The sequence below is a fragment of the Mixophyes fleayi genome, chromosome 4 (assembly GCF_038048845.1).
Source record: "Mixophyes fleayi isolate aMixFle1 chromosome 4, aMixFle1.hap1, whole genome shotgun sequence".
In the NCBI taxonomy this organism is placed as follows: domain Eukaryota; kingdom Metazoa; phylum Chordata; class Amphibia; order Anura; family Limnodynastidae; genus Mixophyes; species Mixophyes fleayi.
In genome coordinates, this window is record NC_134405.1 from 236,925,297 (window position 1) to 237,066,395 (window position 141,099).

Here is a 141,099-nt window from a genome sequence, read left to right on the forward strand (position 1 = left end):
ATTTTATAATTGTTCTGTGGAAATAAAATTACTTATGCTAATGATTGTAAGTCTTACTAGGCCTAATAGATTCCCTAAAGGTGATGTTATTGAACGCAAAAATAGTTAAGAAATGTGGAGTGATAATGAAGTTTGTATATTTTAAATGTGCAGAGTTTGCAAACTATTTATTTAAGGGATAAGATGGTGTGTATATGATCGATAAGGGTGTAGAAAGTTTTGCTTTAGCATATGCTGGCACTAGACCACCTTAATGTTGTGCAGAAACTTAAGTAAATTCACAGATACAAAAAAAGACAAGAAATGTTTTATTTAAAAAGTTTAATTATATTTAAAATAGCTTTGTATAAACAGTTTTAATACTACACATGGTAGTACTATAATACAAAACATTTTTTTTTCCATTATATATATTGTACTTTAAACTGTTAAACTTTATTATAAATTAAACTTCACAAAGAAAAATTGCACATAATAATTGACCACTCTTCGGCTCTGATGCACTGGCATTTTGCAATAGAATCTTTTGTCTTCAAGTTTAACAGTCTCAGCTTAGAGTCCAAAATGCAGAAATGTAAAACAAACAAAACAAAAAAATCCCTCAAGTGCATTTAGCAGACTGATGGCCTTGGTTTGGCCGAGGACCTGCTGCTCTTTGCTTTAACTGAAATAATTCCCCAAATCCTCCCACTTTTTAAATGAGAAATGACCAAATTGGTAAAGATTTAGAATGAGAGACTGATTGCTTTTGGATTGTAAACAGCAGCCCCCAAAGCTATTGTTGGACACAGGGTCTCACAGGCATCAGTGAGAGAGTCAAGCAAGTGAGAAACACCACAACAAATGGGGATTGCAAAATAAATGGAGAGGGTAAGGGAGGAGAATGAACACAAAAAAAAAAAAAAAACAGACAGAAACAATAAAACAGCAATCACTTTGATTAACTATACTTACGTACATGATGTAAAGAGAATCTTGTTGGGCCCAGAAGCAGGCCAGATTTTGGAATTCAATTCTTCAGTTTAAGATGGGCAGTATATTTTGATTCCCCAGTTACAGAAAGCATTGACGACTCAGAATAGGTCTGACTTTCACAGACTAATCTGAATCAGACTATTCTTGACCATTTTGGCAATTTAGAGTAGGAGTTTGGCCTGACTGCAAAGACTGTTCAGCGATTCTTGCTTTCTGTGTTTAAATTTAAGAGCTCATCTAGGCTGACTCCAATCTCTTGGTACTTGGAAACTAGTTTTCTCAGGTTATCAGTTTTACCTCCTCCTGATGCTTCAAACAAGAGTTGCTGCAAAAGATGGGGAAGCACATGTGGTAAGGCCATGGTCTTGTACAAATCTACAGGCATGGTAAACAGAAATAAAATTTCAAAAACCCCACTAAGAAAAAGAACAGGAGTAAACATTACATCTTTCCAGAGTTCAGCACACAGAGGCAACTTCTGAAGGGCTCTTTGATAGAAGTGTTGGACCTGCAAAACAGGGTGTAATTTCAGGAAAATGAGAGAAAAAATTAAATGCATTCAGTATAAATGTAATAGTAACAGTTTATTACAAATCTATTCCAATAATAAAATATAGTATCAATAAAATGAATGTTCATGAATATACCATCGAAAGAGAAAATGTTTCAATTGAAAAGTTATTTAGGAGGTTTGTTTTTTATTGTGGTACTAGATTTTCTTTAATAAAAAATAGTGTGATGGCTAAAAATAACCATACAAAATTAAAAATACATTTCCTAATGTCATGCTTAACTATACTATAGAAATTAACTTAACTATAAAGATAAAAGTTAAAATGTAAAATTATAATAATTTAGAAAACCTATACCACTACCGTAAAATACAAAATAATTATACAATATAAAATATTTGTATTCTGAAGAGGTCCTTTACTGCATATGTGAATATTAAAAGGGAAGAGTCACATTAAATTCAGCATAGGTCATTCAATATTATTATTATTATTCTCTATTCATATGGCACCACAAGGTCTCCGCAGCACCGTATAGAAAACAAAAATACATACAGACAGTATACCAGGGTACAACAGAACAGAGTAAAACGAGTATAACCAAAACTTCAATATCTCCAGGCATAGCAAGTAGAGTGGTGTAGGAGTATAAGAAAAGGAATTGAGACAAAAAGGGAAGAGGGCCCTGCTCATAAGAGCTTACATGCTAAAGGGAGGGGAAACAAAGCAGGCACGAGAGGAATCAGAGGGGATCAATCAAAGGAGACAGGGAGGTGAAGAGAACAAGAAAGAGAAGATTAAGTGGATGGCTGGTAGGCCTTGAGTAACAGATGGATTTTGAGAGTCCGTTTAAAGGAGCTAAGATTAGGGAACAGACGGATGGAGAGAGGGAGATTGTTCCAGTGGAGGGGGACAGCACAGGAGAAGTCTTAAATTCTGGCATGGGATGAGGTGATCAGTGCAGAGGAAAGGCGACGGTCATTGGCTGAAAGCAGGGAACGTGCGTGAGTTGGATGGAGAGGAGGTTAGAGATATAAGGGGTAGTGGAATGGGAGAGGACCTTGTAAGTGACCGTGAGAAGTTTAAAGAGGATTCTGTAGGAAAACGGGAGCCAGTGCAAGGCAAAGAGGGGAGCCAGAGGAAGAGCGGCATGAAAGACAGATAAGTCTTGCAGCCGCATTTAGAATAGAGCAAAGAGGGGCGAGATGAGAGTGGGGGAGGCCAGTGAGGAGAAGGTTACTGTAATCAAGACGGGAAATGATGAGGGCATGGATGATGGTTCTGGCAGCATCCTGAGAGAGGAAGGGCCGGATGCGGGCAATATTCCGTAGTTGGAAGCAACAGGATCAGGCAAGAGATTGTATGTGGGGGGCAAAGGGGAGGGAGGAGTTGAAAGGCGACACCCAGGCAGCGGCGCTGGGGAACAGCAGAGATGGTGGTGTTATTAACGATGATTGATAGTTTACTGTGGGGTGAAGATTTAGAAGGAGGAAAAACAATGAGTTTAGTTTTCACAATGTTGATTTTGAGAAAACGTCAAGACATCCAGAAGGAGAGGTGGGGGCAATGACAAGAGAAGAAGCCTTCCATGTTTATATGTTCCTTTGAAAATGTCTTTTGGTGTAATTCATGAAAACTTGTTACATTTTACTTTGAAATTAGTCACTCAATTTCTTGAAAGTTTTCTCCATACTGACACCAAATTTTGCTCTCTTATAATATAATTATAGACACACACATACACTATTATATAACACTTGTATTAAATTGGAGTAAAATTTTCTTTTTAAAACTGATCAGAAAATTTAATATGCACTTTTGGAATTTGTTCATCTACTATAATTCTAAAAGTAATCTAAAACAACCGGCAGCAAATTTGCTGTTTCAGTAACGGAATCTAATTTAAGAAATTAACTATCCATATGACATAAAAGAAAGTTATCATCCCCTACTAGCCAATGGTTAACATAGATTTATAAGCTACCTTCTTGGATTGAAAGGGCTTACCCCACTCTACAGGACAGTAATACCAAATATCAGGGCTAATGACTACCCTCCTATTAAATCTGGATATTATTTTGGTCCTGAGCTTCGGTGCTGATACGCCATCACATCATGTGTCAAATAAAGATTATTAGTACAATGTGAAACTCCCCCCTCCCCTGCTTTAAAACATGCAAAGTTACCCTCTCTGCCCTCTATGGCATTAGTATTTCAGAGGCTAAAAGCTTACCTCCTTCTGTCCCTTTAGAAAAGTTTCTACTGCGATGGCTCTAAAGGTACAAAACAAGAGACACATTATATTTGCACAACAAGTATGACAATGATTTGTACAGCAGCATGGCAATAATTTGCATAGTTAACATAACTGACAATCTTAAAATGTAAGCTGAAGTTCCTCAAGAAAGATGATCCCTATGGATTTCAAAGTTGACGTAAATAAAAGCTAAAAGGCTGTCGATCCAGACCAGTTAAATCAGCAAAGAAAGACAAAACCAAATCAAAATAGAACATGAATAAGTGGTTCACACATTACAGTCTTTCCATGGATTGTCTTTAAAGATAGCACCACCATGCAATTATTAATTAAATTATGATTAACGTTACCTGCATACTAAATAAAGAAATATAAAAATAACATTTTGTATTTTACATTTTCCAGATGGACAGGCACATTGGGAAGTTATATGTAAACATCTTGGATTGCATTTTCACAATTTGTATATTGTTGTCTTCCAATTCTTGTTTAAGTACTCTGTAAAAAAACAATAACAGATATACTGTAACTGCAAATGTGACAACGGAATCCAAATGGCTCAACCAGGCCAAGACAAAGTATCTCTTATTTGACAAAGTTGGAGCTTATCAGTGAAAGTAATAAAGCATGCAAGAGTCCAAGCAATCTTTGTACAATAGGCATGACATGACCAATTAAGCTTAATAGAGCCTAGAATAGCCCTGAAGCAAAATACTTGGGCACCAGGTATGTACAAGCATACTTGCCAACTTTTTCCGAGAGTTCCCAGAGGGGACGTGGCTTAGAGAAGCAAGTCACTTTTAGCTTTGCCGCATGTTGTAATGCCGCGAACGTGTGATTTTACATCAGGGGCTGGGGCCAAAATGACAGGATTCTTTAAGAATCGCGCCATTGCAGCACTAATTCTGCGGGAGGTTCCCAAATTGCAGGTATGTCTCCTGGGAGAGTAGGGCAGTCTCCTGGACATTCCGAGTGTGTTGGCAAGTATGATGTACAGCCACCCTCTTAGTTCGGGAGATGCCAAGAGTTAGCCACTGTACCCTCTAGTCATCCCCTGCATTCTCCAAGATCAAGAATCCTTAATGCAGTTGAGGTTTGAGGCTTCAGATTGATATAATGGACATTTATTATCAGTCTACTACTAGAAGAAAGTGCAGCACGCACTACAGGGACCAAGTTGGGAATAACCAATGATTATATATTTCACTTCAGAATTGATCAAAACTAGCAAGGTCGGGTCTGTTTTTGAAACTTCTTTTCTTTATTTGATACTAGTACTTTCATTGGCACCTGGGGTTCGCGGCAAGCGTCTATAATGTATCTACCAGTGGCAAATGTATGTTGATAGAACAAGAAGCGTTTTGAAAACAAATACAAGCAGAATGCTTCCTCAATGCCAGCAAACAACTATATACTCCAATACGTGGCAAGTGGAACATTGCCGTGTGTGGTCTCAAAATAACTTATGTTGGATAATGATTTTATATCAAATAAACAGTAATCCAAATCGCTTTGCTTAAAGACAGAAGGCCTACTGTACACAGCAAACAATATATTGCCCATAAATCAGTTTTATCTCAAATACATGAATTTCAAAATTCTCTTGAATCTTTTAAATAAATGTCTAAATATCAGCAGCTACTTTACATACACCACAACTAAATGAGTATGTACCACACCTTTCAGATTATACTATTTTTAAACATATGGCATTCTGAAGACAAATCTTGTTTTAGAACACATTTTCCCTACCAAACACCCAATGGTAATCTGAGAAGTTTAATTGTAGATAAGTATCAACATATTCTGCTCACCTGAGTGCAAGTCCAAGATTTGTAGGCATCATGGAAGAAAAGCGCTCCAATATCCTAGAATGCTGTGTCTTTGGCACACAGCTCAAATAGAAGTAAATTACCTGAAAATGCAAATTACTGATAAGAATGGCTATGTAATCTAGCATAAATGATATTCAGTGGGAACATTTGACTGTCAAAGCACCTTTCAAGATGAAAACCAAGTGATCAAAGTCTAGGATTTTCTGTTTTATAGGCGAAGAGGGAGGTAGCTGAAAAATGTGGTAAACGAAAATGTTGAGCATGAGTATTCTACCTAAGTCATCCCCATTTTTTTTTTTATTATTTTTTTTAAACTTGTATCCTTCATGGTATGTGAATTGCCATTGCAATATCGTTGATAGTGTTAATGCTAAAAACATTTGATGCACCGAGAATATGTGTTACCATTTTGATTGATTGTCTGACATGAGTATGCTGTACCTAAACCCTTGTCTCACACCCTTCTTTTTATTATTCTGTTACCATCCCTTTACAGTCAATAAAAATGAATAAGGAACGCTCTCCCATTTAACTACATAGTACAGCTTATATTTATAGCATTGGCTCTTGCTAATGCGCATTTGCATACATTTATTAACATTTATTTATTTAGTGCCAGCATATTCTGTAGCACTTTACAATTGGGAACAAACAGACTAGGTATTAACAGACAGAAAAAGAGGTATATGCCCATTTTAAAATTAGCTCACATATTGTTTCTAAACATGTCCCCTCCCCCCAAGAAAAACCCCTAGGAATAAATTCATCAAAAAATTCCTGTGTTTGAGCGAGCACATGATTGATACAATGCATACACTAAACGGTGTGGGCCTCTAACTCTATAATGAACAACCCCTGACCGCAAACACAACACATTTCAAAAGTAATGTGTTATTTATTTAAAAACAGCATAACTAGAAGGAAAGTCAAAAGTATACCATTCTGTGGACATTTTGTTGAAGTCATTCTCTAAATAGTTAGGGGCATTTCTTCCCCACAAATGCATTGCTGTTATGGAACTTGCCACAATAGTAAAAACATCACATTCTCGCCGCAGTAACAATTAAATGAAAACAGTCTTGATCAACGCCACCTTACCAGGTTATGGAATTCGTAGTTGGTCCAGTAGTCTGCTGTGCTAAAAGGAGTGGGGTGCCGTGTGGGGACAGTCATTAGGCATCTGTTAACTAAATCGGTAAAATGCTTACTATCTTGAACTTGGTTTCTGGATACCACAATTTTGCAGTTAGTAAAGATAAGATAACTGAAAAGAAAAGATCCAGGAAATATTACAGCACTTGTACCTGTAAAATGTTGTCCATTTTTTATATGCAACCAATATAAAAAAAACTTACTTCATCCAAAGCTTCTGCAATATATCCTGTTGCATCACAGCCCCTAACGCAGCTTCATATGCATCTGCCACCTCCTCTGTGCTTGTCTGGAGAGACTGCCACAGACTGCAAAAAAAAACGTATAAAGTAATGATGTGGCTGGCCCATAAGGCTTTATTCCACTGCGGCCACATGTGCTGGCTATTCCATTTTACACTACATCAAATGCTACAACTTGAAGAGGCTACTCAAATGTCTTTCGACAATTCTTCCCATGAACAGCGGGGCTGGATTATTATCCCTAGGGTAAAATCAAAGTAGAAGTTTGCTGTACAAAAAAGTAGATACTCCAATAGATCAAGTGAATTCCTTTATTTAATAAAGTTAAAATTGCACATGTTTGTGCTCTGTGGAACATTTCACAGCTGTCCCTCACTGCTCCAAATATATACCATGTTAACCATGTATCCCTGCTTCGGGTTTGAAAGTAAATAGTGTTCCGTTGCCTGCAGGAGAAGTATCTGACATAATGAGTGGTAAATGGCATAGGCGGACAATGGCAGTTAAATGACAGAAGCGCAAAACGCAATTCAAAAGGAAAGAAAAAACAAAAATATTGAAACTATTGAAATTCCTTTATAAAAAAAAAAAAAAAAAAAAAAAAAAAAAAAATGCAATTCAAGTGTATTGATAACTCCTGTGACTAAATGATAAGTCCAAAGTATCTCTCTCTTGCATGGTGCAGCTTTATAATGCCCTCCTCTACTATTTACCTGTATGGTTTCTACACCATAAAATGTAAGAAATACTGCTTCACTAGGACGACATCCTGTGACATATTGAAACACTGATGTTTACAAGTAGGACGTGTTTTCCACAGGGGCAGCTCAATGTACACTACAATGGCATTGTTAAGCATTATATTAACCTTTATTTCAAATGGATTCTCATTGCCATGTGAAACAAATTCCATTCTTTTTATTGCACCATATTTACACATATTGCAAGAATTACAAATGTTCCATTCTGTGAATGTACTCTTATTTTTATAGGTACTGAAGGAGCCAATTTATTCTTCACATTACAGATATATAAATAAATTTTGGTTTTGTCTCCTATTTATATTTGTAGGATGGGGGCCATCTGCAGAATTTTCCAGTTCTTTTAAACAAGTTTTTCCATTTGTAAGTGTTTATTAGAACTCATAATAAAACTATAACCAAAGCTATCATTCTTGGTGTTCTTTTTATTGGCTAAAAGTTGTCTTCTGTCCATCTTTCCCATGTCATTATTTATTACCTGTAAAATAACTGGATATATATTTTTCAATAAATCATTGATTAGGAAATCTGAAGACATTCACAGTCTAAGTGTGATTCAATTCCTTCTAATTCTTAGGACTTGGCTTTTTAGGTTTATTTGATCTCAGAGTTGAATGTACTCAATTAAAGATCAGTTCATCTCATTAAGATGTACTTTTTATTTACTTCATACTTGAACTTACTGTCTGTGAATGTATTTCAATAATTTCAAAATGTGTTTCCCCCCCATTCCTTGTTATTGTAATTTACACTTATGTCATGAACTGTGTTTGTAAATCTATGCCAATTAGCGATCTATTTCGGCTAAATAAACTGTTCCCACTCTCAATATGTCTGTGTTCCATTGCCGATAAAACTATTGCAACAAATTGTAAGAGCAAGTTAATTAAAGGACTTTACTTGTTGTATTGGAGTTATCTCCTTTTTACACAGTGTACTCCAACTTGGATTATACCATTATCTACACCAGTGTTGGAGTGAGATGGAGATCCTGGAGATGTATTGGTGGTGTTGCTGTCAGTTTGATGAGATACCAACTGTAAAAGATATGCAAAGTATGATAACCCCTTGATGGAACTTTTAAGCTGATGGTTTAAAGTGACTTATACCATGCAGTGTTTTATGACTATTTTTATACACCTATATAAGATAATAGCCATACCTTTCCGCTATGAAGATTTGTCTGGCATCCCTAGAATAAGGCGTGGCTGGATTACCAATAAATAATTTATGTATTCATTTATTTCTATTAGTGGCGCAGTGTGCCAATGTATATCATTGCAAATGTACTGATTTTTGTGTAAGAAATGTATTTAATTCTGGTTCAGTAGGCATATGTTGGAGGAAATGTTTTTGTAAGAAGGAAATCCCATGCTAATTAGGCTATTTTAATGACCAAGACTTTTAGCCTGAATGCATAGGAAGGCCTCATTAGACTTTCATCCTGTATCTTAGAAAAATAGGAAACCTAACAAGTAATTTTGGAAATCACAGATTGATGTAATTTTTGATAAGTTTAAATTGCATTTAAATCCAAGTTTAGAGAACATATTTTACATCCTGATGCTAATTATTGAATGTATCAGATTTTGTGGTGCCAGGTAGGAAAGTGGGCTGGTTTACTCCCTGTCAACATGTGTACCAGGAACAGTATATAAAAAGTGTTTGACCATGTATTTCTGGATGATCACTAGTACCTCAAATTAGTGTGTAATGGTCCTTGTAAGGACCCCCTGAGCAAATTAACATCCCTGCTTGAAGATTCCGCCTGACACCTATTGCCTCCTGTATCATGTGACCAACAGATAAGAGTAAGCCCATCCGGTCACATAAGGCAACCTGCCTTAATATAGATTCAGCATTTTAGAGGACGAAAACAAATGTGACTGAACTTAGCTTCTCAATTAGTTCAAATGCATTACATTATTTTATTCAGCCAACTTAACCAGTGTACTCTTAGTTACAAGTTAACACTTTAAAAGCCATGTTAAAGTTAGGAGACTCAAAAACGCTCACCAGTAAACAAGCCAGAGGTATGGGGTTTGCATATTTGAAATATTAAGAGGTCCATCTACTTTATGTGTTGGCGCTTTAAAATCCAGATGCACTGTGAAATTCAAAAGATATCTGAAAATAGTAAAAGAAAAAAGTCTGTTACATATGAATATTTACTGCATATATGTTATCACACTTATTTACCCTGCTCCCTCAGAAGGGACACTGTTTTAGTGGGGACCACTTTGAGCTAGAAGCCCACATTTGTATATGGTCACAGAGTAAAAATGCATCACTTCTAATAAAGACTGAAGAATTCTATTCCTTCTTTGTTTAAGGAGGCTTTTAACACTTAAGGCATGGCATGAATCCTGATTCATGAAAATTTGCTAAACTGGAGTATTGAAAATTAATTATTCAAGACAAATACAGAGTTATATTCTCACTGTACAAATAGCTCTACTCTATACTCAGTGACAATACAGTTTTACTGGTTGACACTGGATTTCTGCAAAGCCTTTGCTTACATACCTACTTACATACCTTTAAGTAATTCATAACAAATGTGGTTTTAGTAACTGTTTTATCAATGATTCGCAGTAATACTGGAATAAGAACATGTTCAAAATTCCCATCTGTTTGTATATATAACAGTTGCTCCCCCTTTCTGTTATTTCCACACTACCATTGGCTAGTCTTATTTTCCTTAATGGGGAGGGAGAATCTCTTAGATCCCCGACATACTTGGTCAACCTAATAACGTTCATCAGCCCTTCACATAGATTTTTTCATCAGACCTTGATTTTTATTTTTAATCTCGTCTCTGGGCCAAGTCATTACTTTTTTTCCCCAGACAATCTAGGCATGGCCTGCTTACATTATTCCTAACCCTCTCCAGTAGATTTAAGTTTAATTTTTCGGGGGGTTGGGGATTCAGATCAACCTGGATATAAATTAATGCATCTTGCCGTGAACATAGAGAGCTTGCAGTTATTTATAAGGGATAAAATAATAACTGCAGTGTAAAATATGTTATATCAAAGGAATCCATTGATGAGTTCAGTTAAAGTGTAGGATTTGAAGTCAGAGAGTCTGATGTAAATTTATTGGATGGCTTTGCACATCCCAGTGTGAGAAGATAGAAGTGTCACCTGGGGGCAGCTTTAAAGAGCTCCCGGGGTGAGATCTAGACCATTAGTGACACCTAAAGAGACGTTTAGGTACCGCTGAGCATGTGCTCAGGCTCAAAGAGGCCATGTGCTGACACAGGCTATATGTAATATAGACCAAAAGAATTCAGTTTTAAAATATGCCCCTTAAAATCAATAAAAGTAGCGATCAACCACATATCCCGCAATAGCATGATGAAAGGCAGCTCATATGTTAAAGAATTCTGCCCCACAGAGAAATGAAGGAAAGGAGTGTAAGCTCTGCGACTGCACTGTATTTAGGCGTGTTTGATATCAAAAGATGAACAGTCATTTATTAATGATAAAATGGGATCGATGACACGCTCTACAAAAAAAGTTATATCACATAGTAGAATTGGTTAGTAAATCAGGCAACATGCAAATGGCGATTGAAAAAGTGCTACAGGCCATAACTCCCTATTAGCATTAAACCCTGCCCCTGTGAATACCATCCCATTTCATGTTGCTGAAAAACCTGTGTTCTGAAGGAACAAACTGTCAGACTTTTTGGGAAATCAATTCACATTGATAAGCTGTCCATCTTCCTCAAAGGCAAAATTTCCCTTGGCCAGAATGCAATTCATGTAAGTGCAAATCTGAATGTAACCCCTTTTATTTTAAACTGCTTTGCTTGTTATGTCTATTAATTGTTTATTCATTATTTTTCTTTATATCTGAATGCCCTGTACTTTTGTATATTAAATCTATAATTTAATAAGTTGCGTCCTTGATACTCTAACAAATCTGTTAGCCTATTAGAAGAGAGCTCGACCAAGTTAACCCTTGGAATGCCAGGGTGTGATTTGTTGATACATTTGATTAACAAGCTGTGTGTGCTTGCATGTACATTTGTGTAACAGTCTGGAGGTGTGAAGAGGTAACCCTTTGTGTGCTGGTGTGGGTCTTGCTAGTCTGAGTAGCTAGAAGCCTGCGTACCAGTGTGGAACAGTATATTGGGGTCCTATTGCTCGTAATCAATAGGTGGTGGCAAACCTGAAGTGTCTGGGGGTGTGAGCGCTGTGTTGGGGGCAAAGTCGTAGGTCTAGAACCTGTGTGATAGGTAGAGAGATACTGCGGGCTGAAATCGTGTGTGACCTCATACAGCGAACACCCCAAAGTCACGGCAGCTGGGAGCATGTTCGTGACATCTCAATATATAACCAATCATTAATTGAATCATTAACCAGTTATGCTTGAACATGAAAGGTCAGATAAAAAAAATTCAATAAAACCCTAAACCACTGCCCTAGTCACTACACACAGGAAAATATACTGTGACATGAAGGCAGATGACCTGTATATATAAAAAAAAATATATATAAAAAAGTTCAACAGTGTATTACTATTTTCTGAGAAGTAACCTTAAGCAGTCACCAGTATAATGAATACCATTACTTTACAGTCCCTCCCGCTCTCAATGCTATATTTGGTGTAACACTAATATCCTCTCCTTTAATAAACATTAGTGAGGTCTAAGAATCAAATATTATGTATTATGTTACATTTTAAACTTAAACTACGTGACACCATGTTTCCAATTTGTTTCCTTTTCCTGTATATTTCTGTGTGACAACAGTACACCTTTGCAACTTACCTACAAGAAGGAGTACACCATCCTTGCAATCTCTCCTGATATAAAATATTCAATGCCAATACTTTATGTGCCGCTCTTCATAGTTAGAAGCCATTTTCTCTGTTTGTAAGGCCAATAGGCCTCTTCACTCATTAGGAACTCGGGCTTCATTGCATTGATGTAGACCTCAGTTTCAAGTATAAAGCTCATTGTACATTTATCTTGCAAAGTGACCGTCACAAGCTACTAGTCACTGGACTTGGATCTTTTATTCTCCTATTCCCACATGCTCTGAGTGTAACTATTGGAATTCTCAGATAAGCACATTCCCCATGAAAATGTTATGTTGGGCTCCTGTTCATCATGTCGTCTTACACTAAGAAATTAAATGCTTGCGCTGTGAAAATTCCTACCGATACTACGTCTCGTCATTGCTATATATTTTATACCCAAAAATACATGGGGTGGGTGTGTGGTTCACACCTGTATTCCAATGGGATCCAGAATTTAAATAATCTAGGTAGGTTAACAGGCAACCTACCTCCAACTGATGACTACCACAGACTGCCAAAACTTGAACTGGCATGGCAAAATATAATAATGAAAAATATTGAGACATAGTACATAAAACACACGACTTTCAATCACCCCCTTCAAGAAACAAAAATATCCAAACTTTACCTCAGAAGTTCTGTTGGACTATATTTCTCTTTAAAATTTTCAAAGAATGAATTTACAAAATCTTCCATTAACGTTGATATGTAATCTGTACGCCCCTGCAATCAGAAATATGAGAAACTTGAACCTAAATGTCAACCATACCCCAAATGAAGAAAAAACAAATCTCAGACATATTTACTGTACTACAAAAATATTAGGGGGTACAACGCTCCAAATTATTAAACAATTTTAGTTAAAAGTGGTGCTATGCTGAGACTGTTATAAAAGTGCAGTGAAGACAAGTTTAAAAATACTTGTTTCTCTTAAAACATTTGGAATTAAGTGGAAATTTACAATTGCTATATAAAAGTCCAGATGTAAAGTCAAATGAAATGCTGTGGACATATGGAAGTGGATCGATCCTTCAAGACAGACTAGAAAAATCCCAACGTTGAAACAATTCTGCAAGGAGTTCACCAAATTCCTCCAGTCAACCTAAGGCTAGTAGTCCATTTCAATTAAAGATTAAAAAACGACAAAATACACCAGCTTTTGAAAACAAGGGGTCAATTTTCCTTTTCCGCTCCAGGAAAGTAAATTTTTGGCAATTCTTACTGCATCAAAGTACAAAGTGTAATTTTGTGAGGGGTCTTAATTAGGTCACTTTAATTTAATGATTGCACTAAAATGAGGATCAGAGACCCATAGATAAATATATTAAAAAAGGGCAATATTTGGGGGTATACTTAGTTCCTCTGATCACTATGTTAGTTTTAGCATATTTGATGAGATAGTTATCTCTATCAGAGACAGTTCCAGTCAGGAACATCCAAGTTAACCAGCAACAGCATAAGGCAATGAAATTCTAAGCAGTTATTTCCCCCTCCAATTATTGCCAGAATCCTATAAAAGACAGGGATGGGCTGAAACAGAGGTGACGAGCCATAAAATGTATAGGAAAACCAAACTTGACTGTGATGGCGAATAAAAAATAAAGCTTTGGTGTGACCGATATTGGAAATGATCCTATTACAGTACCACTTCTTACTACCATCTTAAAACACAGAATAAAACTGGCATTATAGTGAGGCTCAATAAGGAGGGAGACATAATGGAATACATACATAACTTATAGTAAGCGAGGAGGACTATATATACTATACACCATCCGTGATTTATTTAAGTCTTATTTCAATACCCATCTCCCTCGCAGCAGGCATTGCTCTAAATCAAATTTACAATCATTTATATTTCCTGAAAAATGTCTATTATGCTTACAAATATATTAGCTCCTAATTTAGCTCTACCTTTTGAGATGTTTGTAATTTACAACCAGCATTGCACAAATTCATGAATTAGTTCTCTGGAGGAGATGGAAGGCTGAGACACTTACTGACAAGACACACAAATACATTGTTTACCTGTTCTACTAAAAACTTGCAGACGTTATAGAAAATCTGTGCATTCCCAGGATTATTTCTCAACGCAGCGATCCAGACATCTATTGCATTTTCTGGCTGTCCAATCTTTACATACACAGAACATAGAGCCTCCAGTATGTCACAGTTAGCACTAGAACTCTCCAGCAGCTGCTTACAAAGATTCACCGCTGCAAAATGCCTTCACAACAAAAAACATGCAATGTATGTAAATTTGCATAGAAGAAAATTCACCTTCCAATGTCAGTACTTCATTAGGTTCTTACCTGTTAAGCATAAGATGCAAGGAGATCATATTTTTATAAAGCGGTAGACAAACTTCTAGTCTTTCCTTAGCACTCAAGTGTTCATCGGAACAGGAAAATACAGCAGCTATTAAAAATGAAAATGTGTAAGTCCTGTTCGTAAAGTAATTATGGCCACTACACACGTCAATACTAGGCTTCTTTAGTGTTAAGATATTTGAGAAATTTAGTGACCATCATTAAAAGTGCTGCTGGGGGAGCATGTTCAAGAGTGCATCTGTGCAATGAGGTTGTGGAATATTTGTGCATGCATATTTCTAGAAAAACATGATTTTCATTCAACATGCTCCTCCCTCCTTTATACCCAAATAATGCATGAAACTCTTATTTTAATAACCAAGTCCCACAGGAAACAATGAAAAACTAGAGAGGGAAAGAAACAGTATCATCTCTGAAAAAGAGAACCTTAAAACATTTTAATAAAACAAAAAAAAAAACAAGAGCATAACCAAGGAGGGCGCTCAGTGGATTTAGATACAATGAATATAAAAATCCTGTTTTCGCTTTCATCTTATGGGAACATTCAAAAGCTACCCCTTTGGGTAGGTAAACTCACAGAGTTGCCAAAAGCAGTGTTGCACCACCCAATGATCTGGTAGAATGTGCCTGTACATGGTAAGGAATAGCTTTTTTCCGCCCCAATGTAAGCTTGTCAAAGAACTGAACCATCTAGCCATCATCAGTTTTGAGGCAAGCCAACCTCTTTTGTAAACATAATAGAGGCCCAAAAAATCTTTGATTTTTCGGAACTCGCGTGTCCTATTCACATATCAGCAATGCCCTAACATCCAAAGAACGAAGAGATCCCTCTTCCTCCAAAAACGGATTCCTACTCAGTGGCAGAACCACAAAGTCTTGATTTAGGAACAACCTTTGGCATGAATGATGCAAGACAGAACTCCCAGTTACACAAGTCCCACAGGTCCCGGGGAGGAAGATCCCATGATGAACTTATTAACATATCAAAAAAGCGTCTGCCAAGACAGTTGTGGTCAGTCTGGTGCGACCAGTATTACACAAACCCCTTACCTCTATCTTACTAATGGAAAGGAGGCATCACCACTGGAGGATAAACTAGTCCCAAGGAACTGTCACCTCTCCAAATTGTAATTTAGCTCAGATGCTGTAATGACCATGCCTGGCTGACCACATCTCTTCACAAATGGCTGAAAAATTTCTGGATTGAGTCTCCGGGATGCAGGACACGTCTCTCTTGAGATACTCTGCTTACCAGGCATCCTAAAGTTTCCATCACCAGGAAGCTTTTAGTGCCAATCTGATGATCGATGCATGATACTGCAGTGGCGTTGTCAGAATAAATTCTTATGGGCTTTCCCTTCAACAGAAGCTGTTCCCGAACAAAGATGTTCAGCATAGCCCTTCGCTCTAGAACAATGGCTGGAAGCTTTGCTTACACTGGTGACCAGACACCATGAAACCAATTAAAAGGAGAAAGCCCGCCAGTCAGAAGGGCTTTACCCCATGGACAACTGTCCAATCCTCTATGGTAAAAGTACAATATGAAGCTGCCGTCCCTCAGCTACGGAAGCATTCGTGGACACAGACTGATGACCTGTTAAAGTGAAAGAGACACTACCAATTTGTGCAAAGGGGCTATCTTGTCCCTTGGAAGAAACACTCTGCTGTCAAGCATCTTCAAATGAGTCAGATTGAACTTGTGTTACTTGATCCAACCATGGGCCTCCAAAGCCTGTGCTACCTCTCTGTACCTGCAGTGACAGTGAAGGGGCCACCATGGAAAACTGTTCTATGTTGGGAGTGGGATAAGGTGGGAGGAAGCACCGGGAACAGAGCCTCCTCAGCCTACTCCAGTTTGAAACAAATGGATGCAAAAGCTGAAAATTCAAATACCTTCAGAGTAAAATGTAAAAAAAAAAAAAAAAAAAAAAAAAAAAGAGAAAAAATTTAAATACTGGAAACCCAGCAAAACAAAGCACTCTGCCCAGTGGACATGCTGTATGATGAGGTCATAGAGAAGGGAAGAGCAAAGACATTTTGAATACTTTTAAGTGTGAGTCTTAAAGAAGCCTCTATACCTCGTGGTCCAGTGCAGTATACTCGCCCCCTCCCCCGCCCCAATAGGATAAGAGAGAAAACTGGTTGATGCTGTGGAATAGCAATGTGAGGCTCTCCGATCCATTGTCTAAGTGTGGATTAGGAAATCTCACTATGCCACCCTGAATTTATATTTGTTGTTACAAACTACTTCTATTGGTGTTGCATGGCCAAGTCAGCCTACTGAGTGTCAAATGTACACCAATATGGTGTCTCCAGTAGTAGGAGGATAATCTGTGGAGAAGACTGTTGAGTAGAACACTGCAATGCAAGACAGCCAAGTGCAGATTAAGGTGTTAGTTTTAATTATCGTTTCGTAATATAGCCTCACTATATTACTCTACATACATTACATACAATTTAGGAATTAAACAAAATTGAATTATGAAGTCAGAAAAAAAAAATCTACCTTGCAAAATGAAATTCTCATAAATGATAATTTAACAGCACTTTAGTGTAATAATTTAACACACTTTAGTGAAACTATTTGTACTATTCCGTAAACAAAAGTAAAGGAACTGTAGCAAACACATTCAAAGTGTACTGTACAGCATAGTCGGTGCTCCATTTAAGAGATTCGTAGTTGCTCCATGTGCACAGAACATAGTCAAAAATGTCGGTAATGAAAGCAAACATTTGTTTATTATAGCTATACTAGTAGTTGGAGGATCATTGAGAGTTTAGGATTACATCTATTATTTTTTTAATTAAACCAATTAGAGTGTAGTATTCAATTAAAACAACCTAGAGATATGGGGTCTGATCTTTGGTACCGAAGCCTAACAGCACCCCTGCTTTGCAGTACAACAAATGTTGCTGCAATACTATAAACAAAGCAAGAAAGAAAAAAAAAAAAAAAAAAAAAAAAGAAGTACACAAGCAAATCGGCAACTATATGACACACCTTCAAATAGAGCAAGCAACATGACAGGATCAGTCGTTACACTTTGGGGATTCAGCCAAGGTATTAGAGATGGCTCCTTGTTAACTATCCTGGAGGGGTTTGAAATTGTTGAGTCATAGAAATTAGGCAGACTACTGAACTCCATGAGGTGAATGTAAGAAAGCCATGCTAAGCAGCGATCCTTGGGAGTAAGGTGATCTGCTATACTCTTCTCACAAGGAGACTTTAATGCATTCTGTGAAGCACATTAAAAACAAAAAAAGTTAAAGCTTTGTAGAACTTTTGCTTACAAAACGTTGTATTCTTTATACATTGGGGGGATAAGAAAAACATAAAACCCTCTTTGCATTAGAAAGATTGAAGGTATAACGATATTCAGAAGAAATGCAATTTCGTCGTCGTAAACCAGATCACCTATCTCTATAGAGATGCTAAACATGGCTTCACCATCTTAACAGGCACAGAACAGTAAAACATGGCAAAAGTTTCAAGATCAAATTTTTATCATCTCTTAAAAGTGGACATAGTACTAGTTTGAATAAAAGTAGACCCACAACACTGGTTTGGTTTTACTTTCACAGAACTGTGCTGCAAGTGATTATACCGTAGCTCTTCTCCTACAGACTGATTGGCCTGTCATTTTTCAAAGTGCTACAAAGCATCCTGCAGTGAGAAGCGTTACACCCATGTGTCTCCTATTGCATAAGTCTAAGTAGCCTGAATAAAGGAGAACACTAATATCAGTAAAATAGTTTCAATTAAGATATTATATGCTAATCCTTAATGTTCAGTTGTCACTGCACCACAAGTTACATAATTTAATTACTTATGGGCCATTCTGCTTAGAAGCACAAATGTGACACAAATGGGAACAATATCATCAAACTTATAGGGTATACGCCCCAGGATAACAAATGAGAAACATGGTCATCATGTGTTACTTAGCAAGACAAAAATAAACTCGAAAATATTTACTATATCCCCTCCATCCCCAAAAAAACAATTTATAAAATATCATGATCAGTACATAACTCATTTACCTGTAAAATGGCGAGAGCATTTTGCAATCTTCCTGTAAACAAGTGTAGATTTACACGGTACAACAACATTTCTAGACACTGCAGAGAAAGAATGTCAGATTTTTCCTCCTCTACTTTCTGCATAAGGTACTGCAATGTTCGGTTGCACACTTGATCCTTCCCATCAAAAGAATTTTCCAAAGTCAGGAACTACAGTGTAAAATAAAACAGAGATGTAAAGCAATCAAGGATGTTAACCAAAAAATGACTCTTGTTTTGATAAACTTCTTTAAAATTATACATAAACCGTCTTAAACTATGTGCAAAAAAGGAGACCAAAACTGGTTAAGTACAATTCCCTATACATCTTCCTGTCCACCTACAGCGTAAAATAGGACGTGGCACATTAAGCAAGAGAGGGACAATCAGAGGTGTTTGGCTTATATGCCAACAGTAAAATCACAAGCACGATGCTCAGAGCAAAGTTTTGCATTATATAGATTAAGAAGCAGATAAATGATTGTGTGCTGGAATGCTGCACAATGACACGGGGTCAGAAGGAAGATTGCCAGTTGTTGCATACTTCTCCATATGGTTTTTCATCTGCCTCAATAATTTTACTGGTACAGGCAATCTGCCGTTTTCCATGCTTGTTGAACACACAACTGTGATTATGTTTGAATTATGCATTGCTTAAGTATGAAAATATTGTTCATTGTTCTCTGCTATATACTCTCTACCTGAATTTCTCGCTTAAGAATAGAGAACCTGCCATCCTGTGGCAGCAGGAGACCAACCTTGCCATTCAGCCCAAAACACTGAGGAGACCCAGATGGGAGAACTGGTGATGCTTCAAGCATACACAGCGTCCAAACCCCCCACACCCTAGACAGCAAAGGATCCAGTAGAGCCTTGGATGTCGTCAGGGTCAGAGGTAGTCAGTGTTTTCCCCAGAAAATTTTGCCAGCCGAGGGGGGCATTAAAAAGCAGCCGGGGGTGGGCAGTTGTAATACTTTGCAATAATAAAGAAAAATGTTGGATGTTATTGCCCACATTTGCCAGGACTGGTGGTCAGAGGTCTAACACACACACTGCTGGCTCTAGTGCTCACATAGTGCTTGTTATAATAGGAGAACCAATGGTTTATTCTTATTATAATAGGACTCTGTTGGGCTCCAAGATCCGGCTGGCAAGTGAAAACAGCCGGGAAACATGCTAGAACAGAGGTAGGGGTGCGGCATTACCTCTCCCATGCAAAGGTGACATGGGTCCAAATGTGACCACTATTGTAATTACTAATTGATCCATTTTTTTTTATCTCTTAGTAATAAAGAGACCTATTGGAATTTCAGATGACCGTTAAGAGATCTCTCCGGTCAAAAGTCAATCATATATACACTTCTACAAATATTGTCTGATGCTTATAACTTATGTATAATTATTTTATTAAAAAACAAAAAAATCTCAATATATAATTAAAAAATGACAAATACTCACCATCCACCAGATCTGATAGGAAGGGGCATATTCTACTGCAGTCTCACACATTTCTTCAATTTCTTCTCTAGATCCTCTTTTGGAGAATAGTTTGAGGTAGTGGCTCCAGATCTCTGGATTATCTCGATTGTGCTCCAATGCCCGGGATAACACATTTAAAGATGAATCTAAACATTCGGAGGAAGTCCTACAGATAAAAGATAAAATGACAGAGAACACCGAGTTGTTCACCGATTACTGTTCATGAATATCCTTGTTCAAAAGGACAACATTACTATAAAAAGGAATTATGAAAGTAACATGTAGCAAATGTAACATTTATGTTTTGTCTATCGAGAACTGGACTGTTGTACCGTACGTATTAAGACTGCATTACCAACATTAGCCTCTTTAGGAGGACGGAACCACCATCCAGCCCTGTATAGGGTAAGTCTGCCTACAAACAACAGCTCGATATCACTGGCTGCAGTTTGGATTGGTTCCCCCCACTTTACCAGTGTCTCTGACTGACACTTTACCGCGAACAATGGGACATTTAACTGTATGCCTGCATGAACTATTGCGGTTTGGACCCTTATTATCTGGATTTGTCATTCACTATTTCAGACATTACTGCAGCTTTGGGAGCCCTTTAGCTGCTTTTGCTTGTGAATTTAGACATATAATATAATACTTATCTGGAAAGTGTGTATATGGGTATTTTTACCTCCATTCTGGAACATTGCTTATCTGCACAGAAAATGGAAGTCTCTATCATCTCTACACCTATGAGATACTTCTATATTGAACCCTGCATACCTACTCACTCATCTGATCTAATATACAGAGAGGAGTTTATGTTTTAGGCCTTGAGCCAAGTACTATATACAATGTATTTGATTACCTATGTATGGTTTACGATATGTCTGCATGTGGTAATTATCCATTTACACTCTGTAAGTAAGGTTGCAACCTTTTGAAACATAAAAGTCATTGTGTAAACATGAGATTTTTTGTTATATTGAGCAATAAAAGGCTTAACATTTATAATCAAATTTCTTTCCACCTATGCGCCAAGGGGACACTATTTTATCAAGTCTACAAATTATGGCTGTAATATCTGATACACTGGGGAAAGAAGAGTGGCTCTCCGCGGCATCAAGTAAATTAGTATGAATCACCAATAACCAAAGTTTGCCAATTATATACATCATCCGGAGAAGGGGTAGTAGTAGTAATTGGGTCCTGCTAAGGGTGCATCCTGGGATTTTGGTGCAGTGAGCGCAACAGATTCCAAAATATGTGAACCTGAGTTAGAAAGAGCCATGACAAATTTTAAATTGGTGGCCCCAGATCTCAGGTTGACATCCAGGTAGCCCACATACCTAGGAAGTGGCCAACACAGAGGAAGATGAAAGTGGTTTGTAGAGCCCAAGTGATAGAGGTCTTATAACACCATTTCTGCCAAACTTATCCACTGGTGCATTTTGAAATGTTGAAAAATGTATTTATCTGTACCCATCCCACCTTCTTCAGAAGACTATTTACATTTGATTACTATATCAAGTGTACAGTTTTCTACAACGGTCTACATCTGTGGATACTTTCAGTCATAGTCATAACATTGAAGAGAATCCTAGGCTTAGTAAACCATTTGCAGAGGGATAGATCTACAGATTACTCTGATCATCGTACACATTTGATTTACACCAGCGAATGCTGGGTCTCTGCTTAAATTTCAATACAAAGCTGAAAACTGTTGGGTCTATTCATAATGGAATTTTCTGCTTTTGGTAACAACTGAGAAATCACTTTTATGCAATACAAACTTTGCTGTACATCAACTGTGTAAGATGCATCATTTTATTCCTTTTGACCACATGTGTAGTGCTTGAAACAAAATAGCCTGTTTCATGAGCAGTGCACAACAACCCTAAAACGTTCTTGTGAACAAGCCCTAAAGGTACAGTTATGTATAGATTATAGTGAGATTTATAGCTAAAGGGACTAGTCCAAATGTAAACAAAATCTCTGTTTTATAGTTGATGTAAATAATGCGTGCATAGACCGGAGAATGAATGATTTAAGCAGTCCGATGCATTTTCCTATTAAGTGCCTCAGTGTCCTTTAATACCCCCAAACACATAAGAATTACAACAGAAAATATACAAGTCAGTTACTGCTAATATCTCCAAAACAATGAAGTGATTGTTGCTTTGTCAAAGAATAGATTCTAACAGTAGGAGAGAAAATAAGATTTATAAATCAAAATAAATCTTATGCACACAACTATTGCCAGACTAGTTTGGCACATTTCCAGAAAAGAAACAAAGGCACCTACCCTTCATTTGGATTTAAGCACTTGTATGCCAACTTGAGCCAAAGCTGTATATCTTGAGGCTTTTCAAGCACGCTTGCCTCCAGGTTGGAAAGGTCATCTGTCTCATTTGTGAAATACCTGACATCGTCTGGAGTGACAACAGCATCATGAATGGGAACCTTTGTTTTGGGCTGTGGGAGACGGGCTGTGAATTAAAACAAAAACAAAAAAATCCATTAAAAATTAACCAGGTATGCCATCGCTGTCCTGTCGGCATGGAAGCTCTATATGGCATTTCACTACACAGTGCCATGGTATTTTCATATGTAAAAACAGAGCACCCACATTCCTGGTTGTGGCGTTTGAAAGACGGATTACATAACACAAAAATCCCGTTTTGGACTGTCCCACAGCCACTATCAACAGGAGGGAAGCAATGCCTAAGTTGTAACTGTCACCAATGGAGACTAACATCCACTTTGTAGAAATTGTGAAAGGGCCACAGGTCTCAGATAGCAGTCTGGAAATACTGCCGTGAAACCACCCAAGATTATAGCCATAGGATCCTATTCCCCACCAAAACGTAAGCGAAGGCTTGTGCAATGAACCCGAACACATGACTGTGTGTAAGACCAGCACCAGAAATAGAAAGCCAGCTGCATCAGCTCTGCTGAGATTGTCATACTGCAACAATTACAGGAATTGCAACCTCTACTTAACTATCACCTTAGGAGCCCAAACTGGGGTAAAAAGTGGACGAAGAGCAGACAAAGAGGTAGACTAAAGCCTTGAAAAGGTGCACTCTGGGCTTGAAATGTGTGTTCTGGAATGGATATATTTGCTGCACCCATGGAGCCCCCCTGCAAATATTAGAAAGCGGAAAAAAGCAGTTCAGAGACTGAGCGATCAATCAGCCCACTAGACTGCTACATTGGTCCTGCACTCTTTAGTTTGACTGAATAGGAGATATAGCCTGTAAACTTGCCACACAGTAGGCATAATAGACCACATAGAGGCGCCAATCTTGGAAATCACATTCTGCTGCTCTCCTGGGACAGAACACATGGCAATATGTTCCAGGGTGACCGTCAAAAAACAAAACCTCAGACAAAAAAAAAAAAAGCAAAACCACCACCACCCTGTGCTACTGGTGTGTGAACATATAAACCACAGCACTCAACAAGAACATTTTGCATTTACTTTTGTTGGTCAATTAATCCCAGCAAATATTTTTTTGCATAAACATGTGTTTATTATTGGTCTTACCACAGTTGACCACTTTTGCAGCATCGTCTTCATCACTGCTGCTACTATCGGACACTGGCTTTTTCCAATACATGGGCTTCCATTTTCTCTTTTCTTTATATGTTGTGTGTGGTGGTTCTGTGGGAAATAAAGATGAATAGTTTATACTGATGCTCAATATTAACAACAAAATAGATAATTGTAAATGCCTATTTACTGTCCAGAGCTGGAAGGGTTCATTTACAGCACTGTGGAGCTGGAAGGGTAAACGTTCATCGCAGTGCACCTACTATCTAAATTTGTAACATGCAAATGTATTGAGAAATAACCAATTTAAAAAACGTATTTAATAAAATATGCGAAGCAGGGAGTGCTATTGTGTCGGGTGTTTGAGTGAGGAGGTGTCCATGAAGGTCCAGTGGAGGGGTCAGAGCAGCGGCCCCTGAGCCAAGCGGCTGCAGAGCCAGAGGGGATTGCAATGGAACCCCCTGGACTGAAAAGAATCCAGGGAACACATTGCCTCCTGGGAGACAGAAGGGAACGTGCCACACTGGAGCTGGAAGTGAAACTGCTGCCCTGGGATCTGGCCACCCCCACTCTTAAGCAGATTTTGGTTTGAAGTCCCCATGACTGGTTTCCTAGAGGTAATTTGAAAAGCAAGATCTAAGGATTAAATCTCCCAGCCCATACTTATTGGCACCGGAATGAACATCTCTGTGTATGATCACTACCTAATTGTGATATATAACCTCTCTTAAGAGGTGCTATTGAGCAATAAAACACGATTCTTCCTAAAGATTCTGAATGCCATCCATTATCCTGAGCCCCAAAATGCAGCGTGATTAGCTTGTATTCAAATCACTAACACTGTCAGACCTCAGTACGATCCAAATTGGGCATATGCATAATCACTGTAACTTTTCAGAGTGGTCACCTCTAGATGTAAAATCGTTAAACTGTCTGACGGACAAGGAAATAAATATTTCTTGCACATATAGGCTTCACCTTGGGGAATGCAAATATAATTAAAGAGTCAATGTTTCACAGGTGGAACGCTTATTGTGCTCGTCCGGCTTTTCACCGACACAGTTCGTCTCAACTTTTTCAAAGGGCATAATAGAGGGATTAAAAGAAGATTCCTACCTTTCTGAATACTCCCTCCTTGATCCTCTCCAGTCTGGTTTCCGCCCCCTCCACTACACTGAAACTGCCCTGGCTAAAGTCACCAATGACCTCCTCTCTGCTAAAGCCAGGGGCCACTTCTCCCTTCTCATCCTTCTTGACCTCTCTGCAGCCTTCGACACCGTTAACCAACCCCTCCTCCTTCACACCCTTCAGTCTTTCGGCCTCTCCGGCCAAAGTCCTGTCCTGGTTCACCTCTTACCTTACTTACCGATCCTTCTCTGTCACCACCTCTGTGTCTCTCTTCCCCCCCCCCCCCCTCCACCCTTCCAGTCGGGGTCCCTCAGGGCTCTGTTCTGACACCCTTACTCTTCTCTCTATACACCTCCTCCCTGGATGAACTCATCAGCTCCTTCGGCTTCAGCTACCTCCTTACGCTGACGACACTCAACTATACCTCTCCTCTCCTGATCTCTCTCCCTCCCTCCTCTCAAGGGTGTCCGCCTGCCTCTCTGCCATCTCCTCCTGGATGTCCACTAGATTCCTCAAACTTAACCTTGCCAAAACTGAGCTCATAGTTTTTCCTCCCTCTCATACCTCATCCCCTTCTGACCTCTCCATCACTGTCGACAACACCTCAATCTCCCCTGTCCCCCAACTTCGCCGCCTTGGTGTCATCCTCGACTCCTCTCTCTCTTCTTTGGCCCCCACATCCTCTCTCTTGCTAAATCCTGCCGCTTCCAGCTGCGTTACATCGCTCGCATCCGGCCCTTCCTCTCCCAAGACGCCACCAAATGCCTTATCCACTCTCTGATCATCTCCCGCCTGGACTACTGCAACCTCCTCCTCACTGGCCTCCCCCACTCATCTCGATCCCCTTCAATCTGTTCTTAACGCTGCCGCTATTTTCCTTTCTCGCCGCTCCTCTTCTGTCTCCCCCTCTACCTAGCCCTTCACTGGCTCCCATTCCCCTTCAGAATCCTCTTTAAGCTCCTCACACTCACCTACAAAGCCCTCGCCAACTCCACTGCTCCCTACATCTCCACCCTCCTCTCTATTCATGCTCCGTCTCGCCCTCTCCGTTCTGCCTCTGACCGTCGCCTCTCTTCAGCCTTTATAACCTCCTCCCATGCGCGTATCCAAGACTTCGCCCGCGCTGCCCCCCTCCACTGGAACAAGCTCCCTCTATCAGAACTTCCCCTAATCTGGCCAGTTTCAAACGGGCCCTAAAAACTCACCTTTTTCTTAAAGCCTTTCTGTCTCCCACTTAACTTCCTACCTTATCTTCTGCCTGCGTCCCCCTACTCTCTCTCTCTCCCCTGCGTCTCTCTGTCTGTCCACCCCTCCCCTTAGATTGTACGCTCCTCTGAGCAGGTCCATCTCTCCTCCTGTTTCCACCACTTCTAACTCTGCTCTCCAGCTACTTAGCCCTCCTCCTCGAGGGCCCTCCACCCCACGTCCACTCTCGCTCCTTCCTCCCCCCTAGGGGTCTCCCCGTCTTCCGCGCCCTCCTTCTTGGGTCCCGTCATTTGCGGATCCTCCCTCCCCCTTCCTCTCTAGCTGTGCATTGAGCTTACCGAGTTACTGTGCTTACTGTTTACAATACAATGGGAGACAGCACAGTACAGTTATTTGTTTGTCCCTGTACAGCGCTGCGGACGCCTTATAAATAAAAATAATAATTATTAATTATTATAATTATTATTATTATTACTCACCGCAAAAATAGATTTCTCTTACTCCATTGGGGGACACTGCGAGTCGTTGGGTATAGTAGGTGGGACTAGGAGTCTAGGCACTTATCAACTTGTTTGATCTTCATATTCCTCCCTTACTATGCCCCTCCACTCCTGTAGATACCCCAGTTTTTTCCTAAGTGCCTAGGACAGGGGTAGGCAACCTGCGGCTCTCCAGGTGTTGTGAAACTACAAGTCCCAGCATGCTTTGCCAGTAGATAACCAGCAGATAGGTGACAAGGCATGCTGGGATTTGTAGTTTCACAACATCTGGAGAGCCGCAGGTTGCCTACCCCTGGCCTAGGAGATCGTTCACTTTGATATAGGCTGCTGCCTATACTTCATTTAGATATAGGTTTTCATGTTTTTATTTCCTTTCAGGCGCAGTGCAGGGATCGAACTCGAGAGCCAGAGGAGTGAATAGCATGTTGACTTCCTTCACTCTGGGTCCTTGCGAAGGGGAGCAGCAGCTTGAGCTCACTCACCCCTCGCACCATTGCCGGCAGCCTGTGCTACCCCTAGATGAACGAGCAACAGGGGGACATAATGCAAGTCTGCCATAGAGGCAGCATTTATTTAAGAGGCACCAGGTTTTATGGTCATTAGGGACTGCCATACAAACAGCCGCAGTTACGTGTTGATCCCGACTGTCTCAGTGTCCCGCAATGGTAGGAATGAGAAAGCCTTTTTTTATATATATATTGACGTAACAAATAGGAGGATACTTCACATACTAACCAGGAGAATGACTGTAAAGAAGGGAATAGGCATATACTGAAGAGCAGGGGTATACTGAAGGGAAGACTGAAAGCCCATCTCTCAGGTGCTGGGGTTTAGCATTAAGAAGGGCTGGGGAGGACCCAGCAGTCAGGGGCAGGATCCATCTTTGCTGGAGCTGAAGATGGTTAAAAGTCTGTAGGAGATTGTAAACTAAGAACCAACAGTAATGAGGTAAAGATAGTGTACACAGGGAACAGGGCTTAGACAAGGAAAATGGGAAAGGAGTTCTAAGAATCAAATCAGAAGCTTAAATGGCGGATAAGGAGGGACATTTACACTTCGGAAAAAAGGTGACAGCGGGCCCAAAAGTCTGCAACGGACTAGAAAAGGGGATCTACAGCTTGCACGTTCTAGAATGGAAATACAAGAGGTACTCAGTCCCTCCCAAGCCAGGAAAAGGGGGGATTGAAATCAAGCTGGAGGCTCTAGCACCTGGAAATAAGCTAAAGCAGGCACAGGAACCTGAAAACTATATCATGGTGACCGCAAAGCATCTGCATTATGTGCAGAGGAAACAACCGATCTCATCTTTGAAGACTCCGGTTCAAGCAGTCATCTTGGGTGAAAAAAGGCAGAGTACTACACTGGTGAAAGCATCCCATGGCAAAAACTTTACCCACCTCCCACATAGAGAAATAGTTCACTGGAAAAAATAACTGATAAACTAGCAGGGGAATTATATGGAGGAAGAGTCTGTTTCTGCCAGATCTAGTGAACATTCAGTGGTTATCCTAACCATCCGTCACACTATTGCTGAAGGTCTTTCCATCATATCATCCAAGCAGCTAGGCAAAAATGGCCTTCCCTGTAGCGGACCACACATTAGCATTGCAATTACAATGCAATGTTTTACTGGAAGTGGACAATGGTTCCAAAAACAGGATTTATGTACTTACGTTAAATCCGTTTCTCTGATTCCGTCTGGGGGACACTGCTTACCATGGGGTTGTGGAGGGGAGCACAGGAGTTGGCACCTAGCTAGTTAACTTTAGCACTGCTGACAGACCCCTCCCCTCTACAATCCCCATGCCTCTTCCTGTCAGTTAATTAAAAAGCCCCAAGGAGAAAGGTCAATCAACCAAGAGCATACAGAGGAAAAGCAGAAGGGAGGGATCGCAGTGTCCCCCAGACGGAATCAGAGAAACGGATTTAACGTAAGTACATAAATCCTCTTTTCTCTTTCATCCAGTCTGGGGGACACTGCTTACCATGGGGACGTTCTAAAGCAGCCCCCTAAGGGTGGGACCGCTATGAAAACCCCACTCGTAGGGCACTACGATCGAAATTTGCATCCGCGGATGCGAATACTTTAAATTGATAGAATTTGGTAAATGTGTGGACAGAAGACCAGGTGGCTGCCCTGCAAAGCTGGTCGGCAGAAACCTCATCTCTTGCTGCCCACGACGCCCCTGTCGATCTGGTGGAATGGGCCATATGTCTCTCTGGCACAGGATGGTTAACCCTTAAGTAAGCCGTAATCCATCTCGCAATGGACTGTTTTGAGGCTGGCCAGCCTCTTTTGTTAGTACAAGGTTAAGATCCCATGGTGCTGTAGGCGGAACATAGGGAGGCTGAATATGTAAGACTCCCTGAAGAAGAGTCTTGACTTCTGGCAAATCCGCTAACTTCAAGTGAAAGAAAACTGAAAGTGCCGATACCTGAACTCTTAAGGAACCTAAACGGAGCCCTGCTTCCAGCCCATCCTGAAGAAAGGCCAATAAGCGAGGGAGGCGAAAAGAAGATGTGTGACAGGACAGGACTCGCCAATATACGATGATAGATGCGAGCCGAAACCGGCCTTCGAGCTCGTAGCATAGTGTTCACTACACTGGGGGAGAACACCTAGCCCTCCAGAGGCTGGCTTCGACGGCCATGTCGTTAAACTGAGCGGAGGTAAATTCTGGTGACGAAAGGGACCTTGAAGAAGAAGGTCGTCTCGTGACGGAAGACGATATCTTTGTCCTTCCACCATGGAGATTATGTCCGCGTACCACACTCGACGCGGCCATGAGGGAGCTATTAGAATTACCGGCAGACCGCCTTGCCTCACTAGCCTGAGCACGCGAGGAAGCATGGGAATCGGGGGAAACAGGTATCCCAACCTGAATTCCCATGACATGGTCATCACGTCCACCGCTACGGGGTCTCTTGCCCTTGCGCAAAACCTGTGAACTTTTTTTGTTGTGTCTTGAGGCCATGAGATCTATATCCGGAAGACCCCACCTCTAAACTAGAGACTGAAATACTTTCGGATAGAGTGACCACTCCCCCGGAATCATTGGATTTCAACTTAGGTAATCGGCCTCCCAATTCTTTATTCCCGGAATGAACACTGCCGAGATTCCTGGAACATACTGTTCTGCCCAAGCAAAAATCTGAGCTGCAATTCACATTGCAGCTGCACTCTTGTTTCCTCCCTGCCTGTTGACATATGCCACCGCCGTGGCATTGTCAGACTGAACTCTGACTGGGTGGCCCTGAAGGAGGGTCAGAGCCCCCTGAAGAGCTAAAAGAATTGCCTTCAACTCCAACGTAATGATTGATAAGGCTGATTCCTGAACAGACCAAAGTCCCTGGAGCCGGAGGTGCAGGATTACCGCCCCCCAACCTCTCAGGCCGGTGTCTGTTGTGGCTATGATCCATGACCATGGAGCGAAAGACCTGTCCACCGACATTTGATCCTGATTCAGTCACCACTGGAGTGATTCTCTCGCCCCCGGAGACAGCGAGATCCTCTGGAGATCCAAACGTAGGTGGGATCCTGACCATTTTTTGTTAAAAGATCCCACTGAAAGCATCGAGAATGAGCCCGACCGAAGGGGATCGTTTCGAAGGAGGCAACCATCTTCCCAAGCAGCCGCATGCAAAAATGAATTGAGGGATTGGGAGAGGACAAGACCTGAGATGTTATAGTTCGGATTGAACTGATCTTCTCCGTAGGCAGGAACACCTTCTGCTGACTGGTATCCATGATGAGTCCTAGGAAGACCATGCGTTGGCACGGAACCACCTGGGAGTTCATCAGCCACGCATGGCTCTCGAGAACCACTATGGTGAGTGATAAGTGTTGACGTAAGCAAATCTCTGAGGAGGATTTGATGAGTAGATCGTCTAAATAAGGAACGACCTGAACTCCCTTTAGGTGAAGACACGTTGCCATCACCGACATGATCTTCGTGAAGACCCTTGGAGCTGTGGAGAGGCCAAAGGGAAGAGCCCGAAACTGATAGTGGGAGTTCTCCACTGTGAACCTCAGGAGAGACTGATGATTTATCCAAATGGGAACGTGGAGGTATGCGTCCTTTATGTCTATGGACGCCATAAACTGATCCTTCTCTAGGCCGTTTATCACCGACCTCAGGGACTCAATACGAAATTTGTCCACTGGTAAGTGCACATTGAGGCTCTTTAGGTTTAAAATGGGTCGAAAGGACCCGTCCGGCTTCTTGACCAGAAAAAAATTCGAATAAAATCCCTTTGTTTTCTGGTCGTCTGGGACCCTGCAAATGACGCTGCCCACTGTTCCTGAAAAAGAGACAGACGATCCCCCACCGGCGCCATCCCTTGAAGAATAGAGTGGCAGTCAGGACGCAGGCTTCTCCCGAGTCTTGGAAGCTAGCCTAGCTGCAAACGAGGACCTGCCTCTGACAGACGAGCCTCGAGAATTCGGTTGTCTACCTTTAAACGACTGTCCCCTGGGCAAGGAGGTTCCCGGAAAGGACTGACGAAAGGAGCTAAACCGTGGGGCCCGGGTTGTGGGGCCCGTTGCCTGGAAAATCATATTATCTAATTCCGGGCCGAACAGACCTGCTGCTGTAAAAGGAATGGATTCCATTTATTTCTTTGATTCTGAATCCCCTTCCCAGGATTTCAGCCATAACGTTCTTCTAGCTGAAACAGACGCAGCCTGAATAGAGGAGGGCACAGATGCTGTGCTCTGATCCGCCTCATAAATGTACCCCGATGCCTCTTTTACATGTAAAGCTAGGGTGATCAATTCTGAATCCTGTAAGGACTCTGCCAGTTGCTGTGCCCATGCTTCCATGGCTTTAGCAACCCAAGCTGAAGCAAAAGTGGGTCTAAAGGAAGAACCCGCTGCTACAAATATAGATTTTAATTGAGATTCCACTCTGCGGTCAGTGGTATCTTACGGAGTTGCTGAGCCCGGGGCTGGAAGGAGAGTGTGTCGGGCCATACGGGCTACTGGAGTATCTACTTTCGGAATTTCCTCCCAGCGAGCCACGTCCTCCCTCTGTAATGGATACAGGGAAGAGAACCTCTTTGGAACAGAGAACTTTTTATCAGGTTGTTTCCAGGCTCCCTCTGCAATATCTCGGAGTTCTACAGAAGGGGGAAATCGAATAACCTTCCTTTTGGCCTTCTTAAAGAGACTTCTGTCTCTAGGACTAGGATCCTCCATTTCTGGGAGGTCCAACGCCTGCCTCACCGCTAAAACCAAATCATCAATAAACTGATATTTAATGTTTTCTTCCTGTTCCAAGGATTGAACCTGGTCAGAATCCAAATTTGATTCTCTTTCCTCTTCTGAAAATCCCTCCGAATCTGAAAGGACCATGAGAGGATTAGCGGATCTAAGCCGCTTTCTTTTAGCTGGGGGCAGGTTTGGGGATTCAAGTAACTGGTTAAGTCTGTCCAAACCCTTTATAAATGCTAAGGACCATGCCGTTCTGTGGATACAGGTGGCTGGTCCGTAAGCAAAGAGTAAGATACTGCTATAGCCTTTTCAGTAGAAACCGTGGCAGCAGGGAGCCCCACAGGTGTAATAGCATTATTAGTCACAGAGGCTGCCACACTAGATAACAAATGAGTAAATTGGGAGATCATCTGTGCTAAAGAGGAAACCGACTGCGTCAGGGAAGCCACCCAGGCCGGTTCCTCCGTCAGTGGGGCTGGAAGGAGCTGGGTTTGCGCAGAGGGGACCTCTCCTTCACAGACTGAGCAGAGCGCCAACGGGTCTTTCTGTCCACATGGTAATTTAACTTTACATCTGGAACATGTAAAATATTTAGCCATCGAGCCTTTTCCCTTTTCTGTCATTTTAAAAAGAAAAGCACACCAAACACACTTAGATAATTTTGAGAGAGACAGAGTAAACAACAAGTAACCAACTAATCTGTAATAAAAGTTGTACTTGTATGTGAGTAACAGATAAAAAGATATATGTGCAAGTAAGAAAATACAATAATCCTTACTAGCCTCCCTCTTGTAACCACAAAATACAGTTTGTAAATGGTTAAAGAAAGGTTTTGGTACTTAGCCAAAAGGGCCACTCAGGGGAGAAGTCCAAAAGCAGTGTCCTGGTGCCTGCTCCCTCCAAGATAAGTTCCTTCCCGGGCTTCTTTTGGAGCCAGAAGTCCGGACTGTACCACTTGTGCTACAGAGCAGGGGAGCTCTGTGACAGTTCCCCCTCTGCAGCTTTCTGTCTCTCCTCTTTTTTTTAAAAAAAAAGGAACTTCTCCTTATTTCTGGCAGAGTTATGGAGACCCCTTGAAGATGTCTCCTGCAGCGTTGAATACCCCGATGCCCCCTCCTATTTTTCTGAGGGGGGATCTTGGTATGGCCCCCGACTCTCCTCCTTCTGTGCACCTCCGCGGACCGATGACGTCATCATGGCCGCCGCCGAGGTAATGCGATAAGCGGCGCTCTATGCCTATAATGGCAGCGCCGGTTATCGTTGGAGCCTCCAAGAGTGACAGCGGTCCGGGAGACCGCTTGTCACCCTGTACTGTGACCGCTAATGTTCTGCCATTGAGAGCAGTCTGCTCCCTCTGACAGAGTCCGGTCACCGCTGCACAGTTTCTGTGAGTGTGTTCTCTATATATAGAACACACTCCCAGCTCTGCCCTAATATAACTGTCTAAAACTAAAAGAAAAATTATAGTTATTAAAAATAAATTAAAATAAATCACTAGCCGTTTCTAAACAAGCCCAACTCCTTTGGGCACCTAGAAAAAACTGACAGGAAGAGGAAGTGGCAGGGGGATTGTAGAGGGGAGGGGTCTGTCAGCAGTGCTGACGTTAACTAGCTAGGTGCCAACTCCCGAGCTCCCCTCCTTAACCCCATGGTAAGCAGTGTCCCCCAGACTGGATGAAAGAAATTATTTTTTTTCTTCTGCTGGTCATGTGATAAGCTGAACATAATCTCAGTCATCTTGACTGACACAAAATGACATTCATGGAGTTCTGAGCTGTTGAGTCCTAGTTTTAATTGTACTGTCTGAAAGAAGAAGAAGTGCAAAACAAACACGTCTACAACATTCACTCTTATTTGGCAAATGAGAGTCTGAGACATAAGGTTGGGTGCCAATATTTTGTGTGACGTTTGTCATTTTTGCCAACCATTGCCATCCAGCTTTCTCTACAGTAAAAGACACTGAACAATGCATATTTACAACACTATCATTTTAGAAGAAATTACAACCTTAAATAAAAGTTATGAAATTTAGAAGCAATGTTCCCTAATAAAGGCAAGAAGTAGACTTACTCTGACATCGGCTTTCATTGACATAACTAACGAGAAGAACAGACATCAGATCCATTGACATGCGATCCCGATTAACACCAAAGAGTTTGTCAACATATGTTTCTGATAATAAATAAAACAAATGTCACTTTTTTTGCGAGCACTATCACAAAACTGTAGAGCACTTTAATTATGATATTAATCTATGCACTCAACTTCAAAAATGGGACACAGAGGTCCAAAACGTAGGCCTATAAGTAATCACAAGAAACACTAGCACCATTGGTTCTCTCTATTAGAAGTGACTGGAAGTAACATGCAGACTCCAAACTTAAATTATAAGCCAGTTCTTTATTACAGTTCATGGCAGTTGCAACACAACATTGACCATAATATTTAACCAGATAAAACTACATTAAATTATCTTTGTGCGGAGCACAATTTTTTTTTTTTCTTTTAGATAAGGAGAATGATAAACAGGCCAGCAGAGTGTAACATTGTTAATGAAGAAGAACAAGTCTAAAAACGAATATTCACAGAATGGCAATAGAACTGGGAACATGTTTTGAACAGACTGTCTTGTAAATTAAGGAATCATTAAAATACTAGAGGAATATAAGGTTGGTTTACCAGTTGCAGCCATAATTTCTTCATCTGTGCTCTTCTCAGAGCATCCAATCAGGTCCAAATTGTAAGACAAAATATCTTGAAACAGTTGCTTCCTGCTTAACGTGCAATCACGCATGTGCTGCCTAGTAATGAAATGATCTGTTAACAGCAGTTTTAATAGACTTATGGATAGCTGTGGATCAAGCAACGAACAAACTGAAAAACTGTTACATGGTCACTGCTTACCATTGACAGTCATCATCGTTACAAGTGCCAGTAAGATCAAAGCGACAGAAAAAGGTTTTTGGCTCAATCATGTTGCTGTAAGACACAGAGCTCAGCAGCAGTTTCTCCTTTGTACGAAAATATGGAGTGAACCTAAAAAAAACGAACCAAAAAACATTGCTGTAAAACTAGATGTGGAATGGACCACAATTTAAGCAGTAGAAAGGCTTGTACAGTTATTGTTTACATATACATTATAGCTAGTCTAAAATATTCATACAATTGTGGCCTAATATATTAGCACTTACACCTTTTCAAATAACGGTTTCCTTTAAACTATCCGATTTCAACTAAAAAGTTGAAATTAACAGTATTTATTCCTCTAGAATTATTTCTCTATTACAGAACATTTGCTTTTGATTGTAAATGTAATACTGTATAACCTTTTAAAACTAGAAAATGAAAAGAAACAGTAGTGACAAAATTGGCACCCTAAACTTTATATTTAGAAGCAGTCTTCCTGCACCTCTACTGGCAGTTTGGTTCACTCTTACTGTGCAAACTACTATAGTTCTCAGGGGTGCAACCAGATTGTCCATGTGTGGTTTGAAGAGCAGAAGAGGACTCCTTTCCTGTAGCACTGGAGGTATTAAAAATAATCCCGACTGACTGTTCTACAAGATCAAATCTCCCAACCCAAACGTAAGGAGTCTTGAAAGTGTGTGGATAGGTGAGGGGGGAGCCCTACCTTCCCCTTATGAGTTTAATATTTAACAGCTTTGTCCAGACTGACTCAAGTGAGAAATAAGAACATTTTAATTAACTGAAATAGACTTCTCTCTGACATATTTCAAGTTCAGCTCAGAGAAATGTATTTTCACATGCACGTCTTCAGCTTTCTTGTGGTCAAAGAAACCCATGGCACACGACCAAGGTGCATTTAAACTTAATTGCTTATGACCAATTATTAAAGTCTACTTTTATAACCCAACAATTTTAACGACAAAATAATGTCACTTAAATGTTTGTCAAAAACAACTACCAGGGACTTGGCTTAGCAGCCATTGAGAGCAGACGCGGCACTACAGAGCTCCTGCAAAGCCTAATAATAATTTACACATCACCAAAGAGTAAAGTGGTCAAGCAGACTTCAGTTACAACTGGGACAGTGGAGGGGAGAAAATCAGAGAGGGGCTATCTAAGGCCCAGGCTCCACCACCAGCAGTACTGCCTTGCTGCTAGCCAGACAAACGACCAATATAGGCAGCACTGCTTCCAGTGACCCAGCCTACTGATACAGCAGTTCTTATAGTCCCCATTTGGTTCGGAGAGACGCCAGCACAGAGAATCGGCAACATGAGTTTGCCTCAGCCACAGATTTGCCAACAATCATGAAGCAGACACCGATCTAGGGCTGCCAAATCATCAACCCGATCTAAGTAATCGGCAACAATCTGACCGGGACCATCTCTGCCCCTGCCATTGGACTGTGACTTGGAGGGAGAACAAATTCCCACACCATCCACCCAAGTGACCAGTGCCATAGTTCCTGCCTCTATACATGCGGGAACCACAGGAGGGTCACTGCACAATATATCGTGGTGACCATCTTTTTACAAAGATTGCAGCTCCTGTTTCATATTTGTTACTTGGCTCTATTGTAAAAAGCCTAACAGGCATCACTGCACAAAGCACAGACTTTCAACATAGCCTGGTGTTACAGATCAAATGTCTCCACTGCCATCGTGAGACCATTCTAAAAAATTGCACCTATCCATACTATACTTGTTCTATATCCTTCCATGTGTGTGTGCAGGGGGGTGAGCGTGGTTAGGACTGCCAATATGTGAGGACTGCCAATATGTGAGAAACTGCAGATGTAGCAGCTTTACATGCCCTTGATCTAAAGTTAAGCATTGGCCCCCGGAGGGTGAAGACAAAAATAAGACCAGTTTCTGCTTCTAGAACCTGCGCCTCAATCTGGCATGCGATAGTACTTCACAGCAGCAGCCTCTGACCTGTCTGCCACTACACCACAACCTGCTAACCTTTCTCAAAGATGGAAGAATCATGTCAGGACTCACAAACTTCATCTACCTTAAACAGAGACTTCAGGAAACCTTTCGATCAGAGATTTCCACCGTTCAGACACATCTCCCAAGTGGGATCTAGACTAAAGCTGGGTACACACCTATGCAATCTGTACTTCACATGCAAAGTCTAACGATTTCACCAACAATCAAAAGATTCAGATTCATGCATACACAATTTACCTTTAGATCTGTGATCTTCATCTCTCCTAACCATCTGCTGCAAAGACATTGTTCCATTGCTGATCATGAGCTTTAGGAAGTTTATAAGACCAAATCAACAGATGCGATGTGTTTTGGTAAGAGAAAACATGATCCTGTGAGCGTACCCTCTCTTGCTATATATGAACAAACATCCGTGAATCATGTAATCTGCAGGATAATTGCAAAGATGTGTACCCAGCTTAACTGTGCTGGAGGAAAGTGAGGAGAGCACTCTGCACAAAATGCAGGATAAAATTTCAATACAGTCAGCAAGTTTTCTGCACTCTAGAAACATCTCAATGATCTGGACAATAGCGGTAGACATAACAACCTGAGAGACAGGGGTATCCACCGTCCAGTCTTATGGACATCCTAACAAAAACATTCAATGAAATCCTAGATCAAGACCCAGAGAATCAAATTATGTTATGCCCTGCGTCCAAGAGACTTGCAATCAGACAGGCCTCGCAATGTAATCTGTCGGCTACATTACCACAGCATGAAGGAAGACATTGTGAGAAGTATTGGGCGCTTGGAGGGGATTGATTTTCATAGCTGCAGAATATAGATCTACCAAGACTTGTCCTGGAATACCCTCAGTAACAAAAATATTAAATACAGTTGGGGTTTCCCTCTGAGCCTCCAAGTCTAACATAATGAAAATATGCACCCCTGAAAGAGCCTGAGGACCTAAACAAATTTTGTGCAACCTTAAAGCTTAAGAAAACATCCCTCCCAGACTTGCTTTCAACCTACCCACAACTGGAACCTCCAGATGTCTCACACCGTCAGTCAGAAAAGGAAGGGCCCCAGAGCTCCTACTGGACATAACTCGCCAGTGTGGCTACTTGTTGGATCATTACACCCCTGAACCAAGGACTGTGGCGCTCCTATAACTTCAATTTACTCCTCTTTTACAAAGGGTTGAACTCTTGAATTCAAGTTGATGTACGATATCTAATATATAGGTTCACAGATAGTCAATGTCTCAGGCATGTATATATTATTCTCCCTACTAGATTATACTAAAGATATAAATATGCTGTTCTTATTTGTAGGTTCTCTTAGCCATCAGACATCTATTCTTTGAAGGATAACCCTCATCTTCTTTAGATATTTGAAAATTGATCAGTTTCAAGCTATTGACAAATTTTTATACCTTTTGCATTACTAGCCCTATTTAGTCTCTAAGAATTTGGTATTAAATAGATCTCCTTGCTCTCTTCCTCTACAGTTTACTTTATAATATTTGAGTACATCCTTGTGTAACCCCCTACATTTTCACCAGTTGTATACAGGGGGACCATAGAATCCATGACCTACTTATGTTTCTCCACAAGTGTTTTCAGCTTGATATCACTTTAGACATGTAAACTTGCCTTGTCACAAAAACTACTCTGTGCAAACACAGTTTGCCTTAAAAGCAGAGCTTCCCTCACCCCCACCCTCCTGGAGGAGCATATTTTCACTAGCGATCTTGAACATGGGTACATCTAAATAGACCTATGTCTTCTAAGTGCAGATTGTTTGTAAACATAATATAAAAATATAGTAAAAACTAGTACAACCTTGTTATACCATCCCTCCCCCACGACCTTCCTAAGAAACATACTGATGTTACCCTCTGTGCATGATCTCCACCTGGAAGACCAGAAAAACTATTTAGGCTCCAATATACCCAATTTCCATTATCCATAATTCATGCCAGCACAAAGTGAGCAACCTAGACTCTTACTATTTGAAGGCCGAGGCAAACTGGTTAAATGGAAATTTTTGGGCCAACTGTTTACTTTTGTCAATGTATTTATCCCTAATCAGGGTCAAAAGGCATTCACAACTAAGATCCTAGTGCAGATAGAGCCTTTACAGGACATGTAGATCTTCAATAGCGATCTTAATTGGATAATGGACTCAAGATTGGGAAAGGTGAGACACCTTTTCCAATCATAAGTTAGCAGATACATGGAGGCTTTAACATGCTAACAATAAGGAATGCTCATTTTACTACCATATCCATGAGAATGGATTCTTTTTTCATTAGCCACAGATATCTTCCCTTATTAAAAAGCACGGATATTGTCCAAAACACCTGGTCAGATCGTGCTCCAATCTATCTCACACTACACTTAGGAGAGCCCCCCCTTCCCAAACAATGGTCCTGGCAATTAAACAAATCCCTACTACAAGATGCCTACTGCAAATCTTAGATAGTAAATGCCATGAATGATTACATCTCCCTTGTGCATCACACAGCTGGGTTCTTTTCTTAAAAAACAGAAAAAGCATTAAGGATTGAATCTTCTGCTTCAGAGAAAAAAACTCTTGTAACCTGCCACAAGAAGAGTTTGTTAAATCAAACCCACATAAATGTGCTTGAAGCTAGAGCCACTCAGGACAGGTTAATATTATCGTTCAATAATTTGTTCAATCAGAGATGTCAAAATAAATATTTCGACCAGAGGGGCATAAACTCGGGCAGACTATTGCCAAAGGCACTCAATTTAATACATTCTAGCTCTACTCCACAACCCAACAGAGAAAATATCCATCACATCTCATACATACTGTTTTAAACTTGACAGTAATTTAGTATGGGCCAGACTGCAAAGTGACCTCGACAGTCAATTATGCATATCATTACCTCAGGTAACTTCCCCTAACTTGAATCCGAGACAATCTACTCTAGACCTACAGTTCACTATACAAGGACTGGAGTTGGTCATAACTTCCTCTCCAAATTGGAAATGTCCAGAACCTGATATTTTCTATAGGATACAATAAGACATTCAAATCGAAGTTGTCTAGACTCCTGTTACAGGCCTTTAATGATATTTTAGATTACCTTACTTTTCAAACTCCTGAGGCCCATATTACTGTTATCCCTAAAGTAGTAAAAGACCCCTTCCCAGAACGACAGATACACATGAATATCATTGTTGAACGTTGCCAAGCTGACACCAAACCGCCTTAAGGACATCTTCTGGGACTTGGTCCACACTAATCAAGTAGGATTTGTTCAAGGAAAAGAGGCCTGTGACAACACAATGTAAAATATAGACTTAATCATATTTCTAACTCTGCTGTCTCTTCCATCCTAATATTCACAGAGGCTGAGAAGGCATTCAATAGGGTAAATTAGCAATTCATACAAGGAGTCCTGCAGCATATGGGAAGTACCTAAACTCCTAGTCCCACCTACTATACCCCAATGTCTCGCAGTGTCCCCCAATGGTAGGAAAGAGGAAATAGAATAGATGTCTCTCCCTCAGATTCAACTCTGGAATTGCTCCTTTTATCAGGAGTAATAGATAAGCATGAGACATACTGTAAATGACATCTTCAGTACCCAAACACAAGGAAAATGATCAACAGGCACAACTCCATATCTATCCACTCAATCCTAGTGTGACTGGACCACTTATAAATAATTTATAGTATACATTTATTTAAAGGAAATAGCGCAGGATTCTTCCTTATATAATTGTCAATACACTTGTTTTTGATATTGTGCATATTTTGATATAGGAAATCTTTATTTCTGACACCAGGGGGAGAAAAATCATTTTTTTCCGTTTTAACCTTGCATTATTTCTGATGTATATATCAGATACAATAAGCCTTTGTTTAGAAAGTCTTTTGTATAACTTGGTGTAAGGAAATGCCTTGTTTGGAGTTTGCAACTTTTCTTGGGGAATTCTATTGTTTGGAGGAAGTGTGCATTCTGCAACTGTTGCAAGAAAGCACCCATGCTAATCTCATATTGATTAGACCTTTTGATGAGTGTCCAACACCTCTTAAGGGAAAAGAAGAGGTAATTAGACTAGATGTCCATTGTGTCCAAGATAAAATGCAGGAAGTCACAGCAAGGTTTTAGTATAACACATATAAGCGTAAATATTGTTAGCATTGCATGTAAATCCATGTTTGTGTAAACAGGTTGCATCCAGAGTCTAAAAATAGCATGTGAGACTGTCAAACTGTATAAATGGTGAGCTGTTTGCGCATGCAATGTATCATTCTGATGTTCCATCTAACCTGACCACCGATACCTTTAATCAGTGGAACTGTCCTTGTCAGGACACTTGAGCAAAATAAACAACACTCTCAAGACCCTGCTTGACAACTTCAATATTGTTGTAATCCTGGGACCTACAGATTAGACCCTAAATCTAATCCGTTCGGGGTGTCTGGGTTTGGACCCAGCTCTCCAGTACCACCGCTCTACCCAGCAGCTCTGGCCAGTGTGATAGGCCAGGGGAAATCCATCCACAGCACCCTGAAACATAGTAAGCAGTAAGGGGTGCCAGCACGGGAGGACACTAGCAGCGACAGTTACCCAGAAGGAACCTGGTTCTGGATGCCATAAAGGAGTCCAGTGGTGGCAGCAGGTTCCTCCTACTACGGGAGGAGGGGCGTATTCGGAATAACAAAAGGGGACAGTGGCAAAGTAAGCCCAGCCGGTTCCCAGCAACAACAGACAGCGTGGCGTATGCGGTCCATCCTGTCAAACCTAGTGTTTGCTTTGTGCATGGAGACGCTGGCTATGGCTATTGGGAATAACCCAATAGCGTGTATATATATATGAGTTCCCAAATACAAGTTGTTTTTTTGCTCAAAATTTGCTGGCAATCTACAATCCAGCTGCTTGACTCGGGTGGGGTTGGGCCCCTTCCCATTTCAGAATTGACATACTTGCAACTGAAACATTTTCTGTAAGAACTGGGTCAGGACCAGGTTCTCTAGAGAGAAAAAGCTCCTTTAAAGACCTATGCATCACTCCCCAAAACACTATGCATGCTACTTCACAAATCTATCAGATTATGCTTGACTTGATATACTTATTTGCCTAAATATAGCCAATGGATTTAAGCATCTTTCATGACGAGTCACACTGGGTAAAGATCTTTAAAATGAATAGCATTTGTTCCACCAACCTCTCAGTCATTGAAATGCAGTTTAAGATTCTGACCAGATGGTAGACATGCCCTAGCCTTCTTAATGAGATTGAGAAGAAGAGACACACACACACACACACACAGAGACAGATAGAGAGATATATCTCTATATAAATTTGGAGGACCTTATGCTAATTTACGAGGATAAGTGTGCAGTTTATCTTCCCCTGGCTCGAATCGAAAGATTCAGATGAGCATCGATCCAAGATTGGGGCCCTTCAAAACTCAATGCCTATTCCAGACTAAGTAGATAAGCTTGACATACACATCTTAAAGCTGATACCAGCTACTCTGGGCCATTGGTCAGGTATCTCAATTGCCCAACTCATAACACCTTTCTCTTCCCAAATCCTCCCTTTTCTCACCACTTACGGAGATACTGTTATTCTATATAAATATAATGACAAGGACAATGTAAAATGCGTGCGTGAGCAAATATAATAAATATATATACATATATACATACACATATACACACATATATACATATACACATACTAATATGAAATACAATAAGTTTTAAAGCCACCCGAGTGCATGCCCTGTATAAAAAGTACAAGCTGGTAATGGAGTATCCTATCCCATGCACACAGTATATTATTTTCCTTACCTGTAGGATTTGAAAGCAAGAAGAGGACTACGATATGTACCAAAAGGCAACGGTTTTGCATCCATCTGTATTGTCTGCGTGGAAAATAATTCCACATCCACAGGTATTTCCTGAAAAAAAATACAGTGTTAAATGTGTCAGAGCAAATTGCTGGAAACAATAGAAATAAACTAAAAATGCCTCAGCAACACTATCAAAGATGAAGGCAGGCACCCAAGGTGCTTACGCTATACACTTTGGAGTCCTAATGTATAGAAGTACACTCACATGCCACTGTACACACTTCTGTATGGAAGAACAATAAAAACTGTCCACTGCAGGACCAAGCTGTATTTAGATAAACAGTTTCCCATATACTCGGGCAAAACATCCAACTTGTAGAACCAAATTATGGAGAAGATCTATCAATTTTGTTCAGATTTAAAAAAAAAAAAAAAAAACATCAAATTTCACCAATAAGAGGATTTTTGTACTCGTAGTAAAATCCATTTCTCTTAACCAATTTAGGGGACACTGCAGACCATAGGCTTTACAGGGCACTGTGCAGGGAGCAAGGCACTAAACCTAACAAACTTGTCTGGCCTGCTCTCCCCCTCCCCCCAAATATGCCCCTGGACAGAAGAGAACAAGTTGATTTACTAACAAAGCCCTGAGGCTAGGACTTTCAAAACACTAGGCACATTCAAACAAAAACAAAACTGTCAAAACAAAGGGTGGGAGCACATTGTCCCTCAAATGAGTTGAGAAATGTTTTCTTTTTTTTTTTTTACAGAGTACAAGAATCCTCTTTTCTCCGACACATCCATTTGAGGTACACTGCAGACCATGGGGATGTTCCAAAGCTGCCCTATGGGTTGGTATACTCAGACTGTGTTGCGTGTAAAACTTTGTGGCCAAAACTAGTCTTTGGAAGCACAGATATTACAGCGATGGAATCTGTAAACGTGTGGGCAGAAGAGCAGGTAGCTGCCTGACACACCTGCTCAACCAAGGCTACATGTTGCGCTGCCCAAGATGCACTTACTGCTCCAGGTCGGTTAACAGTAAGCCCATCAGGAACTGTGGTTTAAGAGAGATAAGCCTGATGATTGGTAGTTGTATTTCATCTGGCAACAGTCTGTTTTATGGCCAGCCATCCACGCTAGAAAGCGCTGCTCAACCCCACAAGACTATCCGTCTTACATGAGGGCGTGCTGTTCACATAGATCTTCCAAGGCCCAAACCACACCCAACAGAAGAAGGGAATCCAGGCGACCATATTGTAAGGCCTGGGTCAATGCAGGGAGAACAATTTCCTGGTTGGTATGAAATTTGGTCACCACTATTGGCTGGAAAGAGGCCTTGGGGTACGCAAAACAGACGTGAAAAAGAAGAAAGGGTGAATGACAAGACAGAGTCCGCAATTCAGAAACCCACCTCTCAGATGAAATGGCGAGTAAAAAGGAAACCTTCCAGGTCAAAAACTTAAAACATAGTCCAGGGATTCGAACGGCAACTTCTGCAATGCCGTAAGAACTAGGGGCCTGATTCATTAAGGATCTTAACTTGAGAAACTTCTTATTTAAGTCTTCTGGACAAAACCATGTTACAATGCAAGGGGTGCAAATTAGTATTCTGTTTTGCACATAAGTCAAATACTGACTGTTTTTTCATGTAGCACCAACCTAAACTCCCCCTGAGTGAAGACAAGTTGCCATAACCAACATGATCTTTGTGAAAACCCGTGGAGAGGCCGAAGGGAAGAGACCGAAACTGATGGTGGAAGGACCCCACCCTGAATCTCAGGAGATATTGATGACCGCTCCAGATAGGAACCTGGAAGTATGCGTCTTTTATGACTATGGAAGCTATAAACGGATTATTTTCCAATCCAAATATTACTGACCTCAGGGACTCCATTCAAAATTTGTGAATAGAGGAAGACACAGATACTGTGTTCTGAACTGCCTCATAAGGATACTTAGATGTTTCTTTTAAATGTAAAGCTAGGGAAAGCAATTCTGAATTCTGCAAGGCCTCAGCCAGCTGCTCTGCCTATGCTTCCATGGCTCTAGCGACTCAAGGCAAAGCAAATGTGGGTCTTTAGGAAGAACCTGCTGCTACAAAAATAGATTTTAGCTGAGATTCAATTCTGCATTCAGTGGTGTCCTGCAGATTTGCAGTGCCCAGGACCAGCAGAGTAGTGTGGCGGGCTAAACAGGCCACCGGAGTATCCCCCTTAGGGATTCCTTACCAGCGAGCCAGATCCTCTTCCTGTAATAGATATAAGGAGGAGAATCTTTTTGGAATAGAAAGCTTTTAATCATGTTTCTATATTCCCTCAGCAACATCTCTCAATTCCACCAAAGGAGGAAAACGAATAACCTTTCTTCTGGCTTTCTTAAAGAGACTTCTGTTTATAGGACTAGGATCCTCTGACTCTGGGAGATCCAAGGCCTGCCTCACCGCTAATACCAATTCATCAATGGTCCGATATCTGGCGGTTTCTTCCTGATTAGACACGTGAACCTGATAAGGATAAAAATTTGCTTCCCCTTCTTCAGAAAAGGAGTAGTGGATCTAAACCGCTTTCTTTTAGTAGGGCCCAGATGTGGGGATTCAAGTAACTGGTTTAGCCTGTCTAAACCCTTTATTATTGATGAGGACCATGCTGGTTCTGCCGAGACAGGGGTCTGAACCGTTATTAAAAAAGAAGGGCCTGCTATAGCCGTCCCAGTAGAAGCAGCCGCAGCAGGACCGCCCACAGTCGTGACAGCATTATACAATACAGTACAAAATGCTGCTGAGCTTGTCAATAACTTAGATTTAGTGAGAAGCTGGGCTAAAGAGGAAACGGACTGTGTCAGAGGAGCCACCCAGGCCGGTTCCTCTGACAGAGAGGCTAGAGTCTGCTGGGTTTGCGCCGATGGGGGGGGGGGCCCTTCACAATCAGAAGAAAGTGCCAACGGGTCCCTCTGCCCATATGGTAATTTTAACCTTACATCTGTAATAGGTAAAATATTTTTCCATAGAACTTTTTCCTTTATCTAACATTTTACAAAGGAAAGAATCACCAAGCTTACACCATTGACTTGAGGGAGACAAATAGAAAAACAAGTAATCAACTAATCTACAATAAAAGCTGCACTTGTCCCTTTAAATAAATAATGTGATTTTTTTGGGCAAGTAAAGAGAACAATAATGTTACCCCTACTAGCCCCACTTTGTCAGCAAACAAAGACAGTTTTTATAAATGCGTAATAAAAATAGAATACTTTGCCAAAAGGCCAAACACAGGAGAGAAGTCCACCAGCAATGTCCTGATGCCTGCTCCCACAAGGCTGTCTCTGTTCCTGGGCTTCTTAGCTCCAGAAGACCGGAATACTGCATGTAAATTGAAGAGCAGGGGAGCTCTATATAATTTTAGCTCCCCCTCCTCCGATATTCTGTCTCCATATTTTTTTTTTTATTCAAACAAAAAAATTAGAATATATATATATATATATATATATATATATATATATATATATATATATATATATATATATATATATAGATAGAGAGAGAGAGAGAGAGAGAGACCTTGAAAGATTGAGGTCTCCTGCAGCGGTTGGACCCCGATGCCCCCTCCTATTTCTGGGAGGGGATCTTGGTCTGCCCCCTTCATACCTTACCAGCCTTCTGTCTCATACCTGCCCGGGTCTTTCCAAAATGCCCGCCGGCTGATGCTCCGATAACCGGCGCTCTATGCCTGCAGTGGCAGCACTGGTTATCGGGGAGGCTGAGAGTGACAGCAGTCCGGAGAGACCGCTTGTCACTCTGATGTAGACCCTGTAAAAACTCAGTCAGTGAGAACCCTCGGCTCTCATCTGACAGAGCAGGGTCTATGCTGCGGTCTTTTGGGAGTGTGCTCTCTATGGTAGAACACACTCCCAAGGCTGCTGTCAAAATAAAAGTGTAAGCCTAAAAATTAAAAGTTACACAACTGAAAAAAAAAAAAATATATATATATTTTACTAGCTAAAAATTTACAGCCCAACTCCTTGGGCACCTAGAAAAAAACTGAGGGGAAGAGGTGGGGGGATTGTAGAGGGGAGGAGTCTGTCAGCAGTGACTAAAGTTAACTAGCTAGGTGCCAACTCCTGTGCTCCCCTCCACAACCCATGGTAGCAGTGTCCCCCAGACTGGATGAAAGAGAAAATAAGTTTCCAAAGTTAAGATCCTTAATGAATCAGGCCCTAGATTCAGGTCCCACGGTGCCAGCGGCAGAACAAATGGTGGCTGGACATGAAAGATCCCCTGTTGAAAGGTCTGGACTTTTGGTAACACCGCTAGCCATCTTTAGGTAGGGGTGGGGGTTTAACAAGGCTGAGACCTGAACCTTAATGGTAGCCAGTCTGAGGCCTTTGTCCAGGCCACCCTGGAGGAACATAAAGAAACGAGCCAGGCGGAAAGAAGAAGTGGGGCACCTTTGTCTTTCACATCAACCAATTTAGGGCTTCCAAATGCAGCAATAATTTTTGGGAGATGTTGGTTTCCTGGCTTTGATCATCATCTTGATGACCTTTTCAGAGAGACCTTTCCTATGGAGAATCAGAGTCACAACCACCAGACTGACAAAGTCAGTCGTGCTAAACTCTAATGGAAGAACAGGCCCTGGTTCAGAAGGTCTTCCCTGAGAGGGAGTCACCAGAGCAAATCTATTGGCATACCAAGACCTCCCGTTTTCAGCATCCAAGGTAACAGAGATCGGAGGGAAGATATATACCAGCTGGCAATTTCAGGGGACAGTCATGGCATCCACTAAAGATGCCTGCGGGTCCGATGTTCCAGCGGAATACCAGTCGACTTTGAGGTTCAGTCCAGAGGCCATCATATCGACCTCCAGCTGATCCCACCTGTCCACAATCTAAGTGAACACCTCTGGGTGGAGGGACCATACCGCAGAATGAAGGGCATGACAACACAAGTAGTCGGTTTCCTAGTTGTCCACACCAGAGATAAGCATGGGTATCTGTGGAAATAGGTATATTCAGACAAGAGAACATCATGTCGACCTTTGGCTAACCCCACATTTCCATGATTTGATGCAATAACTCCAGGTAGAATGGACTGTCTGCTCGGTGCTCCACTGTGGAAATGTATACCGCCCAATTGCCAGAATACACCATTCCATTTCATTATCTTGGCGATTCCTACATTGCTAGGGAGATTTTGGTTCCCCCTGAATATTCATTACTGATGCTTTCCGAATGAATACAGACTGTTAGAAGCACAGTCGTTGCTAAATGGCAAAGCAGAGTGTTCAAAGACATTGATGGGAAGTGTTACTTTGCAAGACCATCGTATCCAAAGTGACAACCTGATGAATTGGGAAGCTAACCGAAGGTTTGACCTTGGCCATCTTCACAGAATATTGCTTTGGAAATTCCCTGAGTGAAAAGTAAGACCACCTTACCCAATAATTTCATGCAGGGGTGGAAAGATTCTTTTGAGGGTTAAGAAAGCTCTGACTAATTTTCGGATGACTAGAATGTTTTCCTCTGGCAAGAAAACACTTTGCAGCCTAATGCTAAATAGAAGACCTAGAAAAACCATGCGCAGGACTTGAATCATGTTCAATTTGGGATAATTTATGATCCACCAATAGGACTCCAACAACTGTTATGTGGAGGTGGTTCTGAAGAAGACACCACCTTGAGAAATAGATTGTCCAAATAAATTACCACAGTGACTACCAAGGTCATGGCGGTGATGGCTGCTCTGTTAAGATTAAGGGTAAACTCTCTGGGAAACGTAGCGAACACAAACGTCAGAGCTCTGAACTGAAAGACTAAGTCCTGAACTGCAAATCTGAGGAAGCTCTTCTGTCCTTCCCATATCGGGATATGAAGATTATCATCTTTTATGTCCATGAAGGCAACAATTTGTTGTGTTCCATGCCATGAATGACAATACTTCAGGAGAAAAGATTCAAGATGTAGAACCCAAGACTGGTGTGTAGGGTTTTCAGGTTCAAGATCGGTCAATAGGTCCGGTCTGGTTTTTGAATAAGAAAGGCTAGAGCAAAACATGAATGACTGAATGGTCTCCCTGATACGAATGTTTTGGTCCTTACCTGGGGAGCCCTGAGGAAAAGAACTGTTAGTAGAGGCTCCTGGAAATCCAGAACATAACCTCTCTCTACAACGCCTCTGACCCACGTAACTGAAGAGGTGGTTTTTCACGTTGGTCCCAGAACAAAGGCAGCTCCCAGCACAGACTAAGCTGGAAGGAATAGATCCTTGTTGCTCACTTTGTTTATAAGATGGTTTGGATGCAAAGCACTTAAATGCAAAAAGAGCTGTAAGTAAAAGAATAATGGTTAATTTAAAGAAAAAAAATTAACCCTAATGCAGCTACTTTAGGCAGCCCAGCACCACAACGCCTAGCTCCTTGGGCACTTTGTTAAAAACTGGAATTCTGTTGATGAGGTGGGCAGCAGGGTGGCTTAGTGGTTAGCACTTCTGCCTCACAGCACTGGGGTCATGAGTTCAATTCCTCAACCATGGCCTTATCTGTGTGGAGTTTGTATGGCCTCCCTTTATTTGCGTTGGTTTTCTCCGGGCGCTTCGGTTTCCTTCCACACTCCAAAAACATACTGGTAGGTTAATTTGGCTGCTATCAAATTGACCCTAGTCTCTATGTCTGAGTGTGTATCTTAGGGAATATAGACTGTAAGCTCCAATGAGGCAGGGAATGATGTGCGCAAGTTCTCTGTACAGCGCTGCGGAATTAGTGGCGCTCTATAGATAGCTGATAACGACGGTCTGTAGAAGGAAGGAGCTTCAGACTTCATATAGTAGTTAACACCTAGATACCCAGCCTCTATACACCATGGTGCACAGTGTCCCTCAATAGGAAGAGAAATATGAATTTAAAATTTAGGCAGTTTTACTCAGCTGAGCATAACCTCCACTTTTTTCATTCATTTGAATAGGAAGCACATTTCAAAGGTCGCAGAAAACCCATTGAAACGCATTGCCTACTGAAATGCATGGGGAATGCTCGGATACTCACAAATGTATAGAAAGAAAACATTTTTTAAAACTCACAGGATTGTATGTTCTTAAACTGAATCCTGGGTATGATGCATCCCTAGTAGTTACCACTGGCCAGCAAGGAAACATTTAATTTGTCTACTGACAACAAAAGGTAGCTCAATATTGTGTTACCATAATGTATAATATTTACTATTTTAGCACCTAAAGACCACTACAGCTCATGTTTTTTGCTTTCAATGACGATACCTACACCACCAATATGCCATCTATGTGATATATGCATAAATCTGTTTCCATTCATGATCTTTGAAGCAAAGTCAAAAAGTGCTGGGACTGATTTTAAAATATCTCTAAAGCCTACTCTGTCCATTATAGCATACACTCATTTGATGTGAGCACATATCTATCTAGCACGTTCGGGTATTCAGATCTAGAGTACTATATTATGAGAAGCACCCTCCAGCACAATGTTACTGCCAAAATAGATATATATAGAGATATAGAGATATAGAGATATATATATATACACACACACACACATATATAATTACCTTCCCTGAGAAGAGTTTGTCCTGAGACACTAGTAGTGCATCACTGTTTGAAAGTAGGTCTGGTAAGTTATCAGAGCTGGAATGAAGTCTCTTAAGGTCATCAATATTTAAACCCAAGAAAAGTTCTGCTCCCTCTGCTGCCACATTGGAAGGCTTGCTAGAGCTGTCCTTATAAGGAGTAAGCTCAGCGTGCTTGAGGTTAGGTTTGGTAAAAGAGTTTGAGTCACGGAATGATCGCCTTCGTTCTTTAACAGAGATGGCCAAATCCACAACTTCCAGCTCATTTTCCTCTGTGTCTATTGTTATTTTGTCCTGAGAGAGGTCATGAAGAGAAGGCTGTGGGAGCACAAATTCTGGCTGCTCTTCTATCACATGGGTGTGGTGTACAGCCTGCTCTTTTTTAGCTTGCATTTCTTTTAGTTTTTGAATTTTAAGAGCATATTCCTGTTCCAGTTCTTGCAGTCGTTTTTTCTCCAGCGCAATGGCTTCTGTAGATTGTTTATTGGGACTGCCCAACAGGCCAGTATCCTTTTTAAATATTTTATTTGCCTAAAAATAAAAATGTATTGTGAGAAAGTTATAATAAAAAATAAATAAAAGGAATACTGGCTAGTTTATTAACAAATAACCAATGTGTGTGGACTAATTGCAAAAGGCAATGAGGTTGCAAAACCACAGACAACCAAACAATATAGTCTTGATTTTTGGGGAAACATATGCAACATGTGCTCAATTCTAACTAGGTATGAGTTACAGCTGGTAGTTTTTACAGTAGACATCCTTTTTTAAGAAAAAGTTTACTCTTTTATTCCATCTGGACATAGCTTTAAATATCACCCACATTTTTCTAATCTCTAAATTATGTACCAAATAATTCATTATATAAATTGTTTTAACTTACAATAACATTGCTAGGCTCCAGTCTTCGCTTCCCCAGCTCCTGACTAGCCAGTGCTTTTGCTCGTGCAATTTCTTCTCCTTGTTTTAGAGCGAGACTTCTTTTTTCTTTAACTCTGTGCTGTACTTTAATAATCTAAAAACAAAATAGTTGTGAAGGTGAAAATTCAGAGGTAAGGCAAAAGTAAATAAAAAGTTAATTGCTACAATGTATGGTTGAAAATATAACCCTAAAGCAGAGTACACACTACAGACAATTCACGCAATTATGCAGACCATTCACGAACAGCAGTGTAGGCTGTTCTATACAGATGAAGTCCACAAATCTGACAGTAAATCACGTAGGTGTGTACTGCATGATCGGTACTTTTAAATCGTTGATAAAATTGTTACAGAACTCGCATCTGCAGTAATTTTCTGTAGTATGCAGCTTAAGTAAACTTAATTACCAATAAAGACGTGCATATAAGTTAGTCATCAGCATGCTTGAGTAATACCTGCATTAGCATGGTCAAAGAACAGTAATATATTACAGATAAGTCAAGTATTTTGTGCATAGACCTAAACAAAGTTAGTTACTAGTTAGAATTTCACACCTGTTCTTGCAGTCTCTTCAAAAACATCTGATTTGCATTCAGGAACTTCTCAGTTGCGTGTAGCTGCTCAGTGAGCCTGGTGATTTTTAACTCTGCAGTTTTGATAGATTCCTTTTTTTTCTCTTCTTGCAGCAACAGATTTTTTAGAAGAGACTCGTCCTTTACAAGGAGCATTCTAAATAAATACAGGAAAAGACAATTAGGGTTAGGGTTAATGGAATGATTAAAGTAGTGTGAAAATTGTGTGCAAAGCATACACCTTCTGGGCAGCTTATTAGAGGGTCTTGAAACTCCATACCCCCTGGAGCAGTTATGAGACGGTGCATTCCTTGTTCCTTTTATAATCAAATAGCTGGCAGCTAAGAAAAAGGTATATAAAAGTGGTGTCTTGGCTTTGTGTAGCCAGTTATGCCATCACTGTTGATTGTATACATTATTATAATCAATAAATGATAGTTAACGGATATCTGGACAATCAATGTCCTTATTTTATTATTTTTAAACTTCTATATTGCCAATGAATGCTGTACATAATACTGCTAAACAATCTTCAACAAAAAGTAAAACCTAACACCTGAATGTTTGTATGCCATGCTTATTGTTTTTGTATTCACATGTTCCTTTTCTAAATCGTTTAACCTTTTCTTTAAAAAAAAATAAAAAAAATAACATATACAGAGCTATGTTACTAAGCACCGGGAGTCTTTTTTTCACTTCAAAAGTTACCAAAAATTAGGCTGTGTACACACTACAGGGTTTTCAGCAGATTATGGGGCCAATCACGTGATATCGGACAGAACAGTCGTTTATTGTGTAAGTTTGTGATCTAGTCTCCAACGATGAACGATCATCTTTCCAAATCACACTGTATTGTTTGATTTTTAAACCGGACTAAAAATCCAGCATTGTCAGCTGCTGCCACCAAGGTAGCATTGCTCTTAAGGGACCTAGTCTACCATCTTCAAGAGCCTCAGTCAATTCTTGATCTATTCAGAAAATATTTAGGGAGAACTCACATTCCTCTCCTCCGCCCCCCCTCCCCCCTTCCTCTCTCTCTTTGCAAACACAACATCCCTGCCCCAACTAGTAGGAGCCTAAAACTTGAATACAAGGAAGCATTGGTATTAAACATACATAAAATACATTGTAAAAAAAAAAAAAAAAAGTAGTAGTTAAAACGATTTAAACAACACATGCAAAGAACAAGTCACCTGTTAATACAGTGGTACTAGAAGTTTGTGAACCCTTTGAATTTTCTACATTGAAGAACTGAACACATTTAAAAGTCACACGTTTATGCAGACATTTACAAAATTCTAAAGGATTCAGTTTCTAGAACCACTGCATGTATGCATGAATCCACTATGTTATATACATCATATATTACATACAGACACATACATAGACAACCCTCTTGAAGAAAAAAACATTGGTCCTGGCTCTAAAACTACCCGAAACTTTAAAGAAAAGAAAAAAAAAAAATAGAAAAAAATTAATAAAATATAAATAAAACGTATATCTTACCCAATATCCACATATTCTCAGAACTTACAAATATTACTGGCTCACCATCCACACCACCCAAGACAAAAACTTTGACCAACAATGTGTGTTACAGACTTACTTTTGTTTCATATGCCTTGATTCAGCCTCGGTCACCTTAGGATCCATGACAGGTATTCGCTTTCCATCAACTTCTATGTCAGAACTTGCTGGTGATGAACTCGATTTTGACAGGTCCGTTTTGAAGAGCTTTTGTTTTTCTCGACTGAACACATAAAAATTATAATAAATTGTACATTAGTTCACCACTGGAAACTAAACGCCAAAACAAATGATGAGTTACCTGGCAATCTCTTCCTTCAAGAGGCGGTATTCCATTTTCTTGTCATCCGGTAATGCTTCAGGGGTCCTCATGGGATCATTTTCTTTTTCAGATTTAGAAGGTGCTTTTGGTTTGGAAGCCTTAAGCAACAGTGTAAATTAATTACAATGCACAGTACAGAAATAATAACAGAGATCAAATCATTTCTAAATACCTGCTTAGTATTTAAATTAACATTAAACTATATATCTCTTACATCCTATGGGGGACACAAACGATGGGTATAGAGCAGGGGTCAGGGAACTTTTTTACCTTTTACCTCAAAATATATTTAGATACGCCGACGTTACCCCCTTGATTTGAAAGGAAGGAAATCATATATTATTAATTATTGGAATTTCAAAGTTTATTGAATCTATCCAAAATTTCTTTGAAAGCTTCAACTTCAAAACTTCAGGTTTTGGAGAAATGATGTTGCTTCATTTTTGATACGAGAGCATCAATATTGGGGCATTTTGATGTCAGAGCAATTTGGATACAGTCTTCAGCGTCCAATCGATTTCTCTGCTTTGTTTTTATGTTCGTTACAGTGGAAAGGTAGCAACTTTTTGACTGCCTCCTCATGTGCAATTTTGAATACCTTTGCAGCTGTTGACATCCAAAAATATGACAGTTTTGCTTTGTTTTCCAATGCAATACGTGCTTTATTATTGCATCGAAGCTCAAGAAGTGCCTCTGCCAACCCTTGAGGCTCTTTTGGTACAACAGCAATTTCACATTTAAAAAGGGGTCTACAATCTAACTGACAGCATGTGAATCGGCAGCATTACCCCCAGGAATTTCATTTGTACCCCATTTGGGGTAATTTACCCCTGTTCCCTGACCACTGGTATAGAGCAGGCCTGTCCAACCTGCGGCCCTCCAGATGTTGTGAAACTACAAGTCCCAGCATGCCCTTCCAGCTATCAACAGGTTGTCTACTGAAAAAGCATGCTGGGGCTTGTAGTTTCACAACACCTGGAGGGCCGCAGGTTGGACAGGCCTGGTATAGAGGGTCTAGGCAGAAGTTTTTCACTTTAAATTTTCTTCAAAGACTTAAAACCCCTCCCCCCTCTATAAGCCCTCACTGCAGGGAACTCAGTTTGTCCGAGTGACCAGAGGGTGCTGCTTTTCATCAGGGTTGGTAGCAAAGGATTTAACCTCTTCACAAATACAGCCAGCAGCACCAAGACAGCCTCACGGCAAGCGTCAGATGCCAAGACTGGCTGAAGAGGTACATTTTTGGTGTCTTCTCTTGCCACCCCCATGCCCTATGAAAGACTGCATCCGAAGGGGGTCCCCAGGTCACTGCCACCACAGGTAATGACCGTCAGACACCACACTGCTACACCACCGTTGGAGGCACGGCTTCAGGTAAGTAAACTACCCTCTCCTGACTGTCAGCCCACACTCTCCACCCAACTTTTGGGGCCACGTGGAAGTGCAGTGCCTCCAGTGTTAGGGAGGCGGGTCAAGTAATTAATTCCAGAGTTGAACTTTCAGGGGAGGAGTCTGTCCCATTTTCTAAATGTTCAAAATAGAAATCTAATTACCTCAGGGCTTATCTGACTAAACCCCAGGCAGCTAATCCCCCTTCTCCTTGACAGTCTTTCCTCAGAGATTAACCTGCCAAATCTGTCAGACACAGGCACGTGTATTAGAAACCAAATAGAAACCTCTCATTCTGTCTGAGGTTGTGTCTGCAGGATCCACATTCCTTGCACTTGTGAACTGCAGCAGTACTATTGTTTATCAAGTATGTCTGATAAAGGGAGAAATTTCAGAGTTGAATCTGGAGGAGTGGAGCCTGTTCAATTATTTAAAAAAAAGTGTTCAAAATGGGGGTTTACAGAACTAAAGCCCAGACCATCTTAGCCCCTCCTCCTTGGTAGATTTTCTTCACAGAGAAAAGCCTCTTAAAACTGTCAGACACAGGTGTTTGCAGCTCCTCCTCTATATCTCTGCTGAAGAAGTATTAAAAGGGAGGACGTTTTTCAGATTAAGGAAGTAATCCAGAGATCAATCTGGAGGAGAATCATATCTTACATTTCTTTCTAACTGTTCAAAACTGAACCCAAGTCCCCTCAGGGATCAGTTAAGCACCTCCCCCTTGGCATACTTTTTAAACTGGACAGAAAAAAAAAAAAACTGCCAAAACTGTCAAACTACAGCTCCTTTCTCCCCTGAGGAAAGTATTCAAGTGAAAGAGGTTGAAGTGTGGGTTCTGCCTCCCTTAACTTGCTTGAGTTGTGCCTGTTGATCATTTTCCTTGTGTTTGGGTACTGAAGCTGTCATTTACAGTATGTCTCATGCTTATCTGTTACTCCTGATAAAAGGAGCAATTCCTGATAAAAGGAGCAATTCCAGAGGTGAATCCGAAGGAGAGGCATCTATTCTATTTTCTCTTTCCTACCATTGGGAGACACTGCGAGACATTGGGGTAAAGTAGGTGGACTAGGAGTTTAGGTACTTCCCAACTTGTTTCCTCCCCCTCCTTCAAGACTCTTGGCGCGGACATTTTTGTCACATCATGCTGCACAATGTTTCCAACTCTACCTCTCCTCAGCCAGTACCTCTATACTGCTTTTAATAGTTTACTATTTAAGACAAACTTAAAGCTGTTTAATCCGTGCTTTTTCACTCTCTGGGAATTGGTGACCAATAGTAATTACCTAGCATATAGACCAGGTAACTTTTACTAAGATTATATCTCTCACCATTTCTATCTCTCTCTATATCTATATCTATAGATCAGTAAAAGTTACCCACTCTATATACTAGATAATAATTATTAGACACCAATTCCCAGAGAGTGAAAAAGCACGGATCAAACAGCTTTAAGTTTGTCTTAAATAGTAACCTAAATATACATACTCTATATTTATCCAGTGTAGGGGTAAAAGATCCGCTGGTACGTCTGCACGGCATTATATATGTGCAACAAGATTATATAGATTTATTCTGTGGTAAGAAACCAGCTGGTATGTCCATATTGCAATGTGGATAATATACAGTCAAGTCCATAAATATTGGGACATCCACACAATTCTCATTTTTTCGATATTTCATCATCAATTAAGCAGGTAAAAGGTCTAGAGTTGATTCTAGGTGTGACATTTGCATTTGGAATCTGTTGCTGTCGACTCTCAACATGAGATCCAAAGAGCTGTCACTATCAGTGAAGCAAGCCATCATTAGGCTGAAAAATCAAAACAAACCTATCAGAGAAATAACAAAAATATTAGGTGTGGCCAAATCAACTCTTTAGACCATTCTTAAAAAGAAAGAATGCACCGGAGAGCTCAGCAACAATAAAAGACCCGGAAGACCACAGAAAACAACAGTGGTGGATGACAGAAGAATTTTTTCCTGGTGAAGAAAAACCTGGAGTACATCGTTGGTCCAGTCTATTGCTGAACTCACACAGCTTGCCACATGTTTCCATGGGTTAGGCAAAGACAACCTTGGTTCTACCCCCTCTGCTGAAACCTCAGAGTGATCCTGTTTATCTAAGGGTTCTCACTCAGGGCTCCTTTGCCCTGTCCCTACTCTACCCTATAAGCCGGTTGGGAACCGAAGTGTAGCGAGGTCAGTCCAGTAGCTCAATAAGATGTCCTACTTTTGAGAATTCTACATTCTGCATCCTCAGCTATCACTCTTGTCCAGTCCTGTGAGGTTCAGACTCAGTTATCCTCTCAAAACGAGGGCAAGGCAGCTGTGGATTTGAGAAAAGAGACTTCCTCATACTCTGTGGAGGATTTCACAAGGTAGAGTGTGGATAAATTAGTGCTGTGCTTTAGATGCAGGGTCTCAGGCTTCTGTCTTTTCACAATGCAGTTAAAGCAAGAGAACAGACCTAAATGGGACAGTTCTCTGCTCTTTGGGAGGACAGCACAGGGGAAGGCAGGATTGGTAAGCCAGATCTCACTCTTAATCCCTCAGCACTGGTCCTCCGGGAGACCTAGTAAGACAGAGGGCTCTACAGGAAGCTATTTGGAAATTATTATGTGTGGTCATCCCAGTGCCCGCTGACCGTTCTTTTGAATCTCTATTTCGTCCAAAGGCCAGATGGATCCTTTTAGTGCAGTTTGAAGTTAAAGATACTGCACACTCAGATTCAAGTTGACCGGGTCAAGGTGGAAACCATGTCTCATGGAATCCATGGACATGCAGAATGCTTACTTTAATGGCATTACCAGACTGGAACATGAATGTCTTCTAAAGTTCAGTTTGCCATTACCAATTCCAAGTTTGTGCTGTCCCTTTGCTATTGTGTTGAAAAGACCACAGTTTCAAGCCTTCAATGCTGAGCACTGTCAATATTTAATTTGGGTTCAAGGTTGTTGATGTTCCAAATAAATGTGCTGGCTAGAGCCAAGAGTGGTGTGAAAAGCTCAAGTCGGAGTCATCTTCTGTTACAGGGTTATTCAATCAAGATACCGGATCAACATGGAGCTCCCTAGCAATGGCAGAAATCAACAAGAACATGTGTTGTGTGGAACTAAATGTTCCAACAGAGGATTCTTTCACAAGCGTGTGGAACTTTACAAGAAATGCAGACTTTTTTTTTTTTTTTTTTTTTGAGGGATTTATTCATGTACAACAATGATACAACCCTCCTTGAGTTTCTTGGGATTTTAACTAAATAGGACTCTTGATTTTAGGGAAACTTTTGATCTCTGGGTTCTCATATGATGCCTACCAGATAGGTTGGTCTGCCTTTAAGAAATCCTTTGAGAGATGGAATACTTTGGTGATCAGACACGCTTTCATTGGGACAGGGAAACCTGTTCCTCACAGTTTAGAACCCTATTCTACCAGGTATGTGAGCACCTTTTGGGTGACACATCTGAGCAGCTGTGTTGGATAGCTATGTGGCACTGTTTATTCGTTTACTCAATTTTACAAGTTCAATGATTTCACAGGGAAAAAATGCTGGCTCTGGATGGTGTTGTATACTGCAAATCATGAGCTTTCCCATCAATATGGCAGCTTTGGAAAGCCCAATCTTCAGTGTCCCCCATAGAATGCAAAAGAAAATCGGGATTTTAGTACGTATGCAAAATCCTTTTCTCTGAATCCACTGGGAGACACTGCACGTCCACCCTTTACACATTTATTCTGCTGTAAAAAAAAAAAAAAAAAAAAATGTTTTTAGGAATACAGTTTCTCTCTCGCTCCTTGTTCATTTCCTCTATGCTCTCCAGTGGGGCTTGATTAGAAAATTCCCTGCAAGGAGGGGATATTGAGGGGGAGGGGAGCTGCAGTCTTGGTGAAGAAAATTTAAAGTGCTAAACTCCTGCCTGGACCCTCTATACCCATCAGTGCCCCCAATGAATTCAGAGAAAAGGATTTAATGTGTGCATAAAATTCCAGATATTGCTTTCCTTTAAATAAATTTGTCACCTTTAACCTTTGGCTGACTCAAGGTATTTTCCAACTGTAACCAACTTATCACCCTTTTCGGATGAGAATCTGCCCTTAATTTGAAATTATTCAACCCATTCATCAACGATTACCCTGTTTACCCCTTAAATTTTAAGTGTACAAGTGCAAGTGTAATTTTGTAATGGACAAGAATAAAGTTATACAATAACTATCCCTGTTAAGTTCAAAGCTAGAAGTCAAACATTGTTAACAATGAATATTTATAAAATCATTATTACACAAATATGTCATTTAAAATGTCGACATGACTAAAGATCAACAGCTATCCAGATAGAATGGAAAAGTGCTCTACCAAACAAATGTGCACACCATTTTCCTCGTAGAATTTCTGCCTACTGCTGTTTATGGAATCAGGGTATACAGCCTTTTTCTGGCTCCTAATATTGCCATTTATACAGTGCCAACCATATTACAAAGTGCTTTACAGAAAAAGTGCAATCAATCACATCAGTCACTGCCCCACTGGACCTTACAATTTGTCAGAAGCCAATTAATCTACCAGTATGTTTTTGTCTGTAGGAGAAAACCCTAAAAAGGAAAGCCGGCTCTGAACTTTGTCGGATTGTAACTATAGAAACTACCCAGGTGTGTCTCCTTTATCCATAACTACCCCCAACCCCTCCTGAGCCCAGATATCACCTACCTAATGTCTTATTCTGTTGGGAAGTGTATTTTTTATTTTTATGCAATATCCCTAAAAATAATCAGCTTTCCCAAAATGACAAGCATACAAAACAAAGAAGGAGTTCTCACTTCTGCAGTTCTTCTGGCCTCTCTGATCATAGATTCCAGGCCTCCAAATACACCAAGGCCTGGACTAGGTGGCTCTCCGTCAGATTCACTGTCATCCGATGCATTCAGGGTTACAACTACTGACTTATGTTTTGGGAGCTAAAGTTAAAGAAAACCAAAAAACAAAACATATGTAATCATTACATATACACATCATGCAAATACCAGAAATGTGTAGAAAGGAAGGAATCACTATGCAAAGAGGGTACAGTAATTGTGCAGGGTGGGAGCTCACAGGCATTCACTGAAAAGTTCCAGGAGGAAAGGACACAACATCACTACAGAGTCCCTCTACTCAACCTGACAGCAGTAAAAGTAGGGCACAGTTACCAGACAGCGTGGTAACGCAGAAGGTGCAAGGCAAGTGCCCTCCACTGCAACAAGTTTTAAAATGGCTACATACGAGATCAGAGCTGACCAAAGCATCTTTTTAGTACTATCCATACTTGCATTGTTACTGCTAAAACAGTGACACTGGATAGAAGCAGACTGTTATTCTATTTGGAGTCTCATTAGGTGGTGCCGTGTGATATGAAAGCCAGCAGCAAATTGAACACAGACGGCTTATCCATGTTACTATTCAGGCACTAGGTAAGTGTTTCTTTTGGGGAATCAATTTACTCTGGTCTGCTGGGAGTGTGTATATTAGTGAAGTAGTGACAGAGCAAGTTTGCTCCATTCCAGCAATCATACTCCGGACGTGTTAATGCACTTCACTTTGCGCTCCACTGAACTGCTGCCAGCAGAGCTTGATACCCTAAGAGTATCGAGCTCTGGTGAGCCAAAGGAGACAACTACAGAAGCTAACAGAATACAAGTTCACCACAGGAAGCTCTAGGGAAAGCTTACAGGCAAAGATTTGATTCCTTTTTTTATCCAATACCACTCACTGGTAGGAGCAACCAACTAAACGTTTCTACCTATATTTTTTTACACAAGGAACAATAAATATGTTTTAATCACTTGATTCAGCTTTTCATAAAACACCTGAAGTCAATTTCGCTTTCCTTTTTCATTATTTCCAATCACTATAGAGGAGAGTGAAGCATTTGCTGCAACATGATTATATAACTATCAGCCCTTAATATTCAGCAATACACACATCACATGTGTACAGGTAACACTTTAATACCTCCCTTATACTCCCAATAAAGGATCGGTGTGCTTTTTTTTGCTATACTCATCTACTTTATTTTATGAAAGCAGCAAGGTCTGTATATGAGAGCAGACGTCATTACATAAAAAGCAAGTTTGATATGTACCAGAAAACCAAAGACCGGAAATGTCTAACACCAACATCACTAGAGCCCACTGTTGGTGTAATCTGTAGATATCATACCTTTATTACACGTCTGATGGGTCTCAGAACTCTTACTATCTGAGTGGTGATCTTGCGATGCGAGTTGACACTGGATGTCAGGCTGATCCTTTGTACTGGCATAATATTAGTGAGATGAGGTGGTGGTGATGGAGATTGGCTGTTACTAGTAGGTTCCTAGAAGATAAACGGGTTTAACATTATGAAGCGAAAAGGAAATACTGTAAAAAGATTGCCATCCCTGCTTCTGTAAAATAATTTGCATTAGAAAAGCTCAAAAGGACGTTATACTGTTTGGTACAGCTCTTGCAGATTAAGGTATTAGGGAAATGTTTTACTTCCCACTAAATCCCTATCTCAGAGTCTGTAAGGGGGAGGAAGAGAATGGGTATGGGCACAGTATTAGTTTTTATACCTGGTAGGTGACACACTAAAAGGATTTAAAACAAAGAAAAAAAAAAAAAAAAGGAGACTTCTCTATATAACAATATATTTTTCTTTTCGCAACATAACTCACTATGTCCCTTTATTGATGGAGAAATTAATTATACCTGTGTGTTTTAACAAACATTAACAGAAAAAACAAACATTTAGTGCCGCTTAAGAATGTTGACAGACAGAATTAGGCAAGCACAAAACACACTTAGAAAACATAGGGGCATATTCAATTCCGATCCGATCCGCGGTAACGCGCGTTACCGCGGAAAATGCGCACTACTGCTGGTAATACGATATCGCAATAACGCGGATTTTCGTACGCAGCCCTATGGGCTGCGAACGAAAATCCACGTTATTGCGGTACCGCGGATGAGGTTCGCGGCCGTTCCGGTGCGATCCCGCGAATCGGGATCGGAATTGAATATGCCCCATAGAGTACAAATCATTTTCTAGTTGTACCACCTTTGTCCTGTGCACTAGTTTTCAGGTTTCCCCCTATAAATATAATTACTTAACTTATTTCAAGTATCCTTTACATGGTCAAGGAGCACTTCTAATATTCGTACTAAATGAACAGTGAATAATTTTATGCCATTCACAATAACAAAGCTTCTCTTTGGCACAATGTACAGATCAAGATTCCATGCCATTTAGTTACAGAAGTTTGGAATTTGCTTCATAATTCTTACTTTAATTCTGTAATGGAATAAGTTTATCAGAGTACAAAAAAACAAAAAAAAAACAAGCAAACCCACCAACAAAAGATGTTAAAACCTATGGAGTGAAACAAAATACTGATAAGCATTACATACAAGCAGTTGAAAATTAAAAGTAAATTACACATGCAGCCCAACAAACATCAGCTGCATCTGACACTACCTCTGGCTTGATAGTCCTTTTGTTAGCCAAAGACTTCAGAAGCTCTTCACGTAGCAACATTTCCTCTTCCTCCTCTTCATCTGCAAAAGGCGGCTTAGGAGGCTGCTCCGGCTCTTCAGGTGGAAGAGGGGGAAGTGGGAGAGGCACTTCAGGAGGACTTCTAGAAATCACTGAATCATATAACGGGTCCTCACAAAGTCGAGGCTGAAAACACAATAAAATATTCCTTTGCGTAAGATAACTTTCCACCTGGAATTTAATGTGGTTAATTTTCCATATTTTGAATTGAAAGCTCTAACAAGCACCCTTCCACCACTTGCCCCAGTAAATATATGCATGGAGCCCACAGTTTATATCTACTTTGTGTTCATGTACAGATATGTACAGAGAAAATACATTTAATATATATATTTTTTTTTAGAGAAAATAATTTCAAGTGTACTGCAGACTTATTTTATTCAAAACTTATGTCCTCCTATTCCTGACCACAGAAGAATCACAGCTGAATATATTGCCCCCTTAAAACAAGCAGCAATGAAAAGACACCCAGTGATACCAAGTGAATGAGCCCAGGAACTTACCCATACTTCTGAAGGAAACTCCTCAGTTACACAAAAACCTGATGGAACATATCCTACTGTACTGCCAGTTGAATAATGCAATCTTGTGGGAGATGCCCCTGAACATTAAAGGAATATATTAAATTATATTTTGTTACCTATAATTTAACTGTACAAAAAAGCAAGTTAGATAACATAAGTAGATACACAATATAACGTTAATATAAAATAATGCTTACACAACATACAAGATCTCTAAATGTTATGTTTATATGATGCTTTGAAGTTTTTAAAATTTTAAGCAATGTTTGGAAATAGAAAAAAAAATAACTGATCAAGTTCAATACATTTTATGCGTTAAGGCGTTTCAGGAGGTGAATTTAATAACTTATTGTCATAGGTTTAAGATTGTGGTTGTTTTGCATTTGACACACCGTTTTTCTAGTCTTATTTTAGTTAACGAGATGCAGTCACATAAGGTTGCACCTGCCAGAACAGAAACTTTTGCAAGCCAGTTAAAAGTTCATGCAGCTTATTGTGTTCGTACACAATAGGGTGTGCCACCCCCTCCAGGTTGTAAATGTGCCCAGTCGAACAGTTTACCATCTCAGTAATAATCTCATGCGTCTATGAATGTTCCAATTATCTGATTGGGTAACCAACTTGGGAAATCCTGGACAAACATTGAGATGAAAATTGAATATTATAAGGTGGTGCACTGACTAAAGTCAAATGCACCCTAAAAATGAAACAAAAGATGCATCAGAATCTTCGGATTCAAGAAAAAAACAAAACATAAAAAAAACCAAAGGATTTTGAACTTGCAGCAAAATTTAGTTATTCAAAGCATATAGTTGAGAGAAGGAGACTAAAGAGACTATGTTGATTGAGTCCTCATCCCTAATAGGGAGACCACTAAAAGATTCTTCTCCTCCCTATTATCTCCCTAAGCTCAATTACACCTTAGCTTACCATGCAAGATATCATGCAGCCTGCAACAAAAGGCACTTACAAGATAGCTGGTCTTTCACATTTCATCTATTTCTTCCTAACCATATAAGGAAAGTAAAAAATCCCCTTTCCTCCTCCTGAATCACATAGGCACAGAAGAGGTTCCAAAAAGCTCACTTGTGAGGGATGAATGTTATTCCATTTTACAGCCAGCAGGACTGTCTTGCTTAAAGTAGTGGATGCAAAGACCTTTTACCCTACAAAATGTATGCAGCAAGAAGAGGCGGGTCTCGTAGACCTGCTCAGTTGATACATCATGCTATACTGCCCAAAAGGAGTTCAGCAGAGTATGCCTTCTCAATCATAATCTTAATCCATGTGTAGATAGGACAGTGAGAATAGAATACTTAAAATGAGAGAAGACCTGTCAAGCATTTGGTTCAAACAACCAAGTCCTCTACCAGAATTCCCCCAACAAACAGTTAATGGAAAACAGTGAGCCCCCACTTTCAGAATCTAGAAGCCAAATGTCAACACCTGGAATGTATACTGCAAAATTGATGATGAACATACTACAAAGCTACAAAATATTTATCGGGAGTCACCTTCATGAAAACACAAAGCATGAAATGTAACCAAGTGGTAGTACTCTAAAGTGAAAATTATACTCCAGAAAAGCAAAGAAATTAGGATATGTATATATTCCCTGGACCAAAGTCCAGCATTACAAACTTCACCGATTTCATATGGAAGTTTTCCATTGGCAAAAAAACATTCAGAGGATTCAAGTAGAGAACTGGTCAATTGAACCCATCCATTTTTTGGGACTAAAAAGTAGTTGTGTATATTGAAGAAAAAAAAAACAAAAAAAACAAAAACTGGCCCCAATGGTTTTCAAAAGAATGCAAACACTTGCCTGCAGTAACACCTGAACACCTAGATTGTCTGGAAAAACAGATGCATCAGTTACTAGAGCTAACTGATGCATTTGGAAGATGCAGGAAGGCTAGGAGAGGGGACTCTACCGTCCAGGTCTGAAGATGTTGTTGTCCTCCAAACATAGAAAATGAAGTAGTGACAAGGATCCTCTAAACGGAGTCTTAGGGCTAGATTTACTAAGCTGCGGGTTTGAAAAAGTGGGGATGTTGCCTATAGCAACCAATCAGATTCTAGCTGTCATTTTGTAGAAAGTACTAAATAAATGAAAGCTAGAATCTGATTGGTTGCTATAGGCAACATCCCCACTTTTTCAAACCCGCAGCTTAGTAGATATACCCCTTAGTCACTTTCCCTTCTCAATTACATGCATTTCCTTTGAAACCTGGATCAGGATTGGCACCATCTGGCCAATGCCACCAAAACACAGATTAGGAGATGAGGAAAGAACGAAGAAAACGGGAGCTCTCTAGGCTATGCTGCCTTCTACTATGCACAGATATCCAACCCTGAGAGCAAGGAGCTTAAGCTTCAGGAGCACACAGCTGAATTCACCTCCTCTTCAATGTAAGCAGTAGGAACGGCTCCATAACATGGATTAAACCTCATCCTTGAGGAAGATACAAGGGACCACAGCAAAAGCAGTAGATATGAATTCCTCTTCCTGTCATACTCGTCACCAGAGTTTGAATAATGAATCCTCATACTACTTGTTACTGTGGTAGTGGAGCTTTTAGAGGGGAGGGGTAGACTGACCATCATCTTTGTATCGCCTATGACGCTGAAGGAGAAAGTTCTGTTTCTAATGCAAATGAAAATTTACCTGGAGAATTTGTTTCACTATCTGTGTCCATTGCCACCTCTTCATAGTTATCATACTGGTAAATACTTCCAGAACTTTCCAAAATGTGCTTATCAGATCGTTTTTGATCTGTGTCAGAAGACTGGAAAACAAAAAGGTGTGAGTCAATTTTTGATTATACTATAAATATAATTACTTCAGGGACACTCTTGTCTATAAAAGAGAGGCTTAATTACCAATAGTTGGATCTTACTCCCAATTTCTAAAAAGCAAGAACCATACGTAACTAAAAACAAAAAATGAATTTCAGGAAATAAAGGAGTAGCAAAATTGCTTTCTTTAAATCAGAACATGTTAAACTTATGTTAAGGGTTCTATATTTACATCTTTAAAGACCAACTTTTGAAAGAAACATTTGTGCAACAATTAACTTAAGCTGTTCAGAAAAAAAAAAAAAAATTCAACTAAAGTTACAGTAAAAGAAAAAGCGATGATCAAAAAAAAAAAGGGGGTGTCCACTCAGGTATTTACTTCTGTGTAAAATTGAAATACAAATGAAACCTGTTGGTTTAATGGCCGTCTCATAATTTTTACTGCAGCAGGTCATCCAAGTATACATGTGGTAAATACTATGGTTTTATAAAGAGACTTCATGAATAGGAACATTTTTTCCCTTTTATATCAATATACAAAACACTATGGAACAATGTGTATCTTCTTCAAAATCATTTGCAGTGTCACACTGAAAGGCTGATTCTAAAAAGTTAACTTCACTGCAAAAAAAAAAAAGACAGGATTGATTTAACTAGAAATTGTATTAAAATCACAGCACGTTTTATTGCTGCATGTACACACCTTCCATATTAACACACATCTCACTTTGCCACGATTCCCAGAACACAAGGTGATATCAGATTCTGCCCAGTCTCTCTCGCCCATTCAATCCCTTCTCGTCACGTCCATCTTAAAAATACCTCCAACCCCCTGCCCAAACTTTAGTTTTAACTACCATGACCATCTAATAACAAGACTTCTATTGACTAGTATGGCCTATTTTTATTACATCTTCAGGCCGCTTCCTTACTAAACGTTTACTGATGGATTCACTTCACTGGACTGATGCATCTCTTCTCAAAGCACCGTTTACCTCTCCTGCCACCCTGTGCTGTCCAGTCTGACTTATATCTACCACCACCTCGCACCCAGGTCAGCAAAACGTCTCTCAAACTGCTTCTATACACTGGTGTGCACTGCCTCTGCCTATCTGTTTATCTGACAAGGATCAACCTTTTAAGTATGTCCTGAAAAAACAGTCTTCAGGAGCAAAAAATATAGAATTTTAACTTCAGACCCTACTTATTAAACATTTCTGCTAAAGACAAGTGGTCTTAATAACCCAGTTCACCAATAAAGAGTATTCAAATGTATTCATTGTGAAAGAAATCTTCACAAATGGACACATCTCTCCATCCTTCTACTGGAATATTACTTTCACCTTAATATTAGAATCCCTGACATACAGTGAGATCGAGTGAGTTTGGATTTGGGCTTGCTCCCCAGAGAAACCCATCTACAGATATCTATTAACACAACAAATCATTTTCTGTTTTATATGAAAAGCACACCTTGCTTCGCTTAGTCTTCTCCCCTACAAGTTTCATAAATCTGTTATACTGCTCTTCTTGATTTGAAAGATCTCTTATCTTCCTGATTTCTTCTTCTCTTTTTCTTCTCTCCTCCTCTTCGGCTTGTTTTCTTTTCTGCTCTTCTGCTTGGTTCTTTTCGTCAGCTTTTTGTTGTTGCAACTTTTTCCATGCTTTTGTTTGCTGTCTTCTCAATGCCTGTTTGGCTTTAAAGAGATAACATATATAATTAGGAAGCTCTCTAGTAAGTTTCTAGACTTTGAAAACATTTCCCGAGCCTAGCGCCCATTCAATTTCAGTTTGTAACATACCTGCATAAGCTGCATTGTTAATTTTCCGCGATAGAACAGAATTTGTGCTGCCCTTCTCTTTCTGAGGCTCCGCCTTGCCCTTCTCTTTCTGAGGCTCCGCCTTGCCCTTCTCTTTCTGAGGCTCCGCCTTGCCCTTCTCTTTCTGAGGCTCCGCCTTGCCCTTCGATAGTTTCTCTTTGCCTTCTTTCATTACCAATTGTTCTTTCTGATGCCATTTTTTACTTGCAGATTGCAAAGCTAAGAGGCGCAAATGGAGTTCGGACAATTCCTCTTCCTCCGCAACAGGTTTCTGAAATAAAATGAAAGAAAACAACATACAGAATTTAAGGTAAATTCTCTTTCATACAAATCATGATGAAGCTTTCGTGCATTTCACTATCAAAATTAAAATGCTTTGACAAACCTTGCACACTATTAAAGCACCATAGAAAATAAAACAGTTAAGCGATGAAATTGGCAAATTATTTAGTACTTCAAGAAACAATAGAATTTAACACCAATGACAATTTTTCCAGCTGCTTTGTGAGTAGAAGACATTGTACGATCTGATAAATTGAGTTTAATGGTATACCAGACTCCCCTTTTTAATAGAGAATTATATCCAGAAACATAGTATCTATTCCCTTTAAGGCAAGATAAACACCAACGAGCCACAAAGGACAGTAGCTACATGCAGGTTAACATTTTGATCTGACTAATGATACTCTAGTCCACCAAAACGTAAACTTTATATTTTTCACTAAGTGAAAATTCTTCTCTCTCTCTTTGTACACTGCAGTTATTGTCAGAAACAACTATTGCTGGTATTAGCCAGTTAATGTCAACTTAATTGATCCCCTATAGTCCTCTTTGGAATTTCACCCCCCCCCCCCTTATCCTTACACTTATTACCCTGTAGAGAGCAGGTAGAGAAGGTGATGTCAGTGTATCACACACCATTCTGCTGCTCCAAGACACTGAGAGGCTGAGAACCCACACAGCATGATGGGAATGTCACCAGAGAGACCTGCTCAAAGCCATTCGATGACATCAAGCAGCAGAATGTTATAAGTTCAGGAACAATCCCCTCTCTACTGACTGCTTGTATATGATGTAACAAGCAGTGGGAGAGGGGAGATCAGTGTGGCATACTTGAAGCAAGGAAGGGGGCATTTTTATTAACATCTGGACCTTGTTTTGAGACAATAACATGATTACAGTAATTGGCCTGCATTGAGGAGGTGGCAAGTTGTTATTTTGTGCCCTGCACATACTTATATGAGAGTGTTAAAGCTTAAATCAAGCTGGACAAGCCTTTTAAATCACAATATTCCGACAATTTATTATAAAGATACATTTTTGAACAAAATCCATTATAAAGGATTGATCTCAGAATGTAAGCTCATTTAGGATAGGGCCATCTTTACCTTCTGTTGCATGTCAGTGTATGCAATTTGTTTGTGTCCTGATACTTTCAAGGTACAGTGCTGTATAATATAGGTCAGCGCTTACAAATAAAAACATACATTTTTTGTTACCACAGGTGCTTCCTCTGCGGCGTTCCCATCACAAGAAACGGCCTGCTCGGTTTTATCAGGTTCTGGAAAACAACAGATACATCCAGGTGAGGTTTAACGCCATCATGCCCAGAAGCCGTTCACCTTCACGATGAAAAATATTTTCACACTTATGTGTTCATTACACAGCAAATAAGTATTACTAATACTACCTGAGTGAATTTCATAGTATTACATAAGGGTTTCTATTGTTATTTTATCCACATTTAATTTTAATCGTGTAGGGCAAAAGCACAAGAATTGAGTGAAGGGGGTTGGAAGGAGGAGGAGTCACAGAATTTATCAATGGTACTGCCCTTTATACAGATCATGTAGTTAGTGCCGATTAACACATGGATTCACTTGCATTTTACATTTGCCTTTAAAGGCTATCGCCCACCGGTGCCAATGTGCTCTGTGGATCCAATAGGTGCTGCTAACCTCAACAGATACAGGCCTGAGGTTCCACAAACTTCCAAATATGTCTTATACGGACATGCAGTAGGGCAGCACGGTGGCTTAGTGGTTAGCACTTCTGCCTCACAGCACTGTGTTCATGAGCTCAATTCCCGACCATGGCCTTATCTGTGTGGAGTTTGTATGTTCTCCACGTGTTTCCTCCGGGTGCTCCGGTTTCCTCCCACACTCCAAAAAACATACCAGTAGGCTAATTGGCTGCTATCAAAATTGACCCTAGTCTCTCTCTCTCTCTCTTTGTGTGTATGTATGTTAGGGAATTTAGACTGTAAGCTCCAATGGGGCAGGGACTGATGTGAGCGAGTACTCTGTACTGCGCTGCAGAATTAATGGTGCTATATAAATAAATGGTGACGATGATGCAGTATAGGTTTAGACAACACAATGTCACAGTGCTTTCTCAGTCCCCCACCCTGTACCACTACACAAGGGTGCAACCCATCCCACTGTCAAAGAGCACTATCAAAACCTGTTTCAGTGATCAACACAGAGAAGTTGAGGCAGAGCCAAGTCCCCCCAGACATTCCATTCCTCACAACCTCAAGAATGGGCTGGACTACTGGACACAAACTAAAATGTGTTTGTATAGATACAGTACCTTGCACAGGTTTAGCGACTTCCTTTACAGTTTCATTCAGGCTGGTTTCTTCCACAATGCTTGGTTTCTTTTGGTCAGTAATCGGTTTTAACTTTTGCCTAAGAGGTTTAAGTTCGAAAGCCTGAAACGACTTTACTGGTGGTTTCTCTTCAACAGCTACCACTGGCACCACCTCATTAGCAGTACATTTTTCTTCTTGAATAGGAGGCGCTACAGTGTTCTCCACAACACTTTCCTCTTTAACATGTTCTTCTTTGAGAGCTAGTTTCTCATCCTTGTTAATGGATTCAAGTTCAAGTTTTATCTGCTTATATTTTAAAAGTAGATCTTCAAAGCTCTCTTCACAGCTCTCGTTTTTTGATAGACGACCAGATTTCCTAAGCGGAGACCTTACAATACTTTTAACTGGAAAGCTTGTTTAGAAAAATATAATTGAATGAAGAGTTATTGCTAACAGCAGTTTACCAAGATTATAATATATGTACAAAATGCACTGTCATATTGCTATCACCTCATGTTAAATTAGTACATTTAACATGTGGGAAAAAGTCCTTAGTAAAGACGAATGACCTTTAATGAACCATCTTGTCCAATGACAAACAAGTACATTATTTATGGACCATCAAATAAAAGCTTTCAAAGGTTATTTTGACACCTAACTTTATAATGCTAAGGACATCATTCATTGAGAAAATCAGCACCCTTATGAAACGAGTGCAATGCCTACAAAGAAAAATAAAGTTGTTAAGCACAGGTCTTGGGCTTCAACATACTGACACACAAAGTGGCCATATGGCAATATCCAGAGCTGGCTAAATCTAGTTACCTGAGCCCATCTTAAGCTGAAAACAAACAGATTGTCCCAATAGATACACGTTTGCCATAAAACAAGCAAGATGCCCAAGAACAATCTGATCAAACAGAGTTTTTTGCCTATTCACAAGTCAGGCCGGCAGGCGAGATCTGCATGTGTGTGTAGTCATTTGCTTATTGCACAGGGAAGCCTCCATGTAATCTATGACAAACAACCGGTTCTGTCCAATCTTCCTTACTATCTGTGGGCCGGATTGAATAGTAATTCTGGTACTCAGATTAACAATGATCTCAAAATTCTCCTGGCAGAAGAACAGTAGTCAGATTTCCCAATTTACAGAACAAAGCAGCAATAATTGGAAAGGACAGCCATTGTGAAGCACAGCATTACCACGACATAAAACATAATAACCTAGAGACACATAGGATATTAAACTGAAACCGATCCGCACTGGCAGAACGAACAAGAATTACTGTGCTTTCTGCAGCAGTGGTGGCCCTGGGGGTAGGAGTTAAGATCAGGTTCTACAAGTTGTCTTACCACCAAGTGGTGAAGGAACAGACTCCATAGTTATCCGCGGAAAGATAAAACATTCTAGAAATTAAAACCGATATTTTACTTGCATGAAAATTATTTTTGTTGAAAGCTACATCCTTCTAATCTGACCATCCTAATAGTTCAAAAAGCTTTTTTAAAAAAAAAGCACTGGTGCATAAGCATTTGGAGGTCACAATAGGCTTCCCCAATGTGTTTACCAGAGTTGGACTTCAGATCAGCTTTGAGCTTAACCTCTCACTTAATCATCCTCCCACAAATATAAAACACCTACAAATTTGTGAAGGTAGTGTGAAATGATTGTGGTTGTGCCAAGGAGCGTCATCCCCCAAGGACAAGTTTGATTAAAACATCTAATGAATACCACCCCAGTTCAGCTGTTGGACACAATGAGTTTAATGGTCATTGCTACTGCAGCAATCACTAGATTTCTCCTTTGGTGATCTTCACTGTCTCCTTGGTGACAGCAGCTACCACCAAACATGGGGAACAACTGTCCTTCCTCTAATACAGTGTTGGCTAACCTGTGACACTCCAAGAGTTGTGAAACTACAAGTCCCAGCATGCTTTGCCAAGATATAGCAGCTTACTGCTGTAAGGGTATACTGGGACTTGTAGCTTCACAACACCTGGAGTGTCACAGGTTAGCCAACAGTGCTCTAATACCATCAGCGAGCATGAAAAACACTGGGCTATATAGAGTTACTCCAAACTGACAGATGACAAGAGTGCCTGTGCAGCATGAAAGCACAAGTCTCCTCTAGAACCAGCAGAGGAACGACACTCATGATGATAAATTGTGAAGGACAGTTACAGTTGCAAGCAGCTCATGGTTTTTATATTTCTAGTAAGTGGTTCATGTTTCAACTCTCCGCCTTCTGTGGCTCTTCCGAGTATCAACTGTACCACACCACCGATAGCCAACAGAAATGCCAGTCACCAATGACTGCTTTACTATTAGAGGCTGATAAACAAAAACAACCACCTGCAAATACAATTGTTATTCTGCTACCTGATGAATCATTCATTTCCAGCTCAAAGGCTGGTCACACACTCCAGAAATTCTCTTAATGTATTATCTAACGATTTTACCAACTGAAAAAAAAAGTCACGATCAGCACGCCGATTCATGTATTCACACCAAATAGGTTTTACAGGATTTACCATCAGATCTGTGCTCCTAACCTGTCATCATAACGGCCAGCTAAAAAGATCATGGCTTTGTAAACTTGATGAAAATCCTGATCATAAGTACATACACAATGCAGAATTAGAACCATTGTTCCCACGATAAACTAGATTTTTTTTGTCAGGTAAAAAAAAAAAAAAAATCTTGTTCAATGATATAATGGGCTTTGGAACAACAATCATTAATCGTTGCAGAGTACACACTCACCTGATATCAGGCCAACTGAATGTGTATGGTCTGATTGACCCGATAATCAGCTGAAAACACTGCAGTGTGCTCAGCCTTAAATTGTAAACTTGGACAGGACCATCTTTACTTTGTGCCATGCCATTGTATAGAAGTTGCTTGAATCATATCAAACCAATCTATATACAGCACTTTGTTATATGTCAGCACTTTATAAAAAAAAAAAAAAAAGATAACATTTGACCCATATTGTCTTAACACTTTGCAAGTTGGAGATTATACGTATTCTTCCAACGTATTTCTCATTTTAAACTGAGCCCTAATTTTGAGAAGGTTAAAAAAAAAAAAAACACATTGCATTTCAAATTATCCTTGTGCTTTTGACACTGATACCATTAAAGCCTGCAGTCATTTAAGGCCTGGACCACTGTCGACTCATCTTCTATACAATGTAACATACAACATGATGTGTCTCGCAGATCTATTTTGCTCATGTGTAAACTAGTAATGCCAAGATCTTGCATGCGATGTCAGCAGCAATCTGATATCTCAGGTCCTATTCTGAGTTCTCACTGTCACCATGCTTTCTAGCCGGAAGACATGATGTCCAGCCACACTGAGTGCTGACTATACCATAAGACTCCCTCACTGAAGAATAACAGCATAATGGTTACTCTGGCCCCAGAGACCAGACACACCAGCTCGGCTGTGAACAAGGATACGTTTTCTGGGAGACGGATCCCCCCAGCCACAGTTGCTTGGTCTCTGTCCACTCGGCTTAACTCCTCGATCCCCCCAGTTTTGGTCCCAAAATCGCCTCCCTCTGCCTCGGGAGCGGAACCAGCCCAGTGTGTCGTGACTGCGCTCCCAGAACGAGGGCCTCGAACCACAGTCTCCCAGGGACGGAGGCGGCTGCTGCTGCATTCGGGGAGGCGGCCGGTACTGTACTTTAGGCCTGTAGTCGGGTGGCGGCCGGTGATGATGTATCCGATACTGGTATGGCAGTGTGCGGTTGTTGTTGTGCCGGTGCCGGACGAGCTGGGGGCTATCGGGTCGGACGCTGTCATCGCTGATCTCCCCATCTTCCAGCTCGCCTTCCTCTCGCGGTGAAGCGGGGCGCGGGCCGGTCTCGGTCATGGCGCTGAGTGGCCCCAGGCACAGTGTACAATCAGCTGCTACTGGGAGCCAGCGAGATCCGGGCCTGGCTATCAGCAGCGCTCTCGCGAGATCTCCCCATACACACTACGGCAATGTACGCACCGAAACCCGAACTAGGGGAATTTCCCACCATGCAGCGTCACTTAATCTACAAGTGTGGGCGTGTCCCGTGGCAGCTGGAATTCCTCCTCTGGGTGGACGAGTTATGATAAGCTGTGAGGGGTAGTGGCAGAGCCTCAGTAAGACATTTAAGTGCCCTGAACAAAACAGAACACTAGCTAATGTATGTTCTTAGAGGGAGTATCTAGACCTTTGTGAAAACAGTGCCATTCTCCTACATGTGTCGGCTTTGACTACCTGGAGCAGCTACTGGTGTCTTGTGCTCCGTTGCTGATTGGCTGGTTCCTGTAATGTTGGGTCCCTGTTTAGAAAGAGTTTGTTACAATTCATCGCCTGGAAAGTTGAGTAATGAGTGAATAATCTAGGCCTCTGTCCTCACAACCAGATGGACATTAAGGGGGGTATTCAGTTGTCGGCGGGAACGCCGAAAATCCCACGGTCCGCGCACTATTACCTGCGGAAAGACCGTTAATACAGTAATTTTCTCACTGGATTTCAGCTCACGACTCCCTAAGCCGTGAGTTGAAATCCAGCTAACTACCGTAATAACGGTAGTAGTTTTAATGCAGCGGGATTTCCCGACAATTGAATATGCCCCTAAATCTGTAGCTTTTCTATATAATAAGCAAGCCTGTTACCATCCAGTCAGTCCCAGAATTTTGTTAATAGCGTTTTCATTTAATAAATATGCCTATTTCCCGCTATTAAATTAATAGCACCCACATTTAATAGATTGGCACCCTTCCCTAATCAGCCCAACATTAAATTAATAATGTTTACTTTTAATAAAGAAGCACAGTACAGCCTCCAGAGTTAAAAATCTCTAAACACAACAAATTCTTGTCATGGAGTCTTCTCTTTTTGCAAGACATCAGCTCTTCCCCAAGCATAAAATGCTTGCAATCAAGGGCCAACTAAACTAACTGGTATATTTACTAAACTGCGGGTTTGAAAAAGTGGAGATGTTGCCTATAACAACCAATCAGATTTTTCTTATCATTTATTTGCTACATTCTACAAAATGATACATAGAATCTGATTGGATGCTATAAGCAACATCTCCACTTTTTCAAACCTGCAGTTTAGTAAATGCACCCCTAAATCTTTTCTCAGAAAGCTGCTAACACCCGATTGTGGCTCCATCAGAGGCACTAGGAGAGTGGTGACAAGGCAGACACTCTCTTGGCCAGCAGTGTAAAACCCAAGCGCACCCACAACAGAATAATCTCCATCCAGGACTTGCCAGTAATAGAGTGTATGACCATTAACAGATAGAGGATAGTTTTTTTTTACTTTTATGCTAAACTACTATATGACCTCCAATCTGGTCGCCCCCCAGCCCCCCGCCCTCCCCCATGACCTCCCAAAATGAAATTATCTATTTTCTTACAGAGTGCTAACTCCCAGCCATGTCCGAATCTCAACTATCCTCCCTTGACTTGCCAATCTCGGCAGACAAGCTTCGGCTAACTTTAAACCCCTCAAAAATACATCTACTCCGGGCCCCAACAGCTTTACAGCAATCTATTATATTAAATGTGATCTTGAATTGTTTGCCAAACTATTAGCTAATAGGCTTGCTAGGGTTATTTCATTGCTACTTCCCCCGGATCAAGTGTGTTTTATCCCTGGACGACAGGCTGCGGATAACACCAGAAAAGCTGTTGGTCTAATTCACGCACCTAATAAACAAGCTGTAGGTGTGCCTCTAATGGTAGCCCTCCATGCGGAAAAAGCTTTCGACCGTGGTTTTTGGTTTTTCATGCACCAGGTTCTTTCTTTGCTAGTATAAAAGGCCCCTTTATCCATGGCATTGCTTCTCTATTCTCTATAATACAACCCTTCCGCCTCAGTCCTCGCTAATGGTTGTGCCTCCCCCTCCTTTCCTATAAAAAAAATGGTATGAGACAGGGCTGTCCTTTGTCACCCCTCCTCTTTGCTTTGATGATGCCACTTGCCACTAAAATTCACAACAATCCCATTATGTCTGGCATCCCAGTTCTGATAAGCATAAATTCGCTCTTTACGTGGACAATGTCCTTATCACAACTACAAAGCCATGTGTTTCTCTCACAATATAGTTCAACGAGGTCAGGGAATATTGCCGCCTATAGAATTTCAAGATCAACACGGACAAGCCAGAAGCTCTTCATCTCAATATCACCCTGGAAACCCTGTTATGTTCAAATTCAATTGGTGAATCCACTACATTAGGTATTTAGACATTTTGTTAACTAAACACGATTATACATTATTTGTGGCTAATCCTTCCCCCCTTGATACCCTTAAGAAAGATTTAACCATGTGTAATTCCCACTTAATTTTCTGAATAGGCAGGGTAGCAGGCATGAAAATGTACCTCTTCCCGAAGTTGCTTTACTTGTTTCAGAAACTCCGTCTCCGTGTCTACTCCTCTTCCCCATGAATCTTTAAGTCCAACAGGCGCCCGAGAGTTCGCCAGGCTAAATGCGGTGGCTTAGGTCTCTCCTGCCTCGACAAATACTACTTAGCCACCCACCTTACATAAGCTGGTCTTTCTCACACTCGCCCACTCACTAGGATGTGGGACAATATCGAGGTTGACCTACTACAGATATTGTCCCCCTAGTCCTTATTCTGGCTAGACCCCAAAGACCATCCATCTTTGACCAACTTCACCCCATAATTAGGTTTTCATTCTCAATTTGGAGATATTATGTACGCTCATTCCATCTAGTTTTGAATCCCGAAAGAATGGTACCTTTGTGACACAACCCCTCCTTTTCCCCCTGGCCTAGTGCCTGAAGCTTTTAAGGGCTGGACCAAATACAACTTTCAATTTCTATATGATATTGTCTCCTCTGGATTTTTCCCAACGTTTCCTGTGCTCCGTGATCGCTTACAATGCCTTAGATCAATATCTTCAGCTTTGCCATCTCTATAACTGCAAAACAGTTTCTCGCACTCCTAATCAACCCTCCCTTTTGGAAGTGTTCTGCTTACATAGAGCCCCGTCCAGAGGCCTTATCTCCACTTTTTACTCCCTTTTCCTCCAACATCTTATTCCACCCAAAGAACCCCATGAACTGCGCAGGGAGTATGATATGGGTATATTTCTTGATCCCGAAGAATTCTTGCCAAATACTCAAAATTTACGCGGATAAAAGAAATTTCTTACAAGTGTTGGTACCTGGTCCACTCCAGACTCAAGGCAATTCATCCATCCTCCTATGACCGCTGTTGTCGTAACTGCAGAGAGCAGTCCCACGTTTGGTGCAATTGTCCTGAAATTGTGCCCTTCTGACGCAAGGTCAAGGAACTGATCTAAAAGATCACACGTCTACACTTCCTGATGTAACTAGGGTGATTTGGAAACTCGCTGGACATATCCTCAAAGTGGCTATATGCCCGATGGGCAGAAATGAAAGTCCCATGACCCCCCCTTCCCCTCCCACAATCCCAGCCCTCATCAATTGTGTTTGACAGGTGTTTATACTTGGAAATCTTACTAGCTTGATCCTTGATTGGCCAAACCAATTTCTTTCTGTTTGGAATTCTTGGACTGATTCTTTGACAACTAGAGGGTTTTTGAGCTTTGAGTGCCTCTGTTATATCTGAATTCAGCGTATTGACTAGAGCTTTGTTTAGTTTAGGTAGTTTGCAACTGTTTAGATATTACTGTATAACAGTGGGAGCAGGGGTGAAAAGAAGGCATACTTTTGTAAGTTATAAAAATGGTGAAAAGATTTATTTATTATGACATGATTATACTTAAGCTTCCCCTTTTTGTCCCTTGTTGCCATGATGGCTTGCATACTCTGATTTATTACCTATTTGCAAAGTTTCTGGTTCAACCAGCAATAAGCTTTTTCAGATTTTTCCTGCTGGGAGCAATTTGTTTTCTCCACTGACAGAGAGGTTTTGTTACCAATGTAATGGTTTATGAATTTGCTGACACTACTGTAGTCTGAAATTGAGGGATTGTAATCTGTATGATCGCTGTTTTTTTGTAAATGACGCATATTTGATGATACTACCTCTAATGACCAATTTTTGGCCTTCACACACAGTAGGGAATTTAAATTTGTACTGAAATATTCTTGAATTCAAGTAGATCCCCATTTGGGTAGTGGTCTGACCTGGGATTAAGAGGAAAATCTGGCCCTGACTATAGCTGAATTATTTTACCACATTCCATGATCATAAATATTCTGGAATAGGATTTGTGGATATGTAAAAAAAAGTGTAGTCCTTCTATTTGAAATGAATGGATCTCCAAGAGTCAAACAGACCAGCCCCAGCCATATGTTTGAGTAGTGCTCTACAGTTCACTAAGCGGGTGAGACATGCCTTGAACTTGACCTGTCCAGTTCTGTAGACAGTACAGCATTAAAATCCTTCCTATCAATAAGATGCCTGTCACGCACCAAGCTCGCAGGTCTTGTTACTTAACCCTTCACTGTCTTTCTAAGCTGTCCCTGCAGTCCGCAGACTCTGCTGGTCTCAAATCTCTCTGCAGGATGTTGCCCAGTCTGTCTCTATTCCAAAGATCCCTCCAAAACTAGTACATGGGTGTTGCCATCGTGGATTCAGTCACCTGCTCTCCCTCAGCCAGTGTACTCCTTCAGCTCAGCTGACTGCAGCTTCCAATCAGGGAATAGCAGTCTACACTCCAGGATTCCCTCCAAAACCAGTTCCTTGGTGCTGCCATCTTGGATCTAGTCACCTGATCCATCTCAGCCAGTCAGAGTGCTGCTTCAGCTCAGCTGACTGCAGTTACCAATCAGGTAACAACAGTTAGTATAAAAGGACTTTCTGGAGCCCTTATCTGTTGCCAGTACAACGCTGAAACTTCAGATGCCAACCTGCTTCCCAGTAGACTGTAGACTTTTCTGTTATTTCTGCTCAGACATTGCAGTCTGCATTCTGGTCCATCAATCCAGTTTCAGTCCGGTCCAGCACTCTGGTTTCAGTCTGGTCCGCACTCCGGTTCCAACCTAGTCTCCTCTGCTTAATTCGATCTCCATATTGCTATTCCTGAATTTTTGCCAGTCTCCAGTGCCATTTATATTCAGTTGCCTCCTAAACTCTCAGCAACCACCACCTGCACCTGTTCTTTCCATCTCATGCAAAGGAACATTATCAGGCCACCCAGCTTTGTTCACGTAGTTACCAGTACAGCTCCAGAGACACAACCCGGTCCAGGTACAAACAAATCCCCAGGCGTGACAATGCCTTTTTGTATCTTTTGTAGTTCTGTGAAGAAGGTGTCAAAGAAGTTAACCTGACCCGAATTGGGAGCATATAGGTTAGTTAATGGTTTGTTGTCCTACATGACCCTCCAATGTAATGAAGCATTTTGATCCAGTGTGGAATCAGTGAGCTGAAATTGTACCATGGTTATGAATCATGATGACAACCCCATTCCTCTTAATGGTTCTGTGTAAGAGCGATTTGATGATTATGATAGGCCTGCACTCTTTCTCCTCTGTACACCAGGGGAAGTGACACATGCTAGTATAATGCAAAACAAGCAAATCTACAGAGTTTCAGCAAACAAACTATGGATTAGTTATAAAATTATTAGAACAAGGAGCATGTATTAAGCTATGACAAGAGTTCCTGAAATAGGCAGAGGGAGAGTAGTATCAGGCGACTTTTAATTTTGTGGAGCAGTGTCTGTAGCTTGGTCTGGATGACCAAGCTCCAGACAGTGGAGTTCCCGGTTCAAGCCTCTGCCTTCGTTACGGTTCCAGACAGTGACTCAATGTACAAAATCAGCTTAAACAAGAAGCTCCATTTATATCTGTAGCCATTTTCATTTAATGTGCTCATCACATCTCAGAGTTACCGGCGTTTGTCAATTGTGGGGAGTGCTAAATAATGAAAAATCTGAAAATTGGATTACTCAAAGAAAATATGAGGAATATTTCTTCATTGGACACTTGTTATTTTGTTCTTGGCTTTAAACGAGAGAAATTTAACCACAACATCTCTAGGCGGCTCAGAGTCTTTATGTTTAGGACATAGAGGATGTATCTCTGTGTGCACGTTCAATTTCAATTTGAGCTCAAGAACAATAAATTGGAACAAACCGATTAGATAGGACTCAAGATGTTGGCTATCAACTTACTCAGAAACATTGTGAACCCTGAGGTTATTTATTACACCATTCTCTGTTTTCAAAGTCTACAACCTTGTCTTTGAATAATGCAAGCTCTTTGTGCAAAAAGTCGATATCTGGAGTTGCTTTGTTCAGTGTGTTAGAGTCCACTTTGTTCTCTATAGATGCAGTTGTTTTAGTGTGACTAATTTGCCTCTTATATCATCAGATAATTTTTGAAATTCAACTGTGAACAGCTCATAGCCTGAGCAGTGGCGAATGAGTCATTGGTGTCTGTTGTTGCCACAGGAGATGCTTGAGGCAAGGGTGGGAGAGAGAAAGTGGGTTCAGGAGATTCCTGTCATGTCATATGCTGTAATCTCTCCATTTGTGTATTTTGTTTTACCTCTGGCACTGTTTATCTGCATAATGAATAGTGGTTTTAATGTAAGCAAGTGTATCTGAGAATATCCTTCATTCATTTAGTAAAGTCAGCAAAGGTTTAGTTTGAAGAGATCAGCAGGGGAGATAAAATGAAATAATGTAGTGCAGACACTGTTATACATTGTGAAGAAAGTTCCTCCTGATGGCCACTAGGTGGTACTATTATATCACAGATTCAAGTGTTGCACCTGCTGTCCACAGACTATTACACCTCCTGTGTAATCTCCACCATTCCAGTGACATATCGCCTTTGTCAACCAGCTAGCACCGCCATTGGTGCCGTACTACTTGTTTAAGTCACTTCCCTTAAAAAGTCTCGCCTGGTACTTTCATTGAAGACCAAACCACCTTGCGGAAGTCCCTGGTGACTTGTGCCTCGCCGGAAGTAGTGCTAAACTGGCCAGACCAAGGATCCAGTTCTAGTAAACCGTAACATAAGTGCACTATTACCCAAAAACCTATGAACTGTTCACTTGCCAAGCTGGGCCTGTCTTTCTAAGTTGTTGTTCCCAGAGTTTCACAAACGCTTGTTTTCAGCTCTGTCCTGGCTGGAGCCAATATCTCGCATTTACCCAGAGTTAAAGTGCGCTGCATACATGGCGTAACCAAGAGTTTACAAAGGGCTGTTTTCGCCATTAGACTTAAAGTTCAAACCATGAAGGTAATAGCTGCCATAGCACCTAATCTGCCATATTGGGGGTGAGACCTCTCACTAAAGAGGTCCTCTGTGTCCGGCCGGACTTTCAACAGTCAGAAGCCCGCTCTTAAAGGTTCTGCAGAAGAAACCACAGTATCTGTACCTTGATCTTTGGGAACTGCCGACCCAGAATACTATCCTGGGGGTGAGGGCAGGACTTCCACAAAGTGTTACTATTCACGGGAGCTTGACCAGTCAAAAGCAGCGTTGGCTGATGATGTTGCAGATGAGCCTTTTGGTGAGGGTATGAACTTGTCTGATTATCCAGAACTGTTGCATGTGATCAGAGAAAAAATGGCTTTACAGCATGTCTTTAAGTTGGCTATGATTGTTGGAGAGATCTGTCAATTCAACAGGCTGTATGAAATCATATATTGTTAAACATAATGAGACGTATTCAGTTGTCGGCGCGAAACGCTGGAAATCCAGCGGTCCACGCACTATTACTGTTATTACGGTAATAGTGCACAGAAAAACCGTTACTAAGGTAATTTTCTCGCTGGATTTCAGCTCGCAGCTCCCTGAGCCGCGAGCTGAAATCCAGCTAACTATTACCGTAATAACGGTAGTAGTTTTTACGTGGCGGGATTTCCCGACAATTGAATACGCCCCAATGTGTTATTTTGAGTGGTTACTTGAAGGGGAGGAAGCTAGAATAATTGGTAGTACCACAAGTTCATGTACCCCTAGTGTTGGAATCTGCGGACACATAGGGGAAGATAGAACGAGGGTACAAGCTCTTCGCAGGTTTTACTGGCCCAGAGTCTACTTAGCCATAAAAAACGTTTTGTAGGGCTTGTTCTGAATGCCAGAAAACCTATCCCGCTACAGTTAGTTAAGAAGAGCTCATAAGCGTCCTTTTGTAAGGATGAGAGGGAATTCAAGGGGCCTGATTCATTTAGAAAAGTAAGCCAAAAAAAAGGAGTAAACATGGTTTTGCCAAGGTGTGAAGTTACTCCATTTTTTTTGCTTTCCTTTCCTTAATGAAGCAGGCCCAAGGTTTTTGAAAGTAGGTTTTCCTGGTGTCAAGAAGATAAGTTAGTTCGCTGGAAGGCATGATTGTGAGGACATTTAACAAAATCATTAGAACCTTTCTTGTTTCAGGCCTTAAAACGTCAAATGGATAAAAACGATCGTAGATGCTCCCTTTCACAGAGATGCGCTCCTCGCGAAGTCCGCGCCACCCTACTTGGTGACGTTAGGGGGAGAAATTTGCAACAAAGGTAGTGGTTTTCCACAAGCCTCTAAGAGAGGAGTTAGGAGACAGTCTGCAGGAGAAGGCTGCATATAGGGGTAAGTCCTTGCACAGTGGACCTCCTAGGCTTAACACACACACACACATAATGGACAGGGTCTAATGAAACAATTAGGGAGAGGTTTTGTCCATATAAACCTAAATTGTGCATTTGTACAGTGCCGGTGTCTAGACAGAAAGACTGTGTCTAGTCAATGTTAGTTTGGCTGGTGTCATCCTGATGGAAGTGTATGATGCTTTATTATGATGGAACAATACAAGTACCATTTATACAGCAAGAAGTTGTTCGCATATGTATCACCAGAAGGGTGCCCGTGCCACACAGGGTGTTATGAAAAGACATTAGACAATCCTGTTAAAGGATGAAAATTGAGTTAAATACTGTCAAGCTTGAAAATAATGTACAAAAGGGCTGACAATCTGGAAAACAAATTAGTCAAAATTTCTATACCTTGAACAACAAAAAGATGGCACTTGGCTAAATGAGAATAAGTGTGACTTTTATCAATGGAAAATATGTTTGGCATGCAAAACCACAAGGCAAAACAATAGAACGACGGTAGCGAAATTAAATCTAAGATAACTGGAAGTGAATATGACAGCTACTCCTAGGATCTGATTTATTAGGGAAAGTAAGGCAAAAAATAAGTGTGTTTTCTCCTGGACAAACCATGTTACAATGCAAGGGGTGCAAATTAATTTATTATTTTGCACGTAAGTTAAATATGGCTGTTTTTTAATATAGCATAGAAATACTTGATAGATTTATGTTTACACTGAAATTTAAAGTTGATATACGACATTCTCTACCCCAACTATTAATCTGCCATCACATTTAAAATGTACCTCCCTTCCAATGCAACATGGTTTGCCAAGGTGCAAAGTTATTTTTTTTTGCTTTATCTTAATGAATCAGACCCTTAGAGTGCCTCTACAGCATGCAATATGTAGGCCGCACCATTAGAAATTTACACAGCAGGATTTCAGCAGCACCTGAGAAATATTAGGAAAGAGTTTGAAGCCCATAGTTTGTCAGAAAATGTTTCTAAATTTTAGTAGTATGACCCCACAACTTTTAGGTTTATAAGTGTCAGGAAGTTACCAAAACCATGAAGAGGGGAATCTATATTAGTTTAATTTCCAGAGAGGAGGCTTGCTGGACCTACAATCTAAAAACCCTGTCCATGTTTCGACGCTGCCATACTTTGTATGTGGCAGCAGTACCTCTGCTGTTTTGCCCTTGAACTTTACACCTTGCCTGTAGGAGTTAATCTCCTTACCTGATTAGTACTGCACCTGTCTCACAGCTTCATATACCTGCCTTAATCTGTGTAGTTCATCGTTTATACCTGGCTGCTGCTTGGCTCTTGTTTATCCCTGTTCCAGTTCTGCTTTATTGCTGTTTGATCTTCCGTTTGCCTGTTGCCCTGACCTCTTCTGATTACTGGAATATGCTTGTTTGCTTGTGACCCTGACCTCTGTCTGGCTACTAGATTCTGCTTGAACTCTTGTTGCTCTGACCTCTGCCTGGTCACTGGACTCAGCTAATCTGTCTGCTTCCCTGGACTGCCTGCCAGACGAAGGAGGCAGGGAACTCCTGTTTCCTGCCTCCTTCGTTTGGAGACTTGTGCGTCCTGGCAATTGGGTAACTCTATATACTTGTTTCTCTGTGGACTATTCCTGCCATTCATCACAACTGTTCATATTTGTGTACTGGAGTATACTTGTTTATTCTGCCACCTGAAAGTCTGCATGTTCCACGAACTGAATCCTTTGCATATTTTGCCTAAATAAAGATGCTTAGTTTCTATACTTCTGTTGCCGCTTCCTGAATTTGCTGGGAATCATAACAGTCCAAAAGGGTTCTCTGGTTTCTTAGATACAGCTACTTCCCTATTTTGCCACTGCACAGGAAGTCCATATGATAAACATCTTGGGGCACACTATACACACCTCTCAGCACTGGGGTCATGATTTGAATTCTCTACTATGACCTTATCTGCGTTTCCTCCAGGTGCTCCGGTTTCCTCCCCCACTCCAAAAACATACTAGTAGGTTAATATGCTGATACGTGCCGTTTTCTGTGTAAAATTGCACAGTGCATGCCAATAACCAGACCATACAGCAGAGAAAGCAGTAAAATCCATTTCTATGAGCACAAAAGACCCTTACTACAATGTATCTATTATTTCAGGGATTGAATGGGGAGGGAATGCACTTATTCAACGTACAGTAGCGGAGTGAAAAGCAGCAATGTCCAGTTCAAGCTTTGGGCATCTCTAAGGTATGTGTTTTCCGTCATATCACTTGCACCTGCTACAGGTGTGGTGTAAGTGCCAATTACTAGTGGTGATGGTCGCATATGCAAGCTATAATATGTTTGCAATCAGATGCCACTGTAAAAATGCATGCTTTACATTCATTGCATCCTAATGTATTTGATGGAAAAAAGTAAAAAATGTAACTTTTTTTTATTGTTTTGTCATTAAGGACTATGGGCCTGATTCATTAAGGATCTTAACTTGAGAAACTTCTTATTTCAGTCTCCTGGACAAAACCATGTTACAATGCAAGGGGTGCAAATTAGTATTTTGTTTTGCACATAAGTTAAACACTGACTATATTTTCATGTAGCACACAAATATCAACTTTAAATTTCAGTGTACAAATAAGCTATGAAGTACTTGTGTGCTACATGAAAAAACAATCAGTATTTAATTTATGTGCAAAACAGAATAATAATTTGCACCCCTTGCATTGTAACATGGTTTTGTCCAGGAGACTGAAATAAGAAGTTTCTCAAGTTAAGATCCTTAATGAATCAGGCCCTATATTATTAACAGATGACAATCACGGAATTTTATTTTTTGGTGCGTTCTTTTATGACTTTATATTCCACATATGCATTGGACGTATCCTGCAGTGTTTTGCCTGTTAGAGCAGAGAGGACCTAGACTCGTATTCATTAACAGACATTTCTTCAGATCCACTCTTTGTTGAATACTTATGTGCCCGATGTACAGTTATGGGTAAAAGTTTTGAGAATACCACATAATATTTTTTACAAAGTCTGCTGTGTTCGTTTTTATGATGGCAATTTGTATATACTCCAGAATGTCATGAAGAGTGATTAGATGAATTGCAATTGATTTCAAAGTTAATTTTTTGCCATGACAATAAACTTTATCCCAAAAACTACATTTCCACTGCATTTCAGCCCTGCCACAAAAGTACCAGCTGACATCAGGTCAGTGATTCTCTCGTTAACACAGGTGAGAGTGTTGACGAGGACAAGGCTGGAGATCACTCTTTCATGCTGATTGAGTTAGAATTTGGACTGGAAGCTTTAAAAGGAGGGTGGTGCTTGAAATCATTGTTCTTCCTCTGTTAACCATGATTACCTGCAAGGAAACACATACAGTTATCATTGCTTTGCACAAAAAGGGCTTCACAGGCAAGGATATTGCTGCTAGTAAGATTGCACCTAAATCAACCATTTATCAGATCATCAAGAACTTCAAGGAAAGAGGTTCAATACTTATGAAGAAGGCTTCAGGGTGCCCAAGAACATCCAGCAAGCGCCAGGACCGTCTCCTAAAATTAATTCAGCTGCAGGCCACAAAAAAGCCACTTCTCTCCAGGAAAAACATTAGGGACAGAATAATTCTGCAAAAGGTACAGGGATTGGACTGCTGAGGACTGGGGTAAAGTCATTTTCTCTGATGAATCCCCTTTCAGATTGTTTAGGGCATCTAGAAAAATGCTTGATTGGAGAAGGAAAGGTGTAAGTCCTGTGTCGTGCCAACAGTAAAGCATCCTGAGACCATTCATGTGTAGGGTTGCTTCTCAGCCAAGGGAGTGGGCTCACTCACAATTTTGTTTAAGAACACAGCCATGAATAAAGAATGGTACCAAAACATCCTCCAAGAGCAACTTCTCCCAACCATCCAATAACAGTTTTTTGACAAACAATGACTTTTCCAACATAACGAAGCACCTTGCCATAAGGCAAAAATGATAACTAAGTGGCTTGGAGATCAAAACAAATTTTGGGTCCATGGCCAGGAAACTCCCCAGACCTAAATCCCATTGAGAACTTGTGGTCAATCCTCAAGAGGTGGACAAACAAAAACTCACAATTCTGATAAACTCCAAGTATTGATTAGGCAAGAATGAGTGGCCATCAGTCAGTATGTGACCCAGAAGATGTTTGACAGCATGCCAGGGTGAATTACAGGGGTCTTCAAAAAGATGGGTCAAGACTGCAAATATTGACTTTTTGCATTAACTTAATGTAATTGTCAATAAAAGCTTTGACACTTATGAAATGCTTGTAATTTTACTTCAGTATACCACAGCAACTTCTGTTAAAAAGGTCTAAAAACACTGAAGTAGCAAACTTTGGAAAAACCAATACTTGTGTCATTCTCAAAACTTTTGGCCATGACTGTGCATTTCTGCATTTGTTAATGAATCATGTCCTGTATACTAATACTATATGCTTCATTAAAGAATGCACATTATTCAACTTCTGAATGCTTTGATGGAAAATAGTGGTTGGTTTCTTTCTATGTTATAAAGTATTTCACAATAATTTTATCATACAGAGATAAAAATTTTAAAAAATAAAAATCAAATAATATTATTAATGCTTGTAAACATAATTGTAAGACAAATGGATGGTCTTGTAAAATAGATAATTGCCAGGGGAAAGCATACACGGTAATGACTTCTGCCTTAAGGTACCTATTTCACAACTATCAACCGTTTTTGAAAATTAATAATATAAAACAACAAAAGTGGGGGTGTTGCTTTGGCACAAAGTAAAATGGCCATGTGAAGATCCCCTTTACAGCTTACTTGATTAAAGCAGCAAACTTCCAAAAGTGGCACAGATAAGCAGGAGCACTGGGCAACAAACCCCACTGCAGCCCTACACATTGCTTTCTTGCTCCAGCAGGGGCACATGCTGTCAAGCAGGGGGGAAGACAAACAAGTAGTCACAACTGAAATTAAAAATGTTTATTTAAACATCACAACAAAAAACAAAGAAGATTAATAGTCACAATGTAAGGATGCACAAAACAATTGGTTGGCACTAGCACGATTGTTACTTCACATTTGTGATGATTACACTATTTTCCATTTTTTCTTCCTTTTTGTGGCTGTGGAAAAATCTGAACACAAAATATGAATAAGGTTCTAGAAATTGAAATAAGAATCATATGGCACATTGGGTTATATTATCTCTTGGAGACATGAATGTTTAGTAGGAGTGAGTCAGGTGTTTTATGAACTTCAGATAGTACTCTTGTTGGTTTTCTCTGGTTTCATATGTGTTTTTCAGGAGCCCCATCATGCTTGCTTGTAATTATTTATCTGCTCACAGATAATGTCTCCTACAATCAAATACTCTCTCAAAAACATAGAGCAGATTTGGATAGCAGGTGACTGAGGTCCAATATCAGTAAAAGGGATATCTGAGGAAGTTGATAGAGAAGATCTATAAATGACTCTTAACAAAATGTTTTAATGTGATTCTTTCCAAACCAGTTAATGCATCTGTTTGGTTTGCTAGAGCAAACTGTGCACTTAGGTCAAGAGTGGTCCTGGGGGACACTTCCCATTAAAGTAGATATTGTGGAAGGCCAGGGGTATGAAGGCCATAGCATTTTGTGGAAAAGGACATATAGTTACGCCAAAAACCTATATAGGTCAATCCTTGAGCAAATACAGGAGCTTAAGAAATGAACTAGTTTTATGTCAACAGGGAATTACCTATTGATGGGCTTTCCCTTTGCCTTAATGGCTTATAAAAATGGCAGAAGAGCTATCCGGCGGGGCTCAGCAAACAAAAATGTATTTTTCAGTAAAATGGAAATGCCTCATTTGAAAGTACAACTAGATATGATTTATTTGTAGAAGAGGAAAAATTCTCACTCCACCTCTACAAGACTGGCAAATGCAGCACAAAACAGTATCAACCACCAGATCCCATCAGATCCATTAGATGAAACAGTGAGCTATCACCTATTGCAACTTTCACTCACCACAGAGAGGCTGACATAGAGATGGATGTAGACTGTGGAGAACACATGCCCAAGTTCATGTTGAGTATGAATACCTAAATGGAACTCCACATTTTCTTCAACAATAACTAACCATAAGTAACTGTTTACCCCCACATGTTTTTATGTTATCTTTTGTAGCTAAGCTCAGTGAATAGTGGTACTCTTACTGCTTTTTTGTATTGATAAATACTGTTTTTCTGTCTTTACTCTTATTAGAGGGATAAAGGGAAAGTCTAGACTATTGTGACACTTTCCTTGCAATTAAAACTAATAACCTGTGCTCCACACACATATAGGTTTACAAATGGACTACAATCCACGCTTGTATTCATTATTTCCAAAGCGCTAAAAGGGTCAATGTGATGAAATGTAGTATATCTAATGACTGATAGTTATTTTCATGTCAGGCTGGCCGTGAGAATGGTCCCACCCTCTGGAATTGGCACCGCTACATCGGGCGGAGTGGAGTCTAAACGTGCCCCTGGTTTTCACCAGAGACCTCCGCAAGGAGTTATGGACTTAGCGGCAAAGGCACGCAGGTCGCGGCCCTCCCAGATAGCCACCAGAGGGGTGAAGAGGTAGGCGAATTCGAACAACCCGGGTCGGCACCGTGCAGGAAAATAGACAAGGGAGCATGCAGAGGCGAAGTCAGGGAAGCCGAGGTCAAACCAGAAGATTCAAATAGGTCCGCAGGGAATTCCAAAGAAGGGTCAGGCAAGCCGGGTCAATACCTAGGAATGGTCAGGAGCAGTAGAAAGATATATATAGCTGAAGCACAGGGGAGACCTTGATACTCTGGAACCCATCTGGTGCCAGAGCCTCCCTTAAATAGAGGAGGTGATGCCTCATTCGTGGCAGCATGGTCGGCGGTCAGAATCAGCTGACCACCGCCAGGTAGCAGAGCCGAGTGCCCAGTTGTCTAGCAACAAGGACACCTCGAATCTGCGCATGCGCTGGCCATGCATAGACGTGTCATGTTGCCTAGCAATGGGACGTGAAGAGGCAGAGCAGGAAGGCGCCTGTCCCCGTCACTTCCTGACAGTGCTGGGACAGCGCCTGACATTTCTGCATAACACTGTGAATATTTTATGTAACCTTTCAAAGTGTATTTTGTTAACTGACCTGAGTCTGACCTAGGCAAGTGTCAATAGTCTTGTGAAAGTAGCCAGACCCAGATAAATCTCTGAGTAGTTTGTGTATGCAGAGGAGTTAGATTTAGACAAGCCGAATGAAGGAGCAGAGGTGAAACTTCAAGGTACTGTGGACATTCCGATCTCAGCTCACTTCGAAAGCCCTGTGACATTTGGGACATCAATCTGTCTTTATTGACAGCTAAACTCCTCAGGTGGGGTGAAGAGCCAACAAGAAATTATTTTAAATCTTCTGCCCTAGACATCAGGGGGTAAATGAATCAAGGTGCGATTTTGCAAATCCTGCGATTTTCTCGGGAGAGTTGAAACTCGCAGATGTATGAAGCTGAGATTTCATGTAAAATCGCCACAGTTGTGCTTCTGTCAAAATCGCTATTTGCAAAATCGATAGAGATCAAACTCCCGACTGTTTTCCACTGCAGCTATACAAGTCTCAAATGTATGGAGCTGCAATTAAGCAAACTCAGGAGAGTTTGCTTTAAAACATGCCACATTACTGTTACACTGCATGTCATACTGCTGGAGCTCCGGCAGCTGTCAAAACCGTAAAGAATAGATAACAGTTTTTAAAAAAAAAAGCGTGGGGTCCCCCCTCTATTCAGTCTTAACCCTAGTGCTGCCAGCCTACTGCTGGTTCCATGAAAATTGGGGAAAAAATTTGCGTGGAGTCCCCCCTATTTTCACAGAACCAGCACTAGGCAAACCAGCCAGGGTTGGTGGCACTATAGCAGGGGTTAGTCATTATGGCAGGGGGACCCCTGACGCGTGTCCCCCTGCTATAATGTTACCAACCCCGGCTGGTTTGCCTAGTGCTGGTTCCTTGAAAATCGGGAGGACCCCACGCAAAATTTTTCCCCCATTTTCACGGAACCAGCAGTAGGACAGGCAGTGTAACAGTGATGTGTTTATAGAACTCGCTGCTACAACACAGGAGAGTTAGCTAACGCAGGAGTTTTTACATCGCAGCAAAGCGCCAGAGATGACCAGCGATTTTGAAGATCAGGGTAAAAATCGCAGCTTGATACATTTGAGAAATTTGTGACTAAAATCACGAGTTATCAACCGCGATTTGAACATGCTGAAAAGAATCGGAATTGATACATTTACCCCCATGTCCCATCCTTTTAATTGTGTTCCCTCACCCACAGCAAGTCTACCTCGTGATAGTACTCCGATTTTATTTCCGGTTTTATTTTCTGAAACTCTTTTGTGCAACATATTGTATGTCTTGTTATTAATTTTTGTAAATAAGCCTTGGAAACATTTTTCAGATTAATTAAATTTAATCTAGTGTGTTCTCCGTGATTCTTTGTGAAGTTACGTTGCCCAGGGAGGCTCCTGCTACATGTGTATGTGATTTAAGTATGAAACATTAATAAGTGGTTCTGACTCCATAATAAATCCTTCATGGTGGCAAAAAAGGTGTATTCATTGCTAACTAACTAATGTGACGCCAGACACGGCCAGCTGTTCAGATTGCTGTATCTGGGACAGGATGGGTGTTCGTGACAGTCACTATTAAATTTAGGACCTTGGTTAATGCTCTTTGAAGTCTTACCATTGACTCCCCCTGTTCCTTAACAAAAAAATGCTACTATGGGTTCTTCTATGTTCCACCAAGTGAGATCACTTGCCTTACTCAGATTTCTATTTACTTCTGTTATGAGCTACCGAAGTAACATTTTTTCTGTCCCGGCGGTTGCCTAGTGTCAGGCGCCGTCTCCGCACCTCCTATGGGTACCGGAGACGGACGCCCTCTGCCCGCAGCTCACGTCCCGGGACGCGGTCATCGGTTTTCGGCGCACGCGCGATGCGCCACTTGGTTGCTAGGCAACGGAGATGCTACCCGGTGATCAGCTGAGTCTGATCGCTGGAAATTCTCCTCTTGACCATTTCCTGCTGCTTCCTATTTAATCTTCACTCTGGCACCATTAGGATGCCTGCTCCAGCGTATCCTTGCTCCTGATCATCTCCTGTGTTTTGATTACCTTGGCTTGTTTGATTACTCTTCCGTATCTCCCTTTGTACTTCGCTGACCGTACTGATACTGACCCTTGGACCGTCCCTGATTACTCTTTGTCTTCTCTCCGTGGTACTGCGCTTCTCTGGTTTCGACTCGGCCTGTCTGACTACACTCCATTCATTGCACTGGTGACTATCTGGGAGAACCGCGACCTGCGCATCACATGCAACAAAGCCCATACCTCCTTGCGGGGGTCCCTGGTGAACACCGGTGGTGTGTTAGACTCCGCGCCTCCCAGCTTAGTAGCGGCAATACCAGTCAGTGATATTTCTAGTGAAAGACGTGACACTTAGCAGCCAGAACACTTAACTTTTCTCTGAACCGCTGTTGCTCATGGTGGCTCACACTTTTCTGGACCCAGTTGTGTCTAGCAGCCGGGATGCTGTTCTTTCAATGCAAATGTCTACGTGCCCAGCCAAGGTCAAGCATGCATTTTTACCTCTATAGTATGAGCAGTAAGATTAGCTGACTTTCAAAGGGATTACCCATAGTTGTAAGAGATTTTAACAAAGCTTTGGGACAAACTAGGGACAGTTTAGTAGGCATCTCTTCTTTCCCAGATGGCTCATTAACTCACATAAAATACTTCCTATTCATTTTGCAACTAGTGAATCTACGGTATGCTCTATATCCTGAGAAATCAGTTTTTACTTTTTTAGTCTAGTCCACACTGCAACAACAGCATAGTTGATTATTGGATCCTGTTATATCATGTCATACCACATTAACCTCAGCATTCATTGGTCAGATTTTGATGTCAGATCATGCTCCAGTTCACATGTCAATGAAACTGGGATCTTCCTCTGTGGGACCATGGACTTGGAAACTGAATAATAGCTTACTTTCATACTCGGATTGTAAATTACACTTGAACCAAGCTAAAACTGATTTTGTAGCTAACAATCCCACAGAAGATTTACCACTTATTGCAAAAAGTGAGTGTGTCCTCACCAGAATCAGGATCCGAAATGAGTCACGCATAAAGAGAAACAGAGAAGAAAAAATATAAAACCTGTTAGTTCACAAAGCAGACCTAGAAACAAAACAAAAGATGTTCTGGACTCTTTGACACTTTGGCACAGCTTAATCACTGTAGATTTAAACTTTAAAAAATGCTCTAGTACCAGACAGCCAAACTACCCTGACTAGAGAAAAAAGTTATTTTGAATATTGTAGTGGGAAAGCAAAAGTGTGAGACTGTTAGCCTGTGCTTTACAAGAATGTCAGATCTTGTACATTTATATTATTAATAAAGTTCTAGGAAATTTAAACCCTATTATATTGCAAATTATTTCCAGCCTTATCCTGGGTAGGAAACAATCTGCAAAACAAACTTGTCAAAAGTTCTATACCTCTAAACAACAAAAAGATAAATGGCTAAATGAGAATAAGAAGGGCTTTTATTAATGCAAAATATGTTTGGTGTGCAAAACAATAGAAAGCTGGTTACAAGAGATTTCCAGAGAGAATGTTTGCTGGATCTCCAATATGAAAACCATATCCAAAGGGTTCTCAATAGACTTTGATTTGAGAACCTTCTTAAGACTCTAGGGCCCAAAGGATTTGGATCATTTATCTATTTATAAAATATGTATACAGCCACTTCCCTATTTCCCCACAGCAAAGGAAGTCAATATGATAAACATCTTTTGCACACCATACACACCACTACCTGCCATCCTGCAAGTTGAGGGTTAGAGCTACTGTATCCAATTGCTGGCTTCCAAAATCCCAATCCATGACAAAGTAACTGTGACCTCCCCCTCTGACATGCCTTCCTACTTTGGGATATTACTAAAGCTGGGTACACACTACAGGGTTTTCGTACAATAATCGGCTCAACCAGCCGACATACGACTGCTCGTTCCAAAAGTCAGGTCAGTGTGTGTAGTGACACGATGGTCGAAAGTCTGCCCAAATGGACGATTGTCGCCTTATTTGGTTGGTTGTACCGTTAAATATTTTTGTTCCAATCTCGTTTCCGTTGTGTAGTGTGTATAAACTTCCGACCGATCCACGACAATCCTCCGATACTTCCTCGACCTGGGGGGCGTGTGTATGTAAATTTGTGATGCCTGTACCAGTCCCACGTGGTTCGGTATCCGCACATCACAGGCTTGTGTTTTGTATAGATGTGTATTGCACCTGTCTGGCTGCAGACCATTACACTAGTATAAAGCAAGTGTGTTATTACCCTTTGCATCTATGTTGTGAATCTATTCATATTTACCCTTTATAAACTTTAACCTTTATAAACTATTCAACTTATAAAGTCATATTAACCTTTATTAAGTAATATTTGTAAAATGCCCAGAATAAATCACACCAGTCTTTCCTCTGGCGGTATGGGTCTCCTTAAATGGGTGTTCTCCCTCTGGATAAGAGGGGTTAATAGTTGGAGCAGTTCCTGAAAAGTGGCATCATTCATACGAAGAAAATTCTTAAAGTCATCTGGGTTGTTGTCTCGTATCTCCTGTAGCAGGGACATATGAGAGAATGTGTCTCTCCTCTTGAACCAATCTTTGCTCCAACAAGATCTACTCTTTCTCCTTTTTCTCTTTGGTTCCGTACCTGCAGTCTTCTTGCCACAGCAATTAGGAAAAGTGCAGTTGCTTGTTCTTCTACTACTGTAGCCATTGTAGGTTTACAAATAGGAATGAATGAAGAGACAGTGTTGCTTTCTCTTTTGATGCGGTTTTGGGTGTTAACTATAGCCAAACCTCTGCCCCTTTATGCTAATGTCTTTGGTATATCGTTACATGCCCCACAAATGTTGCTTCAGTGTGTACGAAATTGCAATCATTGCTCACGACAACATGGCTGTAAAAAGTTGCTAAAGGGACGTCTGCTCTTCCCTTTATCATCTAAAACATGGCTAGTGTGTATGCAGTCCATGGACCGAGCGATCGTACCATCGATCGAATGTAAAATCGATCGGCATAAAAAGTTGGTGGAAAATTCTGTAGTGTGTACCCAGCTTTAGTCTCTGACCGAAGGAATAGGCAGTAATCATCCCTTTTTAACACTTAGGTTGTATCCCCGTTAGGTAGATGGTTTAATTGGTTTTAGGTTTTTATCATATAGAAAGCAGTGATGTGGAAGCCAACCTGATTGACACAATATTGACTCTTTATGGTTAATACTGTATCAATTAAGCAATACAATATTCTTATATTTAGTGTGTCCAATTCTGTTCTCTTCAGAATTCACCTGGAAGGGGTCAAAGGTTGACATGAACTGAACAGATGTATTCTTAGTGCAGAAGGACAAACTTATTTACCTATAGGTTTAAAGAACAATGAGAAAGGTCAAGCTAAATAAAGTGAAGTGAGATTTACAATCCCAACAGTTATAACAATATTGGTTAATGTGGTTTCTTTATCTCAAGGTAGCCAATGTTTAATAGAAACTTCTTTACCATATTAGGAAACTAAATAAGAGTATAGATCACCACATTGTGTAACAGATGCTGTTAAAATATATAAAAGCTTGTATGTAAATATGGTCACAAAGCATGTAAGTATGTGTAGGAATGAACACTTACTGACTACGCCTACAGCCGTAAAAGTAGAAGGTAAAGACACCTGGATTCACGCATCGCATTGCAAAAATATAATAAAAAAACAAAAGGGAGGTGCTGACAAGTCTGATCAAACCCTAATCCCTAATGACTGCACTCTCCTTTAGCAAGGAGGCCATAATTAACGCCCCATTCTGTGTCACCACCTAAGACGGAAAAGAGTATTCTCTACCTGTGAAGATGAAATTTGTTATTCTGATTACGATAATGGCAGTTGCTTCTGCAGCATGGACTGAGAACACTATACATAAGCATCATTTGGCTAATGCAATTGTGACTAATCAAATTGACTGTTGGGTTTGTACTCGTATACCTTCCTTTTGCAGAAAGAGGTATTCCATTATATGGTATTTCTGCAGTGCTAGAAGAAATTATGGTTAACAATGGCATAATCCAATTCAAAAACACTAATCCTTAATATGCATTACAAAGTCAAAATGTTAGCTTGACAGTCACATTGGGGATACCTAGCATCTGTGGACAATTTAAGAGCCCAGTGGGGAAGGAATATAGACATACATTTCAAAATGTCATTAGAGATGTCAGATTATAAGATAAAAAAAGTAGGCCATTCAAATTGCGCACAAGCTAACATTTGGTTTTCGTCATCTGAGAAAAATAATAAAACCCCTTACATTTGATTATAACATAACCTGTAGATGGAGTAATACCGACCAACCTTCAAATAAATGTAATTTTACACAACATCCAGACCTAAATAGATGGATGGATGCAGGAATAGCAATAGGATGGGTCATGTCATATATACTTCCTAAAGGACTATATTTTGTGTGTGGGAGGAGAACCTACTCCTGGCTGCCACCAGGTGCAAATGGAACCTGTTATTTAGGTAAAGTAATACCAGGAGTAAGAACAGTTAATAGAACAACACTTGAAGGGATTCCTAGAAGTACCCATGAACATGTTTTTACCAAACATGGTATAGCTTACAAAAATAAATATGAACAGATTTTGTACTCTTTGTTTCCACAAGTAGGTATAGGAATACTGTCTAATAGACTTCAAGAATATTCTAAAATACACTTTGAAAGGTTACATAAAATATTCAGAGTGTTATACATAAATTCAACAGAAAATTCAGTCATTAGATATACTACATTTTGTCACACCTCTTTTTATCATTTCTGCAAATGTGTGGATGAGCAGCCCAAGTGGTTGCCACTTTGGAATTGCAACAGGATGAGGGGGATATTTGTGTAGCTGACGAGGGCGCTAATGAGAATGTGAGGATGATGTTGTTTGTGTAAGTCCTGCCCCAATGGAAGCAGTTCTTGCCAGTGATAAGAAGACCATTGCCATGCCTGGGCATAAGACCAAAAAATACACCTCTTAGAGGTCAGTAGAGGTAAAGACCTTAACCATCTAGGAACGTCATCCATGTTACACTATTTGAAGCAAGTTCATGGAAACCTGTTGGGAAAATCTGTAACTTATGCTAAAAAAATAACAACGAGCAGTCCAGCATCAGCTAGCTCTCTTCTCTCAGCTAGATCCCGGTACCTGCAATCTACACTGACAACACCTTTCTCATCAATATCCTCACTAGTGAGCAGAGTTAGTCTTGCATACAGGTTGCTAAGTCTAGATGACTCCTCCACTATCCAGTATTTCTCTGAAGAATTGTTGACCATTAGGCATGCTACTGCTGCTGCTGGGGGTGGATCTTCATCCTAGAAGCAGATCAAGAAGAAGACTACTAGTAGTTTACAACAATTGACTTTTAAACAATCCTTTGCAAGAGGAAGCAAGTATGAAAGCTGTCACTCAGTTGCAAAGCGGATGACAGCTGCCATGGTAAGTATGCTAGTATTAGATCTGCGTCCAATATCCACAATTAATGCAGCTGGTTTTAGACAGTTAATTGAGGTCCTGTGTCCCCATTACCAAATTCCATCACAAAACCATTTTATTAGAAAAGCAATTCCACACCTCTTCCAGAAGGTTAGAAAAAAAATAATTATTGGGCTACAAAATGCCATTCTACACACTGTACACTTACTCACAGATATGTAGACAAGCAGAAGTAGGCAAACTAAAGATTATATGACTGTGACAGCCCACTGGGTTGGTGAATCACCTTCAGCAGCAGGAACAGCAGCAGCATGTACCCAACAAGCCAGTTTTTCAGAGGCAGGCTACTCCGTGTATCACCAGCTTCACAAAGTGGCATACCGCTGACAACCTGTTAGAGAAATTAAGGGATGTCATTGCAATATGACTTATCCCGTTTGGACTCTCCTCAGGATATGTCATTTCTGATAACGCCACTAATATTGTGAGAGGATTACCTCTGGGTGAATTCCATCACATTTCCTGTTTTGCTCACACAATCAACTTGGTGGTACAGAGCTTTTTGAAAAATGACAAGGATGTGCAGGAGATGCTGTCTGTGGTCCAAAATTTTTTGGGACATTTCCAGCATTCTGCAACAGCATGTAAGAGATTGCAGCAGCTACAAGAACAATTTAATATGCCTTGCCACCAAATGAGGCAAGAGGTGATAACAATAATTCCACCCTTTATATGCTTGTGAGGATGGAGGAACAGTGAAAAGCCATCCTCGCTTACTCCGGAAGCCATGACATTGGGAAAGGAAGGATAATGTATTTTAGTCAAGCGCAGTGGAGAATACTTTCCGTGTTGTTCAAGGTTCTGAAACCATTCAAAGTAGTCACCTGTGAAGTGAGTTCAGACACTGCTAGCTTGAGCCAAGTTATTCCCTTAATAAGACTTTTTGAAATGCAGCTTGAGAAAATGAAGGAGGTGAAACAAAGCAATTACGCCAAGTATGTCGGACTTGTAGATCAATTACTTTATTCGCTTCATCGGGATCCAAGAGTTATCAACATCTTGAAATCAGATCACTACATTTTGGCGACTGTGCTTGATCCTAGGATTAAGAGCTATGTCTTCTCTTTATTTCCAACTGACCCAGATCACAAGAGATGCAATGAGCTTCTGGTGAACAAGATGACAGCTCAAGTGGTACGTGACACAATGGTGTCTCCTCCTTCAGTTTCTCAGGCTACTGCTGCTAGGAAAAAAATAAGCTTTTCCAAGAGACCCAGGGGTGATGCAGATGAGTCAGCACAACATTTTGACATCTGGTCTGGTCTAAAAGAATTGCCCAAAAATAGTGGCACCTCTGCCGTAACTCCAACTGATCCTACTATTAACATCCAAAGAATGGTGGAGGATTATTTTAACGATAGCATAGAAATAGAAACATCAGGCAGTCCCTTTACATACTGGGAGGAAAAAAAGGTAATCCATGTACAAACTCGATTTGCAATACCTAAGCTGCCCATCCTCCAGTGTGTACTCGAAAAGAGTTCTCAGCACAGCCGGGAACCTTTAGGCCTTGGTCTATCAGCTTGTGTAACAGTCGACAATTCCGGTGTCAACAGTATTATTAGTTCTCCAATTCACATGGTGGACAGTACGATTAAGTAGATAATTCAAATGTGGGCAGTATTATTATAGGGCTAGGTATATGTTTAGGGATAGGGACAGGTTTAGGGCCAGGAATAGGGACAAGTCTAGGGATAGGCATAGGCTTAGGGACAGGGTTAGAGTTAGGAATTTTACTGTTTACATTTGAATTGTTAACTTAAATACTGTCTACATTTCTATTGTTGTCCTAATAATGCTGTTGATGTCATTATATTGTTGACTTTATAACCTTCTGACTGCTGCCCATCAATCATATTATGACAATCCGACATAAGGGTGTGTGGGAGTCCCCAAGGACAATTCCATCTTGCACCACTTTTCTTTCCTGACACTGCTGTGTGGCACTTGCAATGTTACCTAGATGTGATATAAACTGCTGTGTGCTTGTGCCATTGCTCTAACCAGCCTCTTGCTGCAGCTTTACAATTCATTGACAGCACTGTTAGCTTAGCTGCCTTAAGCCCATTGTCAGCTTGCTTTCTGGGGTTCCAAACAAACCAAGCACTTCAGCCACAAAAGTTTGCGTCGTTGCTCTGTCACTTTTCATCCAGCCAGCTCACTGCAGTCTTTGGCCAAAAGTGTATGAAAATAATATTGTGACCTGTGAGGTGGTCAATATTGACTGAAAATTACTGGAAATTAGTGTTATTAAGGTGAATAATAATGTAGGAACAAAAAAGTGCAAAATTTTGTGATTATAGCATATTTTAGCAATTTTTTAAAAAAATACAGATCCAAAACACACGAGGGCGGTTTTGCCAAAACCAAAACATGAACTTAATACAGATCCAAAACCAAAACCAAAACACAAGGGTCAGTGAACATCTCTAATAGAAAGGTATTTTGCAAGTCTCTAGTATGCCAGTTTGGTTTAGAATTTGATTCTCACACTTAGGATTTTATCAACATAAGTGCGCAAATTAACAACATAAATCATACTGGACCGTTTTAGGTCCATATCCATAAGGGACTACTTACTCTAAAACTGCACTTGTACCAATTAGAAATCAGTATATCAGTCTTGCTATATAGACACCCATTAAGTTGGTACAATGTCTTTTGAACATACGCAAACAGGCCTGAATTAAAGTTGAGCTCAAGCAGAAGTTTAACTTGCAATTGAAAAAGTTGCACTCAAGTTTAAGTAGGCCATTCTCAGAGTTAAAAATTCATCCAAGTCTTAATGAGTAGCAGATGCATCCGCTTGACACACTCCTCAGACACTTACGTCCAACTTCTGACATGTACAAAAAGCATTTATTTTACGTTACTAACACAATTGCTATGTAGCATCATTTAAACTTTGAAAAACTTGCTAATAAAGCAGGGACAAATTTCCTATATGCGTACAAAAAAAAAATATGTCATAACCTGTTCAACAAATTCTAATCTTTAGTTGAGCAACTACTATTCTATTAATTCACAAACCTCTAATCGAGTGGTTTGCAAACTTTCTCAGTCCGAGGAACCTTTAGGGTCTCCATATTTTTTTCTAAGCACCTCTAAGCTAATATAATTACCAAGTAGAACCATTTTATAAGTAGATGCCTCAAAATAACATGACATCACAGCCGACAATCAGTGCGAAGGGAGTGGGAGCAAGGAGGAGGGTACTGGGCATCGCCATTTGGGAACCACTGCTCTAATTACAAGATGTTCGCTAGTTTAGGTTTTTCGTCATTATCATCATCTGCTATTTACATCTGCCTTTGACCACCCGCAATTAAATCCAATTTTCAGCTGTATCTGCAAGTATATCCCAGTCTGAATCTATACGCAATTGCTCAAACACAGCCTTATTGAACATTGCCTATGTTAAGCTGGGTACACACTACAGAAAATTACTGCATAAGCGATTTCTGTAACGATTTTACCAACGACTGAAAGTCCCATGAGCAGATTTATGTGTACACACTTACACGATTTACCTTCAGATCTGTACTCTACATCTCTCATAACCACCTGCTGAAAACATTGTTACTCTGCACACTGCATACACACTTCCACATTTGCCCAACATCTTTCCAATGTTGATTGTGATTTTTAGGAAGTGTATTAAACCAAACGATGTGATGTGCTTTGGTACGATAAAACATGACCGTGGGAGTGTACACACTAAAGCGATATCTGTCCAAACGGTCATTTATTGTGTGATTTGCACGATAATTAGATGAAAAATCTGCAGTGTGTACCAAGCTTTAGAACACCCTTTCCCTTACCTATCACGCCTCTTCAAACATAAGGAGGCGTAAGTGGCAAAAAGTTGCAGGTCTGACTAGCCACAGTTGTGTAGGTTCACTTTCTGAGTCTGTGCAGTGCAAAAAAATAAAAAGATATTTTACACAAATGGGCGTAGCGGAAGCAGGAAACCTAATGCACTCCCTCCTCCTCTGCGTATGCTGTGTGACTTCCCTGCACCTGTAGAGGTCCCGTGACACAGAACTCGTTTCCCCCATTCTGATAACATCAGGAGCAGCCGGCTTGGGGGCCACAGGTGTAGGCTAGGTGGCTGCCTGTTGCCCCTGTTCTAAACTGACACTCTGACATTCTAATGGCCAATCCTAGTTTTAGCAGTTTAACACAAGAAGGAAATTATACCTGCTGTACTATATATGTTTTTTTTAAAAAAAAAATGAAATCTAGGTAGCGAATACGTTTTACACCATCAAAACAAAATGTACTTATGTTTTGGTTGGGTGTAAGTGTATCTGACGCCTGACATAAACCTGGCATATGCGACTCAGTTTATGGGCATAAATACGCTATTTTTTACATGTGGCCTTTTTTAGAGTTTATATTTTGACGCATATATGTCCAACTCAGCATCAGCCCCAAAATGTGTATAGTGTCCTGGCTATGTAGGCAGGAACAAATGTGGTCCTGCAGGGGTTAATGTATGTGTTTTCTATGTTATTTGTCTAGAGCAGGCCTGTTCAACCTGTGGCTCTTCAGGTGTTACAAAACTACAAGCCCCAACATGCTTTGCCAATAAATAGCCAACAGATAGCTGTCAGGGCATGATAGGACTTGTAGTTTCACAACACTTAGCAGAACAACCGTTTGACCAGGTCGGATGTAGGGTACCAATTGCTTCCAATGGGCCAAATAATTGCTTTTTACACTCGTACAGTTGGAATAAGTATAGTTGGTTTAGTTTGCATATGTTACTAACAGCTAGCCAAGCATAACAATAGAAGGATTATAAATACTATATACCTGTATACCGATACTGTACCTTTCCCGTTTTCTAGGTGTATAACATGTATAAATAAAAATTACCAGATGCATGTACTTCTATAAATCAACCTCAAATTATGTTCTTATTCATTAATATAACAATTATATTATTGATTATATATTGCATTTAATAATACAGCGAGTATCGGCATGTACTGTGAGAACTTGATCACAGTAACTCTAACCCAGGAAACTCATCCATCCTCTGATCTACAGACAGAGCTGTGCAGGACCCGGATGTGTCCCGTCTGACCTGCGCACTACAGTTACATGCCCGGAAGCGGGTGAGCCAGCGCTGTGTGAGAGTAGCGGCAGCAGTGTGTGCACCAACCGGACCTACCTCTCTGCTGCTGTTATAGTGTCAACCGGGGGCGGGAATGGACACCCGTATTGGAAGCTGCCAGTCTCTTCAGCACAGAGGAAGAGGAAGCATCATCCGGTTGTGTTCAGTTAGTCAGGTACATGGGTAGATGCACTGGGTCACCTCCTGGCGCCCTGGCTAAGTGCATAGAGTAGTATAATTAGTCTCTTATACATCATTGTGGTGGCAGTGTCCACTATAATCTGATTAGCTCACAGAACCTATAAGAACATATTTTGCTAGCAATTTAATTTAAAGAAAAAAAAATAAAGATAATGTTCCTGACATAATATACATCTACTATGGGGCCGGGCATCTCCAGCTTAGGTGTGCTGCATGTGATGTGCATCTATAGTGTCGGCAGGATGTCATTCTTACAAGGGAAGCTTACTATCAGTTGTCAGCCATAGGCACAGAGGGGTATATCTGAAGACTGGTACAAAACAAAGTGCTGTAACTCCCAGCAACCAGATTGTAACTGACGTTTTCTACTACAGTTTATATAGGGAATGCAAATCTCTGGTTGTAATTGGTTACTCATTTTATTTTATTTTGTGCACGAGTATGTGTGTACCCGTTTTGAACAGACCATCATGTTTGGCTAGAATTTTGTTGTCAGTATGTGGAGGTGATGAGTAAGTGCTTTCTTCACTTTCTTTAGGTACAATTCTAGTAACTGTTATCAGAGTAATTTTTTACTCTATTGATTGAGATTTATATTTTGTGATTTGCAAACTATCTCTAAATATTTATTAGAAAATATTGTATTGAGAATGGCTGTTATGTTAAAATATTTTGTCATTCTTAGTTGGCCTCCTGCAAACACACACAATTTACATTAATTACCTTTAATGTATATATTTTTCTTTCTTCTTTTGAGAATTATATTTGTGAGCAAGCTAAAATAATTTATTATTGTTTTGTCTGATGCCAATTCTAATTGCATGTCCCCAAATTACTTTCCAATTGCTTTCACTGCAAGTGAAATTTCCCTGTATAAAATTCATATGATTAGTTATGTTGTGTCATATGTATAAAAAAGCAAAGCTGTTAAATACCAGATGTTACAGAAGCTAGGTGATCCATCCAGCTGTCAAAGATTTTTCCTTTGGTTGTCAAGTGATTAAAATCAAAATATAATTTTTGTGGAAAAATAGCTGGTGACCCTTAACCATTGTCTGGCAGTTTAGGATCTGGAATACAAGTTTACATTTTTGAGTACATGGTTTTGATTGTCATAATTAAATGATGTATTTTTAATAGTGTATTGTCATAATTAAATGATATATTTCTAATAGTGTATTTAGTAACAAAACCTTGCTTCAGCTTTTAGAGCATTTTTTTCAAACATCCAAGACACCTGGTACAGAAACTCGTTCAATAATAAATATTTAAGTCACAAATAATATATCTCTATCATCTGTAGCTTCCTGTTGATAACAATGACTTTGTGTTTGTCTTCTTTACTTAGGTGACTTTTTAGAGCTGCCCTTATGTTACTTATTCAGGAAGACTTGTATAAAGAATATGTAAACATGATGATGAACATTGTTATACTATCTATGATCCTCTGCATATCTTTATCATTTTGGATAATATCTATAACTGCAAGTACATATTATGGTAAGATGTCTGTTCACGAAAAGATATGCATTTTTTTTTTACTTGTATTACACTTTACTCCATTTAACTATTAATGATTTGCCTTTCATTATTATTTAGGCTATGGCTACATATGTGATTTGACCCATGACCACTGTAACAAGACATAAGTAACAATCAGCCAAATAAAAAATGTAACAGCTTTTCTGCATCTGTTCAAAGTAATCACTGTGAAGCTCACTACCCTGTGACAGCCAGCCAGGGTGATACACATAATCCATTAAATAGGGGCAGCTACTAATTTTATCCAACTAGTTGCATGCAGTTTTGAACTGAAGTTCTCAATAGAGTAAGCCTGTGCATATAATTGTATTTTAAACAAATGGATCACCCATACTTTTAAGGCAAGAATGAGGCCTGTTTCACAGAAACTTTGTGCTATGCTGTTCCTCGCAAACGTAACCAAATTAATAATTTTTAATACAAATAATTTTAAAAATGTTTCAAACAAATTTATCTAATTCAACATAATTTTTGCCAGTTGAAATATAGATATTACAGATTGCTGGAAACTCAGCAATGTCCAAGTATCTAATAGAAATATCATAACAAAATTCTTGCTGACTGAAAGCTTTTAACCACAACAATTAAAATAAATGTATACATATGTGTGTGTGTGTGTGTGTGTGTGTATATATATATATATATATATATATATATATATATATATATATATATATATATATTACACATACACACACCACTTCTCTCCCAAGTGCTGAAATGATTTGCAATTTTTCTTTTTTCAACTAACTATGTTGCCTTGCGGTGGATAAAACAATATTAAGACAGAGTTCCCACTAGCATTTGAAAAGCACAAGCTCTAAACGCTAGTGAAACCATATGTCCAACACAAACATGTTGTATTACATGCAGTTGTTAACTTGTAATTTTATATAATATTTTGTGAGATCCGTGGATGTCACTATTTACTTCAAAGAATTTAACCTGCATTAAATGTATTCAATGAATTAGGCATCATTCTGAAAACGGCAATGCTCCGAGTACTTGGCAGAGCGAGTATGGGGTCATTGGGTTCCTTTTTTAGCCCAGTTTTGTGCATTGTGTGCATTATTCCCCTCACCTCTCAAATCACTACAGTTGGCAGTCAGCCACAGATAATTTAATTTGTTTGACTTAGTTGCCATAATGTTACAATAGTTAAGCCTCAGGTTTGCAGATAAAGTAAAACATTTGTTTCAACTATAAAAATAAAAATATTTGCAGATAATCGTATGATTTGGGGAACATGACTAAAAAAAAAAAAAAGAGTGCACATCTCCTTTTTATTTACTGGGAGAATGTATGTTGGTGAAATGTCTCATAAACCTCGAGTTGTTGTACATTCCTGATATAGAATAATGTTACACATACATTATCATCAGCCTTGCTGTGTACAGTTGTAAAACAAGGCAAACAATACAGAAGTATGTTTCTATTTAAATGAGTCATTTGCTTTGCTTATTTTACCAGGTACGATACGACCCATCTCTCCATGGCGCTGGCTGTTTTCTGTGATTACGCCTCTTATTATTGTATCGCATGGCATAAAAAAGAAGAGCTTGGATAGCAGCGGTGCTCTTGGAGGTATGTTATATTGTTACACTTTACACATAAGTAAGTTGTCTTTTCCTTATAGTATATGCCTCTTAATTAATTTGTTTAATAGAGTTTGTCATAGTGACCATAAAGTTGTCCCCACACACTGATTCTACCGCTCTCAGAATCTGCCAAGCAATGTGATCGAAATCAAGTTTGATTGTGCATGTGGTTGACCAAATTGAATGAGATCCAGCCACATAAAACCCTCTAGGCAAACGGCTAGATCCTTTGTGGAATAATCTGGGAAGATGATCACACACACGCCTGCATACAGTCATGTTAAAACCGCATTTTCCAACAAGCTCAATAATAATCTGAACCAGTTTTCTCCCCAGAAAATTTTGCCAACCGGGTGGCATTAAGAAGTAGCCAGAGGTGGGGCCAGTTGTAATGGGTGGGGTACAAAATGACGATTACCAGAATTGCGACGAGTTATAGCGTCACTAAACTGCAGATCGCTATAATTCCGACATGTAGGAAACCCACACTTACCTAAAAATATTTCCGGCAGCAGTGGTAAAAACACAGACGGCAGAAAATGTCGGCAGTGTGATTGTCGTCACTTAAAATGGCAACACTTACATTGTCTGTATTAAGGGGGCAATGCTAGGATCTGGCTGGGTATAAAGTCCAACCCTTAGTAAAAAAACAAAACATAAAAAAACATATGGGGGTGCTTGCTATAAACACTATTAACCTTGGCAATGCTAGGGTTAATAGTATTTACAGGGGTGGCCTTAACAGAGTTTTTTTTTTTTTAATGTTTTCTTTATACCACTGCTGTCGGAAATATTGCCTTTCAGTTTTTAGTTAAGTATGGATTTCCTACATGTCAGAATTAAAGCAATCAGCATTTTAGTGTCGCTATAACTCTTGTTGCAGTTCTGGTCATTGTAATGATGATACCACCAGTTGCAATAATATGAAAAATGTTGGAGGTTATTACCCACACCTGTCAGAACTGGTCAGACTGTTTGTCAGGGATCTAACACACACTGCTGGCTGCAGTGCTCACATAGTGCCTGTTTAATTAGGAGAAACAATAATGTATTCCATTATAATAAGATTCCAGGAGCCAGGTGACAAGTAAAAACAGCCTGGTGGAGCGCCCGGGAAATAGATGCTGGGGAGAACACTGTAAACGTAAGCAAGACTCGCTAGGAACTGAGCAGCAATACTTATTTATTTTCCCTCAGAACTTTCTGTATCATATCTGTAGGTGTAGATTGTGTTTTGTATTTTTTTGTTTGTTTTTTACTGCAGTTTTTGTGTTGTATAGTCCTTTTCTGCTTTTCCTTTTTTATATTTTGAAACTGGATTTTACAGTATATTTGCACATTACCACCTAGGGGTATATTTACTAAACTGTGCATTTGAAAACCTGAAGATGTTGCCTAGAGCAACCAATCAGATTCTAGCTATCATTTTGTAGCATGTACTAAATAAATGAAAGCTAGAATCCGATTGGTTGCTATAGGCAACATCCCCACTTTTTCAAACCCGCAGTTTAGTGATTATACCCCTAATCTCTCTGATTGTGGTTTCTGATTAGTTTTCCTGCTCACCACTACCACCACAACTTCTTATAGCCCCAACTTCTCAGCCCCAGAGTAAAGCCCCAGAGTCACAGGAATACCAGCTGCATAGAGTAGGAGCTCTAAGGTGTGGGAGGAATAGCTTAGTAATATTTAACTGTTATGTTTTTCATTTACTGTTGTATTAACCCTTGCTTTTATTCATAGGACAGGCATTATTGAAATATATTTTAATATGCTGCATACTGTTTTGTCAGACAAGTAGTGTAAGAAGTGAGATTACCAGGAACTATGTAGTATAATTGCTGCATTGCTAAGATGCTCAGATGGATGGGATGTCAAATTGTAGTTTATGATTTTACTAGAGACAAAGCCAAAAAATGTCTACTAATTGGTGCACATTTAGGACAACAACTAAATTATTATTAAAAAAAAAAAAAAATGTTATAAACCCTTTAAAAACAGCTTAAATACTCATAAACTCAGAGTAAATATTAAAATATAGTGTTAGAGGGTTTATAATGAAAAAAAAAAAATGAGATTTTAATAATTTAGTTAGTCTTTTGGTTGCAGGGTATCAGCCCCCTCTCTGCATGACTCATTAACTTTAGAAATACATATAGAACTAGAGGTATATTGGTGATGTCACAAATTGTAGTTAAACCTATAGCTCGCTAGCTTCTGCAAGCAGCTAGAGTGGGAATAAAATGACCATATTGCTGGGACAGATCAGAGGAGAGTACTACAATTACTAAGGCAGGCAGCACATGTGATTTGTATTTTAATTGGCATCTCGATGTCTACGTGAAAAACATATCTGTAGACATTTTCTAGTTTTTGGTTGCACGTGGAATAATGCTAAAATCTGACTTTTAACATTTCTTTCTTTGTTGTATCTGGTACAGTGTATTGCATTGTTTCTGCAATACTGTATTTTCACAGGAAAGCAGCACATTGGTACTAATCCAGAATGTGTCATATGTATCTTACAGGACTGTTGGTCGGGTTTCTCCTAACGGTTGCCAATTTCAGCTTTTTCTCAGCTCTTCTTGTGTTCTTTTTTACCTCTTCTAAACTCACTAAGTGGAAAGGGGAAGTTAAGAAACGATTTGACTCAGAATACAAGGAAGGTAAAAATTTTCTTTAAAATGAATGAAAGTAACTGAACACTTCACTGCCCATTTTAATATGTTACCAAAAGGTGCAAATTTTTAATTTTATAAGCAGCACCTAAATGATTTTACAACCAATGCCATCAACAAACTGAATGTCAAATTAAAATGCTTATATGTATTTAGCAAAATACTTTTCAATAAATTTATACACATATGTTTAAGAAAAATTATTTATTTTAAGTGGCTACATAAATATATTACGAATGTGTGCATTCCTTGGCCTATCTGAATAAATTTGCAGTAAATTAGTACTTGAACACACCATATATTCATGTCACCCTGCTTAGAACCTTTTTTCTTTGTTTTGATTGGATATTTGCATAGTCCTACCAGCGGAAAGGTTTTGGCTAAATGGACAGCTTATAGCCAATAAAGTCTCAATGACAACCTGTTTCATATCGGGCAGAGTATGGTGCCCCACCTGAACCTGAACCAGAGGAGCTTGGGCATAATTACTAGACATAGAAAACAACGCAGTCCTTAGTCAAGTATTGGGCACACCTGTACAGATTTCAGACACAATACATGGTGTGATTACAGTCCTCTAAATTTGTTTTTACTGCTATTGCAAATCAGATTAATAGAGAAAATTGGTCTATAAAATTGACCAATACAAATGAAAGTTTAGATTATTTTCATAAAGTAATGCTTGATGCTTCTCTCTTTCAGGAGGACAGAGGAATTGGGTGCAGGTGTTTTGTAATGGTGGTGTCCCAGCAGAGTTAGCTCTGCTGTACATGGTGGAAAATGGCCCAGGTGAGATTCCAATCGACTTTTCCAAAGAGTATACTGCTTCATGGATGTGCCTGTCTCTTCTGGGAGCTCTGGCTTGCTCAGCTGGAGATACATGGGCTTCAGAGATTGCTCCAGTTCTCAGTAAACATCCTCCTCGATTAATAACAACATGGAAGAAGGTCCCTGTGGGTAAGAGTGAACTTTTTCACATTTTGATGTTCTTTCTAAAAAGCAACTTATCTTCTGTTATTCTAAAATTGTAACTGATATCTTTCACATGTTTTTTGTGTACAAAGGATTAAATATGTATTGCTACTAGCAGCAACTTTGAGAGTTTCTGTACAACTAAGCTAGGTTAGAATGAGATCTCTAGTTACCAATGACTGCCTGCCTGTCAATCATCTAGCACTGACTGAGTATTGTGCAGTCTGCTTATTTCCCTACTCTCAGCCTGCTTAGTAACTGGTCTATATAGACCTGTGTTTCCATGTAGGTCTCTTGCATGCCTAATACACTGTAGTGAGTTGCCTTTTTTTGTTATAATGTGCTACTAAATGTAGTTAATTACATTGTATTAGACAGGGAAGAGATCTGCATAGAAACACAGACCTACTGCATTGTTACACTATTTACCATACAAGAGGGGAGCAGGGAGATTAGCAGTGTCTACACATTTTAATTAGCTCTGGACTGCCAGCTAGTTAGGTATAAATGGAAAAAATATCTTTACCATTACTGGGGAAGGACTGTCTCAAATTGAGAGCGGAATAGGTTTAAAGGGATTCTCCAGTCCAGTTATAAAAGTATATATGAGATAAATAACAAAAGCCAACATGAAAAAGCCCTGATTGTAAAACTTAAGTACACCCTTCCTGCTTCCATATCGGTACAGAAGGCACTTTGAGTCAGTTGCTGCTAACCTACTGCACGTTTGTATTTGATTTCCCCTGTAAGCGATAGTTTCTGTATAAAAGCAAAACCTCTGGATGTGAGGTCTGCAGCAGTTAGGTTACTGATAAAACCATGCCAGTTTGAGAAGACATCTGTAATGATCTCAGAAGAAATTTGTTGTTGCTCATCAGTTTGGAAAGGATGTAAATGGCCATTTCCAAGCATAAGAAATATTATTTACAAATGAAGAAATGAATATCGTTGCCAATCTACGCAAGAGTAGGTTTCCCAACAAATTCACCAAAAAAACCAGACTGTAGGATGTTCCGGGAAATTGCCAAAAAATCAAAAGGGATCTATATCTCTGTCAAAATGGTAAATGACTCTATCATCAGAAAAAGACTTGCCAAGTATGGCTTTCGTGGAGTTGTATCTGAGACAAAGACCCATCTCTCCCACAAACATTGTAGTATGGCTTAGGTTTGCAAGGTTGGGTTTGAAAGAAACACAAGACCAAGAGGTAATTTAATGCACCATGTTATGTTCAGTGTAAATCACAAAAATCTTACCAGTAGTCAAGCACAGGAGAGGAGGGATCATGATGATGATGAGGGCCTGTTTTGCAGCCACAGGATGTGGACGTCTTTGGCAAAAATGGATCATGCATAAGGTCAGTCATCCTTTGCACTGCAGCAAATCTACAACTGACTGGCTGAAAAAAGTAAATATTTTGGAATGGCCAATTTCGGGTCTTAATACCGTTACAATGCCATGATGTGACTTTAAGAGACGTAAACGAATGCCCTGAGTTATTGGTGAACTGTAGCAGTGTTGTAATGTCCAAACTTCCTCAAATACATTGCAACAAACTGATAAATTCATACAGAAACAATTACTTCCAAGTTTTTGTTGCTCAAGGTACTTAACAAGCTACTGAACCATGTGGTGTACTTGCTTTTTCATACTGGGCTTCTTCATGTAGGTTTATTTTTAGTTGAATAAATAATGTAAAAGATATGAATTTACTTATCACCTCCAACTAGCAGCTTTTGTTTCTATTGAAATTTGCATATAATAAGATACTGTTAAAATGGATTTCACCTCTCTGTTTCCAAACCTGTCACCTTGTGCTTTTATATAGTCACAGAATTTCTTTGTCTTCAAATATTGTTATTTTGCAGGGTGTGTGTATATAAATATTTTAAGCTAGATTCATAAAGAGACTGGCCACTTTTTACCCCTCAATCCCACTAAATTTCCATAATTTTTTATTTACATGACACTACCCATATTATTTGATGTATCTTCTTTTATGTCATTGATTGTAATTTGTTTTTGTAATTTGTTTGTGTCATGTCATGATCCCCTCAACATACAGAGCTGCATAATATGTCAGTGCTTTAGAAATAAAAAGATAATAACAACTGTGGTCCAGTGCAAGTGTTACATGCTGTTCCCGGATTCAATTTTCCCTGCAATCCCCTGACTGTTATGACAGATAATAATGTGCTAAGCTATGATCGCACATTACAACATAGCTTATATTCTACTGTGCTGTCATTTCATAGTTCTGCCTCACAATGGTGTGGCCTTTCATTAAATTTATTCCGACTAAGGCACTATCTGTCTGGAGTTGTATGTTCTCTTCTTGTTTGCATGGGTTTCCTCAAAAACAGTCTAAATTCTTATTGATAGTTAACTGACTGGTGAGGGACTGATTAAACATATTATTTTTCCAGTTTTGCATAATGCGGTTGTATTGTAGAATTAAATGTTACGTAAATAAATTGTATAGCATATTAGAATGAGCTGCAGGGGAACTAGATGAAACCAAAACCTTTGATCTCCACTTAAGATATTAAGCAAACTGCTTACAGCCAGGACCGGAAGCCCTGGGAATATTTAATGGTATCTCTCAATGCAACACCAGTTATTGGGAAGTATGGCTAGTGTCTTAAATTTAAAAATGAGGTTCTAGAAAGGGAGATGGGATAGGAAAATTAAAAAAAGAAAACAAAAATCTGATAACAAGCCTCATTCTCCTGCTGGGTAAACCTTTTAATTGCAATAATCCTTTCATGAGGATTTAAGTATATAACATGTATGGGTTAAACAAATGTTTAAATAATTTAAGATTGGTTCCTTTTACCAAAATAATTGGAGTTAATAAATATACACTAGGTATAAATGGTATTGTGCAAGAGACTAGTTTTTGAAAGAGCTAGAAAAAGTTTTGCATCTAAAATGGTTCTTGTATATTTGTGTTTCTCTCTAGGTACAAATGGAGGTGTTACATTTATAGGTCTTGTTGCAAGTCTTCTTGGTGGCTTATGTGTTGGAGCAGCATATTTTGTTAGCCAACTTCTGTTTGTCAGTGATTTAGAAACTGCAGCCCCACAGTGGCCAATTGTGTTATATGGTTCAGTTGCTGGCTTACTTGGCTCTGTTCTAGACTCTTATATCGGAGCAATAATGCAGTACACAGGTGAGTTTATATATTTCATTTTTATTATATAGTATGGCACACCGAAGACACCACCATGTACAGACACTTTGCCGATAAGCATTATCCCAGTGGTAGCTAATATGTGCTACTAGAATCCAAAGGTACAAGATAAAAGGAACTTCAGGGGAAATCATTTTCATAGGGATTGTGTTTCAATATGTAACCCTGGAATGATAAAAGTAAGCAGAAACATTTTCTACAATAGCTTGATCTTTTGTTTATATAACATATACACTTAGTGGCTACTTTATTGGGTACACCTGTTCATTAATGCAAATACTTACCGGTAAGCCAAAAAATGTGATCCAAGTGACTTTGGCCATGAAATGATTGTTGGTGGCAGATAGGGTGGTCTGAATATCAGAAGCTGCTGATCTTCTGGAATTTTTATTTGTAACAGTCTTTATAGATTACAGAACATTTTGCACTAATTGAAAAACATCCAGTGGGCAAAAATGCCTTGTTAATGAGAGAGGTCTGAGGAGAATAGCCAGACTGGTCAAGCTGACAGGAAGGCAACATTAACTCAACCATGTGTTAAAACAGTGGTATGCGGAAGAGTATCACTGAACACACAACATGTCGAAACTTGAAGTGCGTAAGCTGCAGGGGACCACACCATGTTACACTCTGGACAGCTAAGAACAGGAAACTTAGGCTACAGTGGGCACAGGCTCACCAAAACTGGATAGCTGAGGAGTGGAAAAACATTGCCTGGTCTGATGAATTTCAATTTCTGCTGCGTCATGCTGATGATATAGCCAGAATTTTACATAAACAACATGGATCAACCCTGTGGGCTGGTGGTGGTGTTTAATACCAGTTGAGCATTGTTTCAAGGAAAACTTTTTTTAGGTACTTGTATTAAGTAAATGCGATTTCCTGAATGGTGTAACTTATAAGCAACATTGCCCTTAGAGGATAAACCTACAATTTCAGTGAACAATTACTGTTGGGCACAAAACCGAGAACTAAATTGCATTTACTGTGATTCATTTTTGTGCTTCTCTATCGTCTCTTTCCTGTGGTCATTGGCTCAGTACCACAGAAGGCACTTGATAGGCAAACAACCTTATTTTCTACCCTTCTTACTAGAGTAGGACCCTATCTTCTGTACATTTGAAGGTTGCAGCTGCCTTGACCACCGCTTCCTCTCCTTCAAGTGGACAACTTTTGAGGCTATTCTTCCTTAAGTGTTGTAAAGAATCAATGTTCTGTTCTTTCAAGTGAATATCTTCTTATCAAAATATACCCTCGAATTCACATTTTGTGGTATTGTCTTACATAATATTAGGACAACTTGGCCACCGATTGCAAAGGACTTCTCTTCAGATAAATTGGTTACTATTCCTTCTCCGGTGTAATGTATAAAATCACATATAATCTCCAGTGCTTACAGCCCTGTTTACGTTGTTTGTTTTGAATGAGTTGCTGAGATTTTTCCCTTTTGTGCCCATCTATGGTGTATTTTTATTCCTGCTGCTGTTTCAGCAATTTCCTCAGAAACCAGAACCGGTTAATCTTGTACAGCCTGTCTGAACAGAATCTGAATTCTCTGCCTGATCATTTTTGCCAAAATGTATGAACATGTGCAGCTTTTGAAAGCATTTCAAACTAAAAATGTTTGAATTTTTTTTACGATTAGATGATTGTGCCCAATAATCACTATATGAGGGCATGTTAACAACTCTCATCTACAACAGAACTCAACAAAACTGCTCTACTTCACTCATGTTTGTGCTTATTGACTTATTGTGCTTGTTTGCTGCATAGGCTGTAAATTATTATCATTTACAATTGTGCTGACAAGATCAGAGTCAAAAGTATTTTCTAAAATATTCCAAAGGGTTATTTTGTTTCACCCAAGCATATTGTCTGAATTATTTTTTTCTGTTGCCTTTGATCTTATTAATAACTAATCCCATTAATTATTGGGATATAATGCAATTTGCATCTTTTTCTCTATTTTAGTCACGCCGAGTAATACGCCCCCGTGACATCTCGGATCTCCTTTAGAGGCATTATTTCACACAATCTTTTTGAGCTTTCGCCTTGTACCATGCCAACCATAAACAAGGTATCCCAGTTGGTATGCTTGCACATCCCAACTAGAAATCCGTAAGAGCGACTTATGCGATCCCTGATTTTGATAAGGCTAATATATAATATATATATATATATATATATATATATATATATATATAATATTATTTATTTTTTTTAGTTTTTTTACACATCTATTGATTTCCACGTCCGATATCCCACCATTATGTTTTAATCGCTAAATAAATACCAATCTATCATATACCTCACAACTGCATTATCTATATTGACATCCTATTCATTCCAGTTATCTAAACCTAAAAAACAGGCATAAAGATTCAAGTCTTTTTTTTTGCAAAGAAAATCAAGCATACAAAACATAAATGCATACATACAATATAGATAATACATGATAGATTCTACAGACATGATGTTAAAACTTCAGACGTATATAATATCCAATTTTGTTGCATATATATGTATGTACAAGTGTTTATGCTGTAAGACAGAAATGTATATGATTGTATGGTCAGTATTGCTCTTTTCTGTAGTGTTTATTTAGATGTTACAAGAAAAAGAGAACATTTATGAAGATAATGTGTTTTAAGCAAGCTCATGTTTGTGTGTGTGTAATGAGTGTGTGTTTAAGTGGTAGATAAGATTAAATGAGAGAGAGAGAGAAAGATATGAGATGCATAGTGCATGTGTGTGTGTAACATGTGGTCAGAAAGGATAGTATAGAGAGTGGAAGAGATTAAGGGAAGGAAGCAAGAGTCCACTGTAGTGTAGATAGTAAGCATTCCTGAGATGGGGAAAGAAGCTAGCATTTGTAAAGCATGTTTGAAAAGATTACTTAAAGATTCAGAAAGCTAATAGAAATATATACATTTTACATATATGTGTAAGCAAAGTATATACATTGCAGGCAAAATACATAGAAGGTAAATAAACAGATAAAGATTTAGAGGAAAGTTAATAGAAATGCATGCAAGCGAGGAAAGTTATACAGACAGATATAAGAAGATAAAAGTTACAGACAGCTAAGGTATAAGCTTACTGTGGAGTGTGTGTGTCCTGTAGGTTGCAGGTGAAAACGATGTCCCAACTTCCAAGTGTGTGTATGGTGTGGTCAAAAGAGGCTGTTTTGCCTGCTTCAGTGGCTTGTAAACCTTAACTCAGAATGCATTGCTTCAGATGGGAGTTGTTGATCTTCACCACACCCGCACAACTGGACAATGCCTGCAATGATGACTCACTGCTCTGTTTTTCTTAGCTGTAACTTCTTGTCTTGTGAGCACATGTTTTTCCTTTGTTTGAACCTAACTTACTGTGGAGCCACATATGAGAGATAATTTCTTTGGTTGAAATGCTCTGGCTTTCAGCCAGTTCATATCTTAATCTGCGCATAAGTTCCGCGCATGTAAACAGCAGTGGAATGCTAATGGCTATTATGCGTGGCTCAAGCTCAGCCCACCGCGACTGCTTCATCAGTGGCGATATTGGAGCTCCTTCACACTAACTTAAATACTTGTACCCAAAACGACTGTGTAAGGGAGCAATTCCAAAATACATGCATCAGGTCACCCGGTATATTACATAGCCGCCAGCAAAGTTTCGACTGGGTGGGCCACATTTTATGAAGTTGGAGTGAGATACAATCTGTTGATTAATTTTATCATCATTTCTGTGTGGTTTATATATTTTGACATTCGAAACGAATTGGTAAAAATGGTTTCCCATTCCTCACTACCTAACTCGAGGTGAATGTCAGATTCCCACTGCAGTTGTATTTTATTCTTGTTTTCTAATGTGGAGGGTAGGGAAGGGAATAGCGATACCATCATTTTTGGAAGCGGCATCCTCTGGAAGGCCGCGATCCTTCCCAACCAGGAGACCTCGCAACAGACCCGGAATTTACTTAAGGTGGAAAGTTGAAGGATTAAAGTTGAGAAGTTAAGGTTAATTGTGTTTTCTAATGAAGAGGTGATTTGGATACCCAGATATTGCAATGCCGATGTCTTCTATAAATAATGAAAAGTTATTTTGAGAAGTTGCACCTTCCCAGGGGAAATATTTATCGGAAGTTCTTCTGATTTAGAAGAGTTTAGCTTGAGGCACGGCTGTAGGCATCAAGAATATTATGCAGGGTCGGCAGAGAAGTCTCCGGATCAGATACAAAAAGCAGAACATCATCCGCAAACAAAAACAAACATAAGTTATGCAAGGTATTTTTTTTAACAGTGACACCAGGGAACAGATGTGAGGATTTAATGGATATGGCAAGGGTGTAAACACATTTTAGATGTTGCTTGAAAGCACCTCTGCCAAGCAAAGGGGGAAAAAAAAACAACTTTATTACATAAAAGTAATGTGAAATTCATGTTGCTTGAGAGCAACATTGTAAAATAAAGAGTTAAATACCATAGCCTACCGATCTTCTAATGACTACTTCTAGCAGGATAAAGCGTCGTGTCACAAAGCACACGTCGCCTCAAGCTGGTTCCACAATCATGACAATGAGTTGTGTACTCCAGTGGCCTCCACAGTTAGCACACCTCAATCCAATAGAGTACCTTTTGGATGTGGTGGAACGGAAGATTCGCAGCATGATTGTGCAACTGACAAATCTGCAGCAACTGCTTGATGACATCATGGCAACATGGACCGTAATCTCTAAGAAATCCAGCACCTTGTTGGATCCATGCCTTGAAGACTTAAGGTTGTTCTGGGGCAAAGGGGGATTTTATCCAATACTAGAAATGTATATCTAATAAAGAGGCCACTTAGTGTATAATATGTAAAGAGGAATGAAAAAAATCCTCTATATTCAAGGTTTCTAAACCTTTTTCTGGGAGTTACATATTTCAAAAGTTAAGCACCAATACCTGTAATTTATTTTAAATATTTTAAGTGCAGACAGGCTTATCTCTGAAAGAGCATACCTGCAGGTCATGTACTCTTTTGTGACATCACATGTCTACTTTTGTCCAAATAGATTTTTTTTTTGGGCTTTGAAAAGGTTTAATTTTTATTCCTTTAACTTAATAAAGTGGGTGATGCTATAGTGGTTGTTGTTTGAACTTTTGAAGTGACAACTCACTCATTTCACAATGTGCATTTTTAAGTGGATCCATAAACCATACATAAGTTGATCTTTCCAAGCAGTTCCAAGAATGAGAATTTGGGGTTTCCACCTCAAGATCCTCAAAGTGGACAAGTAGGTCCTTGCGCACTCAAAGTAGTAGTTTAAGTGCATTTTTGCCGCGTTAGTCTTAATTATATCCAAATGCTGTTAGAAAATACGGGGGGGGGGGGGGGGGGGTTAACAATGTGTAATTAAACTTACTGCAATGTTTGGTTACATTCATGCCTTTATATGCCTATTTTATTTTTATATACTTTTTGAAAATACCACTCATAACGAAAGGGGAGCACATTATAATTAAAATATATTTTGGTTATATGTCATGGGGAAGTAGTTCTTCTGATTTTGTTTTTTGTTTTGCTAATTGTACTATTCTTGCAGGCTATGATGAAAGCACAGGGAAGGTTGTCAATCACCCAACCATTGATGCAAAGCTAGTTTCCGGGAAGCCTATTCTGGACAATAATGCTGTGAACCTGTTTTCATCTATCCTCATAGCTCTGTTGCTACCAGGAGCTGCATGGAGTTTTTGGCCAAGAACATAAACACTTGTCAATGTCCAAGTGCTACAGAAACACTGAACTTATGATTTAGTGTAATACATTTCTAAACTTTACTATACATCATATCACCCTATTGGTTTGCAGCTGATTGACAGCATTTTATTTTTAAACTAAAATCACTTTTAAAATCTAAAAAACAACATTGAATAAGATTATTGATTGTGCACTTAATATTTGTAATAACTAGTCTCATTTTACATGCTTTCTCACTGAAGCATTTGAGATTTTAGCACTTACTTCATGCACCTATAATGTAGAAATGGCAATTTTCTCTATTTAGAGATATAAGGTTTGGTGATGCGCTGAAACATGGTGTGTAGATTTGTTTTATAAGTTGACTTTCAAATTTTTCCCATGTTAAATGCTAAATAAAAAATGTCATGACTACTGTAACTTGTGATATTAATTTAGAATAGCAACATTTCTGATAGCGCTTATATGATTGTAAAGTCTGTTTACTGCAATGTTATTATTAGTGTCATCATATGAAGTCTTAAAGAGACCATCTACTGCAGGAATGTGTGTGTTAATGTTTATTTTCAAACAAGTGCATCCCATGTTTAAGAGTTGCTTTGTTCAAGCAATGTGACCATTTTCCAATATAATTTTGCTACTAGGGACATTATTTTTGTGGACACACTTAATTTGGTTGTCAGTTCCTGTACTTTTTTGCAGTTATTTCCTACCAGCTTTCAGAAATGCTCCTGTGGCTAATGTGTCAATTTGTTTTGCTTTAACAAGCACTAAGGCAGCCCCAGTTAAATTTACACTGCCTGCAGTGCAAGCACACCACATGATAGGCTCGTTATGGTGTACATATGGCACCAGAGCGGAAAGAGGTGAATTTCTACAAAAACAAATTTCATTTTTGATAAATGAAAATATGGAGATATATACAGTTCTCTGTGCAGAATGACATTTATACCATATGGTTTGATAAATATTTATGGAAAAGAACATGGTAGTTTAGCATTCACTAGTTTTAATCTGCTATTGTAGACATCACAACACTTCACAGCAATTATCACTTAGTCTGTGTCGTCTGCATGGTGAAGTGACTGGGAGCTGGAACAGAGGAGAATGTTTTATATTTTTATGGAGGGTATATAGTTTATCTCGCAAGGTTTACAGCAGTAGGTTCCATCTTTTTATTTGATGGGGGTTTTTTTGTCTTTTTTAAAGCAGCAAAGACAATTACTCCACATGGACAATTTTGATATAATCAGCGTTTAAAGTAATATGTGCATTGTTATGGTAAAGATACAAGATATTTTATTAAAGTAGAATACAGTACACATTCATTTTGTTGCATAAAACATATTGTTCTTGTTGGGTCCATGCCTGAATGTGAACCGTAATGTTAATTCTATGGGGCATATTCAATTGTCCGCGTTACTCGCAAAAGTAACGCAGCGTTAAAAGTATTACCGTTATTACGCTAATTCTAACCTGGATTTCAGGGAGCTGCGAGCTGAAAGCTGGTGTTAAAAGTACTGTAATAACGGTAATAGTGCGCAAGTTGCCTTACTTTTGCGAGTAACACGGACAGTTAAATATGCCCCTATATGCTCATGGCTTTGCACTGTAACCACAACGTGTAAGGTGTTTTCTTGTTGTTTGTTTGCTTTGTGTCCTTTTTTTGTTTGTTTTTAACTTCAGTTTTACCAGGTTGCATTGGAAAGAAAGTAATATATCTCCCACTTTATTTTGACTGGCAACTTTTCAAATTATGTAGCTAAATAATAATACATGTTGGGTACATTTCAATTCAGGCTGCCAGAAAGGAATTGTTCATGTAAACATTTGCCCACTTAAGTGGGTTGGCATTCCTTTATTACTGATCTTGTTTTGTAGTTCACTTTAATCTTTATTTTTGTTTATATGCTAATAATAATAAAATGTATTAGTGTTTTATAGGATATTTGTAGTAATTGTATGTATTCATGATCACTGTTCTGTTATACAGCTGAGGCTAGCTTTATATACTTGTTTGTTTGTTTTTCCGTTCAGCAGCTTCTCTATATGAAACCAGTTTAGCACATAATCAATGCAGAATGTCCATTTAATGTATACAAGATCCTCCTAATTTTACAAAGGTTGGGAAATTATAATGGCTCCAACAGATGAAACAATGATAGGGTGCATAAGTGGCCTACCAATTAAGGATGGAGAACACAAACAAATCAACACAGTTATTGTACACACATATAAATGTGGAGGGTGAGCATAGATAATACAGATTGTGGAATGGTGGGAGCAGATCAGAAGGAGGCGCAGTTACATTTTATTACATACAACATTTTTTGAACATTGTTTGAACTTGTTGGATATACAGTTTATATTTATTTTAAACCTCTTGTAGTAATGAAGTCATTAAACCTTTTCTTATTTAGATTTTTTTCATTTTGGGATTAATAGGTTATGCTAAATTCATGATGGCATATAAATACAGGCAGCCAAATATAACAAATTGTTGTATGCCATGGAGTGCACGGTTACTACTAACTCTTTGGCGAAACATCATTCATGATATATCCACTAATTTGATATTAGTACTCTAACCAAGGCAGCATAGGTAAGGTGATAGGTTTGAGAAACTGCTGGAAATGTTCCTTACTTGAGCCACTATTCATTTTTGCTAGCCTTTCAGATTCACACTTTTATGGTTCACAAATAGCATGCATCACGATACACAAAACGTCATAAAAATGCTGTTCCTGCAGTGCTTTGTGTGTGTGTGTGTGTATTTGTCACTTTTGTCTATTTGTCTTTTTCACTGTTTTTTTTTTTTCACAATCTGACTAAACAATTCAAGATCAATTTTTTTTGGGGGGGACTTTATATTCCACATATGTATTGGACGTATCCTGCAGTTTGTCTATTAGAGCAGATTGCACTTAGAACCATATTCAACAGGTGCAATAGCGGCAAACTGTTAATAACTTCAGGTAACGTGGGGGGTTCTGGTTGTTTCCAGAGTATGGCAGACTTACCGCTGTGAGCATATTACAAGCATCATAAATGACCGCCCCAACAAATTTCGAGCAATCTGGAACAATTGGCTCATCTCTTATGGAGCAGACCAACCAGGACCTGATTAGAGCGATGTCTCCAATATCCGGTTAGCACCATATATGGAGTATCTATGATACATACACCTAGATGCCAGGCCAGACGCCTAACTGCCTTCTCCCCCCCTCCCCCCTCACCATACTAACATGCCTTTCCTCTCCCTCCTTCCCTTCCTCTCTCCTTCGGAGACTTCCCTTCCAACTTCCTTTCCTATCCCCAGCTTTTCTTTTCCCTATGTTTACTTTTATTGTCACAATTCATATTGATCTTTTCTTTTCTAATAGCTCATTATTTGTTGAATGTGATTTATGCTATTTACTGTTTAAAGATTGAAAAATACCCTAATAAAATGTTAAAAAAAAAACAAAAAAAAACCATATTCAACAGGTGGTTCTTTACATCCATTCGTCGTTGATTTACGTACATTTTTAAAAAATACTATTTATATTTGTGTCGTAAAGAAGCAGGCCCAGTGTGTCACATCACCATTTAGTATGAGCCAATAAGAATCCCACTGAACATTCATGTGTGGGACTATAACATTTGAAAAATTCTGCAGAGCTTGAGACTTTATTTCCTATATTTCAAGGTCCGAGACTAAGTGGATTTTCCCTTTACAAACTCTTGTCATAACAAGGTTGTATTAACTTCCATTTGTTGGCTTTTTAAAAAAAAAAAAAAAAAATTACTTGCATTCTCATTCTAATACACCAAGTGGACACTAGAAATAAGTGAATGTATATATTGAGTTGAAGATTCCTTGAAAAAGGTTGCATGCAGGAGTCGGTCATAATCAGGACTATATATTTGGAATCTGTCAACATACACGACTAGCAGTGAAGACATTGTTTCTAGATGTTCCAGTACTACAAAGCAAAGTGGCAAAGGACATCGAAAGGTTGGTTTTCAAACCTGACCCATGAATGTGCACGAGGAGGGGAAATTATTCTTCTACCTCCGTCCCGGCGGTCGCTATGGCGTCCAGCACGTCACTTCCGGGGCCAGGCCGACCGTTGCCGTAGCAACGGCCGGACGCTGAATAGTTCAGCGCCGCGTCCCGGCACTGTGGGCAGCCGGGCGCGTGCACTATTCTGCAAATAGCCTGTGGGCTAATTAATCTTACTAATGTAGTAGGTACAGTCTGGGGGCAGTTTCAGAGCCAGGCTCTGATTGGTCACACTGTATATTTAAGGCAATGAGGTCTGCTGCCTCATTGCCGGTTATAGCTTGTTGCCAGTCTGCTGACCTGCTCTGTGCCTTGTTCCTGCCTGTTGGACTTTCTGCTGATTACCCGTGTATGACCCTTTGTGGATTTGGCCTGTGTATCTCGTGACCCTGACATCTGGCCCGTTTACCGATCTTCCTGTCTGCTTGTGACCCTTGACCTCGGCTTGTTAATTGGAATTGCTACCTGCTGCCGGTCCTTGACCTCTGCTTGGACCTCACTCCACTTGCCTGGGTTCTCCCCAGCCGGTACACACTTTACGACCCTCTGTCAGTCTGCAGCCCAGCCTGTCCCCACCATCAGGGGCTCCAGTGAACACTTGACTGGCAGAGTAGACTCTGGGTTGTGTTGCTCCGGCTGGAGGGGTTCCTAACATAACCGGCCCAAACACGTACCGGAGACGAGGTTGAAATGGATGTAAGCGGAACTACACCGTCTCCGGCGCAAGCCCTAGCAGGCCATGTTGAGTCCTTGTACCAAATGATCCAGGGATTGTCTGAGCGTTTGTCCGTTCAGGAAGAAGTTGCAAAAACCTCACAATCCACTCCAGATTCCGCCTGTGAACCCAAAATGCATTTGCCGGATCGGTTCTCTGGAAATAGATCCCTGTTCCGGAATTTAAGGGAGAGCTGCAAGCTCTATTTTCAGTTGAGACCCCGCTCCTCCGGTTCAGAGCAGCAAAGAGTCGGGATTATCATTTCCCTCCTACAGGATGACTCCCAGTCCTGGGCCTTTTCCTTGCCGCAGACCAGTTCTGCCATGCAGTCAGTAGACGCTTTCTTCGAAGCATTAGGTCTACTATATGATGACCCGGATCGAATGGCCTCCGCTGAAGCTCATCTACGGGCCTTGAAACAAGGTCGGCGGTCGGCAGAGGAATACTGCGCTGAATTTCGTAGATGGTTACCTGATAGTGGATGGAATGACCGTGCCTTACGCAGTCAGTTTCGTCTAGGCCTGTCGGAACAGATTAAAGACTCTTTGGTGCAATACCCGACTCCTACCTCATTGGAGGATCTGATGCACCTCGCCATTAAAATCGACAGAAGAATTAAGCAACGAAAGTCTGAGAAGGAGGCATCTTCTCTTCCATCTGCCTTGATTCCTGTTATCACGGATGGCGAGCAGCCTATGCAGTTAGGAGCGTATCGTCTCTCCCCTGAGGAAAGAGACAGGAGGCGATCACAAGGCCTATGTCTCTATTGTGGCACTAAGGGCCACTTCTCCCGTTCCTGCCCTTATAAGCCGGGAAAAAAGCATGCCTAGGGAATGAGGGGAAAGTTCACCCAGGTCTGCAAATTGTTTCCCCAAAAAATGCTGTATTAATCCCTGCACAACTCGCGTCCAGTGCTGGTTCTGTGGACCTGTCGGCCTTCATTGACAGTGGAGCTGCAGGCAACTTCCTCGACATCAGGTTTGCCCGCTCTGCTGGAATTCCGATGGTATAGCTCAAATCTGCCATTACTGTATGTGGCTTCGATGGGAGTCCATTGCCTGGCAGCAAGATTACCTGGGAGACCCCGCCACTACAGTTGAACATTGGAGCTCTCCATTCAGAGTCCATAATCTTCTTCTTCCTTATCGAATGTCCGTCAGTTCCTTTGATTCTGGGCCATCCTTGGCTTTCCCGTCATAACCCTGTCATGGATTGGGTAAAAGGAGAAATTGTCCATTTGAGCTCTTATTGTACACAGTCTTGCTTGACACTGCCCCTTCGTGTGATTCAGTCTATTCCGGAACAGCTTCCCTCACAAAGGTTCTGGGATGTGTTCTCCAAAAAGGCTGCTGATACTTTACCACCGCACCATGACTTTGACTGTGCTATCGAGCTTATACCTGGCGCCAAGTTACCCAAGGGACGCTTGTACTCCCTCTCTGGTCCAGAGACCAAATCCATGCAGAAATACATTGATGAAAACCTGGAGAAAGGCTTCATCAGGCCATCCAAATCTCCAGTAGGAGCAGGGTGCTTTTTGTATCCAAGAAGGACGGTGGACTCAGACCCTGTATCGACTACCGAGGGCTGAATCTCATTACAGTCAAGAACACCTATCCCCTTCCTCTCATCTCCGTACTTTTTGACCAACTAAGAGGTGCAACAATCTTCACCAAAATCGATCTTCGTGGTGCATATAACCTCTTACGTATTAGAGCAGGTGATGAGTAGAAGACAGCTTTCAATACGCTTTCTGGCCACTACGAGTATCTGGTCATGCCGTTTGGTCTTAGTAAAGCGCCTGCAGTATTCCAGGACTTGATTAATGAGGTGCTACGTGAGTTCCTTGGACATTTCGTTGTTGTCTACTTGGACGACATTCTCATATATTCGGAGTCGTTATTGGTACATCGGGGTCAAGTCAGACAAGTCCTAAAAAAATTGCGAGAACACCATCTCTATGCTAAACTCAAAAAATGCGAGTTTGAGGTTCAGAAGGTATCCTTTCTAGGTTATATAATCTCCTCGGAAGGATTCTCCATGGACCCAACCAAGGTCCAAGCAATCCTGGACTGGGTACAACCGAATAACCTCAAGGCGTTCTAGAGATTCCTGGGATTCGCCAATTATTACAGAAGATTTATTGGCGGCTTTGCTGATATTGTGGCTCTTATTGTCACCTTGACTCGCAAGGGAAGCGATCCAGCTAATTGGTCATCCCAGGCAATAACTGCTTTTGAAACCCTGAAGAAAGCCTTTGTGTCTGCTCAGCTCCTTAGACACCCGGATCCTAAGGTACCGTTTATTCTTGAAGTTGATGCCTCTGACGTCGGTGCTGGTGCCATCTTGTCACAAAAAGATTCCCATACTCACCGCTTACATCCATGTGCCTATTTTTCCCGTCCGTTCTCTTCAGCGGAAACCAACTATGATGTGGGAAATCGAGAGCTGTTGGCAATCAAATGGGCCTTTGAGGAATGGCAGCATTGGTTGGAAGGCTCTGCACACCAGATCTCCGTTATAACGGATCATAAGAATCTGCAGTATATACAGTCGGCCAAACGACTGAACCCCCGGCAGGCTCGTTGGTCGCTGTTTTCTACCCGTTTTAACTTTGTAATCACCTACCGTCCTGGTTCTAAAAATGTCCGAGCAGACGCCCTGTCCAGAAGCTTCCTGGCACACCATGCTCCGGTTACTAATCCAGAACCTATTGTTCCCTTGTCTATGATCCATGCTGTGTTAACCCAAGACCTGAGCTGTACCTTACAAAGGTTTCAGAGATTAGCTCCTGATAATACTCCAGTAGGATGCTTGTTTGTCCCAGTTCATCTAAGGAAGGCAGTCCTTGCAGAAGCACACAATAATCAGACTGCTGGACATCCTGGAGTTTTCAAAACATTGGAAATCCTTTCCCGCACTGTATGGTGGCCATCTTTGTCTGCTGACGTCAAGAGTCACGTCCTTTCTTGTGAGGTTTGTGCCAGGAACAAAATTCCCAGGACTCGCCCGGTAGGTCAGTTGGTTCCATTGGCCGTTCCTGCAAAACCTTGGACACATTTGTCCATGGACTTTATTGTTGATTTGCCACCCTCTGCGGGACACAATACCATTTGGGTCGTGGTAGACCGCTTCAGCAAAATGGCACATTTCATTCCACTAACCAGGCTTCCTACCGCTCGAGATCTGGCCATTCTCTTCATCCAACATATTTTTCGTCTCCATGGACTTCCTTCTGATATCGTTTCTGATCGTGGTTCACAATTCATTGCACGATTCTGGAAATCCTTCTGTACCTTGCTCGGAATCAAGATCAGTTTGTCATCCGCATACCACCCTCAGTCAAATGGGCAAACTGGAAGGGTTAACCAGTTCTTTGAGCAATTTTTACGATGCTACACGTCGGAATTCCATGATAACTGGTCTTCCTTGTTGCCCTGGGCAGAATTTGCTTGTAATAATTCATGTCACTCATCTACCAAAACCTCTCCGTTTTTTTGCAATTATGGCTTTCACCCCAGATCCAACTCCTTATACTCACTCAAGTCTGCTGGTATCCAGGAGATCCGCTCCACTGCCAGGGATCTTAAGAGTTATCTGGAGGAAAGTGCAGTCATCATTAAGACAAGCCTCATTTGTTGCCAAAAAAAAAATTTGGATCGCCACCGTACCACCTGCTCCTTCAAGGTGGGCCAGGGAGTGTGGCTGTCTACAAAAAAATATCAGGCTCAGACAGCCTTGCAAGAAGTTGGGCCCTAAGTTCATCGGTCCGTTTCTTATCATCAAGCAGGTAAATTCTGTCGCATTTAGGTTAAGAATTCCAGGCTCATTGAAAATTCCCAACACATTTCATTGTTCGCTGACCTGCTCTGTGCCTTGTTCCTGCCTGTTGGACTTTCTGCTGATTACCCGTGTATGACCCTTTGCCTGGATTTGTACTTTGCCTGTGTATCTCGTGCCCCTGACCTCTGGCCCGTTTACCGATCTTCCTGTCTGCTTGTTACCCTTGACCTCGGCTTGTTAATTGGAATTGCTACCTGCTGCTGGCCCTTGACCTCTGCTTGGACCTCACTCCGCTTGCCTGGGTTCTCCCCAGCCGGTACACACTTCACGACCCTCTCAGTCTGCAGCCCAGCCTGTCCCCACCATCAGGGGCTCCAGTGAACACCTAACTGGCAGAGTAGACTCTGGGTTGTGTTGTTTCGGCTGGAGGGGTTTCTAACATGGGGTGAGAGTGTGGGGGGGAAATGTTTGTAATCATCTTTCATTTTATTATTTTACACTGTGAACAATTTGCCTGTATTAAAGGCTCTGCTGTGCTGCCTTGGAAATAAAATTATCCATCTTCAGGGATACCTGAATTCTAATTTTGTAATTTTCTAACAAAATGCGCCTTTGCAAATTTGAGGTTTGCAGGTTATGAGGGGAGGGGTATGAACACTTTTGGGAATTTAATAAAGTTGTGGGAAAGTTTTGGAATATTTATTTGATTTAATATGGTACCAAATACTTTGAAGATGAGTGGCAAAATATCCTATTACAATCTATTTGAAATTCAGAAACTGGGGCAATAAACGGGAAAATGTATTGGGTGCTGAATACTTTTTTAAGGTACTGTATAATAACCACAGCATGACATAAAGTTGCCGATCCTATAGCATAGTTTCTCCTCAGGTACTCACAACAGACCATATTTTGAGAATTTTATGCTTGAGAACACAAAATCCAGTCAATTACATTAATTCATCTGTGGAGATTACTGTAAGTGACAAAGTATTGCCCAATGGAGCTTACATGAAAAAAGGTTTAAGCTCCAACAGGAAATTATATCTCATTAAGGAATTGTGGGCGGTGGCTTAAACAGATTTGCTCATGGGTTATGCTTGTGTTTATAATTTCTTCAAGCTGAACTTTTCTTATCCAGGCTTGTTCTTCATTGACAGAAGCATTATGAAGTTCGTGTGAGATGTAGTCACATACATATTTTCCTAGTTGAGGTCATGATACTTAGTGATCTGAACATTCTTCTGATTTTTGGTGTGTATCTGAATTACTTTTCTATGTTGCTGTGCAGTAGCTTAGTGGTTAGCACTACTGTATCTCAGCACTGGGGTCATTAGTTCAATTCCCAACCATGGCCTTATCTGTGTGGAGTTTGTATGTTCTCCCTGTGTTTGCTGTGTGGTTTCTTCCCACACTCAAAAAAAAAAAAACATACTGGTAGGTTATTTGGCTGCTGACAAATTTACAGTGTGTGTTAGGGAATTTAGAGTGTAAGCTCCAGTGGGGCAGGGAATGGCAAATATTCTCTGTACAGCGTTGCGGAATTGATGGCGCTATATAAATGATGATGGGTATGTTTACAGATAGCTGCTTCCTAAATCTAGTTTAATGTATTCCCTGTAAATCTACTAGTTTATGTATAATAGCTTCCATTTTGCAAGGGTGGGGTTGTTTTCAGTCTGTTAAAAAAAAAAAAAATATACAACAATTTTATTTAAATGACATGCAAATGACACGCTACATTGGGCTTGACTGTTCAACTTAATATGTTTCAAGTTTCGAGCATCTGTCTTGTCAGTGTTTTATGATAAAGCTGATCATACTGCATTTCCATTTATTATGGTTAATTATATCAAACCTGGCTCATTGAACTTAAGTGGTTTCTTAAAATATCTTAAATTAAACAGTCTCTATGCTTAATTCATCTTTATTATAGTTATTATCTTTAAGGCTGGCTGATAAACCTGTCAAAAGTGTTGGATTATTACAATTTAGAAAACTGTAACCTTTATACTGTAGTTTTGTACAGTCTTTATTTATTTAAGATTTATAAATCAAAGATGAAGGAGAAAATGTCAAAACATTTTTTAGGTAGAAAACAATTAGGGACAAAAACAGTAAATATCTAAAAAAATAATGGGGCGGTGAAGCACTTTGGCCCTCAAAACTTCAGCCTACATGAAACATAACTTAAACATGATACATGATACGTGGTTGCACAGCCAAGACATTTAATGAAGACTGTTCATACAGTGTTATCCTGAGATGCCAAGCTGCATTAAAACTAATTACATTAATGTAGAAAGCGTTTTTAATGGCACATATTGATGGTGGTTTTTTTATACTGCCCAAAGGTGTTTATTTTTTTTTACACTAAAGTTTTGTTTGATCAATTTAGTCAGTCAATTAAGTTGAGTGACCGTTTTTTTTTTTTTCATGAAATAAGTTTTTATTGAGGTTTAACAACAAACACAGGTTATATATATGTATTTTCAACAGTATTCCTTTTGGATGGGGAGTGATAAAGAAATTATAACATCATAACACTAAGCCAAAGAAGATTAAATGTATCAAAGAGAGTATACATTCCCATCCATGAAAGGTGGGTATAGCTAACCTGACACATAGAACACAAAGACAGACAGGGGGGTAAAACAAAAGAAACATAAGGAAAAAATGGGGGATGGCATGATGCAAGTCTTCATAGTAAAAGGTCTACAGCATACACAGAGGAGGTATAAAACATAGCCTAATCCAACAATCACATGCGGCTGATACACCCCTGTACCTAAAGATACATGGTTCAGGTGGGTGTACCCAAGGCCGCAAACTCTGGCGAATACATAAAATTTAACCAAGGTCCCCATATAGTATAATATGTTACAAAAGATTCCATATCTGACAAATATAATTCATCCATGGACCTGTAATATTCTAATCTCCTAGAGTGACCGTTTTACTAGTGGTGTGTAAGCTTACAATGCCCCCATCAAAATATGATCTGACTGAATATCATTTGATTGTGTATAACAATAAACAGTGTATAATGATCCCCTGAAATGTAGTATCACATGCCTGTCTTATAATCTGTTTGTGATCTCAACATGTGCGGCTGACTTTAGTCGTTCAGTGACGCAATTGTCAATTTTGCTCATGAAAAGAAATTGACAGCAGTCCGATAGATGTCTGATAAAAGTTCTTTATAATAACCAATAACAGAAATTCGAAAGTAGATATAGTTTGAGGATGGAGCTGTGCGGACTCTTGAGGTGCCATGGAACAATTGTTGCATTGCTGCTGTCTGGTCTAGGTGCGAAATGCTGTGTGCATGAAACTATGACTTGCAGTATGGGGTCTTTGAGACTACTTTCTGCCTTTGCCTCTTCCGATCGCCATTTTGGATCTAACTATAGTGACCGCTCTCTATTAACTGGTGGAACATTGAGAAGTGTGACCTCCGACTTGCACCTCCAATCAGGGCCTGCTCCTGCTGTTACAAAATACTGCACCATCTATGTTCACAAGTGAGTTACTGTCATAATTCAGGCTGTACTGACTGTGAGACCTTGGCAACCACTACCACACATTCATTCCTGCAATCACTACCTTGGTGTGGTGGAAATATAGGGTTCATTTCATGTCCACATTTACTTACGTGGTTACTGCACTCTGACTATATGACCAGAACAAGCCTAATGTATGTTATTTTACTTTGATTGCACATTCAGGAAATAATTCTTCATTACCTGTTCTGTACAGTAAGATTGGCAGCATAGCTACAACACCTGATTGATTAACTCCATGTTAAACTAGTGATCTTGTGTACAGTTTTATTTGTCTTTTATTTTTTTATTTTTTTTATATATGCATGTGCAATGCAGTTCTGTCCTAGTACTTGCCTTTAAGTCTGGTAAAACTGCATATCCTGTATTAAGACAGCTTGCTGTCTTTCTCCTCACTCGCATCTACGCCTGTTCCTAAACTTATCCAACACTACAACTAAATACCGGAATATCTTTGTACTTAGTGGTGGACACGTCTAATATCAGATTTCCATAATCAGGATGTGTGGCCTGACACATCAGGGTCTTAGCCCCACTGACCTGGTCTAGCGGTGTCACCTGACAGCATCCGTGCACCTCCTGGCCGCAGACGGCACTCCTGAGTTCTGTGTCACTATCTAAAAACAAACACTCCCTGTTGTTCTGCTTCATGGGTTGGTTACATGATTCATTCTATCAAACCAGTTTCTAGAAAACTGGTCACATGATTCAGGCAACCTATCGGCACACAGGGCTCCCTACATAAACCAGGAGCTGCTGGTTGCACTTTGCCAGAACATCTTTTATTTTTAGGACAAGGTCTCCTGGCTATGATTTTGTTCCTGTCTGCTACCTGCATTACCAGGTGCTCTGTTCCTGTCTGCAGTATTTTCTACTAGCATTTCTAAGTGCTCTATTTCTGACTGCTGTATCTCCTGTCAGCAGTATAAAGTGCCTACGGTCCTGTTCACAGCATCTTCCTCACACTTCACTCAGTCTTCTGTTACCTGCTTCACCAGGTGTCAGTTCTGAGTGTCCTGTCTGTGTTTGCTGCTGCAGATTTCAGCCTTGAGTTCTCTGGTTCAGACTCCTGTTCTGAGTACCGTTCCTCAATCTCTCAGTTTCAACTACTTGTCTACTAAACCAGCTAAGCCCAAGGGTCCTGATCCGGATCTCCAAAGCCCGGCATTCGTGACGTGGTGGCTGAGGCACCCCAATCCTACACAAATTTCTTGCATCTTGTCCTCTCATAATGAATTCTCCAGAATAGATCTAGCTTGATGGTACATGCTATGCGTGAGGAAGAGTATAAGTCATCGGGGATTTCTGTCCACTCCTCCATCCTGTTACACATTGACTATAATATCACCAAGCTTTCTGGAAAATCAACCCATTTTTTGTCTCTAATGGGGCAGGTTCTGATCTGGTTGCTCAATGGGAAGGGTTCTTCGCTATGAACACTCACTGTGAGACCCGCTGTTGTCTGGGACTCTTTCAAAGCCTATCTCCGGGGCACCTTGATAAATAGGATAGCAGCACTAAAGAAATTCTCTAGAAACAAAGAACAAGAGCAAAAATGTAGGGTGCTGGAGACTGTATTATGGGTTGTTCCATTACTAGGAGTGGAAAATGTCAACTATGTGGAGACAGACAGGAATGTTAGCTGTCTGGCATACATGGCACTTGTCGAAAATGCCAGTACTGCTGTTCTTCTGATTGTAGATGACATTGGTGTTAAGCACTTTGTCACGCCTGAGGATCTGTCTGTACCCAAACTGGGTTGTGTCTCTGGATTTAGGCTGGTGAGTACGTACACAAAGCTGGGTGGGTGAGGTACGTTGGTGGGATGCTAATTATACTGACACTCACTTGAGACAAAAAAAATCCGAAGGCTATGACCACGACATAAAAAAAATGTACACATGCAGTAAAACATTGCCCTTTTAAATACAGACATCTGACTGTTGATTCCTTATCTGACGTGAAACTTAGCTGCCAGCATACAGGATGTTCGGAATTTACAGCTGTCTACATGACACTGATATCTGTAAAGCCCTATGTGTGTTTTACTGTATGTGTACAGTTTATTTATGTTGCTGTTATAGCCTTCGGATTTTTTTTGTCTGTTAAGTCAATGTCAGTATAGTAAGTATCACAATTACCATTACCACCGACCTGGGTGGCCTGTTTATGTTTCTTTGAATGTAAATGAAAGGACTGGCATAGGTGGTGATAGACTAGCAGAGGACACCAGTCAGGCACTGAATTGCTGGAACTGGAATGGAGCCAGAATGCAGACTGCACTGTCTGAACTGATAGGATAGAAATACTGCAGACTGCTGGGAACTAGGTTGGCGTTTGGAAATACAACATTGCACTGGCAACAGGTAAGGACGCCAGGAAGTTCTTTTATAGTAGTTCTTGTTTCCTGATTGGAGACTGCAGTAAGCTGGGCTGAAGCAGCACTCTGAGTTGCTGAAATGGATCAGGTGATTAAATCCAAGATGGCAGCTCCCAGGAACTGGTTTTGGAGGGAAACGAAGTGGAGGCTTCTATCCCCTGATTGGTTGAGAGCAATCATGTGACAGAATCCAAGATGGCAGCACCCATACACTGATTCTGGAGGGATCTCTGGAGTGGAGACAGAGTGGATAGCAACTTGCAGAGGGATCTGAAACCAGCAGAGCCTGATGACTACAGGGGCAGCTTGAAAAGACAGCGCAGAGGTAAATGACAGGTCCTGAGAGCCTGGTGTGTGACACACTTCTTGATGCCTGACAGCAGAGGTCTTTCACAATTACTTTAGAAGGTGCATGGACCTCTCAGAGTATTTAAAATGTGTCTTCCCAGGCTGCTGGCTGATAGTAGACTTGCATATCTCAGAATCCTGCATTTTGTTTTATCTTAGATAATCCTAGACGATATTCAAGAGAATAGTTTAATGCCTATCACAACCTTAATTTTATACTATGTGATGCTTGTTCTGATATTCTGTGAAAAAATAAATTAAAAAGAACACTTGATTGGATAGGGTTCACACACTCCAGACATTTTGAAATGTCTACATTAAAGGAGAAGAGTAATGGTGCTCACAGTAGTATCTAGAATATGTTGCCTACATTGTGAAAATGATACAATAACACCCCACATCAGTAGCGAAATTAGGTCACATAAAAGTGAAAGATTGTCAAAGTATAAAAAGGCCAATGTACTGTCTGTAATGAAACGAGGTATTAATATCAACGCAACCAGTCTGCTCGTTGTTTCTCACAAAGTGTGGGCAATAAAAACATGGCTTTCTTAGGCTAGGTACACGCTACAGAAATTTTCTCTATAACTATTTTACCAATGACTGATTTAAAAAAAAAAGTCCTGATCAGCATGATGATTCATGTGTACACATTATATGTATTTTTCTAAATTGGACAATGGAACCGTCCAAGGAGGTGTGTGGTGGGACACCAAGACACCCCCTAAAATGTGTATCGCAAGGTAATGCACATTTTTCATGACTTCCAGCTGGCTGACACTGGCCTCTTAGGCACCCAAATGGTTGAGACTATACCTTTTACTCTCATCCCCACTCTGCTTATTCTAGAATAAGCAATATCTTTGTTAGTAATAGACCTTTACATCTCGTATTCCCATATTTCTTTCCCTACATCTATCTTAGTATTCCCAAGCAATGGTCATGGAGACTGAATGAATCGTACTTCATGACCCCAATTGCAAATCCCAACTAGAATCCACAATAGGGGAATATATTGAGCACTATGACTTCCAAGACACATCAGAGGTGACTATCTGGGAGGCACAAAGAGATGACCTTCTACTTAACATTAAGGAACTCAAAACTAATCACAAGCCCCCTAGCCAGGGGGACACTGACAGAGCTGCTCTTAAGCTGCTCAGAGACAAAATGAAGTTGTCCTTTAAAATAGTAAATGAAAATATTTTCAGTTGGGGAATAAGCCAAGTAAATTCTTAACCAAAGCACTACCTGCTCAGCAAGTCATATCTTTTATCAACTCCATTAAAGACTGACAGGAGGGATTGCCATTTGACCCAAGAGATAGCGTCTGCCTTTCACTCTTATTATACAAACAGTATAGTATTTCAGGGCTGTCCGCTCAATTGGATTATGTCCTTAAGCAATAATTGATATAGGCCTATCTTAAGAAATGTCTTTTCCCAAAATCTCCAGTACCACTAGAGAGATGTTGGTCCTACCATTCTCCTTGAAAGAGTTGAAGGATGCCCTCTCAACCTCTCCGGTGGGCAAGAGTCCAGGCCCAGATGGGTTCCCTGTAAGTTATTATAAAATTTGTGGCAGACATGGAACCCTCTCCTAGATTTCTGTCCTTTGAATATAGGCAGGGGTTGGCTGGCAAATTTTAGCCTGGGTGGGGGTGAGAGTAGACTCAGCAGCCTACTAGGACTATTTTAAAGGAAAAACAATGCAGGTAGCCTAGTGACCCAGGCCAAGGTAGCCTGCTAAGGGACTGGCCAAGGGGACAAATGGTCCCCTGTCATCCAGCCCAGCCAGCCCCTGCATAGAGGCCTTGGACAGGTCTACTAGAAACAACCAATGATGTGTTGGGGGTGCAGATGAGTGAGAACAGAACATAAATTGGCATTATTTGTAGAAGACATATTGGCAATTATATCTAATCCAGTGATATTGCTACCTAATTTGATGTTAGAATTCAAGAAATTTAGGGAGCTATCAAACGTCAAAATAAATTATGCAAAATCCATGCCTATGACCCTCTCGATTCTGACAACCGATCTAGAGGGGCTCAGACATTCTCTCTTTTGCCTGGTTCGCCACTCACAAATATCTCGGGGTATTATTAACGAAATATATCTCTAACTTGTTCAGAGTAAATTTTATACCCCTGACTTCCAAGTTATGCACGAAATTTAGGAACTGACGATCTCTGGGTTCCTCCTGGCTAGGGAGAATCAACAACATTAAAATGAACACTCTGATAAAGATCCTACAGCTCTTTCAAACACTCCCTATTCACATTCCTCCCAGATATTTCACTGATCTCCAAAGATTAGTCCTGAAATTTGTTTGGGTGGGGAACCCCCAGATTCCAACACACAATCCTGTATAGATTGACATCACAGGAGGGTCTGCAACTATGTCAATTCTCTAAATATTACCAGTCTGTGTTACTTAATAGACTATTAGAATGGACCACAGTGATTGATTCCAAACAATGGGTTACAATAGGGGGCCATGCTCTGGGAATTCCATCCAGTGTTCTCCTGTGGCTTCCCAAATTTTCATCCCATCCCACCATTGGTCCTACTCTTCATTGCTGGGCTAGACTAAGAACTTTAAAATTCCTATCTTCTTAGCTATCCCCTCTTACTCACTTGATTTTCAATCCAGATTTCCCCCTGGGATTGATACCAGGGGCTTTTAGGTCATGCTTCTGGAGCAGTGATCAGGAGCGGTTAGATACTGGCAATTGGAAATGTGTGCACTTTTCCTTTTTTGCAAGAAAAAAATAACATTCTTTCTTCTGAATTCTGGCTATATTTGCAAATTATACATTATCTACAAGATAAGGCCATCCTTGAGCCCCAAAGCTTCAGACCAGTCAGCCTTTTAGATAATCCGGCCCTGTTAGTAGAACAAATATTGAGAATTGTATCAGTTAATATCTAACCGAGAGATTAATAAAAAAAAAAATTCTTAAGTTTAAAAAGCATTTGTTTTCATTTTTGTTTCCAGGTACATGCATGTGTTTCTGAAATGGAATTAGGATCAACTGCATAAAATTAAATGCTTTTGAAAAATTAGACCAATTACTGTAAAACAATTGAAAAACGATGGGACTGTGACAACAACAGGAACATAACCTTATAAAAGTAGCATTCAGCCAGTTTTACACTCATTCTACCTGGTTGTATGAAAGTGTTTCTTAAATGAATGTTGATTTCTGCACAGCTCTATCTTTTAAAGGGCATCTCCACCCAAGATTTAAATTATAATAATTATACTCCATTTAGACGCAAATGAAGTCAGTAGTAGTAAATTACAGGGTGGTGAAAGATTTTTAATATATATATTATATATATAATTAAATGTGGAGTATGTAAGGAACCATGACAGAGAAATAATTGCGAAAAATCTTTATAAATGCCAAAGTATACAAATAATGATCACTGTTATCTCTCAGTATTTAACAGAAAAAATCAAGTGTACAGAATAAGTCAAAAACAAATATAAAATGCACATATAAGCAAATATTGCAATTATTCACTTAAACTGGAGTACATAATAAACAAATTGATAAATAAATGCTTTAATGGTGCAGTTCTTATAGTCCAAAATCGTTCTTAGTAAGTATATAATGTTACATTCGCATAGATGGTACAAAGAGTCAATAATGTGGTATTAAATGTTCCAGTAGTAAGATGGTAGAGTCCAATGTTCAAAATGGTATTTGCAAAAGTACAATGAGCTCTCCTGGTAGAATTCCAATAATTCTGTGTTATTTGCAAACTGTGTATTTTTTTTATAATTTAAGACCCTCACCTTGCGCCTTGATCGGGATGCTCTATTCCTTCTCCGCTATTATCAGGAAAGGTGTAGCTTCATTCTTCAAAGGTATAGCCAAAAATATAGTGTTCGATGCGAACTGTTCTAAAAGTAGCGAGTCTATATCCTATTCAGGGTTTCCCAAACCCAGTCCTCAGGGCTCCCCAACAGTGCAGGTTTTCCATATCTCCTTGCTGGAGCACAGGTGTATTCATTACTGACTGACACAGTAACAGATCCACAGGTGGTCCTAATTATGTCACATGTGATCTGGAAAATCTGCACTGTTGGGGAGCCCTGAGGACTGGGTTTGGGAAACCCTGTCCTATCTTGACAATAGGAAGCTTTTTTAGTAAACAGACTTGTGGCTCTGATCCAAAGCTTGCAGCACCTAGCGGTATATGCTGATGAAGTTGAAAGTCGACAGGGATGAATAGAAGTCTATAAAATCTTGTGGTAGTCTTCTTCCTACATGTTTCACCCCTATCAGCAAGGAGCGTCCTGAGGGACAATGAATACAGTAAACATGTACATGTATATAGATCTACAAAAGTTCATTAGAAAAATCACTCTCAAGAATTTCTTCATGCAAGACAGAGTTTCCGATCAAAAAATTGCACCAGACTTGGAATTTTTACAGACAGATCTAAAGAAGAAGTCTACCTTTTATACCAGTTACTTGAAAGGCCTGTACGTAGAAACCTTTTAGAGTATGGTCAGAAGACATGAGCAAATTACCAACCATGGGCAGAAAAAGAAGGCAGGACCTAACCACATATGAACAGCTAGCACTGAAAGATCTGGGACAGAATGCCAATATTATCATTAAACCTGGCAACAAAGGTGGGGGAGTGACTACTTACAAGAATTAGAATTTTGTTGCATAATTCTTAAGTGGTATGATCTTCCAGTTCAGAGGCAGCTGTAAGATCATACCACTTATGAATACGCAACAAAATTCTCTTAATGAATGACTTTACCATAGGTCCTGAAAAAAACAATTTTAGTTCCTTTAAACCAAGAATCCAAGACTGCCAGTGATATACTGCCTACCTAAAAATACAAAAAAACTTAAATAATCCACTGAGCAGACTTTTGCATTTGGCATCAATTCACTTTCATCTAACATTTCCCAAAACATAGCTCGTCTCTTACAGCCATTGGTTACTCAAACAAGTTATTTAAAAGACACACTCAAATTCTGGACATTACCAACAACATTTCTTTGGAAGACCACTACATTTTGTTGACCTGCGACGTAACCTTGCTATATACCATCATCTACCACTCTGCTGGATGTAACCTGTCACGGCTCTGAATAATTTTAGTGGATCCCTTGCCTCTACTATAGGTAGTATTAGTAGAGGATGGTGGAGATAGAACAGGATGATATGCAGAGTGATGGTATACACAGATTTAAAAGTTCATGGCTCATAAGCGTCACTGAGAATAATAACACAGGAGATAATAGTAGTGCTGTAAAATAGAATATTGACTGATGGTACAAGAGGAAAAAATAAATATATATATCGGCAGAGCTGAACACACGGCAGTTGGTCAGATTGCAGAAACAAATCACATATGCTACTTCATAGTTGCTAACCCTTGGCAACAGCATGAGATGAATAATACAACAGTCCAACGCAGAGGTGATGAATAAGAACACTTGAATCCAATAGGTAAACACACAGCAGATGAACGTGAATCACTGGTACAGCTAAAGTCCAAACAGAGTAATATATAGACTTGGCTGATCCGAGAATAGAGATGATTCAACTAGCAGGTGGTTACTGGTATCACGGTGATTCTTATCTAGCAGAGTAATAAGTGTTAAACAACATCCAAGGACTTGGAAGTACACAGACACATGCAGCAAGATGTTGCCTAGAAGTAGCAGTGAGGTGAGGAGTATCTGAACTACAGCTAACAGGTGTTCCAGTCTCAGGTGCAAGGTGTATTCACTGTAGTATGAGGCAGCTGAACAGAAGCACATAACTTGAGCTGAAGAAATAGCCACTGGCACAATAAGCAGTTCACAATAACAGTTCAGCAAACAGGTAAACAGCAGAGTGATGATAAGCCGTGCCAGACGTGGAACTACAGGTGACAGGTAACTTGATAGTAGCAAACAACTCACAAAGTAGTCAACGTGCAGATGAACGGCAGAGAGGAGTTTGCAGCTTGCAGGTGAACAGCAGTAAGGAGTTCAGTCCAGCGAGCAGGTAACAGACACACGGAAGGAAAGGTATACAGCCAGATCCAAATGCAACCAGAGTAACACGAAGAACAGGCAATGAGTCCATAATCATGGGAGGTTAAAATAGTGCTCTAGAACCAATAAGATTCGGGAGGAGGTCCAAATCAAGGTAGCAGGGAACACCTGTATGAAAGTAATGTCTCTGAAGCAGAAGCAAGCACAATCATGGTTCTTAAAGGGAAAGTCACAGCGCCGGCACCTAGCTATGGGACCGGCGTGTGACATAACCATACCAAAAATATAAGTACCAAAGAATCAGACATCCCACCAGAACAAATTGATTTCATCATTGTTGCTATTAAGTTCACACTGGAATTAACTATATTTGGTTTCAAGGACAGTGCTATTGACAGGTTCCCCTATGGGCAGTAAATTTGCAACGCAAGCCTGTTCATGGTGTACTGGAAAAATACTTGCATTTGAATCAACAACTCATACAAAGATCAGTTGTTAGGTTTGCAGAGATACATAGATGAGGTCCTATGCATCCGGACCGGTTTTCAGGAAGAACTAGAAAGTAATGTGAAATACATTAACACAAACAGCTTGAGCCTCAACTTCATGGAACAAATGGAGTTTCTTGACCTCAAAATTTATGAGGAAGATGGAAGACTACAAACTCAAACATTTCTGAAAGAAGTGTATAGAAACACCTATATCCCCTCCTCCAGCAACCACCATAAACAGTGGTTAAATAATTTCACAAAAGGCCGGTTTATGACGGTGAGTCAAAACTACTCAAACCACCCGATGTTTGAATCTCAAGCTTCCTCACTTACAGAAAGATTTAAGGAGAGAGACTACAACAATACAGTTCTAGAAAAAGCCTATGAAGAGACAAGGGCATTAGATAGAAACAGTCTCTTAGCACCTAAACCAAGAATATTGAAATTGTAAATGATAGTCTGTCCTTTATGACCAAATTTAACCAGGCTAGAGCCGTTGAAGGCATTATAAGGAAACATTGGCCAATATTATTAAAGGATGACAAACTATATAGGGTACTCCCGGATAGAACAAAAATTTTCGGCAAAACAAGCAAATTTAAGAGACAAATTAACAGCAAGTATTGGGATAAAAGGAAAAAGAAGGTGACTAAAGGGGCACTCAAGACAATGGAAGGATAAGTGTAAATTGTAAAACTACATTTTATTAGTATTCATTAAAAATTATAGTAAATCATCCTATACCCAAAAAGCTGGTTAAATATTAAAAACCAAACCAAACCAAAAATAAATAAAATTGCAGATAAACTGTAATCTAGCTCTGTGGTCAATTATTAAATAGTATGCTCAGATTGAGTGTCACTTCCCTACTGATGTAGGATTGGGCTATTGTATTATTATGTTTCTGGATATAATAATTCCACAATATTTGGAAATCATAATATATATCTCTTTAATCCCAAGACATTCCCTAGACATTTGCCCATCAGATATAAAATGTTGTACTATCCTATTAGGTCTCCCACTTAATTATGGTTTCTATATGAATTTGTATTTATTACTAATGGTTCAATTGTTAACTATCTACTGCTGATGATTTAATTGGTAGTCCACACAAAAAGATTTTAATGAATAATGACTACATATATTAGGTCTG

The 141,099-nt window shown here is 40.1% G+C and overlaps 2 protein-coding genes across 3 annotated transcripts; one reads left to right on the top strand and one right to left on the bottom strand.

Annotated features, from left to right (window-relative positions):
• Nucleotides 1-306: 306 nt before the first annotated feature.
• On the bottom strand, nucleotides 307-74,360 carry ZFC3H1 (zinc finger C3H1-type containing). 2 transcript variants are annotated; one of them, XM_075209529.1, is made up of 35 exons: nucleotides 73,836-74,360; nucleotides 70,370-70,774; nucleotides 69,265-69,338; nucleotides 67,760-68,048; nucleotides 67,431-67,654; nucleotides 65,827-65,947; nucleotides 63,138-63,235; nucleotides 62,557-62,760; nucleotides 61,261-61,416; nucleotides 59,883-60,020; nucleotides 53,664-53,782; nucleotides 53,442-53,585; nucleotides 51,818-51,992; nucleotides 51,226-51,357; nucleotides 50,325-50,873; nucleotides 42,752-42,861; nucleotides 34,914-35,045; nucleotides 34,689-34,810; nucleotides 34,080-34,181; nucleotides 23,958-24,074; nucleotides 22,713-22,896; nucleotides 20,393-20,579; nucleotides 18,917-19,105; nucleotides 17,877-18,111; nucleotides 14,858-14,963; nucleotides 14,574-14,772; nucleotides 13,174-13,268; nucleotides 9,751-9,861; nucleotides 6,935-7,039; nucleotides 6,678-6,843; nucleotides 5,559-5,659; nucleotides 4,141-4,242; nucleotides 3,721-3,760; nucleotides 1,421-1,483; nucleotides 307-1,300 (listed from the first exon to the last, which is right to left on the bottom strand). In XM_075209529.1, the coding sequence occupies exons 1-35, from the start codon at nucleotides 74,248-74,250 to the stop codon at nucleotides 1,172-1,174; spliced, it is 5,838 nt and encodes a 1,945-aa protein (XP_075065630.1). In that variant the 5' UTR covers nucleotides 74,251-74,360; the 3' UTR covers nucleotides 307-1,171. The 2 variants fall into 2 exon arrangements, with proteins under 2 accessions (XP_075065630.1, XP_075065629.1); XM_075209528.1 differs by having other exon boundaries at nucleotides 307-1,483.
• A 28,294-nt stretch (nucleotides 74,361-102,654) lies between these two features.
• TMEM19 (transmembrane protein 19) lies at nucleotides 102,655-119,016 on the top strand. The gene is made up of 7 exons (XM_075209530.1): nucleotides 102,655-102,863; nucleotides 104,238-104,389; nucleotides 105,902-106,015; nucleotides 108,558-108,695; nucleotides 109,410-109,664; nucleotides 112,642-112,851; nucleotides 118,442-119,016. The coding sequence occupies exons 2-7, from the start codon at nucleotides 104,260-104,262 to the stop codon at nucleotides 118,603-118,605; spliced, it is 1,011 nt and encodes a 336-aa protein (XP_075065631.1). The 5' UTR covers nucleotides 102,655-102,863; nucleotides 104,238-104,259; the 3' UTR covers nucleotides 118,606-119,016.
• Nucleotides 119,017-141,099: the final 22,083 nt, after the last annotated feature.

What these genes read in the sequence shown, in the direction of transcription:
- TMEM19 (XM_075209530.1), top strand. Translation starts at nt 104,260, where the DNA reads ATGTTACTTATTCAGGAAGACTTGTATAAAGAATATGTAAACATGATG. An exon ending in AACTGCAAGTACATATTATG is followed by an intron (nt 104,390 to 105,901) that starts GTAAGATGTCTG and finishes TTATTTTACCAG; the next exon opens with GTACGATACGACCCATCTCT. An exon ending in TAGCAGCGGTGCTCTTGGAG is followed by an intron (nt 106,016 to 108,557) that starts GTATGTTATATT and finishes TGTATCTTACAG; the next exon opens with GACTGTTGGTCGGGTTTCTC.
- ZFC3H1 (XM_075209528.1), bottom strand. Translation starts at nt 74,250, where the DNA reads ATGACCGAGACCGGCCCGCGCCCCGCTTCACCGCGAGAGGAAGGCGAG. An exon ending in AGTTTCCTTCAGAAGTATGG is followed by an intron (nt 62,761 to 63,137) that starts GTAAGTTCCTGG and finishes TTGTGTTTTCAG; the next exon opens with CCTCGACTTTGTGAGGACCC. An exon ending in CAATGAAAGCCGATGTCAGA is followed by an intron (nt 24,075 to 34,079) that starts GTAAGTCTACTT and finishes TATTTCCCACAG; the next exon opens with AACCACCACACACAACATAT.